We start from the raw sequence: 127,500 nt of genomic DNA on the forward strand, positions 1-127,500 counted from the left end.
CGTTGCCTGGCGGAGCCACTGGACCCCATAGCCAGGGTAATGGCTTGACAAATCAGATCTGTCAGATCTGTACTTACCTTTTCTCATTTGTCCTCCAGATAAAGAGCTAACTGGACAGACTTCTGGGGGATCGCGTGTGATTTACTGTACCAAGGAACTGTACCAAGAACTGTACCGAGTCAGCCACAACAGAGCTGGAGATATTCTGTGATATCGTCTTGGAGGGGAGCGTATTAACCATATAATTAAACACTTAGTGGTTTTAACTGGGTAGCTTGTAAATAGGGTCCATATTCATAAAGCGCCTCAGAGTAGCAGTACTGATCTGGGATCAGGTCCTCCCTATTATTCATTATTATCGACTACAGTCTTGGAAGAATAGGTTCTACCTGGAACCAAAAAGGGTTCTTCTATGGGGACAGCCGAAGAGCCGTTTTTGGAACCCTTTTTTACTAAGAGTGTAGGCAAAACAGATCCCAGATCAGATTTCCTACACTAAGATGCTTTACAAATATGGCCGTATCACAACGGACTCACTCTGTCTTTGAGTCACACTTCATTTGGATCGTCCCATATAGATACTCTACAGATGGTCATACTATCAACAAACTATCTGTTGATCAGCAACTGCATGGTAAGGCTACGGTTAGGGTTAGGTTTAGAATAAGGGTAAGGGTTAAGGTAAGGGTTAGGGCTAGGGTTAGGGTAGGGGTTAAGTTTAGGATAAGGGTTAAGGTTAAGGTTAGAGCTAGGGTTAGGGTTAGTAGATAGTTAAAATCTTACTGATAGTCTGTAGAGCATCTACAAATGGACTATCCAAATAAAGTTTTACCTGTCTTTCTCTAAAAGCCATGTGTCAGGGATTAGAGAAACCACTGTGCTGCTGAGAGGGGGGGGCTGCCATGGAAGAAGAGAGGGAGGGAGGCTGCCATGGAAGAAGAGAGGGAGGGAGGCTGCCATGGAAGAAGAGAGGGAGGGAGGCTGCCATGGAAGAAGACAGGGAGGGAGGCTGCTCCTGGAACAGTGGAGCATACAGGGTTAGCCGTGTTAGCTTAACTCGCTATCGCCAGCCGTGTTAACTAGCTATCTATGTGCAAGGCAGCTCCAACCATACTAACTAGCTGCTGTTACGCTGTGCTAGATAGGCAGCTCCAGCTGTATTAACCAGCTCCAGTTGTTTTAACTAGCTTTGGCCGTGTGAGTTAGCTAGCTCCAGCAGCCCATATGGAGCTAGGGAAAACTGAAACATACCTAGTGATGTGACAGGTCAGTTACAAAACAGATTATGTATGGCTGGTTAGCGTTGCATTTCCAGGGCACAGATATATTATTTATACCCTCCCATGCATGTCCCTGACTCTATTACGGGCCTTAAATTCCAGGGATAAAGGAACCATTTTCATGCGAGGAGTGTGTGTGTAAGTGTGTGTGTGTGTGTGTGTGAGAGAGAGAGAGAGAGAGAGAGAGAGAGAGAGAGAGAGAGAGAGAGAGAGAGAGAGAGAGAGAGAGAGAGAAGGAGCGAGTGAGAGAGAGAAAGAGTGAGCGAGAGAGATTGAGTGAGGCAGGATTACAGAAGCATTTACTGATGTGTCCGTGTTAGAGAGAGAGAGGCCCATTTATAGGACAAATGGGCTGTGAGAGAGAGGAAGAGAGAGGAGGGATAAAATAGAGTACATCAGAGGGAGATGTGGAAGAATATGGAAAAGAGAGGAGAGCAGAGGGTGAATTTGTAAAATAAAGTAGAAGACAGCAGAAAGAGATAAATAAAGAAGGATATAGTGGGTAGAGGAGAGCAGAAAGAGATAAATAAAGAAGGATATAGTGGGTAGAGGAGAGCAGGAAGAGATAAATAAAGAAGGATATAGTGGGTAGAGGAGAGCAGAAAGAGATAAATAAAGAAGGATATAGTGGGTAGAGGAGAGCAGGAAGAGATAAATAAAGAAGGATATAGTGGGTAGAGGAGAGCAGGAAGAGATAAATAAAGAAGGATTTAGTGTGTAGAGGAGAGCAGGAAGAGATAAATAAAGAAGAATATAGTGGGTAGAGGAGAGCAGAAAAAGATAAATAAAGAAGAATATAGTGGGTAGAGGAGAGCAGGAAGAGATAAATAACTAAGGATATTGTGGGTAGAGGAGAGCAGGAAGAGATAAGTAAAGAAGGATATATAAATAACTAAGGATATTGCAGGTAAAGGAGAGCAGGAAGAGATAAATAACTAAGGATATAGTGGGTAAAGGAGAGCAGGAACAGATAAATAAAGAAGGATATAGTGGGTAGAGGAGAGCAGGAAGAGATAAATAAAGAAGGATATAGTGGGTAGAGGAGAGCAGAAAGAGATAAATAAAGAAGGATATAGTGGGTAGAGGAGAGCAGGAAGAGATAAATAAAGAAGGATATAGTGGGTAGAGGAGAGCAGAAAGAGATAAATAAAGAAGGATATAGTGGGTAGAGGAGAGCAGAAAGAGATAAATAAAGAAGGATATAGTGGGTAGAGGAGAGCAGGAAGAGATAAATAAAGAAGGATATAGTGGGTAGAGGAGAGCAGAAAGAGATAAATAAAGAAGGATATAGTGGGTATAGGAGAGCAGGAAGAGATAAAGAAGGATATAGTGGGTAGAGGAGAGCAGGAAGAGATAAATAAAGAAGGATATAGTGGGTAGAGGAGAGCAGAAAGAGATAAATAAAGAAGGATATAGTGGGTAGAGGAGAGCAGGAAGAGATAAATAAAGAAGGATATAGTGGGTAGAGGAGAGCAGGAAGAGATAAATAAAGAAGGATATAGTGGGTAGAGGAGAGCAGAAAGAGATAAATAAAGAAGGATATAGTGGGTAGAGGAGAGCAGGAATAGATAAATAAAGAAGGATATAGTGGGTAGAGGAGAGCAGAAAGAGATAAATGAAGAAGGATATAGTGGGTAGAGGAGAGCAGAAAGAGATAAATAAAGAAGGATATAGTGGGTAGAGGAGAGCAGGAAGAGATAAATAAAGAAGGATATAGTGGGTAGAGGAGAGCAGGAAGAGATAAATAAAGAAGGATATTGTGGGTATAGGAGAGCAGGAAGAGATAAATAAAGAAGGATAAAGTGAGTAGAGGAGAGCAGGAAGAGATAAATATAGAAGGATATTGTGGGTAGAGGAGAGCAGAAAGATATAAATAAAGAAGGATATAGTGGGTAGAGGAGAGCAGGAAGAGATAAATAAAGAATGATATATAAATAACTAAGGATATAGCAGGTAAAGGAGAGCAGGAAGAGATAAATAACTAAGGATATAGTGGGTAAAGGAGAGCAGGAACAGATTAATAAAGAAGGATATAGCGGGTAGAGGAGAGCAGAAAGAGGTAAATAAAGAAGGATATAGTGGGTAGAGGAGAGCAGGAAGAGATAAATAAAGAAGGATATAGTGGGTAGAGGAGAGCAGGAAGAGATAAATAAAGAAGGATATAGCGGGTAGAGGAGAGCAGAAAGAGATAAATAAAGAAGGATATAGTGGGTAGAGGAGAGCAGGAAGAGATAAATAAAGAAGGATATAGTGGGTAGAGGAGAGCAGGAAGAGATAAATAAAGAAGGATATCGTGGGTAGAGGAGAGCAGAAAGAGATAAATAAAGAAGGTTATAGTGGGTAGAGGAGAGCAGGAAGAGATAAATAAAGAAGGATATAGTGGGTAGAAGAGAACAGAGCAGATTGCAGGTAATGCTGCTTTGCTCTCATTACTTTTCTCTCCAGCATTATTGTTTAGGAAATGGATATTACTGGGGACATAATAGCCTTTACTGGCAATTTCCTCTTATTTAATTCCCCTAGTCCTGCAGTTTCAATCAGCTTCAAAGCCAGATGAAACGCTTTGCTGGGTCAGGGAAGGCAGCATCCATGTTTCGTCTACAAGAAAAATAGCACGCCTTGGCAGTCACTGCGTGAGGTTTATTCTCCAAGCAGTGTGCAATGCATACAAAATCAATAGAGCAGTGTAAAAGTCCATGATGGGTAAAACTGTACACTGTTTAATGATGTACTGTAATAAAAACAAATCTGTCATTGAGGGCGATGTTTCATTTCCAGTTAGAGCAGGTAGGACAGAAGTTTGTCAGTGTATCTGTTATGGGCTACTTGTAAGACCCCATCTTAACCATATGATACGGTGCTTACGGTGTAATGTATCTTTGAGTATAGATCTCCTCAGATGTAGAGGCTATAGTGAAGGCCTGTTTTCAACCTGTTTACCATCCGTCCCTGAACGTGGCAGGATCAATCCCCTAGAGCCACTTCCGTATAATGTCGCCAATCCACTGGAGATGTACCTTCCAATGTATTTCTTAATCCTGGCCAACCGGTAGTGCTTACAACACGTTTCATTTTTCTCTTAAGGAAGGATGATAGGCTAGGTTCACACTTTCATCAGCAGATTGCTACAAACATTACACCGCTGCAGGCTTAATTGGAATAATTCAACACTGTACTTTGATGTTAAAAATATGTGTGCTAGCTGCGTGGGGTTCCAGGGAGGTCACAGTGCTTGAGGTAGTTGCTGGTAGGGAGCCGAGAGAAACTAGGCCTATGATGACATCACTATTCCCAGCTATTGTTTACAGAGTGTTGTGGTGGTAAGCAGCAGTTTAGGACTGCAACATTTCAGCAATTCAGATGTCCTGCTCATTCCCTCCTCCAACCGAGATTCCTCCACCCGAGATTACTGGAAAACCTGCACATTTTGGTAAAGTTACAGGAGTTTTGCAACCTTACAGCAGCTCAATGTGTTTCCCACTAATGGTGTATTCTGTATACCACCACCCTATCCGTTTCCACTTGTTACACCGTTGAAACTGAGTTCATGTGTTGTAGGTAACATCTCAGGAGACTATAACATTGGTTGAAATAGATGGGGAAAGCATGAGAAAGGCCCTACATAACATAGCTAGAAGAACTGAGGCAAAGATCTTCAATGTGCTGTAGCTTCTCTGGCTTCAATTCGTAGGTTTAATACCAATACAGGGGTGAACCTGTGCAGTCGTCTCAAATAAAACTGTGAAGGACCTCGGCGTTACTTTGGACCCTGATCTCTCTTTTCAAGAACATAGCAAGACTGTTTCAAGGGCAGCTTTTTTCCATCTACGTAACATTGCAAAAATCAGAAACTTTCTGTCCAAAAATGACGCAGAAAAATTAATCCATGCCTTTGTTACTTCTAGGTTGGACTACTGCAATGCTCTACTTTCCGGCTACCCGGATAAAGCACTAAATAAACTTCAGTTAGTGCTAAATACGGCTGCTGGAATCCTGACTAGAACCAAAAAATCTGATCATATTACTGCAGTGTTAGCCACCCTACACTGGCTTCCTGTTAAGGCAAGGGCTGATTTCAAGGTTTTACTGCTAACCTACAAAGCATTACATGGGCTTGCTCCTACCTATCTTTCCGATTTGGTCCTGCCGTACATACCTACACGTACGCTACGGTCACAAGACGTAGGCCTTCTAATTGTCCCTAGAATCTCTAAGCAAACAGCTGGAGGCAGGGCTTTCTCCTATAGAGCTCCATTTTTATGGAATAGTCTGCCTACCCATGTGAGAGATGCAGACTCGGTCTCAACCTTTAAGTCTTTACTGAAGACTTATCTCTTCAGTGGGTCCTATGATTGAGTGTAGTCTGGCCCAGGAGTGCGAAGGTGAACGGAAAGGCTCTGGAGCAACGAACCGCCCTTGCTGTCTCTGCCTGGCCGGTTCCCCTCTCTCCACTGGGATTCTCTGCCTCTAACCCTATTACAGGGGCTGAGTCACTGGCTTATTAGTGTTCTTCCATGCCGTCCCTAGGTGGGGTGCGTCACTTGAGTGGGTTGAGTCACTGACGTGGTCTTCCTGTCTGGGTTGGCGCCCCCCCTTGGGTTGTGCCGTGGCGGAGATCTTTGTGGGCTATACTCGGCCTTGTCTCAGGATGGTAAGTTGGTGGTTGAAGATATCCCTCTAGTGGTGTGGGGGCTGTGCTTTGGCAAAGTGGGTGGGGTTATATCCTTCCTGTTTGGCCCTGTCCAGGGGTATCGTCGGATGGGGCCACAGTGTCTCCTGACCCCTCCTGTCTCAGCCTCCAGTATTTATGCTGCAGTAGTTTATGTGTCGGGGGGCTAGGGTCAGTCTGTTATATCTGGAGTATTTCTCCTGTCTTATCCGGTGTCCTGGGTGAATTTAAGTATGCTCTCTCTAATTCTCTCTTTCTCTCTTTCTTTCATTCTTTCTCTCTCTCGGAGGACCTGAGCCCTAGGACCATGCCTCAGGACTACCTGACATGATAACTCCTTGCTGTCCCCAGTCCACCTGGCCGTGCTGCTGCTCCAGTTTCAACTGTTCTGCCTGCGGCTATGGAACCCTGACCTGTTCAACGGACGTGCTACCTGTCCCAGACCTGCTGTTTTCAACTCTCTAGAGACAGCAGGAGCGATAGAGATACTCTGAATGATCGGCTATGAAAAGCCAACTTTCATTTACTCTTGAGGTTCTGACTTGTTGCACCCTCGACAACTGTGATTGTTATTATTTGACCATGCTGGTCATTTATGAACATTTGAACATCTTGGACATGTTCTGTTATAATCTCTGGACTGGCCACCCCTCATAGCCTGGTTCCTCTCTAGGTTTCTTCCTAGGTTTTGGCCTTTCTAGGGAGTTTTTCCTAGCCACCGTGCTTCAACACATTGCTTGCTGTTTGGGGTTTTAGGCTAGGTTTCTGTACAGCACTTTGAGGTATCAGCTGATGTAAGAAGGGCTACATAAATAAATTTGATTTGAACCTTCAGTGTGACACCAAATGACAATAACAGATGTATGCTGAAAATATACAGTATATAAGCATGCTTTGATTTGTATTTTTCCAACATGACTTTCGAGAGTAGGCATTGCAATTCAGGACACATCGGCACAGTATTCCTCAAAGGCATCTCATTTTTGCATTTGTCCTTGAATGCTGACTCTGGACATTGTCACCTCTTCACGAACAATAACAAAAAAGCATTCTATTGGTATCTGCAACATTTGATTTCCCAGAATGCCAGAGGAAGAGTAGAGTGGAATGTTACTCTGCGTTGACAAGTTAGAGAGCGAGGCCCTGACATTTCAAATGCTTACACGTTTTGTACGCTATTGAACTTTCCTCTTTGCCTACAGAAATTTTGAATAAATCACCAAATAAGTAAAGGCAAACAACACAACATATTTATTCCTTCACTTTGTGTCCTGCGGTGGATTCAGAGACAAGAATAATGACAACAATTGTGTTGTGTTTAAAACCTGAGCTGAATGATAGAGCCAGAGACTGGCAGATAGAAACAGAGTGGGCTGGTTTTCAGCACATGCTTCTCATGACGGGCAGACAGTATGAAACAACCATGGCAACAAACACCAACCGCCACAATTCCAGATGGCCGGAATTCAATGGCCCGCGATTCAATCATAGGCACATTGTGGTCCTCTGTGGCTCAGTTGGTAGAGCATTAAGCTTGCAATGCCAGGATGGTGGGTTTGATTCTCACTGGGGAAACCTATAGGAAAACTGTAAGTCTCTTTGGGTAAAAGCAGCTGCTCAATGGCATATGTAATGTGACAAGGGCCCTGCATTTCTGTGACGTTCATGAAGATCGTATTCACAGTAAACGCTGTGGATGTAAGCATCATTTACAAGTCAAAGCTATGTTCTACATCCCATAATAAACAAACCATCTGTTATTGGTAGAAGGTAAAACAGCTTCAGTTTTGTAACTATAGGATCCCACACGTTCTAAGTGGAATGTTTGCAAAGAGCATCGTTATTATGTGCTCAAGTCTCCAATCTGGGGTTTGAGTTTGTATTGTATGTTGTATTTTTCTACAGGGTTGTGTGGGTAGAACAAGAAAACCCTGCAGACAGATAATTTATCCTGTTTGTTGTGAATTTTGTGAACTCCTTGAGGAAAACACCTATTCTGGTTCAAAGCAGGGCACCATGTAGGGAATAGGGTGCCATTTGGGAAGCATGCCATGTCAGCAAAGTCAGGGTAAAATGCCAGACATGGTCAGTATCAAAACCCCTCTTATAAATTTGGGTCAATGTCGTCCGGGTTAAGGGAGGGTTTGGCCGGCCGGGATGTCTGACCCATCGTGTTCTAGCGACTCCCGTGGCAGGCCGGGCGCATGCACGCTGACACGGTCGCCAGTTGTACGGTGTTTCCTCTGACACATTGGTGGTGCTGGCAAGCAGTGTGTCAAAACGCAGTGCAGATTGGCAGGGTCGTGTTTCGGAGTACGCATGGCTCTCAACCTTCGCCTCTCCCGAGTCCGTACGGGAGTTGCAGCGATGGGACAAGACTGTAACTACCAATTGGATATCACGAAATTGGAGAGAAAAAGGGGTAAAAGGTATTTTTTTCAGGAACAACTACTGTACTCTGAATCATTCTAAAATATCAGATGCCACACCAAGGATCCGTACCTGAGTAGTACTGTACGTTGGAATACCAATGAATGAAAAGCAGTCGAATTGGAGAGAATGAAAGAAGTCGCAAACTATTTAAAAACTGTAGAAGGAATAGACGGAATATTATGGAGTCTGACAGCATTGATGCATCATTGGGGGAACTCTTTCACTTTTCCCCCCTCCCCTTTTCTCTCCCTCTTTCTTTAACTCTCACTCTTTCCCCATCCCCTCTCTTTCTATCTCACTTTCTCTCTCTCACTCTTTCTCTCTCTCTTTCCCACCCCACCCCTTCTCTTTCTCCCCACAACCTCTCTCCCCTCCCCTCCTCTCTCTCTATTCCCACTGTGTGGTAGAACCCTACCGAGGGCAGGCCTGACTAATAGTGGGGGTTTACCCTGTAAAACAGCAGTTAAAAGCAGCTATGATGAATCAAGACTTCTCAGTACATCTGCTGTGACAGCTGGAGTCAGAGAGGTAGCAGAGGAGAGCGGAGAGGGAAAGGGAAAGGGGGATACCTAGTCAGTTGTACAACTGAATGCCTTCAACTGAACTGTGTCTTCCGAATTTCAGCCCAACCACTCTGAATCAGAGAGGTTTGGGGGGCTGCCTTAAGAGAGCTTCACCCATTATGAACAGCTCCGATAGTAAAGACGTCAGCTGGATAGACAACTCTGTCAGGGCTGGCCAAGCTGCAATGAAACCTACAGGCGTATCTCCCAGGTTTCAGTCATATAGTACACACGCACATACTCTATGTGGCCAAAAGTATGTGGACACCTGCTTGTCAAAAATCTTATTCCAAAATCATAGGTATTAATATGGAGTTGTGCGAGTTGTGCGAGGTCCATTTTTGTATGGACCTCGCTTTGTGCAAAGGTCATTGTAATGCTGAAACAGGAAATGGCCTTCCCCAAACTGTTGCCACAAAGTTGGAAGCACAGAATTGTCTAGAATGTCATTGTATGCTGAAGCATTAAGATTTCCCTTCATTGCAACTAAGGGGCCTAGCCCGAACCATGAAAAACAGCCCCAGACCATTATTCCTCTTCCACCAAACTTTACAATTGGCACTATGCATTTGGACAGGTAGTGTTTCCTGGCAACCGCCAAACCCAGATTAGTCCGTCGGACTGCCAGATGGTGAAGTGTGATTCATCACTCCAGAGAACACGTTTCCAATGCTCCAGAGTCCAATGGCGGCAAGCTTTTCACCACTCCAGCCGACGCTTAGCATTGCGCATGGTGAGCTTAGGCTTGTGTGCGGCTACTTGGCCATGGAAACCCATTTCAAGAAGCTCCTGAAGAACTGTTTTTGTGCTGATGTTGCTTCCAGAGGCATTTTGGAACTCGGTAGTGAGTGTTGCAACTGAGGACAGACGATTTTTATACACTACGCGTTTCAGCACTCGGCGGTCCTGTTCTGTGAGCTTGTGTAGCCTACCACTTCGCGGCTGAGCTGTTATTGCTCCTAGACGTTTCCACTTCACAATAACAGCACTTACAGTTGACCGGGGCAGCTCTAGCAGGGCAGACATTTGACAAACTTAACTTGTTGGAAAGGTGGCGTCCTATGATGGTGCCACATTGAAAGTCACTGAGCTCTTCAGTAAGGCTATTCTATTGCAGATTTTTGTCTATGGAGATTGCATGGCGGTGTGCTCGATTTTATACATCTGTCAGCAATGGGTGTGGCTGAAATAGCCCAATCCAATATTTTGATAGGGTGTCCACATACTTGTGTGTATATAGTGTAAATAGAATGGAAATGATGGGGGAATGAATAGGAGGTGCATCCTCCCAGCCTCCCGGATCCTCCCAGCATTCAGTCTGATTGCACTCTCGCTGTCAGACATAGCTTGAAAGTAGATGTTTTATCCTGTGACATTTGCACTGACTTTCAGAAAAATGGATGTTGTAAAGGCTTCTTGTTTGGTGGCCAAATATTGACAGATCTTCCTGAAATGAGCTCATTTCAAACAGAACCTCCATCACCTCAGGGCATGCAGCTGTAACTACAGACAGAGCTAGCTAACTCAGCTAACTCCAATAGGCACCCAAACTATAAACCAACCGCACAGAAGACATGTTGTATATGGATTGGATATGTTATCGTGGCTTGTCTAGGGTGTCAGAGGTTTGAATCCGGCCTACTGGTCTACTGACACAACCTCTCTGTATCTTTCCCCACTGTCGTCCTCTATCTCTATCTGTTCAGTCAAATCAGAAAATACATTAAAACAGGATGTTGCAGGCACAGTACTCTGCATCCTAGGTGTTGTTTGAGCTTCGAAGAGGTGAAAACTAGTCATGTGGAGTCATTGTCAGAATTTTGTCCTTTCTCTGAACAAAATGCTGATTGTCACTTGTCAGTGTTTTTTAATGACAACATTTCCACCTTCCACTAGTTCTTTTCCTCTCTTGTCTTCCTCCCTCACTAGAGCAATTTGGCGTGTTCTCACTTCTTCCTCTCCCGGGTTGCATTGCCTCATATGTGACAAGTCATTTTCTGTATCCACCGAGCTGTCAATCATACATTCAGGATGCATCCCAAATAACACACTGTTCCCAATATATCACTGCACCTGTACATAGCCCATCTATAATTTAACCCATACAACTCCCTCTTCCCCTACTGTATTTATTTATTTATTTATTTTGCTCCTTTGCACCCCATTATTTCTACTTTGCACTTTCTTCCACTACAAATCTACCATTCCAGTGTTTTACTTGCTATATTGTATTTACTTTGCCACCATGGCCTTTTTTGCCTTTACCTCCCTTATCTCACCTAATTTGCTCACATTGTATATAGACTTGTTTTTCTACTGTATTATCGACTGTATGTTTGTTTTACTCCATGTGTAACTCTGTGCTGTTGTATGTGTCGAACTGCTTTGCTTTATCTTGGCCAGGTCGCAATTGTAAATGAGAACTTGTTCTCAACTTGCCTACCTGGTTAAATAAATGTTAAATAAAATAAATAAATATAGTGCACTGTTTTTGACCAGGCTATGATCAGGAGTAGTGCACTATAAAGGGAAAATGGTGCCATTTCAGAAGTAGTGCACTATATAGGGGAAAGGGTGCCATTTTGGACCCACACACTCAATCAATAATTCAACGCTGTGTTTTTTCCATCTATCACATAGGAAGAAGGCAATGAGGGGCTGCAGTACGTTGCCATGGCCAAACACGGTGTGGAATTAGAGTTTCAGGCATTAAGCTGCACAGGTATGTACAAAGTAATATACTCATTACCTTGCCTTTGGGGGGCAAGTGGGAGGTAGAGGGGGTATGTGACCTGTATGTACAGAGGACACTGGAGGAACTAGAGAGGCCAGAAAAACCTCCAGAAATAGGTTGCATCCAAAATGGCACCCTGTTCCACATGTAGTGCACTACTTTTGACCAGGGCCAATAGGGTATGGTCAAAAACTAGTTTACTATGTAGGGAATAGGGTGCCTTTTGGGATGGGTTTTCACTATGAACTGGGATCAGTCTAATGGAGTGGGTCTGTTTTCCTTCCTTGTAAATGTTTTGCCTTGCCCATTTGCCATCGACTCTCTTTTTATCGATAACAGCATCTCAGCATCTCAGCACCTCACACCCCACCACCCACCACCCCTCTCCCCCAGGAACACCCAAAATACACAAGAACCCGTTTTAATCATGTTACATTTTATTAATTCTCACAGCCGACGGAGAGCGACAGCCTTATTAATCATGTTCTGCCCTCACCGAAAAAAAGGCGGGTGAAACGACCGCGGGAAACATATTGTCGTTTGTTTATGCACCAAATTAATTTCTCTCACAACCACGTCTTGTTTCAGAATTAGATGAAATCCGCCCCAGGTTAAGGAATATTCATGGTTTGCGTGTTAATCCTTGTTTCGTCTTACTCCTCAGTGTATTTCTGTAACGGTTGGTAGCAACAGGCCAGATCCAGATATGGTGATGAACACACTCCATGCAACATTGGTTGAACACAACATGTGTTAGGAGAATAGAGGACAATTTAGTAAAATATAGTAGAGAAGAGAATAAATCAGTACAGAATAGAATTTGATTGAACAGAAAAGAATAGGACAGAATATAATAGGATAGAATATAATAGAATACGATAAAATAGACTAGGATATAATTGAATAGGATAGAATATGATAGAATAGGAACAGAATAGAACAGGAACAGAATAGAAAAGGATAGAATAGAACTGTCATAGGCGTCGTAAGGATTGGACCAAGGCGCAGCGGGTAAAGTGCTCATCTTCTTTATTTGAAGTAACGTGAACACTTAAACAAAATAAACAAACGACAAAACAGTTCCGTAAGGGAACACAGGCTATACAGGAAAACAACCCCCCACAAAACACAAGTGAAACAAACCCCAACTAAATATGGCCTCCAATTAGAGACAACGACAACCAGCTGCCTCTAATTGGAGGTCCTACCAAAACCCCAACATAGAAATAGAAAACTAGATTTAAACATAGAAATAGAAAACATAGAACCTAAACCAAAAACACACAAAACAAACACCCCCTGCCACGCCCTGACCAAACTACAATGACAAATAACCCCTTTTACTGGTCAGGACGTGACAAGAACAGGATAGAATAGGAACAGAATAGAATAGAATATGATATAATTGAATATAATATAATAGGATAGAATAGAATAGGAACAGAATAGAACAGGAACAGAATAGAATATGATGTAATTGAATATAATATAATAGGATAGAATAGAATAGAATAGAATAGGAACAGAATAGAACAGGAACAGAATAGAATAGAACAAAATAGAATAGTATACAATAGAATACAATTACTTTATCTTCCTTCTTAGAGTGGATGGTTGTCACAGGTTTTCAAACAAAGAAACAGCAAAACAATAGCCATTGTTGTGGTACAAATGAACTTGGAATGTACTATGTGGTTTGCCTTCCAGCATTTGTAGATTATGTACAAATATAGATCCTATTTAAATGCATTTGTGCAGTGTTCAGTATAGTTTTCAATGTAATTGTGCATTTCAAGTCATTAGCAGTGCCAGTCTTTTTGGTGATAGGTATGCCATTTTTTCAGCAATATGCTTTCCTGTTAATTGTATAGTCAGTGGTAGTACATTCTTGGTCAGTTATTCACACACACACACACACACACACACACACACACACACACACACACACACACACACACACACACACACACACACACACACACACACACACACACCTCCTGCAGCCTACACAGAGGACTCTTCTAGCTGGGTCAGGTCACTGGGCAGCACCATGCCCATTCAGCCCTGGCAGGACTGTTATCAGGCAGCCTGTAAAGCTGTGAGCTCAGAGGTTAATGAGTTACTCTTGACCATACCTGGGCCTAGGCAGACGCTGAGGCACAGCCAGACTGGCATAGACTGGCACAGTGAAGTGGCATGGGGAGTCTGTGGCACCAAGAGTATTAGTTATTTCCCTGGTGTATCATCTCAGAGATCTCACTATAGATGAACAGCATCATTGTAGGGCCGATAGAATAGACAAATATGCATTTAAAGGGCGTGGAGTTGGTTTAATGACCACCTAAGCTGATTGACCACTTGAAATACTATATTTAAACCCCTCTGTATTCAAGTTGTATCTAAACCTGTGATTTTTGTATGCTTCCCAGTGCAAGTTTTGTCATTGGAGTCTCTCTACAATACAGTGGATGCCAGGTAACTAGGGGCAGGTGACAACTCTAGCAGGATATTCCTATGTTCTCTCTGGCTCTGTATCTCTCCCTTTCTATCTCTGTTTTAGCACGGCCCCTCTCTCAACTGGTTGGCATCCTACTATGGCTGTATGACAGTTATCTTCATAATTACAGTCATTGTCAAATCATTAAGAATACACATTGTGCTCAACATGAGTCACTTTGCATTAAATCAGAGGCTGTCCCTTGGGCACCACACAATAAGGATTGGGACAGCTCACTCAGTTAAGCAGTAAGGATAGGACAGCTCATCTACATGGTGCTGGAGGGGACAGCATACATGGGGAGAGCAGGGTGGTGGACACAGGGGATCACCACAGGGGCTTAGGATAGAGGGAAAGAGGGGACAAGGGAGGGATTCTCTCTCTGGTCAATCACCAAGGGAAGGAAGGACAACTTTATTAGGGTCTATCCAGAGCCATATATAGAGGATGTTGTATAGTATGGTATTGCATATTATATTATAATATAGTATAGCATAGTACAATACAGTATATCACAGTATAGTACAGTATAATATAGTATAGTAAAATATAGCATATGATAATATAGTATAGCATAGTATAATATAGTATAGCATTGTATAGTACATTATAGAATAGCATAGTATAGTACAGTATAATATAGTATAGTATAGTAGAATATAGTATATTGTAATATAGTATAGCATAAAATAATATAGTATAGTATAATATAGAATAGAAAATAATAGTATATTATAGTATATTACAGTGTTGTACAGTATAATAGAGTATAGTAGAATATAGTAGAATTTAGTATAGTAGAAAATAGTATAGTATATTACAGTATAGTATATTACAGTAGAGGATAGTATAATATAGTTTAATATAATATAGAATAGTGTGTTATAGTATATTACAGTGTAGTACAGTATAATATAGTACAATATAGTAAAATATAGTATAATTTAGTATAATATATTATAGCATATTATAGTTGTCACGTCAGTCGGAAAGATGGGACCGAGGCACAGCGGAATGTGTATGCTCATCTTCTTTTATTGAAGGAACATGAACACAAAACAAAATAACAAACAATGACGACGAAGACAGTCCTGTCAGGCTAAACGCTAAACACGGAACAACTACCCACAGAAACCCATGAAAAAACACCCCTACTAAATAGGACCTTCAATTAGAGGCAACGAGAAACAGCTGCCTCCAATTGAAGGTCAAACCAATAAACTAAGCATAGAAATAGATAAACTAGACACAGGCATAGAAATAGACTAACATAGAACATTGCCCAACAAACCCCGAAACACATTAAACAAACACCCCCTGCCACTTCCTGACCAAACTACAATAACAAATAACCTCTTTACTGATCAGGACGTGACAATAGTAGAGTATAATCTAGTATAGTATAGTATAGTATAATATACTATAATATAGTATGATATAGTATAGTATAATATAATATAGTAGGATATTGTATAATCTAATATAGTATAGTATAGTAGAATATAGTATAGCAGATAATAGTATAGTCTATTACAGTATAGTAGAGTAGAGTATAGTATAATATAGTTTAATATAATATAGAATACTATATTAAAGTCTCGTCAAGTCTAGTCTAGTATAATAGCAACCTCAATGTTAGATTTTGTTCTCAACATTAGCCTCCGTTTGACAGTGGGTCATATACCGTATATGACATTGACTCTGGGCTTATCCATCCATTCTCAGTGCTGCTGCTCTTCCCAACCCTACAGCAGCAGTCAAAGTGGGACCATCACACAGTCATACATGTAGCGCAGCATATCATTACAATAACGGACCAGGGCATACATAGTTCATCATCACCGTTGGCGTTGTGTGTGTGAGTGGATGAGACATGACATGGCCTAATGTTGTCATGTTCATTTGGTGTGATTGTTTTTGCATGTGTGCTAAATCATGTTCGATCTAAATCAGATTGCCATTAATCAAAATGATTCCATGTAACTATGTTTGAGAAGTCACGTCATTCAAATCAACTCATCATCATTCCATAATTTGTAACTGTCATGCTAAGTACGTTACATCAAGCTAATGATGTCTCTTTTCACTGTTATTATGTGTGGTCATAAGTATGCTAGCCTGGTTAAATGAGACCGAACGCTGTGCTCACCATTGAGGAAAGCATTCAGTCTGGTTTAATCAGGCTATAGCCACGCAGGGTGGACAGTCAGATGTAACTCAATATAATTCCATCCATCGGGACACAAGTGCAAGCCCATTGTCAATCTAAAAACAGTTGTTCCTGTAGTATAGACAGCAGAACAGTCCAAGATACATACTTAATTAGAACAAACAGAAGATCTTCTAAGTAAAAGGATTTCACCAGTGGAGGCTGGTGAGGGGAGGAGGACTCATAATAAAGGCTGGAATGAAGTCAATAGAATGGTAACCACCACATGGAAACCAGGTGTTTGATGTGTTTGATACCATTCCATTCACTCCATTTCAGCCATTATTATGAGCCGTCCTCCCCTCGCCAGCCTCCTAAACAAACAATAATCAGTCAGTAGCAGTCTGAAAGGCTTGAGGAGTTAGCCTGCAGTGGGCCTTTCCAAAGCTCTCCATGCCCACATACAGACAGGCTGACATACTGGCTGACCTAGCCTAACCTAACCCTCGAAGTGTGGGGTGAATCCTCTGAGGAACCGCCCTCTGACTAAAACCACTAGTTTACCCTGCACTCCCATGTTGACATCCAGGCCACAGTGACCCAAGGCCAGGTTGACATTCAGAGCCTTACCCACCATGACAATACTGTTCCCTGGTCAGGGATGAAAGGAGGGCTGGACTTTCTGGAGAGAGAACCAGGAGGCAGGGACAGGGACAAGAGCTCCATTGGGAGGTATGAAGGGAGGCAATGTATGTTGGCAGAGAGGGAAGGAGGTAAGATATGTTGGCAAAGAGGGAGAGAGGGAGGGAGGGGTTTGGTTAGTGTAAAGCTGAATATAGTCTAGCGTGTAATGATATATAGAGGTAAAATGCAGTCAGCAAATACAGGCATGCATACCTATTGTTCTACTGTAGTTGACATGATGTATTGTGTAAATATTGTGCATACATCCCTTAATAATGATACATATATACATTATTCTTCTAGGGGAGAGTAGAAGATGGGTTGACTCCATGGTGTGTACAGAATGCCACCGGCCCAGCACACACAGACGGCAAAACCCCAACACCTATCTATGCACGGAGGTTGTCCATTGTGACATAACGTTGCCTGCGGTGACATGAATTGGCTTGTATCGGCAAAGCTTTAGGTGCTGTAAGTACTGGGATCGACTGGCGCAGGAACTAACTTCAGCATGGACAATAGGAGAGACAAACTCATCAGAGATGGGTTAGGTCAAGATGTGTTTATATTATATTGCCTGGCCCAGATCGCTTTGTGCTGTCTTGCCAACCCTGGTCCCAGATCTGTTTGTGCTCTCTTGCCAACCCTGGTCCCGGGATCTGTTTGTGCTGTCCTACCAACTCGGCAAGTCAGTACCAACAGATCGGGGGCTAGGCTAGATGATATATCGTGGGTGACCTGTTTCCTGCGTTTTGAATGTGGGCCACTGTTTTCATCAAAGCTGATAGGAGATTAGTGAGGGTGTCACACAGGGAGACAGAGGAGGGCCATCTGCATACCTCCCACCTTTCAGCGACAACACACAGAATCACGTCTGTAGTGTCGCTCAGACAGGGGTTGAAACATCTGCAAAAACCAACACAAACACCACACATACATACAGTGAGGGAAAAAAGTATTTCATCCCCTGCTGATTTTGAACATTTGCTCACTTACAAAGAAATGATCAGTCTATAATTTTAATGGTAGGTTTATTTGAACAGTGAGAGACAGAATAACAACAAAAAAATCCAGAAAAACGCATGTCAAAAATGTTATAAAATGATTTGCATTAATGAGGGAAATAAGTATTTGACCCCTCTGCAAAACATGACTTAGTACTTGGTGGCAAAACCCTTGTTGGCAATCACAGAGGTCAGACGTTTGTTGTAGTTTGCTACCAGGTTTGCACACATCTCAGGAGGGATTTTGTCCCACTCCTCTTTGCAGATCTTCTCCAAGTCATTATGGTTTCGAGGCTGACGTTTGGCAATTCGAACCTTCAGCTCCCTCCACAGATTTTCTATGGGATTAAGGTCTAGAGACTGGCTAGGTCACTCCAGGACCTTAATGTGCTTCTTCTTGAGCCACTCCTTTGTTGCCTTGGCCATGTGTTTTGGGTCATTGTCATGCTGGAATGCCCATCCACGACCCATTTTTAATGCCCTGGCTGAGGGAAGGAGGTTCTCACCCAAGATTTGACGATACATGGCCCCGTCCATCGTCCCTTTGATGCGGTGAAGTTGTCCTGTCCCCTTTGCAGAAAAACACCCCCAAAGCATAATGTTTCCACCTCCATGTTTGACGGTGAAGATGGTGTTCTTGGGGTCATAGGCAGCATTCCTCCTCCAAACACGGCGAGTTGAGTTGATGCCAAAGAGCTCCATTTTGGTCTCATCTGACCACAACACTTTCACCAGTTGTCCTCTGAGTCATTCAGATGTTCATTGGCAAACTTCAGACGGGCATGTATATGTATTCATGAGCAGGGGGACCTTGCGGGCGCTGCAGGATTTCAGTCCTTCACTGAGATTAGGAGCACTCCCTTTAAGAGTGTGCTCCTAATCTAAGGTCGTTACCTGTATAAAAGACACCTGGGAGCCAGAAATCTTTCTGATTGAGAGGGGCTCAAATACTTATTTCCCTCATTAAAATGCAAATTAATTTATAACATTTTTGACATGCATTTTTCTGGATTATTTTGTTGTTATTCTGTCTCTCACTGTTCAAATAAACCTACCATTAAAATTATAGACTGATCATTTCCTTGTCAGTGGGCAAACGTACAAAATCAGCAGGGGATCAAATACTTTTTCCCTCACTGTACACACATACAAAAACACACATACACACACACACACATACACATACACGTTTACACAAACACACTTGTTTTACTTCCTGGAAGCCACCCATGACGAAAGAGCCACCTTAAGAAAACACACGAGATTGATTTCATTAAACGGGTAGTTAATGTTTTTCACAACTCATTAAAGATAATTGCAATCCTTTTCTCTTTGAGTGACACTAGTTATTGACTATCAGGCAGAAATAGCGGTTGATGTTATTGACATGCTTTACCGCTTCTCTGCAGGGACGCTACCAGACTCTTCAATCATCAATGTTGAATTATTCAAATGTAATTACACTGAAATTCACATCTCTTCCCCGCAGGATCAATAATGATCAGTTCCTTTAATCAGAGGAAATGTATAATTTCGTCGAATGGGTGTGTCATCTGCCCTCATCTGCTCTCATCGGCCTACAACTGTCGTCATCCTCATGGTAACAAAACCACAGAGCAAACAGAACGATAGCTCACAAATGCACGCAGACACACACTTACACACACACACATCCTTAACCATATCCTCCTAGTGTGTCGTCATCCAGTCATCCGGCCAGCAGGCCTACTTATGGTCTTTCAGGAAGGAGAGCCAGAGCCAAACACAACACCAGGCAGAGAGAGGCAGAGTCACAGCCACACAGACTGCTCCTGTTCCTGGTTCAAACACACACCCTCTCCCCCTGGCTGGCTGTTTCTCTTTCAACTTCCAGACTGAGCTGTAACATGCAGTGTATGTCAGTGGAGGCTGATGGGAGCAGCTATAGGAGGACGGGCTCATAGTAATGGCTGGAATGGAATAAATGGAACGGTATCAAACACATCAAACATATGGAAGCCACATTTGACTCCGTTCCAACATTCCATTCCAGCCACTACAATGAGTCTGTCCTCCTATAGCTCCTCCCATCAGGCTCCACTGGTGTGTGTGTGTGTGTGTGTGTGTGTGTGTGTGTGTGTGTGTGTGTGTGTGTGTAGCTGCCCTAAATTTTAACAAGACAGGGGACCAGGCAAGAACAGCCTACGAGAGACACAGCTGACCATGACTGTTACGCAATTTGACCGCTCTTTACATGACCCAGAGGTGAAGGGAGGAAGTCAGGCTGGTTTCATCACACTGCTATGTGCCCCATCCCTGTTAGGAGATTTATTAGTCATATGTATGGAATACACCGTCCAACGGAATGCTTTCTTGCAGGTTCCATCTCAATAATGCAACAACAATAAGAAATAATAAGAGATAAGAATACAAACATAAAGTAAATGGAATAGAATACACATTTTATACAAGTATAATACAAGAAGGCATAATTTATGCTCCAATGTTTACACGTGTATTGGGGAAAGGTCTGATAGCAGCAGTTGTGATGTGTGTGTAGCATGAATGTATATGTGTGTATGTCCGTGTGGGTGTGTAGGTGTGTGAGGGAGTGCATGTGTGCAGGTGTGGAGAGTCTGTGGAGATGGTCAGTACAGTTCAAGGGTTCAGCAGTCTAATAGCTTGTAGATAGAAACTGTCTCTGAGCCTGTTAGTAGGCAGTGGCAGCGTAGCCTAGTTCGACTAGTAACCGAGAGGTTGCAAGTTCAAATCCCTGAGCTGACAAGGTACAAATCTGTTGTTAGTCCCTGATCAAGGCAGTTAACCCACTGTTCCTAGGCTGTCATTGAAAATAAGAATTTGTTCTTAACTGACTTGCCTAGTTAAATAAAGGTAAAATAAAGAAGACCTCATGCTCTGATCATCTCTGCCTGATGGCAAGTGAGATAACAGCTCATGGCTGGGGTCTGTTGGGTCCTTGCATGCCTTCCTCAGGCACTGTTTTGCGGTTCAACCAATCCAGTTAATGTGGAGGAGGAGTTAAGACGGTGTGTCAGCTTGTTAACGTCCAAAAGCAGAAGTTGCACCACAGGCTCTCTTTTCATTCCCCCTGAAAACCATAACGTGTGTGTGTGAGACTCTCCATGACTGCTTTTGGGACATTGGGGACATTATTTCAGCTAGTCTGTCCCACGAGCCTTGAAATTGCAGGAGCGTGTGACCTCATTTCCATGACCTTTGATTAGAGTGCAACCTTAGTCTCAGTGGCATGGCTATATGAGATGGAGTAGGGTGAAGACATTGCCCCTAGAGGCTGATCTTGGGTCAGTTTTGCATTTCCCAACTAATGGTTGAGGTTAGGATAAGGGAAAGCACCCAGGAGCTATGTGAGATACTGTTGTGACGCTCAAGGACCCATTAAATGCCCTTATCCTCTGATCATTGATTAGCTATAGATTGATATACTTATTGATTAATTATTGGCTTCTTTTATGCATAGCAATAGTAGCCTGGTCCTAGATCTAGTTGTGCTGTCTTGCCAACTCCTATGGTCATTGTCATTGTTTGGCATATCATGACAATAACCTTACGAGTTGGCAAGACAGCACAAACAGATCTGGGACAAGGCTATAGAAATGCATCTCTTTACCACATCCACACACACTATGGTAGGAATACTATTATAAAATACAGTGTGTTGATGCCTCAAGGCAATATCCCAAGTATCTATTACAGTACATACTGTATGATAGCTTACTGGCAATATCACCCATCTGTCTGCACACGTTACTTTTGTTCGTGTTCACATTGATCCAATATCCCTCTTGCTGGAGAAACGGCTCAGAGATTGTGTCCCAAATGGCACTCTTTTCTCTATAAAGTGCACTACTTTTGACCAGAGCCCATAGGAAATAGGTTCCCATAGGTTCATTGGGGATATCTTCAGCTCCACTTCGATGATGATAATAGAGCAACACGGTCTAATTTGAATATGTAAAAATCGTGACATTGAAGCCTTGTAGTTATATGCACGTGACTATTTTTTCCCCTCTAGTAGCACAGACTTTTCTGATATATACTTTGTTAAGGAAAAATGTACCTACAATAACTGAGATACAGTGCATTCAGAAAGTATTCAGACTTCTTGACTTTTCCACATTTTGTTACGTTACAGCCTTATTCTAAAATGGATTAAATCGCTTTTTCCCCTCATCAATCTACACACAATACCCAATAATGACAAAGCAAAAACATATTTTTTACATTTTAGCAAATGTATAAAAATGCTAAACTGCAATATCACATTTAAATAAGTATTCAGACCCTTCACTCAGTACTTTGTTGAAGTACATGTGGCAGCGATTACAGCCTCAAGTCTTTTGGGGTATGACGCTACAAGCTTGGCACACCTGTATTTGGGGAGCTTCTCCCATTCTCTACTAGCCTCTCAAGCTCTGTTAGGTTGGGTGGGGAGCATCACAGCTATTTTCAGGTCTCTCCAGAGAAGTTTGATCGGGTTCATGTCCGGGCTCTGGTTGGGCCACTCAAGGACATTCAGAGACTTGTCCCGAAGGTTTTCATCAAGGATTTCTCTGTACTTTACTCCGTTCATCTTTCCCTCGATCCTGACTAGTCTCCCAGTCCCTGCCACTGAAAAACATCCCCACAGCATGATGCTGCCACTACCATGCTTCACCGTAGGGATCGTCACAGATTTCTATCTGTATCTATTCCAGAGATAGCACACCTGATTCAACTTGTCAACTAATCCTCAAGCTCTTCAATAGCTAGTTCAGAGCTAGAGAAAAATGGTGAAATGACTGGAGTATCCCGAGGAGAGGTTTGAGAACCACTGCAGTAGAGCACAGCGGAGTGCAGTACATTACAGTAAAAAAAAGTATAGAAAGTTTTTTCAACATTCATTCAGAGGCGAAAATGAACCTGATTTCAAAGTCTGGAAAATGTGGATTTTCGATTTCCGGAAAATACCAATTTTCAATGTCCTAAAAAAAAACATGTTTTCAACATCCGGAAAATACATATTTTAAACTTCCTGAAAAGACGTCTTTTCACCTTCCATTCAGAACCTAAAATGAAGCCAACTTCAACATAATTTTACTTACTGAAAAGTAACTTGACACTGTTGATCAATCAGACAAATTTGGGTTAAAATGGCATGAAGTAAATTGCATTGACAGAGGAGGGTGTACTGAATTAAATCATAATAAGGTAAGGGCTAGAATTTGTTCTGGATGCTCGAGCAGCAATATGTCGGTCTCATGTGTTGATCTAGCTAATTAGGTAGCTAGCTAGCATGTGTTGCAATGCGCAGCCAATGCGCTACTTGCATGTGCATTGGCCGGGTTTTGATTTAACATGGCTAACTGTTTCTTAGCAAGACGATGAGTTTTATCAGCTACAGTTTGTTTGGTGAGAGGCTGATCTTGGTTGAGTTAATGTAGGCTAGCGGTGTTTATGCTGAAACTGACGTCTGGCTGCACACATAGCAACCTTGCCAGTTTGGCAATCATGCCAGAGTAAATAGATGAGCAATGCCAATTGCATATATTATAAGTTAGCAGCATGGCAGTTTCCCAAAGTTTGAAGTTGACTATGCACTTTACACAGCTAGCTATGCTTTATGGAAGAATGTAGCTAGCTATCCAGGATATATTGTCAACATTGGTACAGTCTCATTGACTTGTAGCTGCTGGCTAGTTGGTGAGCTAGCTGGCTATAATAGCAGCCAAGGACGCTGAGATTCGAATGAAAATATGTTAGCATTGTCAGAAATGCTATAAAAAGGTAGAACATCGTTGGTTCTTAATAATGGACAGAAATGATCTGGGGAGAGCGATAAATTATACATTTTATAAAAAACTGTTGCACCTACAAACTTAGTCAATATGGCATTTTTTAAGTCCAATGGTCACTTTATGGACACGATAGCCTCGTTTTAATCCGACGTCTAGAATATGAGCTAGGATGGCGCAGAAAATACACTTAACTCAGTTAAAAAAATCTGGTATGTTGTTCTCGGTAACGGCCTGACGGCTCATGACGAGAGGCGGGGAATGTGTTGTGTACCTCCAATAAAGTTCATTTGCAAATTTTCATTGAGATTGGTGTCATTGGTTTAGATATGATGATAAGGAGATTTGAATATAACACTGAGCTTCAACCTATGCCTATACTATTGTGGCCACATGTCATTTAATGTGTAATTTACTAAGAGTGAAAGGAAACACTGGTTGATGAGGGATTGGTTGATGAGGGATTGGTTGATGAGGGATTGTCACCAAAGAGAAAAGAACTGAGTTGTGGGTGTGATTGGACCAGTGTTTGTTGACCACAGTGGTTCTGTTAGTTTTCTTTTCCCACTGAGGTACACACACACTCAAACACACAGTTTTACTGCATGGGAGCCACCAAACGATCAAACCACCCTCAGTGCTTCATTATCTCTATTGGCCATTGACGTCAGCCACTGATACGGACGCCGTGTGAGACGACCAGATCTTGTCAGAAGGAGGAGGGGGCCTCTATCTCTTTTTCTCTTTCTCTCTCTCTGATAGCGCTGTGACAGCTGAGGATTTGTTCTGTTCCAATATCACTGTGGCTACAGCTTAGAGTAGGTAGGGGCTGGCTGTAGATAAGCCTGGTGTTGTGTAAAAATGTGTGTCTGTCCCCGCTCAGGGGTGTCTCTTTCAGGGATTAGGAAGAGGCTGAGAGCCTGGGTCAGACAGTATCTCCTCTGGTCCTTCAGATTTACATGGCACCAAAGAGGGTCACTGTCACTCACAGGGAGAGGGGTGGTGGGAGAGGGGGAGAAAGGGGGATGGTGAAAGTGCAATCAGTAGATGAGGAGGACTTTTGACCTCAATTAACCAGCTCGATCACTCGTTAGCGGCAAATGAGAACTGGGGGTGAAACTGAGAAGTAGTGTTTTTAATTGGGATTATTGGCCTTAGTCTTTCAGCTTGGAATGGGGAATTGGTATCTGTGTGGGAGGTGACCAAGAACCCGATGGTCACTCTGACAGAGCTTCAGAGTTCCTCTGTGGAGATGGGAGAACCTTCCAGAAGGACAACCATCTCTGCAGCACTCAGGCCTTTATGTTAGAGTGGCCAGACGGAAGCCACTCCTCAGTAAAAGGCACATGACAGCCCGCTTGGAGTTTGCCAAAAGTCACCTAATCACTCTCAGACCATGACAAACAAGATTCTCTGGTCTGATGAAACCAAGATTGAACTCTTTGGCCTGAATGCATAGTGCCACGTCTGGAGAAAATCAGGCACCGCCCATCACCTGGCCAATACCATCCCTACGGTGAAGCATGGTGGTGGCAGCATTATGCTGTGGGGATGTTTTTCAGCGGCAGGGACTGGGAGACTAGTCAGGATCAAGGGAATGATGAGCAGAGCAAAGTACAGAGAGATCCTTGATGAAAACCTGCTCCAGAACGCTCAGGACCTCAGACTGGGGCGAAGGTTCACCTTCTGTAATGGAAATTATATGATTAAAGGTTTGACTCAATGATTTCACTCAGAAAGCATATAACCTGTTGAAATGTATTCGAAATTATAAGGCTATAATAATGGGTTAAAAACTATATTCCAATACTGTGTGTGAGTAAGACACTGTTACTATTTCAAAATGAACAGGGCAGAGTTGATAAGACGACCTTGTGAGAGGAACAGGGCCTCCCTAGGGAGGGGAACAACTGCCCGAAAACGGCTAGGCTGGCAAAAGATAAGGAGACAGGTGGTCTGGGTACTGTGGAAAAATACAGCCGCCTAAAGCTGGGTGGAGTTCTCTACTGAAGTACGTTTATTTGTGTGTGTGTGTGGTAATATGAAAGGCTGTGTGCATTGTATGAATTTGAGAGCTCTCATAAATAAACATTTTGACCCTTGTAGGCTGGCTATGCGTCTGCTTCATTCAACCAGAATCTTACACACTCTGGGGGGGCAGACTGAGTAGTTTAATTGAAGTTCGGTTTAAGAACATTGATAACTTAATTCTCGTAACACCTTCCAACAGGACAACAACCCCAAGCACACAGCCAAGACAAGGCAAGAGCGGCTTCGGGACAAGTCTCTGAATGTCCTTGAGTGGCCCAGCCAGATTCCGGACATGAACCCGATCGAACATCTCTGGAGAGACCTGGAAATTGCTGTGCAGCGATGCTCCCCATCCAACCTGACAGAGCTTGAGAGGATCTGCAGAGAAGAATGGTAGAAACTCCCCAAATACAGGTGTGCCAAGCTTGTAGTGTCCTACCCAAGAAGATTCAAGGCTGTAATTGCTGCCAAAGCTGCTTCAACAAAGTACTGACTAAAGGGTCTGAAGTTTTTTTTATATACATTTGCTAACATTTCTAAAAAACAGTTTTTTCTTTGTCATTATGGGGTATTGTGTGTAGATTGATGAGGGGAAAAAAACGATTTAATACATTTCAGAATAAGGCTGTATACATTTGCAAACATTCCTTTAAACCTGTTTTTGCTTTGTCATTATGGTGTATTGTGTGTAGTTTGATGAGGAGAAAAAAATGATTTAATACATTTTAGAATAATGCTGTAACATAACAAAAAGTGAAGGGGTCTGAATACTAATAGGGGCGGCAGGTAGCCTAGCATTGGACTTGTAACCGAAAGGTTGCTAGATCAAATCCCCGAGCTGACAAGATAAAAATCTGTCGTTCAGGGGCAGGCTGTAACGCCCTGGCCATAGAGAGGGTGTTTTGTTCTCTATTTTTGGTTAGGCCAGGGTGTGACATGGGTGGGCGTTCTAGGTTTCTTTTTCTATGTTGGTGGTTTTCTTTGTTTCGGCCGTGTATGGCTCTCAATCAGGAACAGGTGTAGATCGTTGTTGCTGATTGAGAGTCATACATAGGCAGCCTGTTTTTCCTTTGGGGTTTGTGGGTGAATGTTTTCTGTTTAGTTTGTTCCTGAAAGAACTGTTGCTGGTTGTTTTTTTGGTTCTTTTTGTATAGTGTTCATTCGGTTATTAAAATATCTTGTAAGATGAACACATCCTCCGCTGCACCTTGGTCTCATTTGAACGACGGCCGTTACACAGGCTCTCATTGAAAATAAGAATTTGTTCTTAACTGACTTTCCTAGTTAAAGGTAAAATAACAATGTTTAATATTTTAGCGTCACCATCTTTATTGCTTAAATAGATACAAATGCACACACAACTTTCAGCTACATATTCAATTGACAGAGGTAATGAACTGCCCGTTGATCCGCACAGCAATTGATAAAACAGGACCATGTTTGCAAGTGTTTCCGATCTTATATCAATATTACACCGGTAAGCTAATGGTTCCAGAAATTAGGAATAGGGACAGGCTCTATAGACCTCTATATACGGTATGAGTGTCTGTGTCCAATGCACCACCACCTGTTGTTATACTGGGCACCTACTGACCAAAAAAATATGTTAGGAAATATATTTTTTCTCAATGACATGTACTGCTATCATAAAGTTATTAAGGAACTACAGGCAGGCACCACATTATTACAAGACAAAACAGCTCGCTCAATCAAGCATGATGGTCTAGTAAGTATATAAGCAAAGCTTGCTTTCATATAATTAAAAAAGGTAGAAAAGGATTAGTCGAATGGGATTAGTGTGGTGTGTGTAGAATCCAATGCTTTAACCTGTACGTGGTACAAATCACATTATTGTGGGAGCACCTCTAATAGTATGAATTAGAATGTTTGAGAAGGTTTGAATCCTAAGAAACCTGCATACACATTCTTTAAAGTACAGTATACCAACATAGCTACTGTAGTAGGTCAAAGCTGTGTGCTGGAAAACCTTGGTGGAGTAGGCATTGTGGTGCTCATGTGAGTTTTTCTTTTTTTCTTTCTTCAGATCAATGCCTACTTCTCACTTTAAACCTAGGTGGGGTTTTTTATAGATCAATTTGTTTGTCTGCACTGTACATTACTTTGGGAACGTTATGTGCATCCCAAACGGCACCCTATTCCCTATGTTTTGAGCAGGGCCCATAAGGCTCTGGTCAAAAGTAATGCATTTTATTTTATAGGGAATAGGGTGCCATTTGGGACGCAGACCTTCTATGCATCAGCCCACATTCTCACAGCACAAAGAGCATTAATTGAATGTATGTCATTGATTTCACAGAGCAGATTAACTGGTATGCAACTATAGGTAAAGACAACTGCTCTCTGGGTTATGTTCTTTGTAATGATAGAATTGCTGTGAATATTGCATGACGTGCACGGTTAGTATGTGAGGGGGAACTAGGGTGTGATGCCTTTGGTTCTCTTCAAGCATGTGCAAGGTGTTGGTTCCTACAGGGAGACTGACATAGCTCAAATCAATGCACGCACGCACAGACACACACACTTTGACACACACACGCACACATGCACGCAGAGACACACACACACACACAAAACACACAAGACAACACATGCCAATAACACATCACTTATATCATCCGTCCAGATCTATCTATCATCTCTAGCTGAGAGCTGGAGTGATGATGCCTCATGCATCCATCATACCCACAATGCCCTGGTTAGCAGACAGACACTGTCGTCCTCACTCCTCCAAGGTCTCCTTCAGACTGCTATCAGAAGACACATAATAGATGAACTCTGTCTGTCTTTCTGTCTTTTCTTTACCGACCTCTTTGAGTATTGCAATATGCATCATATTTACCTCAGACACTGCTTGTGATGTAGACTTGTTTTGTGTAATTTCTTATAAATGATTTCATATTGCAGTGAGTGCTCTACAGACACCTGTGCAGACTTATGTGTTCAGTTTGTTGAATGGGAGCTGTTTCAGAGGTTAGCAGAAGGAACAGAATACACCACCTATCATCGACCCACAGTAAAGCAGACACAGTAAAATGGACTGGCGGACAGACAGACCCCCATGCAAGCGCACATACACACACACACACCACACACTCAAAAACAAACTTGGTTCAGCAAACTATATAAGTACGCTTGCAAAGAACCTCGCGCTCAGTCCCACCTTTTAAAACACTCTAATTAATTAACCATTCTATTGAGCCAAAGAGGTCCAGTTCAACATTCTACAGTGAGCATCCATATAATTGTATCCCCTTCAGTCAGTCTACAACAGTCCAGCTCAGCCCTCGGGGCAAGATGAGCACTGCTGCCTCAGTCACACCCACACTCCTCTGTGTATATAGCCAAAGTTGGACAGACCAATGTCTAGAATCTGGAATATGCATTGATTTCTCCCTTTTTCCATTTTCTACAGAAAAAGAGTGTGTTTATGTGTGTTCCCTCGCTTATTCTTTTATTTTTTACAGAAACTGAGAGAGATTGAGTCCACCAGCTCTTCAGCTCCAACCAGTCAATGGTGGGAATAATTCCAACACACTCAGACAGGCGAGGGTAACTACGCCTGTCTGAGGTCACCCTGTCTCTTAGGAGTTAAAGGCCACCAACCTAGGGCAATGTACATAAGTATTCACACCACTGAGTCAATACTTTGTAGATGCACCTTTGGCAGCAATTACAGCTGTGAGTTCTCTGGATGAGTATCTAAGAGTTTTCCACAGCTGGATTTGCAGCATTTGCCCATTATTGTTTTCAAAATTCTTCAAGCTGTCAAATTGGTTGTTGATCATTGCTAGACAACCATTTTCAGGTCTTGCCATATATTTTCAAGCAGATTTAAGTCAAAACTGTAACTTGGCCACTCAGGAACATTCACTGTCTTCTTGGTAAGCAACACCAGTGTAGATTTGGCCTTGTGTTTTAGGTTATTGTCCTGCTGAAAGGAGAATTCATCTCCCAGTGTCTGTTGGAAAGCAGACTGAAACAGGTTTCCCTCTAGGATTTTTCCTGTGCTTAGCTCCATTCCGTTTATTTTTTATCCTGTAAAATTCCCCAGTCCTTAACGGTTACAAGCATACCCATAACATGATGCAGCCACCACCATGTTTGAAAATATGGAGAGTGGTACTAGGTAACGTGTTTTATTGGATTTGCTTCAAACATAACACTTTGTATTCAGCACAAAAAGTGAATTACTTTGCCTTGTTGCAAACATGATGCATGCTTTGTAATATTTTTCTTCTGTGCAGGCTTATTTCTTTTCACTCTGTCAATTAGGTTAGTATTGTGGAGTAACTACAATGTTGTTGATCCATTCTCAGTTTTCTCCTATTACAGCCATTCAACTCTGTAACTGTTTTAAAGTCACCTGCTCATGTTGAAATCCCTGAATGGTTTCCTTCCTCTCCGGCAACTTAGTTAGGAGTTAGGAAGGACGCCTGTATCTTTGTAGTGACTGAGTGTATTGATACACCATCCAAAGTGCAATTAATAACTTCTCTATCCATTTTAAATTCAGGCTGTAAGACAACAAAATGAGGAAAAGGCAAGGGATGTGAATACTTTCTGAAGGCACTATACATACAGTAGCTGCAGGATTAACTGTGTGTGTGTGTGTGTGTGTGTGTGTGTGTGTGTGTGTGTGTGTGTGTGTGTGTGTGTGTGTGTGTGTGTGTGTGTGTGTGTGTGTGTGTTCATGCATGCATTTGTACATGAGTGTATCAGGAATAACTTCATGTGTTTCAAAAGTCAACCTGAACTCATTCCACGGGTATTAAACATTTTCCAAGACGTGCTATAAAAATAATTAATTTCTCCCTTCCAACATACACAATGGCCCAGAGTGAAACAACTGCTGTCTCCGTGTGAGAAGAACATGTGTATGCTTCCTTTCTAAGTAAATGGCACAGCATTATAATCAGTGGTCTGTACACCAGATCTAACGGTTTTTAATAAAATCATGGTCCTGGCGTTAATAGCCCGAGGGTGATAACGATTACAGTTTATTATAGATGCCATTTCTATACCTGCTCAGTGGGTGTCTGCCTAGCTGAATAAAATAATGAATTCCACTTCCTTGTCACAAGAATAGTACAGATATGAAGAATGACTATAAATCACGCTGGCAGCCATCATGATATTTAAGACTTTTAAAACGCACCTCTAATGTTCTTCTGCATCCTCTCATGACTTCAGTCTCTACCCTTTTCTTAAACGGACAATCTGTGATTGGTACATAATATATATTTTTTTACTTTTACATTTTGATTTCATGGATCCTTGCATCTATAGCTCTGTCTATGTATTTGAGAGTGGTTACATTTATCCAACCCCATCCATCAACTCTTAAACAAAACAAGTGGTGGGGTGCTCGCTTTGCTGTTGCTTGAATCCCAGATTGCCCCCTTTAAAACACATGATGCATATTACCCAAATCCTTTGTTGCTTGCTTGACATTAGTACCTGGCCATCAATAAAGCTGTTCATACAACAGACAATAACTTTGTCCTTTTAATCAGATTCCAATACATGGAATTTTGCTTTCTTTGTAACAGAGGTAGACTGTGATGAACAAACCACAGGGAATGGTAGTTACTCTTCATATGATGAATGCATTATATGTATGCCTTATGCCATATATCATAAGTACGCCATACAGTTGAAGTCGGAAGTTTACATACACCTTAGCCAAATACATTTAAACTCAGTTTTTCACAATTCCTCACATTGAATCGGAGTAAAAATTCCCTCTCTTAGGTCAGTTAGGATAACCTCTTTATTTTAAGAATGTGAAATGTCAGAATAATATGAGAGAGAATGAGTTCTTTCAGCTTTTATTTCTTTCATCACATTCCCAGTGGGTCAGAAGTTTACATACACTCAATTAGTATTTGGTAGCATTGCCTTTAAATGGTTTAACTTGGGTCAAACGTTTTGGGTAGCCTTCCACAAGCTTCCCACAATATGTTGGGTGAATTTTGGCCCATCTCTCCTGACAGAGCTGGTGTAACTGAATCAGGTTTGCAGGCCTCCTTCCTCGCACAGGCTTTTTCAGTTCTGCCCACACATTTTCTATAGGATTGAGATCAGGGCTTTGTGATGGCCACTCCAATACCTTGATTTTGTTGTCCTTAAGCCATTTTGCCACAACTTTGGAAGTATGCTTGGGGTCATTGTCCATTTGGAAGAGCCATTTGCGACTAAGCTTTAACTTCCTGACTGATGTCTTGAGATGTTGCTTCAGTATATCCACATAATTTTCCAGCCTCATGATGCCATCTATTTTGTGAAGTGCACCAGTCCCTCCTGCAGCAAAGCACCCCCACAACATGATGCTGCCACCCCCGTGCTTCACGGTTGGGATGGTGTTCTTCGGCTTGCAAGCCTCCCCCTTTTTCCTCCAAACATAATGATGGTCATTATGGCAAAACAGTTATATTTCTGTTTCATCAGACCAGAGGACATTTCTCCAAAAAGTATGATCTTTGTCCCCATGTGCAGTTGCAAACTGTAGTCTGGCTTTTTTTATGGCAGTTTTGGAGCAGTGCCTTCTTCCTTGCTGAGTCGCCTTTCAGGTTATGTCGATATAGGACTTGTTGTACTGTGGATATAGATCATTTTCCTCCAGCATCTTCACAAGGTCCTTTGCTGTTGTTCTGGGATTGATTTGCACTTTTCGCACCAAAGTACGTTCATCTCTAGGAGACAGAACGTATCTCCTTCCTGAGCGGTATGATGGCTGCGTGGTCCCATGGTGTTTATACTTGCGTACTATTGTTTGTACAGATAAACGTGGTACCTTCAGGCGTTTGGAAATTGCTCACCAAGGATGAACCAGACTTGTGGAGGTCTACAATTTTTTTTCTGAGGTCTTGGCTGATTTCTTTTGATATTCCCATGATGTCAAGCAAAGAGGCACTGAGTTTGAAGGTAGGCCTTGAAATACATCCACAGGTACACCTCCAATTGACTCAAATGATGTAAATTAGCCAATCAGAAGCTTCTAAAGCCATGAGATAGTTTTCTGGAATTTTCCAAGCTGTTTAAAGGCACAGTCAACTTAGTGTATGTAAACTTCTGAACCAGTGTAATTGTGATGCAGTGAATTATAAGTTAAATAATCTGTAAAGAATTGTTGGAAAAATTACTTGTGTCATGCACAAAGTAGATGTCCTAACCAACTTGCCAAAACGATAGTTTGTTTACAAGAATTTTGTGGAGTGGTTGAAAAACGAGTTTTAATGACTCCAACCTAAGTGTATATAAACTTCCGACTTCAACTGTATATTACGCATAATGCATTATAACGTGCAACATAGGCTTTAATAACTGCTCATAGCCCTGTAACTACATGCATAAAGCATAATGAGCAGGCTGTGTAATGCCAAATGAAGCATTATGAACAGGCTGTGTAAGGCCAAATGAAGCATTATAAAGTATTATAATGCCCTTTATTCTTGAAATTGTATTTTCTCTACCATTTGTATGCAGAAAGTGTACAGGGCTGAAATCAACTATGTATGTCCTCAAAGACGACATGTTCAGACTGGTTCCTACTGCTTTGAAATGAGCATTGTTTCTCAGATGTAATAAAACATACATATTTCCCTCTCTCTCTCTTTCTGTCAGTCAGAACCAATTGCATACAGATGCGAGCTGGGGCAATGACTACCTTTACACTTAGAGCTTAGCATCAGTGGATTCTCAGACGTCTGTTCATGCCAAATTGTTTTGTCTGGAAACACAAGATGAGTTGGGACAGCAGGCTCGCCTTTGGGGAGAACAATTTGTTTACTTGTTAGCTTTAATATCCTATTTTATTTATTTAGATGTGCAAATCTGGCAGGGGCATGAACTTGAGCACAAATGCCTCTGGGACAAGAGACAGAAGCCAAGTGAAACTCTTCAATTCTGTCCCAGTTAGTGGTGCCATTAGAAGCACAGTGTACATGCACAAACACACACACACACACACAAACCCCTCCCTCCCCTCCATTTCACATCATATTTATTACCCCATCATTTCCATTCTAGTTATTTTACAGTAATGTTTTAAGCGGTAGACATTGTTGCCCATAGATAGTTCATGTTTATTGCTCCACATTGCTCTGCATCCCACACGGTTGAACCTGTGTGGCACATGACGAGGTAAATAGATTTTCTGCATGAGGAGTGTGTTGTATATTTAGCCAGTCAAAAGGCCTATAATTGGCAGATTGAATAAACTCCAAGGCACTTAAGCGGTTATTCATTTAATCCTCTTCCTCTGCTTGCATCCCAAATGGCGCTCTATTCCCTACATAGTGCACTACTTTTGACCAGAGCCCTATGGAAGTAGTGCACTAGCGAATAGGGTGCCATTTGGGATGGAAATGCGAGTGCTTTAGGTGCCAGGCTAGCTCTTGCTGCAGCATGTAATAATTTCATGTCTTTTTTGCTGTCGTAATGAAATGTTTGTCTCATTTTCTCACAACAGATAGTTATTGTTATCATTCACTTTCAGAAGGAGGTATTCAAGTTGTTGATGCATAACAGCCATCACAACACATTCATATGCATTAATGAGATCCTTATGGACAGTATTGAAATCATTAGGTTAAGTACAGAGATTAGGTATAGTGCCTATCATAGCCCATCATCTTCAGACAGTTAAACACACACACACACACACACACAGACAGGGGCAGATTGGCCATCTGGAATATTGGGCAAATGCCATGTGAGCTGGTCCATTTTAATCCAGTGGACCTGTCTAACTTGTTTTTTTTCTTTATTTGGCTAATAATGGTGTATAGGATGATGTATTAAAAATGCTAGGGCTGATTTCTGGTCCTAGTCCGTCCAGACAGACAGATACATACACACACACAGACACAGACACACACAGACACACACACAGACATACACACAGAGGGGAGTGAAGACATGGGCTTGCCATTCCCAAAAAAGGAGATCTTGAACCTAAAAGGGTTCTTCGGCTGTCCCCATAGGAGAACCCTTTGAAGAACTGTTTTTGTTTCCAGGTAGAACCCTTTTGGTTCCAGGTAGAACCCTTTTCTGTTCCATGTAGAACTCTTTCCACAGAAGAACCCAAAATGGTTTCACCTGGAAACAAAAAGGGTTCACCTGTTGGGACAGCTGAAGATGCCTTTTGGAACCCTTTTCTCTAAGAGTGTAGCTTCATGTCATGAAGTATGGGTATGTGCAATTGCGGTCAAGTGTATCTGTAACGATCGTCTGGAATAGGGGACCAAGATGCAGCGTGGTGAGTGTTCATATTGAATTTTAATAATACAAAAAACTTGAACATAAGACACAAACGAACGCCAACAGTTCTGTCGGTGCAAACCACACAACAGAAACAACTACCCACAAAACCCCAAAGGAAAACAGGCTGCCTAAGTATGATTCCTAATCAGAGACAACGATAGACAGCTGCCTCTGATTAGGAACCCTACTCGGCCCAAAACAATGAAATATAAAAACATAGAAAAAGGAACATAGAACGCCCACCCAATGTAACACCCTGGCCTAACCAAAATAAAGAACAAAAAAACCCTCTCTATGGCCAGGGCGTTACAGTATCCACCAAGTTGGACCAGCATGCTCCAGTGGTGTCTAGGCCTGCAGTAGATGTAGCCTAATGGACCAAGTCCACAACGTTTCCTATATTATTTGCTTCAGAGCATCAGTGTCGACTGTGGGCCCAGCTCCACGAGGGGGAAAAGGGGGGCTTAGCCCCCTCATTTGAAACTTGAGCCCCCTCAGTTTTAGTTTTATGTCATTATATAAAAATAGCAAAAAAGTTCAAATAATTGATTGACAGGTTGGCGCAAAATCTGTATCTCCGCTGCGCTGTGTCAGCACAATGGACAGAGGGGCTGTGTGTAGGGGATAGGTTATGGAAAGCCACTGGGGTGGTTTGGTATGACTTCTTTGGGTTTCCATCAAAAGTGGGAAAAAACGCTTCTCATCTGTGGTAGGCTACTGTAAGTGAGTAACGTAATACAGCCTGTAATATTTGATTTTGGTTCATAAGGGCGGGGTCAAGTTTACCATTGAAGCTGCTTCACCAAAGACAGTATAGTATGAAGATAGGCTCAAACTGCTTCTCCAATATAAATCCCTGATCACACTTGTAGTTGATGTCATGGTGACGTTGGATAGCTAAGCTTATGCGCAAAAATACATAATCGGGCCTAACAATCATCCCGCGCCGAACTGCACATTTTATAGGCCGTCAAATTAAAGGCATCAAACCACAGAGGCCACTGCCAAGCCCAGCAGCTATGATGCTGCCTAGCTCCATCTAGCTCCCCATGCAGAGCCCACCCATCCTTCCACAAGTGCCGCCAGGATACTGGCTCCACAGCCCCCTCCGCCTCCGACTGTTCCTGACAATCTTGGAACAGAGGAGCCAGCCCAAGTTAGCCTAGAATCCTACCCTAGTGGCCTAGCCACCGGGTTTCTGTCCAAAAACCTTAATTTAATAGCAACGGGTTCATAGGAAGAGGGTGTCTGGAATATTCAGTTACTGCAGAATTCAATATAATTCCAATGCAAGAACCCAAATGACGCCCCTGTGTAGATACATATTGGTGTTTCATCATAGAAATAGATACATTCTATTATGGTTTTCTTGGTAGCCTATTGGTTTCTGTGATTGTAAACTCTACCTGTTGGAAGCGTGTTTATGGTAGGCTGGCATTGGTTAATTGATTACATGGGTTGAATTTGATCCACAGAAGTGTATTGTGCCATATCAAACGCGTAGCTTTACTCATGAACAGCATGGTTTTCCATGTTTGAAGCTGGCCTATAGGCCTATTTGTTTGGCAAGACAGCTGTACATGGCTGCATGTCACTAGGATGTAGGCTATGTTTTTGTTATGTGGATCTCCATTTGCCTTTTGTTTACTGTTAATGTAACTTGACAAAATATATATTGAACAACAATATGAACAACAACAAACGCAACACGCAACAATTTTAATACTTTTACTGAGTTACAGTTCATATGAGGAAATCAGTCAATTGAAATTGATTAGGCCCTAATCTATGGATTTCACATGACTGAGAATACAGATATACGGCGGTTGGTTACAGATTCCTTAAACAATGGGCATCACTGTGGGCCTCAGGATCTCATCACCGTATTTTTGTGCAATCAAATTGCCAATCGATAAAATGCAATTGTGTTCGTTGTCCGTAGTTTATGCCTGCCCATAACATAACCCCACTGCCACCTTGGGGCACTCTGTTCACAATGTTGACATTAACAAACCGTTAATGTTGACATCACCCACACAACTCCATACACATGGTCTGCGGTTATGAGGCCAGTTGGACTTACTGCCAAATTCTCTAAAACGACGTTGGAGGCGGCTTTTGGTTGAGAAGTTAACATTCAATTATCTGCCAACAGCTCTGGTTGACATTCCTGCAGTCAGCATGCCAATTGCACGCTCCCTCAAAACGTTCAACATCTGTGCCATTGTGTTGTGTTACAAAACTGCAGATTTTAGAGTGGCTTTTTATTGTCCCCAGCACAAGGTGCACCTGTGTAATGATCATGCTCTATAATCAGCTTCTTGATATGCCACACCTTTCAGGTGGATTGTTTATCTTGGCAAAGGAGAAATGCTCACTAACAGATATATAAACACATGTGAACAAAATATGAGAGAAATAATCTTCTTGTGTGTTTGAAACATTTCTGGGATCTTTATTTCAGCTCATGAAACATGGGACCAACACTTTACATGTTGTGTTTATATATTTGTTCAGCGTAGATTGTGTCATTCCTTTATTTATCTGATATTTTGTTTACTAGGCTTACTTGGTACTGTTGTTTTGTTCTGTTTTCATTCATTCGTTTGCATTGCAGTATTTTTGTTTGTATTTTGGTAAAACAGCTGTATGTATGGCTGCATTCACATAGGCTGTTTGTCATAGGTGATTTACCCTATCTATCGTGCAGCCTATTCATTACCAAAACGGCCTTGCTTTAGTGTGCAGGGCGCTGTCCATTGTACTGATACAGCGCAGCAGAGATAGGCTACAGATTTCTCTCCAACCTGTCACTTCAAAAGCACTCAATCAATGATCTCGTATTCTCGAAATTTGAACTTTGTGTTTATTGTGGTATAGCGTGAAATAAGCCACATTTAATATAATTCAAATGCAAGAACACCCCAAAAGTGTGCCCCCTCACCGATTTCAACTTCCCCCTTTATCCTGGCGCAGGGTCTGGTCGACTGCACAGTGGTACTAAGAAATAGAAGACGCCCTCTTCTTGCGCTGTGGAGAGTTGCAGCCAGGTTTACAGTATGTCGTTCCAACACGCTTTCTGAAGCTCTCTCTCTTTTTATGTCACTATCGCTGTTTGCATGTAGACGCAGCCAATCTCTTCCCTATGACGCCGGCGAGGCTGGGCTCAGAAGGGTTTGATCATAATATTTAACACACCCACCCAGTAAGAGCACCATACTAGTTCGACTGAGAAGTATAACAGCCACGGGACAAGTGGAAGCCAAAATCTCTGCACCTGCCAATCGGTGTAGCCTACTCGCTCTGCTGTTCCTTGACCGGAAAGACGGTGACGGGAGATGTATATTTTTGACAGGGTCTGGCCTAGGCTCGCATCCAGGTATCTTCAGCTGACAGTGCATCAAATGTTTTTTTTTAAATCTCGTCGATTTTTTTGCGTTGCTTTTCTTTAACGCGTTTTTTTTGTGCCTGTTGCTATTTCCAACAAGGACTGTGGTTAAATTTTTTTTAAAATCTGAAATTGAATAAAGACTGTCCCTCGGACTTTTAACGAACAATGACGATTGGACAGCATTGACACGTTTTTATGCTCAGCATTGCATGTTCTGAGGATGGAACAGTGCTTTCGAGACGCAATTGTGCTAAAACACGTTTAATTAAAATTCCCTAAACTATTCACTGCTATTATGATTAGATATCGTTCTGTGCTGTATGCAGAATAGCCACAGACCCAGGTGCCTGCTCTCCGCAATGAGTCGGCATGTCCATCTGGCTGAATATGAATAATTCAGTATTTTCTAAAAGACCAGTGCTCTGTGCGTAAACATGGAGTTTCTGATATAATACGGATTATGTTTGGAATGACCAGAAAAAAACTCTAAATTATCTACATTGGGTTTTTGCTCCATATTTCACATTGACTATAATTTGAATATATATATATCGGTGTTGTGCGCTGCTTTTATGGTTTAGTGATATAACAACAACTACTTGGAAGTGAATCCTGTACAAAATGATCAAGATGATACTGTTTCGTAAATTTCGAGTTTTGATACTCATGGTGTTTTTGGTGGCGTGTACCATGCACATTATGATAGACTTGCTCCCAAAACTAGAGAAGCGAGCAGCGGGACCGGAATCCGGCAACGGTGGCTGCCAGTGCACTCACAACCCGAGCGAGGAGGCCGGGAGCTGGGGGAAGCAACGCGCTAGGTCGGTGGCGGAACAGGGCTGGCCTAACAAACACACGCTGAGAATCCTGCAAGATTTTAGCAACGAGCCGAGCTCAAACCTCACGTCCCATTCCCTGGAAAAAATCCCTGCCGCTGGGGAGAGAGCCGAGTCTTTCAAACGAATGAAACAGTACGACGGGGCAGCGGATAACCAGAAGCCGCTCATCAGAGACGCCAGCGGGGGTAAGACCGTTACTGCGCCCGGTATCTCCCGGCTGCCGGCTCTGTTCGAGCATCCTTTATACAAGACTGACCTGCCGACCCTCACAGACGACGACACCTTGTTCAACGTCAATACTGACATCAGGTTCTATCCGAAAGCAGCGGGAAATCAAGAATGGTAAGCTGGGGATAAATGGAAGCAGGCGCATCACCTCATAAGAAATCAAGGTGACAGGTGTATAGTGCCATAAATTGATTATTACCCTCAAGCAATAGTACTTAAATTGACTTCCTCCCTGGCTTTCACTGTTTTAATTAAATGAATACAAAAGTGATATGAATAACTAATGGTCCACTTGTCCAGATACTTGAACTGAGCATCGGTCAGTGTATCTCTGCTTGCTATCCACTATACCCCGTAGCTTACAGGCTACATGACTATATACTTGACTTATTGTCCATACACTATTCATTCCACCTACTGCAAAGTGGTACTCCTGCATGCAAACCCATTCTTTATTCTCTACTGCTGTCTATCTCTCTATCCATCTATCTATCATAATTTCTCCTCACACTCTCTCCATTCTATGGGGATATCATTAACTGGAAGACAAACCAATCTATCTATTCAACTCTTCCTCTCCACCTCTACCGTTGTGTAGTGAATAAACTATCTATCCATCCACACTCAAACGATGGCCTTTCTTTTGATCTGAACTGTGGTGGTCTTCTGAGCACCCCCCTGCCCTTTGCACCTGTAGGCTACTTACCTATCTTATTCTGCCGTGGTTTACTGTAATATCTAATGATCTTCTAAGCATGTGGGGGTAGGCATACTATTTTCATACTTATTTTGTTATTACAATGTAACAACATAATTAAGAATAGAGAGTTTGGCCACAGAAATGTGTCCTGTGTTCAACCAACACTGTAGGCGTACAGATGTTAGGTTATTTGATTTGATTGTAGCCTATGTACGACTTCAATAACGATGCTGTGTAAACAACATGTTGATTGAATTTCAAGGGTGAGTCTCTCCAATATATTTTATGATGATGTGATTGCCATATATGGTGGTTACATCATAAACATTGGCTTTAGGTTGCTTAGCAAGATAGTGTTGTTTATTACTACAGTATTTTACACCTTCATTAAACGTCAGCTTCCTTGATATTGCATGTAGGACTCTACTTTGACGTCCAGTGTGATATTTGATTTAATTCATGTCATTTGATTAGACTTAATGACATTTCTAAGGTCACTTTTTGATGACCTGGATACCGTCATAAAAATCTGAAATCCATCCAATCCCAAAGCAGACCTTGTAAAACACCCATTAATCCAGGAGAATACTGTGAGCCTTATGAACACACCTGAGGCTGGTGGGAGGAGCTACAGTATAGGAGGACAGGATCATTGTAATGTCTGGAATGGCATCAATGGAACGGAGTCCAACATGTTGTTTTCATGTGTCTGATGTGTTTGGTACCATTCCATTGATTCCATTCCAGTCATTACAATGAGCCCAACCTCCTATAGCACCCCCCACCAGCCTCCTCTGCTGTAGCAGTCATCTTCATTACCAAATCTGTAGCAGTGAATTAGACAATGCATTGACAGTTGAGCTCCTTTCCTCTTCTCCTTTCCTACAACTCATCCCTCGCTCCTGTTCTTCAGGCACAATGAAGCCAATGTGGAAGAGGAGGAGTACCCCCCTACAGGGGAGGTGACAGCCGAGTCCTACCCTAACTGGCTTCGCTTCCACATCGGTATCAACCGCTACGAACTCTACTCCAGACACAACCCTGTCCTGGACTCCCTGCTCAAGGACCTGGTCACCCAGAGGATCACCAGTGTGGGTGAGTCTGGGAAGAACTGGAATACCAAGAATACTGTGCAGTGCATCTCTGTGAGACTGTTGTGTGTATGAGAGAGAGAGAGAGAGAGAGAGAGAGAGAGACACATAGACACATAAGTAAAGGCATTTTATAGAAAGCCATGTTTAATCAACATCCGATGCTTTTGTCCCAATCCTGAGTTTCAATTAAACCCCCCTTCATTTTAACCTGAGGCCCTTGTTACAGATAGCAAATACATTCAGAGGAAGTGTAAAATAGATGAAAAACCATCAATGCGTCTGTGTCAAACAGTTTGGCTATGGAAAATAATCTGTCAGACCTCAAAGCAATCATACAGAGTGTTTAGGTGACATTATGTGGCTGTCGCAGGCTAAATGGGTCCACCTCTGTGACTGCTTCTGTTCCCACTGGAGAGCTACTGCTGCTATGAAGTTCTGCCTCCCTCGCTCAACAGTCTGAGGTCTGCCATATCATAGACCTGTGTGTGTGTAAGGGGGGTGGGGTGTGTGTGTGTGTGTGTGTGTGTGTGTGTGTGTGTGTGTGTGTGTGTGTGTGTGTGTGTGTGTGTGTGTGTGTGTGTGTGTGTGTGTGTGTGTGTGTGTGTGCTTGCGTGTGTGCGTGGATGCGAGGGATACATGTCTATGCTGATGTTTGTGTCCATGCAAAGACGAGGGCTAAAATAAGAACCGCTGCACCACCCTCCAGCATTGATATTAGTTCCTCAATCACTCCTGGACAGGATGTAATCACTGGTGCTCCATGGCACCTCTTGTTCTAGGTGTGTGTCACCCACTGTTTCCATTGCTCTGCCCATCAATCAACTGCATCTACACTCAGAGATGGCCATATAAAACGCTGTGTGGGGGGAGGAATGTGTGTGTGTGTGTGTGTGTGTGTGTGTGTGTGTGTGTGTGTGTGTGTGTGTGTGTGTGTGTGTGTGTGTGTGTGTGTGTGTGTGTGTGTGTGTGTGTGTGTGTGTGTATACTATACCTCCACACAGACAGCAGCCTTCCCAATCAGTCCAGCCTGGATCAGGGAGAGAGACAACACAGGGTGGAGATATTGAGGAAAGGTTCCACTTTCCATCATTTTTCCTGCTGATAATGTTTGGTTGAGCCTGTCTCTCTGTAAAGATATGACCTTTTTCTCAGCGTGCAGAACATCTCATAACTCATACATCTACAGCAGCACAGGTGTGTGTGTGTCCGTACGTGCGTGTGTGCGCGTGTACGTGCGTACGCCTGTGTGTGTATGTTTGAGAGAGAGGGAGAGAGAGAGAATGAGAGAGAGAGAGAGAGAGAGAGCATTCATCATTATGATACAGAAGTGTTCCACCGAGTGGGAGCTTTTGTAAAAAAAAAAGACATTGTCATTCATGAATTCAGGCATGCTCAGATAGAGAGAGCATGGCCATCATAACCGTTGTGGAATGCATAGCAGTGCTTCTACTACAGGTGACCGTGACTCACACTGTAGGCTACTCTACACTAACACTGGCCTAGTTTCAATCCACTTGAACCATGAATCTCATTTCAATGTTTCATCAGGGATGACCTTTTTGAGTTTTTTCGATTAGATCAGCGCTTCCCAGCTGGTGCATCTCATCCAGTTCCTTTTGGATAACGGGTCCCGGCTCATTATCAGTGTCCTAGTTACAAACAATGGTTTTGTTTGTGGGGGCGGGTCACAACTTCGAAAGCTTTATATATAGGCAGGTCATGGTGGCAAAGTGTTTAGGACAACTAAAGGATTAATGTTAGATGATCTGATAGCACTATCAATATGACCCAGCAACCGGAAAATCTAATACATCTTGCCCTATATCAAAAGAGAGAAATGTTAAGACAGAGAGACCTGGCTGGGAGAGAGAGAGAGTTTAAGAAAGACAGAGAGTTTAAGAGAGAAATACAGAGAAATAAAGAGAGTGAGGGAGAAAGACAGAGAAATAGAAATAAAGTGAGTGTGAGAGCAAAAGAGAAAGCAAGACTGAAAGAGGAGACTGCAGGGCTTGTTTACATTGTGGTTAGGCAGAGCTGCAGGGTTGTGTAATATGCTCAAGATAATTCTCTGTAATATATGGACAAATCCCCTGAAAGCCTGTCCATTATGACAGAAACACAAGCCATTTAGACAGCCCCTCTCAGGCCTTTTGTTAGACAGATAATCAGGCAGAGTCTGGAGCGTGTCTGATTTAGCCTGGCCCACTCCCTCCGTGTGAAACGGAGCGACGGCCAGATCTGAAGGGAAAGATGGGCGTAGGTAATTGTACTGTTCTTTTACACGGGCGGAGAGAGTTTTGGAGTTGGAAGACTTCTAGACTCCTGGGTAGTCTGGAGTTTTCCAGTTACTGTACAGCCTAACCAGGTCCAACTCTAACAGGGTTATTGAGTCTTCTCTTTGCAATAAAGGAGGAGATCCATGCATGGATTCAGCTAAACGTGTAGTAGCTACTTTTTCCTGCATAATAGTGTATTTGTACATCACTGGAATATGATCACTGAAACGAACTGAAGGCAATAGTTTGGTAGGACCTCCTATGAATACACATATTACTGTAAGTGCATTCACAACACTTCAAAATGCTTATAATGCATTATGAAGAGGGTGAAGAGGGTATTCATAGAAAGTGTTACCGGTCATTTTTCTTTAGGTACCGTATGTCTATGTTAAGAAAACACACAGACACACACGGAAAAAGGTGTCACCCAGGTTAGGTTTCATCAACATCAAAGAGAGGATTGCATTGATGTTTCTCTAAAAGTAGGGTTTTTCTGCTTGCATGAACGCGCACGCACACACACACACACGTGCGCGCACACAGAAATCAGAACCATGAACAGCCGCATCATATTTAGATTACGTTGATTGGACTAAATTGTTTTGGTATCTTTTAGTTGGTCACTGTATTAGACTAAGCAGAGGTGATATGATGATGTTGAAATATTGAAGTTGAAATGGTGCTGGAATACTGGAGGCAGCTTCTGTTTTCTTTGTGACTTGCGGTAACTCTCTGTGGTTCTAAATCAATAGTTATTTAGAAGTCTGAAAATGTCGGAAACATTAACTTTCTTGACTATGCTGTAGGTCATGTAACTGTCTGTTACATGCAATATGCTTAGTGGACTTCACTGGACAGAGGTTGTTATCTGGTTTTGTGATAAAAGAAAGATGTGGTTGAGTTTATTCTGCCACTGTGTCTTCTTATTGTCTCTGCCTTTAGGCCTGTATATCACAGCGTCAAGGCATATGAACTAACAGGTTATAGAGCAAACAACACAATTATCACAACAGACAGGTTGTAATATAGCTCTTTGGGGGGGGGGCTTGGCATCCCCAGTGATTTTACCTACACACTGCTACTGGACAGGTCGAGGAAGACAATGCTTGCAAATTGATTTATATTTTTGGAATATTGATAAGTGTCAGTTGGGACATCGAGTACGCATCGTCTCAATGCTCATTTTGGCCAAAACACCTTCGGACTCTAATTATCACTATCGAGCACAACAGCAAGTGGCCACTCGATAAAGGGCCTAATCCAAGTGTTCGGTTTGAGATTCAGTCTACTGCGGTACATAGAACTTCATTGCCCCCTAGCGCTCATACACCATAGGAACATATTCTGCATTGTGAATTCATGTGGAATTTTATACTTTTCTTAGAGTTTTAACGTAAAACCGGCTGTTTAATAGTTAGGAAAATGTTTACATTTGTCACATCCCTAGTGGAGGTGGGGGGAGGGGGGGTCATTGGTGCGTGTGTGTGCGCGCATGTATGGTCGTGTGCATGTCTCTGTGTCTCTATACCTCAAGATGGTACAGTAAATTCACCTTTAACCTCTTTGTGTCTTCCCTAAACAGTCATGAAGTCAGGAGGAACTCAACTGAAGCTCATCATGACCTTCCATAACTACGGACAGGCGCTGTTCAAGCCCATGAAGTAAGTACCAATCGTTTGTATAAAATGTACAAGAAGGATCAAGGATGACATCTACCTGACATCTACCTGACATCTCTTCAAGTAGTGTCTGTAGTGTCTGTAATGTCTGTAGTGTCCGTAGCGTCTGTAGTGTATGCGGTGTCTGTGGTGTCTGTGGTGCCGGTGGCGCCTGTAGCGTATGTACTGTCTGTGGTGTCTGTAGTGTCTGTAGTGTATGTGGTGTATGTGGTGTCTGTGATGCCGGTGGTGTCTGTAGCGTCTGTGGTGTCTGTGGTGCCTGTGGCGTCTGTAGCGTATGTAGTGTCTGTAGCGTCTGTAGTGTCTATGGCGTCTGAAGTGTATGTGGTGCCTGTGGTGCCTGTAGTGGCTGTGGCGTCTGTGGTGTCTGTGGTGTCTGTAGTGTCTGTAGTGGCGGTGGCGTCTGTGGTGTCTGTAGTGGCGGTGGCGTCTGTGGTGTCTGTAGTGTCTGTAGTGGCGGTGGCGTCTGTAGTGTCTGTGGTGTCTGTAGTGTCTGTGGTGTCTGTAGTGTCTGTAGTGTCTGTAGTGTCTGTAGTGTCTGTAGTGTCGGTGGCGTCTGTAGTGTCTGTGGTGTCTATGGTGTCTGTGTAGTGGCGGTAGTGGCGGTGGCGTCTGTGGTGTCTGTAGTGGCGGTGGCGTCTGTAGTGTCTGTGGCATCTGTAGTGTCTGTGGTGTCTGTAGTGTCTGTGGTGTCGGTGGCGTCTGTAGTGTCGGTGGCGTCTGTAGTGTCTGTAGTGTCTGTAGTGTCTGTAGTGTCTGTGGTGTCTGTAGTGTCTGTAGTGTCTGTGGTGTCTGTAGTGTCTGTGGTGTCTGTAGTGTCTGTAGTGTCTGTGGCAGATTAAATACGTTGACAAAGTAAAAGACCTTAAAGCCTCTATCATCCATTTATGAACGTTCATGATATCATAATATATCACGTTTGCCTATTTATGTCCTATGTATGTCCTAATGATGCCCTATCTATGTCCAATATAATACTATTTATGTCCTTTTTATGCCCTATTATGTACTATTTATGGCCAATTTAATCCTATTTATGCCCTATTTATGTCCTGTTTACGTCCTATTTATACCCTATTTATGTCCAATTTAATCCTATTTATGTCCTATTTATGCTAAGAAAGGCCACCATTTACTTTGCTTCTTTTACTCTTCTTTACTCTTTTAACACCAAAATACTATATCGTACTCCCTGATGTGCTAGATCAACTAAAGGAATTAACAAAGTGCTACCTAAAAATCAAACATTTTATTTCAGGGAAAAACAACCAGAATAAATGCCAGACTTTTCAACTGCTGCGCTCATGACTGGTTAGGATCCATCATTTATTTTCTGTCTGATCTTTTCTAGTGGGGAATGATCAGTCTGTTTTCAATGAATTAACATCAACAGGCTTACGTGTTAATTAAAAAGATAACCCAGAGCCGTCACACCAAACTCTTGGGGGAGACATTTTGCCAGCATAAGCACGGCACATAAAAACCATCCAGCTGAGATATTATGCCCAGTGAATTCCCCCACCGTTAAAACAGACTGTGTGTGTTGTGTCTTGGCTAACTCGCCTGTGATCAAACAGTAATTGCTCAAGAGCCCACTTTGACATATTGGATGCTGACGTTTCTGACTGAATTGAACACACACACAGAGAGACAGAGACAGAGAGAGACAGAGAGACAGAGAGACAGAGAGACAGAGAGACAGAGAGACAGAGAGAGAGAGAGAGAGAGAGCAAGCGAGCTGCCTCTTGTTCATTGCAGGTGTGATGTTGTGGTGACCCATAGAGGTTAAATCACACTTTTCTGTTAGCTAAACTCCAATGCTTACTTTGATGTTGAATAAATAAAGACTACAACAAAGGCTATGGTTTAAGATTATGTGGTACTTTGTAACAAAGTGAGCTTGCGTACTCCAAGTCCACTTACCCACATTGAAATTAAGCCGATTCACGACTCAGGCTTTTCCCTCTGTGTTTAGTTCCTATTTCTGAATGCCTCTAAACGAGACAATGTCTAGAATTCATCTGTCAGAGGTTCCAATAGTGTTTGCAGAAATATGTATGATTCTGTGATGTCCCTGAGCCCCACAGACAGCTGGGGAGGCTGGACAGACTGAGGCTGTCTCACTGAAGCTGTGTGTGTGTGTGTGTGTGTGTGTGTGTGTGTGTGTGTGTGTGTGTGTGTGTGTGTGTGTGTGTGTGTGTGTGTGTGTGTGTGTGTGTGTGTGTGTGTGTGTGTGTGTGTTGACTGGCAGTTGTGCCTCAGCACGTGTCAATGTTCACACTGTTAACATGCAGAGTTACTGCCCTGGCTGTCTCCTCGTTTCATGTCTCCTCATATCATTCAGCAAGTCCAGCTGAGCATAGAGCTAATTTGGGCCGGTTAGCTTTGGGATAGCTTTGCGTTAGCTTAAGGGTTAACTATGGGTTAGCTTTGGGCTAGCTTTAGGCTGCCTTTAGGTTAGCTTTGGGCTGGCATTAGGCTGATTATGGGCTAGCTTTGAGCTAGACCTGCTTGGCTGGCTTTGGGCAACCTATGGTCATTAGATTGGCAGGTTAGCATCATGCACCAACTCAACCAATCCAGGGTGTTTCTTGTATGTGAGAAAATGATGTGAAATAGTAGAAAGCCAGCTGCACTTGGGGTGTTTGAAATACAGTATATTGAATGATGATAGTCATTGGAGTGTTTGAAATACAGTATATTGAATGATGATAGTCATTGGCCATAGCAGCTCATGTAGAAAAACACACTTGAGTGTCACACCACAGTAACATCTTGTTTTTCATCAAATACGATTGGACGTTTTTCATCAGATACGTAGTCTTTAGTCTAGCTATGAGATGAGACATAGTTTTCAGTTGTCTTGCATTTAATGATATGTTATTAACCTGAAATCTCCTAATGACACGTCTGAGATTGCACTAGACTTCTTATTAGTCTGAGGGATGAACTTGAGTGGAATGATGGGTGTCTGTGGTGCAACATGTACCGTTTAAAGCTCCTCATAGGACAGATGGTTACTGATGATACTGAAAGACGGAGTAAGAATGTAGAATGTACAGGTAACTGCCCATGTAAAGGAAGCACTACCATAAAGTGTCTTCTTGGGGCTATGTGGGATGCTAGCGTGCCACCCGTGGTGCACCCTATCAACAGCAGGTGCATTTCAAGAGCGGCAAATTTGAAACCAAATAAATGTCAAAATTCAAATTTTTCAAACATACAACTATCTTACACCCTTTGAAAGATAAACATCTCCTTAATCTAACCACGTTGTCCGATTTCAAAAAGGTTTTACGGCGAAAGCATAAAGTTAGATTATGTTAGGAGAGTACATTGACAATAGCTGTGTGTAATGTTTTGTCAATTCAAAGACAGGGTCACCAAAACCATAAAACCAGCTAAAATGATGCACTAACCTTTTAGAATCTCCATCAGATGACACTCCTAGGACATTATGTTAGACAATGCATGCATTTTTAGTTCTATCAAGTTCATATTTATATCCAAAAACAGCGTTTTACTATGGCATTGATGTTGAGGAAATCGTTTCCCTCCAATAACCGGCAGTCAAGTCAGCACCACAAATTAAATAATTAAAATGAGAAAACATTGGTAAAATATTATATTGTCATTTAAAGAATTATAGATTTACATCTCTTGAACGCAATCAACTTGCCAGATTTAAAAATAACCTTACTGGGAAATCACACTTTGCAATAATCTGAGCACTGCGCCCAGAAAAATATGCTTTGCTATACAGACAAACGGCCATGTTTGAGAGATCTAAAATCGAAAATACTATGTAAATAATCCATTACCTTTGGTTCTCTTCATCAGATGTCACTTCCAGGAATCCCAGGTCCATAACGAATGTAGTTTTGTTCAAAAAAGCTCATCATTTATATCCAAAAAGCTCCGTGTTGTTAGCACATGATCTAAGCCAGCCGGACTTCTCGTCATGAACGAGGGGAAAAAATATATTTACGTTCGTTCAAACATGTCAAACGTTGTATAGCATAAATCATTAGTGCCTTTTTTTAACCAGAACATGAATAATATTCAAGGTGGACGAATGCATTCTCGTTTTATAACGTATCGGAACGAGGGTACCCAACATGAACTCGCGCGCCAGAGTCTAATCGGCCATACTTCCATGGCTCTTGTTCGGTCAGATCTCACAGTAAAAGACTCAAAACACTTTGTAAAGGCTGGTGACATCTAGTGGAAGCAATAGGAAGTGCCAAAACATTAATCAACCCCTGTGTGTTTCAATGGCATAGGCTTAAAGGTAATTCAACACATCAGGTATCCACTTCCTGTCAGAAAATGTCTCAGGGTTTTGCCTGCCAAATGAGTTCTGTTATACTCACAGACACCATTCAAACAGTTTTAGAAACTTTAGGGTGTTTTCTATCCATATATAATAAGTATATGCATATTCTAGTTACTGGGTAGGATTAGTAACCAGATTAAATCGGGTACGTTTTTTTATCCAGCCGTGAAAATACTGCCCCCTAGCCCCAACAGGTTTAATAGGGTGTTGGGCGTTGGGCCACCAGAAGCCGCCAGAACACCTTCAATGCTTGCATTTGTTGATGATGGTAAAACATGCTCCAGAATCTCCCATAAGCGTTCATTTGCGTTGAGATCTGGTAACTGAGACACACACACACACACACACACACACACACACACACACACACACACACACACACACACACACACACACACACACACACACACACACACACACACACACACACACACACACACACACCCTTTAAACCCCCTGTGCTCCTTTGAGACCCCTCTTTCAAAGTCAGAGATCTCTTCTTCTAGCCAGGGTAGCCAAAATAAAGGCCATTTTTATACATGACCCTAAGCATGATGGGATGTTAATTGCTTAGTTAACTCAGGAACCACACCTGTGTGGAACTACCTGCTTTCAATATACTTCGTATCCTTCAATTACTCAAGTGCTTCCTTTATTTTGGCTATGTCTATGCTAGATATAATGAACATGTCTGGAGTGTGTTTTGTTGGGGGGTGATCACTGATCTTATAGGCAGGGCCAGTTTTTGCTGTATGAGCTCTCAGGAAAAGCTCTGAGCTCTAGTTATATGCTATAATTATCTTTTATAACCCAACAGCTACAGATGTGTTCTTTTAATTAGAGCAGGCTTGCCATGGCAGCAACACGATCATGCCACTGCAGCATTTTGAATGGCTGATAATTTGAATTCAAATTCTAACTAACTAGCTATATGCTACAACTACATGCTACAACTATGGCCCGGAGTTTCCCTGTTCATATGACCTGACCCAGGAAAAACTCCTGTTCATAGGTTCCAATGACATTGACGTGTCCTTGATTCTAAGCTGGACCCCGGGTGCTGTAGCTTCAGAGTGTTAGCTAGCTACTGAGCTGTGTGTTGGTCCACCCCCACCTGTCCTGTTGTGCATCTGGATGTTCACCAGGCATCAAAGCAGCTTCAATGTTGTGTTCCTTTGAGCTTTATTTAAATGAGTCTACCAGCGTGAGGTAGGAGCGAGGTCGGACACGCCAGAACTCTGACACTTTGCCAAACCACCCACTGCTCCATTTGTAGGGCCTCATAAAAAAGTTAGGAGAGCTAAAATATGTGTGTGTATGGATTTAGATTTTGCGGCGAAGGGTTGAGAACCTCAACAGCTAATGCAACTCACCGCTCAGTGCACGTGGAATGGAGTTCATAAAACCTATTGAGATATCAACTGAATCGATCTCAGCAGTGAGGCCTAGGATGGTCTGGGACACACTTGGAAGACTAAGTGGAGGAATGTTGTTGTGTTCAGATTTCTGATGCCTCGAGAAAAGATTTTCAATGAGTCTTCCAGAGGCGTGACGGTGGGAGAGATAAGCAAGGGGGCTAAGGGGAGTTCATGCTCACACCCTTGGTAGAGAGCCAACAAGTAGGCCTGCAGGGTGGTTCAGTCAAGGGCTTCATTATCCCACAGACTCACTGTGAAGAGTCCTGGCTCACATAATACAGAGGAGGAAATCAGATCAGGGAAGGAGAGAGAGAAAGAGAGAGATATGTCTGTAGGAAGGAGGGGGTGGGTAAGGCCTGGCAGGGCAGAAGGGGTCAGAGATAGATAGATGGAGGGACACCATATTTTTTATTTTATTTTTATTTCACCTTTATTTAACCAGGTAGGCTAGTTGAGAACAAGTTCTCATTTGCAACTGCGACCTGGCCAAGATAAAGCATAGCAGTTAGATACATACAACACAGAGTTACACATGGAATGAACAAAACATACAGTCAATAATACAGTAGAAAAAAAGAAAACAAAAAGTCTATATACAGTGAGTGCAAATTAGGTAAAATAAGGGAATTAAGGCAATAAATAGGCCATGGTGGCAAAGTAATTACAATATGGCAATTAAACACTGGAATGGTAGATGTGCAAAAGATGGATGTGCAAGTAGACGAGAGCGTATAGGTCGCAATGGTGGGTAGTGTATGGGGCTTTGGTGACAAAACGGATGGCACTGTGATAGACTGCATCCAGTTTGTTGAGTAGAGTGTTGGAGGCTATTTTATAGATGACATCGCCGAAGTTGAGGGTATGTTTGGCAGCATGAGTGAAGGATGCTTTGTTGCGAAATAGGAAGCCGATTCTGGATTTAATTTTGGATTGGAGATGCTTAATATGAGTCTGGAAGGAGAGTTTACAGTCTAGCCAGACACCCAGGTATTTGTAGTTATCCACATATTCTAAGTCAGAGCCGTCCAGATTAGTGATGCTGGATGGGCGGGCAGGTGCGGGCAATGATCGGGTGAATAGCATGCATTTAGTTTTATTTGCGTTTAAGAGCAGTTGGAGGCCACGGAAGGAGAGTTGTATGGCATTGAAGCTCGTCTGGAGGTTAGTTAACACAGTGTCCGAAGAAGGGCCAGAAGTATACAGAATGGTGTCGTCTGCATAGAGGTGGATCAGAGAATCACCAGCAGCAAGAGCGACATCATTGATGTATACAGAGAAGAGAGTCGGCCCAAGAATTGAACCCTGTGGCACCCCCATAGAGACGGCCAGAGGTCCGGACAACAGGCCCTCCAATTTGACACACTGAACTCTATCAGAGAAGTAGTTGGTGAACCAGGCGAGGCAATCATTTGAGAAACCAAGGCTGTTGAGTCTGCCAATAAGAATGTGGTGATTGACAGAGTCGAAAGCCTTGGCCAGGTCGATGAATACAGCTGCACAGTAATGTCTCTTATCGATGGCGGTTATGATAACGTTAACCTCTATGGGCTAGGTGGGACGTGACCGTCCCACTCTATTCAACAGCCAGTGGAACTCCTTTATGCAATCGCTATGTCAGATTTTAAAATAGCTTTTCGGTGAAAGCACATTTTTCAATATTCTGAGTACATAGCTCAGCCATCACGGCTAGCTATTTTGACACCCGCCAAGTTCGAAGCACACTAAACTCAGAATTAGTATTAGAAATATTGTATTACCTTTGCTGATCTTCGTCAGAATGCACTCCCAGGACTGCTACTTCCACAAGAAATGTTATTTTTGTTCCAAATAATCCATAGTTATGTCCAAATACCTCCGTTTTGTTCGTGCGTTCAGGTCACTATCCAAAGGGTAACGCGCGAGTGCATTTCGGGACAAAAAAAATCTAAATGTTCCATTACCGTACTTAGAAGCATGTCAAACGCTGTTTAAAATCAATTTTTATGGTATTTTTCTCGTAAAATAGCGATAATATTCCAACCGGACAATAGTGTATTCATTCAAATAGGAAAACGGCGTGGTCACCAGGCAGACCACTGAGAAACTGAGCTACTATACTCTGCCCAGAGACAGAAGACGACTCAATCCGCTTTCTGAAGGCTTTAGAGAGCCAATGGAAGCCTTAGAAAGTGCAACGTAACCCCACAGATACAGTAGTTTCGATAGAGAATCAAAAGAAGAACTACAAATTCTCAGACAGGCCACTTCCTGCTTGGAATTTTCTCAGGTTTTTGCCTGCCATATGAGTTCTGTTATACTCACAGACACCATTCAAACCGTTTTAGAAACTTCGGAGTGTTTTCTATCCAAATCTAATAATAATATGCATATTCTCGTTTCTGGGCAAGAGTAGTAACCAGTTTAAATCGGGTATGTTTTTTATCCGGCCGTGAAAATACTGCCTCCTAGCCCAGACAGGTTAAGGACCTTGAGCGTGGCTGAGGTGCACCCATGGCCGGCTGAAACCAGATTGCATAGCGGAGAAGTTACGGTGTGATTCAAAATGGTCGATAATCTGTTTCTTAACTTGGCTTTCGAAGACCTTAGAGATGCAGGGTAGGATAGATATAAGTCTGTAGCAGTTTGGGTCTAGAGTGTCTCCCCCTTTGAAGAGGGGGATGACCGAGGCAGCTTTCCAATCTTTGGGAATCTCAGATGATACAAAAGAGAGGTTGAACAGGCTAGTAATAGGGGTTGCAACAATTTCGGCAGATCATTTTAGAAAGAGAGGGTCCAGATTGTCTAGCCCGGCTGATTTGTAGGGGTCCAGATTTTGCAGCTCTTTCGGAACATCAGCTATCTGGATATGGGTGAAGGAGAAATGGTGGGGGCTTGGGCGGGTTGCTGTGGAGGGTGCCGGGCAGTTGAACGGGGTAGGGGTAGCCAGGTGGAAAGCATGGCTAGCCGTAGAGAAATGCTTATTGAAATTCTCAATTATAGTGGATTTATCGGTTGTAACAGTGTTTCCTAGCCTCAGAGCAGTGGGTAGCTGGGAGGAGGTGCTCTTATTCTCCATGGACTTTACAGTGTCCCAGAACTTTCTTGAGTTTGTACTGCAGGATGCAAATTTCTGCTTGCTAAAGCTAGCCTTTCCTTTCCTAACTGCCTGTGTATATTGGTTCCTAACTTCCCTGAAAAGTTGCATATCACGAGGGCTATTCGATGCTAATACAGAACGCCACAGGATGTTTTTGTGCTGGTCAAGGGCAGACAGGTCTGGAGTGAACCAATGGCTATATCTATTTCTGGTTCTACGTTTTTTGAATGGGGCATGCTTATTTAAGATGGTGAGGAAGGCACTTTTAAAGAACAACCAGGCATCCTCTACTGTCGGGATGAGGTCGATGTCATTCCAGGATACCCCGGCCAGGTCGATTAGAAAGGCCTGCTCGCAGAAGTGTTTTAGGGAGCGTTTGACAGTGATGAGGGGTGGTCGTTTGATCGCAGACCCATTACGGATGCAGGCAATGAGGCAGTGATCACTGAGATCTTGGTTGAAAACAGAAGAGGTGTATTTGGAGGGCGAGTTAGTTAGGATGATATCTATGAGGCTGCCCGTGTTTACGGATTTGGGGTTATATTTGGTAGGTTCATTGATAAGTTGTGTGAGGTTGAGGGCATCAAGCTTAGATTGTAGGATGGCCGGGGTGTTAAGCATGTCCCAGTTTAGGTCACCTAGCAGCACGAGCTCAGAAGATAGATGGGGGGCAATCAAATCACATATGGTGTCGAGGGCACAGCAGGGGGCAGAGGGTGGTCTATAGCAAGCGGCAACGGTGAGAGACTTGTTTCTGGAAAGGTTAATTTTTAGAAGTAGGAGCTCAAATTGTTTGGGTACAGACCTGGATAGTAAGACAGAACTCTGCAGGTTATCTTTGCAGTAGATTGCAACACCGCCCCCTTTGGCAGTTCTATATTGTCGGAAAATGTTATAGTTAGGGATGGAAATTTCAAGGTTTTTGGTGGTCTTCCTAAGCCAGGATTCAGACACGGCTAGGACATCCGGATTGGTGGAGTGTGCTAGGGCAGTGAATAAAACAAACTTAGGGAGGAGGCTTCTAATGTTAACATGCATGAAACCAAGGCTTTTACGGTTGCAGAAGTCAACAAATGAGAGAGCCTGGGGGATGGGAGTGGAGCTAGACACTGCAGGGCCTGGATTAACCTCTACATCACCAGAGGAACAGAGGAGAAGTAGGATAAGGGTACGGCTAAAGGCTAACAGAACTGGACGTCTAGCACGTTCAGAACAGAGAGTAAAAGGAGCAGATTTCTGGGCACGGTAGAATATATTCAAGGCATAATGTACAGACAAAGGTATAGTAGGATGTGAATACAGTGGGGGTAAACCTTTGCATATAGTGATAATGAAAGAGATATTGTCTCTAGAAATAGCATTTAAACCAGGTGATGTCACTGTGTGTGTGGGAGGTGGAACTAAATTGTTAGCCGAGGCCTTTTGAGCAGTGCTAGAGGCTCTACAGTGAAATAAAACAATAGTTACAAACCAAAACAGCAATGGACAAGGCATGGTGACGTTAGGGAGAGGCATGAGTAGCCGGGTGATCATAAGAGTCCAGTGCTTGGCTTCAGGCAGCTAGCGGCGGGCTAGCAGGCTAACAGAAAGGCCTTAGAGGGGCGACGCGACGGAGGAAAGTCTGTTGTGGCCTCCTCGTGCAGTTACATCAGTGGACGGATCAGCAGGGTTCCGTGTGGTAAACCAGGCCAATTGGCAAAATATGTATAGTGGCCAAAGAAATATGTCCGAAGGGCCTCTTAAGCCAACAGTCCAATGTGCTTTAGATAGCTAGCAGGCTGCGGATTAGCGGCTGTGCGTTCAGGGGACGTTAGCTGCTATAATTCTAGATGGGAAAAAAAATATATATATATATATATATATATATATATATATATTTAATAATAATAAAAAAAAAATATATATATATATATATATATATATTTTAAATAGGTTCAGAGCTTGCGGTAGGAATCTGGAGATATGGAGAAGAATAAGTCCGACTAGCTCTGGTTTGAGTCGCCCTGTACAGACTGGCGAGAGTTGTCCGGGATGAAGGTAGCTGATGACTGCTAGCAAAGGATAGCTGACTGCTAGCTAGTAGCTTCGGAATGTATTCGATGGGCCTCGTAAGCTAACAGTCTGTTGTCTCTAGACAGCTAGTATTCAGGGGACGTTAGCTGTGAAGGTCGGAAGGTGAGAAGGTTCAGAGCTTGCGGTAGGAATCCGGAGATATGGAGAAGAATAAGTCCGACTAGCTCTGGTTTGAGTCGCGCTGTACAGACTGGTGAGAGTTGTCTGGGATAAAGGTAGCTGATGACCACTAGCAAAGGATAGCTGACTGCTAGCTAGTAGCTTCGGAATGTATTCGATGGGCCTCGTAAGTTAACAGTCCGTTGTGCTCTAGACAGCTAGCATTCAGGGGACGTTAGCTGCGAAGGTCGGAAGATGAGCAGGTTCAGAGCTTGCGGTAGGAATCTGGGGATATGGAGAGAAAAATACATTCTCTGGTTGAATCGCGTTGTACAAACTGGCGAGAGCTTTCCGAGCTAACGGTTAGCTGATGACCGTTAGCTGGCTAGCTTATGTTGGAGATTCCAGTAATAGAGGTAGAGAAAAATACTTTAGAGAAAAAGCAGGTCCACACCACATTGGGTGAGGCGGGATGCTGGAGAGTATTTTGAAGTAAGGGGTTAGAAAAATATAAAAAGATATGCGAAGAAAAATATATAAAAATATATATACATGGGACACGACAGGACGGAGGACAAAGACGTCTGACTGCTACGCCATCTTGGAACTATTAGGAAAAGGAGGTAGACCAGAGGAGACAGGAACAGAGCTGAAGCCTGATCAGACAGTTGGCTCTGCCCTGGGTCTGTAAATTGGCAAGAAGAGGGGAAGTGGGTGAGAGCATGGAAGGGCAGAAGGGTTGATTGAAGGGGTATGGAGTGAGGGTATGTAAGGGAGGTCAGAGAAGACGAAGAGACAGAACAGGGATTGTGGCATAGACAGAAAGCAGAGAGGAGCGATGCAGTAGTTGGCACTGCCCACGTCTGTGAGCTGGCAGTGCCAGCTGTGGAGGAGGTCCGAGCGCTCTATCTATCGCTGCAGAACAGACGCACTATGCTAGGGCCCATCCACAAGGGTGCCCATCTGCCACGCTGCCTCCCTGCCCTGCCCTGCCCCGAGCCTGGCATCCATCCTGGGCAGTGGGCAGTGGGCACCCACCCTGCGCCAACCGAAGCTGGCATCGCAGATTTGGGCATGGTATACACGCGCTGTAATGTCAAGTTAATTGGATTTGTCAATAGGGAGGAAAGGGAACAACATTGGCGCAGAGAAATGCGATGACAGAATGCAGCTCATCCTCATAGAGGAAACAACAAGCCCTGTGTTTCTTTCTCTTCTATGATTTTCCACAAATAGATATCCGCTCGGTGCTAGGTCAAAATGGTTGACGCACCGAGTGCTGAATAAACAACTCGTGTATATATATAGGACCCGTGTGTGTTTGTCCCTTCGCGCTACGCCCATGTATGTATGCGCCTGAGGGAGGTGAGGTAGGAACTCGCTTACAGTATATCTAGTCCACATGAACTCAATGAGAAATAACAAGGCTTCGTCTCTCAGCCCTGCGAGGACCCCAATGTGTGTTTGGCAGTGGCCTCTTTACTGCCTGCACTAAAAGGCTGCTGTGTTTTCATCAGCTCAGGCTGTTAATAATACTTATTTTCCAACCATAAACTCATACATATAGGACCCCCTCTCTCTCTCTCTTTCTGTCACTCTCTTGTTCTCTATGTCTGTGTTTTGTCAATCTCTGACTCTGCCCATTGCAACTCACCATAGAGAAGAGAGAGAGAGAGAGAGAGAGAGAGAGAGAGAGAGAGAGAGAATCCAATTTGATACTCCATCCATCACCCGTAAAGTCTCTGCCCACAGAGAGACAGATTCATCTGGTTGTTTTCCTATGGCCTGATAACATGAGATTGATTATATAAAGTTTATAACTGTTCGTATTGATCTTTGCACATTTTACTACAGAATATCGATCACGTTCAATCGTCGTCTTGGTAGTTTCGTGTGGCTGGAATATTTGTACGCTATCTCTGAGTGGATTTTGGTCGTGTTGCATCATACATATTTCACATTTCACACACACATACATACATACATGCAGGCACTCTATCACTCTCTCTCAGAGCAAGGAGTAAATGACTGTCTTGTTACGTACTGAGACCTTTTGTGGTAAATTCTAAGGGTTTTCTGTCAGGGTTGTTCATGAGAAATGGGGAATGATTGAAAGTGAAACTCAGAGAGGCCAGGGATCAGTGCTCCCATCCTCTGAATAGTGGATCGTAAATCCAACTCCACAGATTGAGCTTGATCCAAATGGCTAAATCCAGAAGTTAAAACGTGTACGACTGCTCCCAATCCGCTGTGGGAAAAGTGGAGGGGAAATTTCTCTCTTTCATGGATAAAAGCCATGAACAATCTACAATTCCCTCTTCTGTATTCAAACCCCCAGCTTAACACAGAGCTGTCCTCTCTGTCTCACGCCCGACATTTTGCGATCCATGTAAAAAGGACAAAAAGAAGGAGGGAGGACCGAGTGTTGAAATGCAGTCCGTTATGTTTTCTCTTTCTTTTCTCTGGAAGTCAAATGAGATGACATGGTTCATTTAACAGGGCCAATGGAGGACTATAAAAATACCATTAGTTCATATGAAATGGAGGAGCAGTGAGGTGTGTGTGTGTGTGTGTGTGTGTGTGTGTGTGTGTGTGTGTGTGTGTGTGTGTGTGTGTGTGTGTGTGTGTGTGTGTGTGTGCGCGCATGCACGTGTATGTGTGTGGTTGCATGGACGTGTCTGCGCTGATGGAGCCAGTTACCACGGACAGCTGAGCTACAGCACACACACACACACACACACACACACACACACACACACACACACACACACACACACACACACACACACACACACACACACACACACACACACACACACACAGAGAGAGAGAGAGAGAACTTTACAAGTGCTGCACCACATGCAGTATTTCACACTATAGAAAATAACCCTCAATCTATAAATCCTAAGAAATCAGCACATTGGGTAGGTCAATATGACTTCTGGTTATGATTGTACAGACGTGTCCTATGTGGTGTGAAATGTCACATTAGTTTGTTTTACGCTCAGATTGATCAACTTTCTGCACCTGATTAGCAGTTAGCAGTTAGCGGTTAGCAGTTAGCGTTAGCAAACCCTTGGCAGCTCTATACCTGAGTACCAGTTAGGGGTTTGCATTAACCTGATTCTCAGTTAGTTACGGCTACTAGGTTAGCGCTAGCTAACCCTTGTCACGGAGAGGTTCCTGAGCCTCAGCGTCTGATTGTGCAACGCTAGTTACAGTTGGACCTCGCTTGTCACTTTTACTCAATGTATACATCAGGATCCGTCCCCTCGCACTGACAAGTGTGCCTGTTCTCCTCCAGGGGAGCGAGCTGATCATGATGCTGTGTCCATGTGCATCAGGCATCAATTTGTTAGCCCTGGCGCTTCTGATCATGGCTCGGAGAATAGATGAGATCCACATAAATATGTAATTATGAATAAAATAGACAAACATAGATTAATAAGCCTGGAAGCACAGAGGCAAACTGCCAGACATTTGAGTTGGAAATTCTAGAAATGACACAATTCCTGCCTAGAGATAATGAAGAGCTCAGTTGATTCATAATGTAGTCTGTCATGAGCAATAACAGGCTCTCACTGTCTCATATGTCAACTGGTGACAGGTGTCACCTCTGCTTACTACTCAGAGAGATAGGGGGGAGAGAGAGAGAAATGGAGGGAGACAGGGAGAGAGGGAGAAAGAGACAGACTGAAAGAGAGAGCGAGGGAGTGATAGAGAGAGAGAAAGAGGAAACAGAGAGTGAGAACAGAGAAAAATACCAAAAGAGAGAGAGATTTATTGCCACGATGAAGCCAAGAAGTAGAATTAATGTGAGTTGACTTTCTGTTTTTAACACGTTGGCTGGGAAAGTTGTTATTCTGTTCCTGGTTTCCTGGACAATGTGTTGGAGATCACTCGTCCAATGCGATGAGTGAGTTTGACGTGGTAAGCTGCAGATGATGCAGAGGGCAGTGAAATTCCTTCCAACACACACACACACACACACACACACACACACACACACACACACACACACACACACACACACACACACACACACACACACACACACACACACACACACACACACACACAATCTCCATGGCACCGGCCCTGTGTAATGCTTGGAAGACATCTGTTCCACAGCTCAGCCTGAAGTGGGCCAGGCCCAGTTATTCTGCTCGCTGCGAGCAGGTTGAGTCCCAAATTGAAACCTTTTCCATACGTAGTGCACTACTTTTGATCAGAACCATATGGGCCCTGGTCAAAAGTAGTGCACTATATAGGGAGTAGGGTGCCAATTGGTAAGCAGCTACAGTGTCCAGGGTCTCGCTAAAGCCTTCTTTAATTTGACTCTGAAGCTGCTGATCTGATGGAGACGAAGATTGCTCGTCTGAAATGATTTCTCTGCCCTCCTACCTCCCTCTCTTCTTTCATTTTATCTTTCCTCTCTCCTCATCCCTGCTGGCCTCTGTGTTACTGTCTGGGAAGTCAGAACATGGACTGATAACAATTTTGCATTCTCAAACTGACTTAAGCTTTCTGTTTTAGCATGAATACAATACAATTCTCTCTCTCTCTCTCTCTCACCTCTATGAAAATTCCTGCATGGGTTGTGTGTGTGCATGTCTGCTTGTGTATGTGTGCATGCGTGTGTTTGCGCCCCGTGCGTGTGCTGGTGTTGACAGGAAGTGCGTGTCATGACCAATCACAGTGAATTGTTCACCTGGGGGAGATCTGAGTGGAAGTGCATAGCTACCCATGCATTAGAACAGTAATGGCCAGCAGTAGGACATTTAGAACATGTCATAATGAGACAGTCATCATCAACCCACATTCAGTATTTAAGTTAGTGTTCAGCACGGCTGAACACAACGGCTTCACACCATTTGATATCTCACTCAAATAAAAACGCAGTGGATTTTTTCAACGATATTGTCAAACACCTAAGGATTTGGTCTTTTTACAACCATGATCTGAATGAATTGTTGGTAGTGTATTTTAGATTCATGCGTATGTGTCGCTCTATAAGAGTTGTAGTGGTCATACTTCTCACTGTTTGTTCTGTGATGCTGGTCTATGTGAGGCTGCGTGTGTTCACACAAATCTGTGTTACTCTGACACATTTCCATTTAATTTGTCACAAGTGTTTGCATGAGAAGATACGATGTCTGTCTGTGTTGTTATTCATCTCACTGTTATTTTCTATCTGTTTCTCTATCCATCTTTCTATCTATTTTCTCTCCTCTCTCTCCTGTCTCCTCTCTCCTCACTCTCCTCTCTCTCCTCTCTCTCCTGTCTCCTCTCTCTCCTCACTTTCCTCTCTCTCCTGTCTCCTCTCTCTCCTCACTTTCCTCTCTCTCCTGTCTCCTCTCTCTCCTCACTTTCCTCTCTCTCCTCATTTTCCTCTCTCTCCTGTCTCCTCTCTCTCCTCACTTTCCTCTCTCTCCTGTCTCTCCTGTCTCCTTTCTCTCATCTCTCTCCTCTCATCTCTCTCTCCTCTCTCCTCTCTCTCCCCATCTGTCTCCCCTAACTCCCCTTTCTTTATATCTCCCTCTTTCCCTCTTCTTTCTCTCCTCTTTCCCTCTTCTTTCTCTCCCCATGTCTATGAGCGAGGAGGTAGTGGTCTATCCTCAGACACTCCTTTCCTCGCTGACCTCATCTGTCTGGCTTGGAACATGTGCCTGCCGCTATGCCCGTGTGTCACCCCCAATCTGACAAAACTTCTCTGACATACAGACAGACACGTCTTATTTTAGATTCACGAACCGAAGCCCGGCATTACCCCTCATGCACACCCCCTACACACACACACACACACACACACACACACACACACACACACACACACACACACACACACACACATTACCCTCCTCAGACAGCTCTTCTAAATGTTTTACTAGGTCAGCTCCAGTGGCAGCTACAAGCTCCACGCACTGCCTTCCCAGAATGCTCTCTTGTTGGACTTGTTTATTCGATTTGCAGCGGTACGTTTGATCCTAATCCAGCCCTTCCTTCCTTCCCTCCCTCCCATTCTCTCTCTCTCTCTATGATGTTTTCAGTGGTGCTCTGTGGCATTGTGGGTCTCCACGTCTCAATATGATTACAGCTGATCTGGGATCTGTGGATGAGGCTATGAGTGGCAGGAGTATGAGTGGGTCTCTTATGTAATACACTGATCTGGACGCAGTCAGGGAAGGCAGGGCTCTTAGCCTGGGTCACTGGATTGTGACATTTCTTGTTCATTACAGTGTGATTTTCCAATTTTACAGTTTTAGGCTATGAATAGGCTGATCCCAGATCTGTTTATGCTGTCTTGTAAACAATTATCATATGAGTTGGCTAGACAGCATAAACAGACAAGGGACCAGGCTACATACAGTTGAAGTTGGAAGTTTACATACTTCTTAGCCAAATACATTTAATCCTAGTAAAAATTCCCTGTCTTAGGTCAGTTAGGATCACCACTTTATTTTAAGAATGTGAAATGTCAGAATAATAGTAGAGAGAATGATTTATTTCAGCTTTTATTTCTTTCATCACATTCGCAAATGGGTCAGAAGTTTACATACACTCAATTAGTGTTTGGTAGCATTGCCTTTAAATTGTTTAACGTGGGTCAAACGTTTTGGGTAACCTTCCACAAGCTTACCACAATAAGTTCGGTGAATTTTGGCCCATTCCTCCTGACAGAGCTGGTGTAACTGAGTCAGGGTTGCAGGCCTCCTCGCTCGCACATGATTTTTCAGTTCTTCCCACAAATGTTCTATAGGATTGAGGTCAGGGCTTTGTGATGGCCACTCCAATACCTTGACTTTGTTGTCCTTAAGCCATTTTGCCACAACTTTGGAAGTATGCTTAGGGTCATTGTCCATTTGGAAGACCCATTTGCGACCAAACTTTAACTTCCTGACTGATGTCTTGAGATGTTGCTTCAATATATCCACATAATTTCATCCTCATGATGCCATCTATTTTGTGAAGTGCACCAGTCCTTCCTGCAGCCAAGAACCCCCACAACATGATGCTGCCACCATCGTGCTTCACGGTTGGGATGGTGTTCTTTGGCTTGCAAGCTTCCCCCTTTTTCCTCCAAACATAACAATGGTCATTATGGCCAAACAGTTCTATTTTTGTTTCATCAGACCAGAGGAAGGACATTTCTCCAAATAGTACAATCTTTGTCCCATGTGCAGTTGCAACCGTAGTCTGGCTTTTTTATAGTGGTTTTGGAGCAGTGGTTTCTTCCTTGCTGAGCGGCCTTTCAGGTTATGTCGATATAGGACTTGTTTTACTGTGGACATAGATACGCTTGTACCTGTTTCCTCCAGCATCTTCACAAGGTCCTTTGCTGTTGTTCTGGGATTGATTTGCACTTTTCGCACCAAAGTACGTTCATCTCTAGGAGACAGAACGCGTCTCCTTCCTGAGTGGTATGACGGCTGCGTGGTCCCATGGTGCTTATACCTGCGTACTATTGTTTTTACAGATGAACGTGGTACCTTCAGGCATTTGGAAATTTCTCCCAAGGATGAACCAGACTTGTGGAGGTCTACAATTGTTTTTCTGAGGTCTTGGCTGATTTCTTTAGATTTTCCCATGATGTCAAGCAAAGAGGGACTGAGTTTGAAGGTAGGCCTTGAACACAGGTACACCTCCAATTGACTCAAATGATGTAAATTAGCCTATCAGAAGCTTCTAAAGCCATGACATAATTTTCTGGAATTTTCCAAGCTGTTTAAAGGCACAGTCAACTTAGTGTATGTAGTTACCTTTTGACCCACTGGAATTGTTATACAGTGAATTATAAGTGAAATAATCTGTCTGTAAACAATTGTTGAAAAAATGACTTGTGTCATGAAGAAAGTAGATGTTCTTACCGACTTTTCAAAACTAAAGTTTGTTAGCAAGAAATGTGTGGAGTGGTTGAAAAACTAGTTTTAATGACTCCAACCGAAGTGTAGGTAAACTTCCGACTTCAACTGTACATGCTATTGATCTGACAAAGACAAGTGGTGGGATTATGTGATGAGAGGAAATCAAATTTCAAAGGAAGTAAGTGATATTTTGGGGTTTTTCATTGCGCCACAAAAGTGTCATGTTTTGAGATATAATCTGCATGGGAACAACAGTTTACTAGGGATTTTCTGATGAATTAAAGAGTCAATCAAAATCAATCTGGTTTAGTAGAAGTTGCAACAGTGAGAGAAAATATTTCACTCACTTTCTCTAAGCAGGCCCTTATATTGTAATCTCACAGCACCAATGTTCTGTAAACACCTGCCAACAGGATTGTAGGAAGTCACAACATCAGCTGCTACAGAATCACACAGGGTCACAGAACAATCTCTGTCCTTGTACCTCCAGTCTGGCGTCAATCACTATCAACAGATATGAGCACATGAAATATGAGATAAACAGCGAGAGATGAACAGCTTCTATCTCCAGGCCATCAGACTGTTAAACAGTTACCACTAGCCGGCCTCCACCCAGTACTTTACCCTGAACCTTAGTCATTGTTACTGCCGGGACAATACCAGTATCGCAATATTTTTTCCATGGCAAAAATGAAAACACGAAGCAGACCAAACTCTTTGGTCCTTTAAAAACCTGCTTTATGTAAAATATTGGGGCTATTTTCCTAAAGAACTTAAATCTGCTATCGCGATACTGGTAGCTACCGGCACTACTGGCAACCACCTGCTACTCTACCCTGCACCCTAGAGCTGCCCTATACTCGTAGAGTCATTGAACACTGGTCACTTTAATAATGTTTACATACTGTTTTACCCTTATATATATATTCTGTATTCTAGTCAAGGTTCATTCTATATAACTACTGCTGCACACACCTTTTCTATTCATATACTGTCCATACTGTCTATACACACCCTTATATACTGTATATATATATATACTGAAAAAAAATATAAACGCAACATGCAACAATTTCAAACACTTTAGTGAGTTACAGTTCATAAGAGGAAGTCAGTCAATTGAAATAAATTCATTAGGCCCTAATCTATGGATTTCAAATGACTGAGAATACAGATATTAATCTGTTGGTTATAGATATGGTCCTCAGGATCACATCACAGTATTTCTGTGCATTCAAATTTCCATCGATAAAATGCAATTGCGTTCGTTGTCCGTGGTTTATGCCTGCCCATACCATAACCCCATGTATTCTCAGTCACCATCTCTTACAAAACTGCACATTTTAGAGTGGCCTTTTATTGTCCCCAGCATAAGATGCACCTGTGTAATGATCATGCTGTTTAATCAGCTTCTTGACATGCCACACCTGTCAGGTGGATGGATAATCTTGGCAAATGAGAAATGCTCACTAACAGGGATGTAAACAGATTTGTGCACAATATTTGAGCGAAATAAGCTTTTTGTGCCTCTGGATAAGAGCGTCTGCTAAATTACGTAAATGTAAATGTGCCTATGGAAAATATCTGGGATCTTTTATTTCAGCTCATGAAACACTTTACATGTTGTGTTTATATTTTTGTTCAATGTATATATATATATATACTGCTCAAAAAAATTAAGGGAACACTAAAATAACACATCCTAGATCTGAATGAATGAAATAATCTTATTAAATACTTTTTTCTTTACATAGTTGAATGTGCTGACAACAAAATCACACAAAAATAATCAATGGAAATCCAATTTATCAACCCATGGAGGTCTGGATTTGGAGTCACACTCAAAATTAAAGTGGAAAACCACACTACAGGCTGATCTAACTTTGATGTAATGTCCTTAAAACAAGTCAAAATGAGGCTCAGTAGTGTGTGTGGCCTCCACGTGCCTGTATGACCTCCCTACAACGCCTGGGCATGCTCCTGATGAGGTGGCGGATGGTCTCCTGAGGGATCTCCTCCCAGACCTGGACTAAAGCATCCGCCAACTCCTGGACAGTCTGTGGTGCAACGTGGCGTTGGTGGATGGAGCGAGACATGATGTCCCAGATGTGCTCAATTGGATTCAGGTCTGGGGAACGGGCAGGCCAGTCCATAGCATCAATGTCTTCCTCTTGCAGAAACTGCTGACACACTCCAGCCACATGAGGTCTAACATTGTCTTGCATTAGGAGGAACCCAGGGCCAACCGCACCAGCATATGGTCTCACAAGGGGTCTGAGGATCACATCTCGGTACCTAATGGCAGTCAGGCTACCTCTGGCGAGCACATGGAGGGCTGTGCGGCCCCCCAAAGAAATACCACCCCACACCATGACTGACCCACCGCCAAACCGGTCATGCTGGAGGATGTTGCAGGCAGCAGAACGTTCTCCACGGCGTCTCCAGACTCTGTCACGTCTGTCACGTGCTCAGTGTGAACCTGCTTTCATCTGTGAAGAGCACAGGGCGCCAGTGGCGAATTTGCCAATCTTGGTGTTCTCTGGCAAATGCCAAACGTCCTGCACGGTGTTGGGCTGTAAGCACAACCCCCACCTGTGGACGTCGGGCCCTCATACCACCCTCATGGAGTCTGTTTCTGACTGTTTGAGCAGACACATGCACATTTGTGGCCTGCTGGAGGTCATTTTGCAGGGCTCTGGCAGTGCTCCTCCTGCTCCTCCTTGCACAAAGGCGGAGGTAGCGGTCCTGCTGCTGGGTTGTTGCCCTCCTACGGCCTCCTCCACGTCTCCTGATGTACTGGCCTGTCTCCTGGTAGCGCCTCCATGCTCTGGACACTACGTTGACAGACACAGCAAACCTTCTTGCCACAGCTCGCATTGATGTGCCATCCCGGATGAGCTGCACTACCTGAGCCACTTGTGTGGGTTGTAGACTCCGTCTCATGCTACCACTAGAGTGAAAGCACCGCCAGCATTCAAAAGTGACCAAAACATCAGCCAGGAAGCATAGGAACTGAGAAGTGGTCGGTGGTCACCACCTGCAGAACCACTCCTTTATTGGGGGTGTCTTGCTAATTGCCTATAATTTCCACCTGTTGTCTATTCCATTTGCACAAAAGCATGTGAAATGTATTGTCAATCAGTGTTGCTTCCTAAGTGGACAGTTTGATTTCACAGAAGTGTGATTGACTTGGAGTTACATTGTGTTGTTTAAGTGTTCCCTTTATTTTTTTGAGCAGTGTATATATATTCCGGAGTCTGACATTCCTCGTTCTGACATTTCTTTCTGACATTGCATTGTTTTGTATTTCTAGTTATTACTGCTCTGTTGGAGCTAGAAACACAAGTATTTCACTGCACCTGCGATCACATCTGCAAATCTGTGTAAATTTGATTGATTTGAACAATCCATAACATTTAGTATAAAGTGTAGTGACTATCAACCCCTACACAAATGAGTGTCACAAATACAACACCTGAAATCATGTATTTTACATAAAGGGAAAACATATAAATATGCTAACCATTGTGTTAATTACTTGTAACTGAATATGAACTTTATTCATCTTAAATATTCCCATTACAAACAGTATAGTCAACCCGATTTATCATATACAGTTGGGGCTGACAACTATTATAGATGAGCAGTATTATAAAGCACACATACTGTAGGCAACAACATGTAGTTATGCACTTGGTAGAATACAATAGCACCAGCTGGCTTGCCTATGTTCAGCTCTGTTTATTAAGGAATGCAGAATTCTCTATCTTCACACAACCTTGTTCTATCTCATTTGCTTGGAATGTTACTATTAGGTTGTCACCACAGATGAATAAGGGACATTTGTGAACGTTTGCATCCTGAAAGCCAACTGCCATGTTCTCAATCTCTGGAATGCTCAATCTCTGAAGTCCTGTTTCTCTGTGGCTGCATCCCAAATTGCACGGTATTCCCTACATAGTGCATCACTTTTGACCAGGGCCCAAATGGCTCTACTATATAAGAAACAGGGTGTCATTTGGGATGCAAACTATAATGCAGTGAGGAATATTGGAGATTCCGGAGTGCTTGTTTTAAGAACAGAGCAAATCAAGAAACCTAAACTCCAGAGTATTCTTCCATCCCGTCGATGTCCACTGAGATTGGTTATTTTGCTTACTTTTGGAAAAATCTCTAAGGCTCGCTAAAATTAAGGACCTTTTTACTGAAAAATGTGTTTTGCTTTTTGTGTATTAATGTGAATATTGATGTGTATATTCATTTGTATAGTGATGTGTATAGTGTATATTCAAATCAAATCACATTTATTTATATAGCCCTTCGTACATCAGCTGATATCTCAAAGTGCTGTACAGAAACCCAGCCTAAAACCCCAAACAGCAAGCAATGCATGTGAAAGAAGCACGGTGGCTAGGAAAAACTCCCTAGGAAAAACTCCCTAGAAAGGCCAAAACCTAGGAAGAAACCTAGAGAGGAACCAGGCTATGAGGGGTGGCCAGTCCTCTTCTGGCTGTGCCGGGTGGATATTATAACAGAACATGGTCAAGATGTTAAAATGTTCATAAATGACCAGCATGGTCAAATAATAATAATCATAGTAGTTGTCGAGGGTGCAACAAGCACGTCCGGTGAACAGGTCAGGGTTCCATAGCCGCAGGCAGAACAGTTGAAACTGGAGCAGCAGCACGGCCAGGTGGACTTGGGACAGCAAGGAGTCATCATGCCAGGTAGTCCTGAGGCATGGTCCTAGGGCTCAGGTCCTCCGAGAGAAAGAAAGAAAGAGAGAATTAGAGAGAGCATATTTAAATTCACACAGGACACCGGATAAGACAAGAGAAATACTCCAGATGTAACAGACTGACCCTAGCCCCCCGACACATAAACTACTGCAGCATAAATACTGGAGGCTAAGACAGGAGGGATCAGAAGACACTGTGGCCCCATCCGATGATAACCCCGGACAGGGCCAAACAGGCAGGATATAACCCCGCCCACTTTGCCAAAGCACAGCCCCCACACCACTAGAGGGATGTCTCCAACCACCAACTTACCGTCCTAAGACAAGGCCGAGTATAGCCCACAGATCTCCGCCACGGCACAACCCAAGGGGGGGCGCCAACCCAGACAGGAAGACCACGTCAGTGACTCAACCCACTCAAGTGACGCACCCCTCCCATGGACGGCATGGAAGAACACCAGTAAGCCAGTGACTCAGCCCCTGTAAAAGGGTTAGAGGCAGAGAATCCCAGTGGAGAGAGGGGAACCGGCAAGGCAGAGACAGCAAGGGCGGTTCGTTCCTCCAGCCTTTCCGTTCACCTTCACACCCCTGGGCCAGACTATACTTAATCATAGGACCTACTGAAGAGATAAGTCTTCAGTAAAGACTTAAAGGTTGAGACTGAGTCTGCGTCTCTCACATGGGTAGGCAGACCATTCCATAAAAATGGAGCTCTATAGGAGAAAGCCCTACCTCCAGCCGTTTGCTTAGAAATTCTTGGGACAATTAAGAGGCCTGCGTCTTGTGACCGTAGCGTACGTGTAGGTATGTACGGCAGGACCAAATCGGAAAGATAGGTAGGAGCAAGCCCATGTAATGCTTTGTAGGTTAGCAGTAAAACCTTGAAATCAGCCCTTGCCTTAACAGGAAGCCAGTGTAGGGAGGCTAGCACTGGAGTAATATGATCAAATTTTTTGGTTCTAGTCAGGATTCTAGCAGCCGTATTTAGCACTAAATGAAGTTTGTTTAGTGCTTTATCCGGGTAGCCGGAAAGTAGAGCATTGCAGTAGTCCAGCCTAGAAGTAACAAAAGCATGGATACATTTTTCTGCATCATTTTTGGACAGAAAGTTTCTGATTTTTGCAATGTTACATAGATGGAAAAAAGCTGTCCTTGAAACAGTCTTGATATGTTCTTCAAAAGAGAGATCAGGGTCCAGAGTTATGCCGAGGTCTTTCACAGTTTTATTTGAGACGACTGTACAACCATCCAGATTAATTGTCAGATTCAACAGAAGATCTCTTTGCTTCTTGGGACCTAGATCAAGCATCTCTGTTTTGTCCGAGTTTAAAAGTAGAATGTTTGCAGCCATCCACTTCTTTATATCTGAAACACAGGCTTCTAGCGAGAGCAATTTTGGGGCTTCACCATGTTTCATGGAAATGTACAGCTGTGTGTCGTCCGCATAGCAGTGAAATTTAACATTATGTTTTCGAATTACATCCCCAAGAGGTAAAATATATAGTGAAAACAATAGTGGTCCTAAAACGGAACCTTGAGGAACACCGAAATTTACAATTGATTTGTCAGAGGACAAACCATTCACAGAGACAAACTGATATCTTTCCGACAGATAAGATCTAAACCAGGCCAGAACTTGTCCATGTAGACCAATTTGGGTTTCCAATCTCTCCAAAAGAATGTGGTGATCGATGGTATCAAAAGTGGCACTAAGATCTAGGAGCACGAGGACAGATGCAGAGCCTCGGTCTGACGTCATTAAAAGGTAATTTACCACCTTCACAAGTGCAGTCTCAGTGCTATGATGGGGTCTAAAACCAGGCGTTTCGTATACATTGTTTGTCTTCAGGAAGGCAGTGAGTTGCTGCGCAACAGCTTTTTCTAACATTTTTGAGAGGAATGGAAGATTCGATATAGGCCGATAGTTTTTTTATAATTTCTGGGTCAAGATTCGGCTTTTTCAAGAGAGGCTTTATTACTGCCACTTTTAGTGAGCTTGGTACACATCCGGTGGATAGTGAGCCGTTTATTATGTTCAACATAGGAGGGCCAAGCACAGGAAGTAGCTCTTTCAGTAGTTTAGTTGGAATAGGGTCCAGTAAGCAGCTTGAGGGTTTAGAGGCCATGATTATTTTCATCATTGTGTCAAGAGATATAGTACTAAAACACTTTAGTATCTCCCTTGATCCTAGGTCCTGGCAGAGTTGTGCAGACTCAGGACAATGGAGCTTTGGAGGAATACTCAGATTTAAAGAGGAGTTCGCAATTTGCTTTCTAATGATCATGATCTTTTCCTCAAAGAAGTTCATAAATGTATTACTGCTGAAGTGAAAGCCATCCTTATTGATGTGTATTGATGTGTATACAGGGCTCGTCTGTGAAAGAGACCTTGGTCTCAGAATGGCTGCCTGTCAAAATGAAGGTTAAATAAAACATGCCTTTTAAGAACAGTCAAACCTAAAGTTATGGGGAGCCACAGTGTCTGTCTGCTCAAAGCAGGTGGTGAAAAAAAGTTCAACCCTGCAAGTCTCTTTTTTAACAGTGAGGAATTTCAAAGCCTAATTGGCATCTGATTGGTTTGGTGAATCTAACATCTATGATTAAGACACACTCTTTTTGCAATGTATTTCACCTAGGTGGAAAACAACTTAGCCCATGCAAGTCAAATCTTGCCAATGGCCTCGCATTTTCCAAATTCCTTCCTGTCTGTATCCGTATAATCACGTTAATTGTGTTTTTGGCTGCGCATTTAGATTTAGAAATCCCACAATTGTATTTCTTTCGTTTCCTTTAGTGGTGGTGTTTCTTCCTCACAACCTAGCAGGAGGTCTAGGCCCACCCTCCCCCACCCCACTCTACAAGACTACAAATCATTAAGAAACTACATTTCCCTGTAGGCATCCATTTTGAACATTTTAGTCATTTAGCAGACACTCTTATCCAGAGAAACTAGGGTTCAGTGCCTTGCTCAAGGGCACATCGACTGATTTTTCGTGGTTTCAAACCAGTGACGTTTTCGGTTACTGGCCCAACGCTCTAACCGCTAGGCTACCTGCCACCCCTTTCACAAACTAAAAATAATGGTTCTTTATTAGTCCAGCTCTGGTGAGACAGACATTTCTCTATTGATCTGCTACCAAAACAACTAGTAATCTATATGACTAACCAACACTTTGCAATGAACAAACAGCACTTTGTCAGAGAGCATTGTGGACAATGAACATGTATACTATAGCATGGGCTTTGTGACAAAAGACAAAGGTTTAAAAGCTTCCATTGTGGGAGCTGGGAACGCTTCACCTCCCTAAGTCTCACTGAGTTCACTCCTTGAACACCATATGACTCCCTGTTCCCTTAAGTTCCCTAATCAGGGGAAGGGAGTAGAAACACGACACAAGAATAGAAGTCTTTGTCTCCCAATTAAACCAGAGCCTGTTGCTGGTCCCCTGGGTTCTTTGTGTGTCCAGGATGTAGGAGGGGCCCTTGTGAGCAGGTCTGGTATCGGCTAGGTCAGGGAGGCACCTGAAGGATAGGAACCTGATCCGTGAAGGTTGCCTTCCCTTGCCCACCCATTTCCTTTCCACCCCCGCTCTCCCTCCCCTCTGTCGTCCTCTCTCTCTCTCTCTCTCTCTCTCTCTCTCGTCCTCTCTCTCTTGTCCTCTCTCTCATTTTCTCTCTCTCGTCCTCTCTCTAGTTCTCTCTCTCTTGTTCTCTCTCTCTCGTTCTCTCTCTCGTTTTCTCTCTCTTGTCCTCTCTCGTCCTCTCTCTCGTTCTCTCTCTTGTTCTCTCTCATTCGCTCTCTCTCGTCCTCTCTCTCGTTCTCTCTCGTTTTCTCTCTCTCGTCCTCTCTCGTTCTCTCTCTCTCGTTCTCTCTCTCTCGTTCTCTCTCTCTCGTTCTCTCTCCCGTCCTCTCTCTCTCTCTCATTCTCTCTCTCGTTCTCTCTCTCTCGTACTCTTTCTCGTACTCTCTCTCATTCTCTCGCTTGTTCTCTCACCCCCCGGCTCTCTCTCTCTCTTTGGTCATGCTGGGTATTGTCCGCAGTGGGACAGGGCCCCGATTTGAGAGATAGGCATGGATAGATATAGCCATGGGCGGTTGAGAATGGGAAAGGGAAGGGAAAGGGGATACCTAGTCAGTTGTACAACTGAATACATTCAACTGAAATGTGTCTTTCTCATTTAACCCAACCCCTCTGAATCAGAGAGGTGCGGGGGGCTGCCTTAATCAACATCCACATCTTCGGCACCCGGGGAACAGGGGGTTAACTGCCTTGCTCAGGGACAGAATGACAGATTTTTACCTTGGCAGCTCGGGGATTCAATCCAGCAACCTTTGGTGCGGTTTCTCTGTGTCCTTGCTCTGATGGTTAAAGGGGTTGAGGGATTGATTGTGTGTGTGTGTGTGTGGGGGGGCTGATTTCTGTATCACTACAATGATGTGCTCAATAGGTTCAATAGGATAGGAACAATCTACCCTGCTGTGGGATGCATCACACTGTATTGGTGTTACGGGATGATACATTGGCCATGGTATTCATCTCATTTACATCAACAACACTGGAAAGCATAAGGCTGATCCACTGGCTCTCATCACGAGAAGCACATATCCTCAGGGTGCAGTGAGAATGCTATAGGGACCAAGCTATTACAATACAGGCCAGTGAATTGTGTACTGTCTTTGGTCTCATTATAATAGGTCTGGTAGCATGTACACAGTGGGTAGTTATTATCAGTGGTGTAAAGTATTTATGTAAAAATACTTGAAAGTACTACTTAAGTAGTTTTTTGGGGTATCTGTACTTTACTATTTATATTGTTGACAATCTTTACTTCACTACATTCCTAAAGAAAACATTCCTTACTCCTTACATTTTCCCTGACACCCAAAAGTATTGGTTACATTTTGAATGCTTAGCAGGACAGGAAAATGGTTCAATACACACACTCAAGATAACATCCCTGGTCATCCCTACTGCCTCTTATGTGGTGGACTCACTAAACACACATACTTCATTTGTAAATTATGTCTGAGTGTTGGAGTGTGCCCCTAGCTGTCAGTGAATTAAAAAAAAACAATACAATTGTGCCGTCTGATTTGCTTAATATAAGGAATTTTAAATGATTTATACTTTTACTTTTGATACATAAGTACATTTTAGCAATTACATTTACTTTTAATACTGAAGTATATTTAAAACCAAATACTTTTAGACTTTTACTCAAGTGGTATTTTACTGGGTGACTTCCACTTTTACTTGAGTCATTTTCTATTAAGGTATCTTTACTTACAAAGTAAGTCCATCCACTGTACAGTCAAAATAAACTGGAGCACACAAAAGAAAAGCAGATCTTGGGGATTTGTTTTTGGATGTGCACCCTGCTCTCACCTACAGTAGGCAGATAGAAGTCAAGGAATGTCCTTGTCTGCATCCCATATAGCATCCTGTTCCCTCCATGAAATGTCCTTGTCTGCATCCCATATAGCATCCTGTTCCCTCCATGAAATGTCCTTGTCTGCATCTCAAATAGCATCCTGTTCCCTCCATGAAATGTCCTTGTCTGCATCCCATATAGCATCCTGTTCCCTCCATGAAATGTCCTTGTCTGCATCCCATATAGCATCCTGTTCCCTCCATGAAATGTCCTTGTCTGCATCCCATATAGCATCCTGTTCCCTACATGGCGTATTACTTTAGAACAGGGTCCATTGGGAATAGTACAACATTTGTGACACATCCCTTGAGTGTGGTGGTGCTGGACTATGGCCAGTATGCTCAACCCTTACACAGGAATAAACACAGCCCCCAGGATGTTTTTCCAACTGCTTCCCCACTTCCACCATCGCCCACTCTCGGACCACAATGACATCTTGAACCCGCCATTTAGCAGTTGATGCATGTGTTCCTATAAACCACTTTCAGAATAACAAGGTTGTTGACAGATCTAAATCAGAAAACTGAAAGTTGGGGAAAAACACAGTACAAACACAAACACTCTTGATTTGAGACCTCGAACTCAAATCCATTTACAAAAATACTTTTAGCAAAATGGTGTTATGAGTTGCAGAATTTCGCTCATTTTCCCCAAATTCACAGGTTTTCCAGAAATCCTGTTTGGAGGATTCCAGTTTCTCTAGTAATCAGTAGGGAACCCTTGAGTTGAATGTAGTTTCACACTGGAGCTGAGGCTGTGCAGTCTATTTATTAGGACGCTAAATAAAAGACAGAGCTCTTAAATCAACCACAATTCTGTCATCACTCATGCACCGCCGGTAAATGGCATTTTAATGAGTCTCACGTTGGATTAATTAAAGGGAAAATGGCAGCCGTGTCTATAAACCCCACGGAGCAGCACTCACGGGATGCTGTTGTTGTTTTGGGAGAGGGAGCGAGAGTCCAAATAAACTGCCACTGCTGAGTGCCAAGCCCTTCGCTCACTGCTACTGTCATTGTTGTGGATGTTTATCTGTTTGACTGTTTTTGTGGTACGTCCAGGTCCTTTAAGTAGAAACAGAGAGGAGAGAGAAGGAGAAGAGAGAAGGAGAGGAGACAGAATGAGAGAGAAGGAGAAGAGAGAAGGAGAGGAGAGAGAATGAGAGGAGACGAGAGAAGGAAAGGAGAGAGAAGGAGAGGAGAGAGAAGGTGAGGAGAGAGGAGAGAGAAGAAAAGGAGAGAGAAGGAGAGGAGAGGCGAGAGAGGAGAGAGAAGAAGAGTAGAGTGAAGGAGAGAGAAGGACAGGAGAGGGAAGTAGAGCATAGAGAAGGAGAAGAGAGGAAAAGAGGAGAGAAGAAGCAGGAGGGCCAGTGGTACTCCTTTGTCTAAGGAGAGGGAGACAGAGAGGGAGAGCGATTAGGGTCATGGAGAGCTGGGCTCCTACCTAGTGACCCTAGCTGACCGACCAGGCTTTGGAATTGCCAGCCAGAGCCCACACATGCCAGACAGCTGGGACTCTAGAACAAATGGAGAAACAGTTAAGAGAGCTGAGAGAACTGTGGAAAGAAAGAGAAGAGAGATACATTTGAACTCTTTAAGATAAAAAGAGCAGAGATATACAAATCACATTTTAGTTGTCGTAATGCTTTGTAAATAACAGGTGTAGACTAACAATGAAATGCTTACATACATGTCATTTCCAACAATGCAGAGTTAAAGATAAAGGAGAAAATATATATATAAAAAAGATTGAAATAATGACACAAGGAATAAATACACAGCGAATAACGAATAACAATAATGAGTAAAAAAAACATGGCTATATACAGGGAGTTCTGGAGGCGAAAGAGGTGCTGGCTAGCAGAGTAGAACACTTGAAAAAGAAAAGGAGTGCCACACTCTAGGAGAACGTTTCGACAGACAAGCTGTCTTCATCAGGGTATAATGACAAACACAGCGGGTCACTAGAATACATAGTCTCAAAGGACACGTACAGGTGTCTGTAATCATGGCCGGGTGTTGCTTGATATTAATCAAATCAATCAAATGTATTTATAAAGCTCTTTTTCATTGATATCATTGGTTAATTTACAGATATAAGTAGAACATATAAAAAACAGAAATGGACAGCATACGATCATAGATACAATTTGGCTACATTGGCCTACAAATAACATGCAATATACATTGAGTACCAGTACAGAGTCAATGTACATGGGTCCAAGGTAATTGAGGTGGCTATGGACATACTGTATAGGTAGGGGTAAAGTGGCAAGGAAACAGTTAGGTAGGCTGTAGGTAGTCCTGTACTCTAGGCTATTATCTCTGTTTTCAGAGAGAGAGAGAGGCAGACAGAGAGAGAGAGAGAGAGAGAGAGACAGAAAGGGTGTGAGAGAGAGAGAGAGACAAACAGAGAGGGTGTGAGAGAGAGAGAGAGAGAGAGGGTGAGAGAGTGAGTGAGTGAGTGAGTGAGTGAGTGAGTGAGTGAGTGAGTGAGTGAGTGAGTGAGTGAGTGAGTGAGTGAGTGAGTGAGTGAGTGAGTGAGTGAGTGAGTGAGTGAGTGAGTGAGTGAGTGAGTGAGTGATTGAGAAGAGGGAAAGAGATAGAGAGACAGACGGTAAATTGGAGGAACCAAACTTCTCATTAGGTCAAACTAATGGATGACACGTCCTCTCCAGAAATGAACCCACACAGATGGAGGATAATAAAGGCTCAAATGTCTAGTCACGACCCAATTAATTGCACTATGTAGACACGCGCGCACGTGCACACACACACACACGCGCACACACACACACACACACACACACACACACACACACACACACACACACACACACACACACACACACACACACACACACACACACACACACACACACACACACACAAATAATCTCAATCTTCTGCTTAGTCATGGAAATAATTGCCTGCCTGAAATGAACATATTTGCTCTAATTTAGTACTGCACTGTTGTCGGACAAATGCTTTGACCATCATTGAATACATTCTTAATGATCACTGGACTCTACACCAGAGGCTCTGCTCAGTGGGTTTCAAGAGGCCCTTTCGAAGAACCTTTTCACAGAAATGTTTGATCGCACTCCAACACTGGGCCTTATTGGATCTTGGCATGTCTTCCCACAACCCTCCCCTTCCCTCTTAGCGGCTCACTTTCTATCGGACCTGCCTGCCAAGTTCCACCGTGAGACCTGCCTTGAATTGTCGGAAGAACGAGAACCTGATATTAGATTAAAAAACATTAAAAACCCACGTTTGTTTTCCCTGGTTGTAAATTGGAGCCCTTGCGACCCCAATATAACGTAATTAGGGTCGAGGGTTAGTTACTAGTCAGTCTTGACCCATGTATATCCTTAGCATCTTTGTCAGTTGGCCAGAGAAAAAGTGCTCTCTCCCCACACTTTGTATCCAGAAGTACATTGTAAGTGTTTTTTCCTAAGTTTCTTTCAAACTTGCTTAACACAGATGAGAGAGAGAGAGAGAGAGAGAGAGAGAGAGAGAGAGGTGTATTCCAACTTGTTTGTTTACCCACTGACAAGCTCAAGCCAGGGAGGAACGTTCTGCTAACCCTGCAGTTTCATGACACGTTCACATACACTTTTTCTCTTCAGCTTCTAGCTCACAGACCTACAGTATGTGGTGCTGCTGAATACTAGGAGGCTCAATATGTTTAAAAAGGAGCAGACTGCATCCCAAATGGTACCCTATTCCCTACTTTTGCCCAGGGCCCATAGGGCATTTACAGTGCATTCGGAAAGTATTGAGATTCCTTGACTTTAGCAAAAAATTCTTCAAACCTGTTTTCACTTTCTCATTATAGGGTATTGTGTTTAGACTGATGAGGAAAACGCTTATTTCATCCATTTTAGAACAAGGCTGTAAAGTAACAAAATGTGGAAAAAGGGAAGGTGTCTGAATATTTCCCGAATGCACATAGGGCTCTTGTCAATAGTGCAATATATGGTAGGTATAGTAGGGGGTCATTTGGGACACTCGTTCTGGTAAACACCCATTGATTTTGTGTTCAGGCTGAGGGCTGAGACACAGGGACAAGCAGTGGAAAGTGCTTACGATCCCTATCAGCACTAAGAGGCTGAAAGCCATACAGCTTGTCCTCATTACCATAGCGACAGGCCTTTGTGCCACTTTCTGATCCTTTGTTGCCGCTTTTAGGCTTAGTGTTACGGAAGATGGGGACATATTTTTGCATTCAACATTTTATAATTTTTTTTATAATATTAAATCTGTAAATCTGTAGGCATTATTTCCCCGCAACTTTATGAGAGGAAATAACTCTCCGACAGCATGTGGCATTCCCAACATACCCGGCTTGCATCCCCGTTCTGTCACAGTGCTGTACTGTACCGAAGGATCCAGTGTGATGGGTGGATTTTAGTCTTGCTACCAAGACTATAATTAAATAAAGGTTAAATAAAAATAAATAAATACAAAATACCAGTTACAGTACTGTATCCTCTTTCTCATAGGACAGTTTTTAACCCTACAACAGAGGGTTGTATCACTAGGAACCAAACGGAAGAAAATGGGTTGAAACAGGAAGGGATTAACCTGAACTTGTCTAAAAAGAAAAGCTAGTTTTCGTTGCAAAAAGTGTTCCATTGAAAATACTTTTGCTTCGGTTTTCTGCAGTGTGCATGAATTAATACACCCCATATCTTTGGGGGTATTTTAGGCTAAACTATAAGCTGTAACTGCTAGAGGAACTGTGATTGTATGCTTGTATTCCCTTCACATGACCAAATCTATGGGAGTATTCATTGTTCAATATAGTCCCCCGGCCTTGTGTATTTTGATATTTAACCGTCACATTGACACGAGAATGTCCTCCTCTGCCATGTTTGTTTTGCTTACTCTGTAATTCAGAATCGGCCACAAAGTCTATCATGAATTTATTTTCATCCCTAAAGTCTAAGAAAGGATCACCTCCTTTCAGAGTTCATTCCATCGCTGCCACATTGAAAACCGCTAATCCCCTGTAGGTAAGCTTAACAGAACATACAGTATCTCAGTATTAGAAGAGAGAGAGCACTTCTCAGTCCTCATTGTTCTTGTTTCCTGGTCTTGTTTTCCATCGGCTATGACATTGTAACCTAGCTACAGTAGCTGAGCATCCAGCTATGGATGGAGGTTGGAGCAGTTAGAGGAGAGACAGGAGACACCATGAGACTAGCCTGGTTCCACATCTGTGCTGTCTTGTCAACTCCTATGGTGGTCAAAGGAGTTAGCAAGACAGCTCAAACAGAGCTGGAACCAGGCTAGCCTCAGGGTGTCTCCTGCCTCTCCTCTAACTGCAGGCACGAAGCCCGTTGCAGCCTGGGAAGAGTTCATCCCTGGAGAAGCCTCACTCAGGTTCAGCCTACTGAAGTGTTGCCCTGTAAGAGACTAACTATTTATTGGAAAAGGACAAGGTTATGTTTGCTATTTGTTGTAAAGCAGCTCACTAGTGGTCTATCGATTTGTTGGGATGCTTGGCCTTATGGTAGCATTTCCCAAACTCGGTCCTGTAGACACCCTGACTGACACAAAAAAAGGCCATAGGAAGATAGGAAGCCACTGAGCCAATAGCCTTCACAGGACCTGAGGCTAATACTGGATATGTGGCCGACAGTTCAATTCACCCCATAACTTTGTCCCACCAGGAGATACTGTGTATATAGGGTGTATCCCATATGGCACCCTATTCCCTGTGTATTCCACTACTTTGGTCAAAAGTAGTGCACTAAATAGGGAATACAAAGTAGTGCACTAAATAGGAAATATGTTGCCATTTGGGACGCACAATTGTCTCCACAGTCTGGCACATCCCCAGCTGATATATTCAAAATGAAGACATTTTAATAACCTTTTACTGCAGTGGACTATATCAGGGTCACACATAGTGTTTGTTGGTAGTCTTAAACAAAAGTATACACCTCATACACATGGTTATGGACCTTAAAAAAATAACACACCTGTACCATGTCAGATATAGAGTTGAAATATATTACATTTTGAGTTTGCATCACAGTATTACACTTTATATACATCACAGAAGACTGAAATATAACAAAAACGTTTTTCATAAAAACACCAGAAATTTTAAAAAATAATAATGAAATGATGAAAAATATGAATAGCGTTCCACCCATGAGGCCACTAGGTCATTTGACTGCAGGAAAGAGCTACACCTGTTCTAAAATGCACATCTGTTAGTAAAGAGCACATCAGTAATCAGATCAGAACAGATGATGGCATAGTTATTGCTAGTGCTGTAGCTGCAGGAGAAAAAGACTAGTGCTTTCAAAGTTGGGTTTTAGTAGCCTGCATTCATCTATTACGTGGCCTTGTGGAAAATAGTAGTGAAATTATTAAATCATTGTGGAGAATTATTTAAAGCAAGGCAGTCAAATTATTTTATCAATGTTAAATTTGAATTCAACTCATTATAAAACAAACATATTTTACATACACAATATAATAGCCTAGTTAGGGTTGCAAAGCTACCAGTAATTTACCAAAGTTACTGGAATCTTCAGTAAATTTGATAATTAACAGAAAATCTATAGCAATCTATCATAACTTTGGTATTTAAAAAAGGTATTCATACATAATATTGTTTTTGTTATATCTGTGTCCATATTGCCCATGAGTGTCTTGTAGATAGAACATATGGTTCAAGAGAAAATAGCCTAGTTAATGGGAAAAGTATCTAATCAACAATTACATTATTTTCAATTAAAACTGCAACTCGTCCAACTATTGAATTTTGACAAGTTTGACGCCAAACATTGACAACAAATACATATTGACATAGTAAAATAAATTAAAGTTTGCAAAAAAATAGAGGATAGGATATTTCATGCTGAAACCTTCATATTAAACATCATATTAAACACAAATGGTATTCACTAAGTTCATGGTTTATATTTAGGATAATGCTTTACAGCTTTGTCGTTAAATGTTTTAAAATCATCTTATTGAATTATTTCATATATTTTACATGTGGTAAGGCCAGAGAGAGGGCCAGCGATAATTACAGACACCTTTGATACCAAAAACGGCCACTAGATATATTGTGATAGATTACATAAAATCATTTAAAGATATCAAAATTCAGGTAGTTTACTGGTAAACTTCAAACGTTTCCAGTTATATACCCACCCTTTGCCACCCTAAGCCTAGCAAGTAGTGACAACAGCATACAGTAGACCTAGCTACTGGAATTCATGGAAGTAAATGGATTCATGGAAATATAAATAGTATGCAGTACGTTACTTACATACTCCAACTGAACTTGTGATTCCAGGAAGCCCACTAAGACGATTGTGTGAAGGATCCCAAAAGCCCAGTATAATTCTGCAGCTTTATGGCAGGTCTTCACAGCGATCCCAGCTCTTTTGTTCTGAGCCATCATTGACTGAGCACCAGTCTGTCTGTGGAGAGTTAAACTCTGGAGATCTTGGCTGAATATGCTCCGACTGCCAGTCAATTAACGATAAAGAAAAACAGAGATGGTTCTAAACAGCTGTGGGCCTACGGAACAAACTAGAGAATATACTGTAGCCATAGTAACAAAGCTTTCATAGATGTTAATTCACACTTTGTGGGTCAATGTTCTGCTGTTTGTCACAAATGTATGAAGATATACTAAACATTAAACACATACAGTAACACAGGATATGAATAGAGGAATGAACCCCTTTCAACAACAAGTTGTGTCTGTCGATGCTCAAAGACCTATCAATCGGGACATTGGGTTTAGAGTGTGTATTGTGGTAACTACACTGTAGTAGTACAGTGATATTCCTGTCTAGGAAGTAGACCATGATCCTTTGTGGTGTTGTGTTATTATGTGTTAACCTTATGTTGATTTGTGCCCTACACCAGCATAGAGTGTAAATGGCCAAGCCCTGGGTGGTTACCCAGACGTAGAGGACCCACAGGGTGGCTGGAGCACTGGGACACACAGGCAGCGCACACACACATACAGTACATACAGACATACAGAGACTTGCACAAGTATGAACACACTCTCACATACACATCAATATATACAGTATATGAGTGAGAGCGAGAGCGAGAGAGAAGACAGAGTTCTCTCCCTGGTTTGAAATGTGCCTTGACAGAAACTTGGTCTGAGTGCAAGACAGCCTGCATGGTGCCTGGGGTACACTTTCATCCACAGCATAGGAGGGGAGGAGAGGAGAGAGGAGAGGAGAGGAGATCCCAGGAGAGGAAGGAATATGATGATGGGAGGAGAGTGGAGATGAGAGAAGAGGAGAGAGGGCAGGAGAGAGGATGTGAGAAGAGAGGGAGTGAGTAGAGGAGGAGATGATGGGAGGAGAGTGGATAAGATAGGAGAGAGGGAGAGTAGTTGGGAGTGGAGGATGGGAGACGTAGATGAGAGGAGAGGATAGAAGAGATGAGATGAAGAGGATATAGGAGTCTGGAGGAGCGGACAGCAGAGGAGAGAAGTGTAGAAGAGAGAAAAGAGGAGGAGAGGATGGTGCTGCAGAGCAAAGATTCTCAGTAAACCTCATCAGGAACCACCAGGAGCAAGTCTAATTAAAAAACACAATGACCCCTAATTCTCCAAACCCTGGAATATATGAGTATTCTATCTATTATTATTATCCCAGTCGTTCAACGCTACTGTTTCCATTCAACTTATATTATTCAGATGTATACGGGACAAATGTTTAAGCTATAATGATGACTTTTAAAGAATAAGTGATTTGTGTCTGTGGTTCTTCTTTGGTATGGGCATAATCACTTTCAGATACCTGGGTTTTGCTTAGTTCTGTCGTGACCAATATGATGTGGCATATAACTACAATGGTTAAGTGTCATTATTTTCTATTCTGATGAGAACGTATTGCAAGTGAATAGTGCTTCTAATGTACTATAAAGGCAGCTATATATTTTTGTCAGAGACAAAAACGTTGTAGATCAGAGAATATTTCTCCCTCCATACCTCAACATCCAGCTCAGTCTTGCATTCATTTGAAGCCTCATCAGCATCTAGCGACGGTGATAAACAAAGCACCTGCCTTCTGATCGTCATTAGTATTTTCCTATGAGCATATAGCCTGGTTAAAATGGACTAAAGCTGTGAAACAGTGGTGAGCGTGATTCAGCCTGTTTTATCCAGGCTAGTATGCATGTATATGCAACTTTATCAATATGTAGTCTATTTCAGTACAGTATGTTGCATCTCAAGTAGGGAATATTTCCTTCTGGCTGTTTCTCACCCGGTGTGCCAAAAATATCAGAGGCCAGAACGAGTTGTTTAACATTGATTTGAAATTCAGTCTAGTGAGCTGCTTCAGCTCTGCCCTGTGTGTGTTCTGAGATTCCCGCTGATAGATACGCGAGGGACTATTGGTTATCTGTGGAAGAAGAGGAAAACACATCATCTCCCATCTCACCAGTGCAAGCATTCACCCAAAGCTTACATATACTCACCCACTGCACTTAATTTCAATTTACTATGCTCCTTCAGGCTTTATTGAATCTGTACTCCCCTGTCAACCACATAGTGGTGGATCCTCCTCGAAAATTAGAAATGCGAAGGGAGGAAAAAAAGTATATTTTTGTGCAAAAATATGTTTGTAAGCGACATAATCCTATAATTAATTTTGCAGTGAGTGAACACGTGACTATAGTCACGTTGAAGTGTGTCTGGTTTGGTTATTATGGAATGAGAGAGAGAGAGAGAGAGAGAGAGAGAGAGAAAGGTTGTGCTAAGTAGAGTTGGTGCCAAGTGAGAAAGTTTAATAAGTACGCAGCACCATATCCAAATAGATTTGGAAAATCCAAGCAGGTTGGGACCCTCTTAGCAGTAGTGTAGAAGTATATAATATTCTTACCAGCCTCTCACTGAGCTGAACTCCTACTAGGCACGGGCTGCTTCTCTCTCTCTCTCTCTCTCGCTCTCTCGCTCTCTCTCTCTCTCTTTCTCTCTCTCTAACCATTCCTCTCAGTCTTTCTCTCCCCCCCATTTCTCTTTGTCTCTCTCCCTATCTACCTCTATCTCTCTCTGTCCCTCTCTCAGTGTGGGCATACAGGAAGCAGTTACTTAGTGAACCTTATTGTTTGTCGTTGGCCCAGTATGGTGGCTCCCGAGTGGCGCGCTGGTCTAAGGCACTGCATCTCAGTGCTAGAGGCGTCACTACAGACACCCTAGTTTGATTCCAGGCTGTATCACAACCGGATGTGATTGGGAGTCCCATAGGGCGGTGCACAATTTATTTATTTATTATTATTTTTTCTTTAATTATAAAGTCAGCAAAAAAAGAAATGTCCCTTTTTCAGGTCCTTGTCTTTCAAAGATAATTCGTAAAAATCCAAATAACTTCCCAGATCTTCATTGTAAAGAGTTTAAACACTGTTTCCCATGCTTGTTCAATGAACCATAAACAATTAATGAACATGCACCTGTGGAACGGTCGTTAAGACACTAACAGCTTACAGACGGTAGGCAATTAAGGTCACAGTTATGAAAACTTAGGACACTAAAGAGGCCTTTCTACTGACTCTGAAAAACACCAAAATAAAGATGCCCAGGGTCCTTGCTCATCTGCATGAACGTGCCTTATGCATGCTGCAAGGAGGCATGAGGACTGCAGATGTGGCCATACTGAGAGACCCCTAAGGCAGTGCTACAGGGAGACAGGGCGGACAGCTGATTGTCCTCGCAGTGGCAGACCACATGTAACAACACCTGCACAGGATCGGTACATCCGAACATCACACCTGCGGGACAGGTACAGGATGGCAACAACAACTGCCCGAGTTACACCAGGAACGCACAATCCCTCCATCAGTGCTCAGACTGTCCGCAATAGGCTGAGAGAGGCTGGACTGAGGGCATGTAGGCCTGTTGTAAGGCAGGTCCTCACCAGACATCACCGGCAACAACGTCGCCTATGGGACCAGACAGGACTGGCAAAAAGTGCTCTTCACTGACGAGTCACGGTTTTGTCTCACCAGGGGTGATGGTCAGATTCGCGTTTATCGTTGAAGGAATGAGCGTTACACAGAGGCCTGTACTCTGGAGCGGGATCGATTTGGAGGTGGAGGGTCCGTCATGGTCTGGGGTGGTGTGTCACAGCATCATCAGACTGAGCTTGTTGTCATTACAGGCAATCTCAACGCTGTGCATTACAGGGAAGACATCCTCCTCCCTCATGTGGTACCCTTCATGCAGGCTCATCCTGACATGACCCTCCAGCATGACAATGCCACCAGCCATACTGCTCATTCTGTGTGTGATTTCCTGCAAGACAGGAATGTCAGTGTTCTGTCATGGCCAGCAAAGAGCCTGGATCTCAATCCCATTGTGCATGTCTGGGACCTGTTGGATCGGAGGGTGAGGTCTAGGGCCATTCCCCCCAGAAATGTCCGGGAACTTGCAGGTGCTTTGGTGGAAGAGTGGGGTAACATCTCACAGCAAGAACTGGCACATCTGGTGCAGTCCATGAGGAGGAGATGCACTGCAGTACTTAATGCAGCTGGTGGCCACACCAGATACTGACTGTTACTTTTGATTTTGACCCCCCCATTATTCCATTTCAGTTTATGTCTCAGTTGTTGAATCTTGTTATGTTCCTACAAATATATACACATTTTAAGTTTGCTGAAAATAACCACAGTTGACAGTGAGAGGACGTTTCCTCTCACTGTCATATATTTTTTATTTAACTAAGCAAGTCAGTTAAGAACAAACTCTTATTTACAATGACGGCCTCTCACCCACTCTTCACCCTCCCTTCCTTCCTCCCTCCCTCATATGATCCCATCACAGGCCCAGACAAAGATGCCTGTCAGATGGGGTCTTACATTTGCTGTGGATTACATATAGATGATGGATCTCCCCCAGTGCTCCAGCCCTCCCTCCCTCCTTAACTCCTTCCCACCCTCCTTCCCTCCCCTTACAGTAGCTGGCTGGAGGTGCAGCAGAAATGAAATGTCATTACAAGGTCACTCAGAGCCTTGTGGTACACTGCTGCAGTGGGGGGGCAGAGTATGTTATCCTGCAGTCTTATCATTGTTTGCACCATGCACTAGCCAGCTGAGCTAACCATACAGGACTACCGCTAGATCCCGTATGGAGGGGAACACACACAGGAACCTCAATGCACCGCACCATGGCTTCAGGGCTGTTCAGCAGGTGCAGTCCTATACTGTACATGTACGCTTTACAGCTGGCAGAGACTGGCTGGAACACACAGGAAACCACTGATGTTATACTGACCAGTTTGTCTGTCTGTATGTATGTCACTCAGCCCTCATGCCCAGTGGGCTCACATCGCCGCCAACGACAGAAGGAAGAAGGGTACTTTGTCGTCTTGTGGGCCAACCAATCAGCTACACCCACTGGGATGGGGGCAAACCCCATAATAGAAAAAACGGGGAGGAATGTGTATCCATGAACCAGCACAGTAACTGGTTCTATGACCAATGTCTCAAAAAACAAGTCATCATATGTGAGACCAAAAGAGCTCAGCCCTGTTTGACAAGCCAGCCAAGCTTCGCAAACATCAAGAGGGTTGTAATGGAGATGTTTGTGGGAAAATCTGTTAAATCATTGTAAAGGATACTACGTGGATAATCAGCTAAATGTATCTGGTCTCATATCAAAATTAAGGCTGTTGGATGAAAATATCAGTTATTTTTGCCTTTTGTTTCTGTGATTCTATGCCCATCATTCCTTAATAAAAGCTTTATAATAAGCCTCATGATTAATTAGTCTACATTTTTCATTGACTAAGTGGTGGCCTTTGTCCCCTTTTTTTCTGCCATAAAATATTTCTGTTGAGTGTGTGTAAGCGACAGCCTGCAGACTGCACATCAACAGCATCTCACACACTTCTATTGGCGTTGCATAGAAAAAGACACTAGGACCATTGTATTCTATCAGAAGCGTTCAACCTTTTTCCCACATTTTGCCCACAAATAAAGGTGAAATAAAATAAAATAAGAAAGCAGTATACATTGCCTCTTCCACTGAATCAGAGTTCAGTTGTTTTTTTTCCTTTTACCTCTGCATTGTCAAAGTTGTCTACACACAGGTCCAATTGTGCTTGTCCAGCACGGTTGAAACTGGCGTCTGTGATTTACGTAATCCTAGCTGTTTGCCTTGTTTTGTGCTGTTTTATAGGACAGGGTGAGAAAGGAAAAATAACTAATCCCTCAGAAGTAAAATGAGGGATAACAGAAATCCAACCGATAACTCTGCTACTTCCTTATCAGCTTGATGAAGAGCTAGAGTTTTGTACAGGGTCAACAAACTGCTAGAAACAAATAGTGTGCTAGAAAACTCCTCGGAAACTTCCCAGTTTATTCACTTAATCTATTTTCTTTTTTCAATTCATACATTGAGTATAAATGGAGTTACAAATATTTTACCACTACCGTATCCATATAAGGAAGTACCTCAGTTGCCATTACCGTTTGACTCGTTCTATGGGGTCATACTGATGCTAAAGTGTTCTCTCTTTTTTACTGTGTGACATCTCTGCTGCCCTCTCCCTGTCAACAAGATCACTGTCACTAAGAGGGAGAGAGAGAGAGAGAGAGAGAGAGAGAGAGAGAGAGAGAGAGAGAGAGAGAGAGAGAGAGAGAGAGAGAGAGAGAGAGAGAGAGAGAGAGAGAGAGAGAGAGAGAGAGAGAGAGAGAGAGAGAGAGAAAGAAAGAAAGAAAGAAAGAAAGAAAGAAAGAAAGAAAGAAAGAAAGAAAGAAAGAGAAAGGGTGAGAACGAGGAAGGTAGAGATAAAGAGGGAGAGAGAGGGACAGGATATGAATGAATTAGCAAAGCCTGTGTCTTAGCTGGTAGTGCTAGCCCTCCCTCCATCTCTCTCTCTCTCCCTCCCTCCAGACAGATATATTAATAAAGTACACTGAGTACAGCACTGGCCAGATCTCTTAAGCACAAGCAGGACCATGGAAAAGTTTTAGTCAGCACATCTCCTACACAAAGCAGGCTTTTCAGCCTCATTCCCCTGATACAACTGGTCCACAGATGGAGACTCAGAGAAGGATACGTGTTTTCTCAACGGCGCTCGTCCTCAAGTGACTGTATGGCTGGTTGTTTGTGTCAGTTAAGTGCAATACTGTTTAAGACTGTGTAAAATGTATTTCACTACATCTAAAACGGTTAATATACAGTACAGTGTACAAAACATTACGAACACCTTCAAAATATTGAGTTCCACCCCCAGTTTGCTCTCAGAACAGCCTCAATTCGTCGGGGCATGAACTCCACAGGGTGTCGAAAGCATTCCAAAGTTGTGTCAAGTTGTCTGGATGTCCTTTTGGTGGTGGACCATTCTTAATACACATAGGAAAAACGCTGCAGGAAAAATCCTGCAGCGTTGCAGTTCTTGACACAAACCGGTGCGCCTGGCAGCTACTACCATTCCCTGGTCAAAGGCAATTAAATGTTTTGTCTTGCCCATTCACCCTCTGAATGGCACATATACACAATCCATGTCTCAATTGTCTCAAGGGTTAAAAATCCTTCTTTAACCTGTCTCCTCCTTTTCATCTACACTTATTGAAGTGGATTTAACAAGTGACATCAATAAGGGACCATAGCTTTCACCTGGATTCACCTGGTCAGTCTCTGTCATGTTCCTAATGTTTTGTACACTCAGTGGAGATGGAAGTTAATATGATTTCATGGACAATGCATTTAGGAGGTCATACTTTTGAATTACTTTTCAAGTTGTGACGTGAGATGCAGGTTTATTTAGGAATAGAGGATCATGGTACAGTCCTCCAGTTGACATGCCACACAGCACATCCTGTCAGTGCGTGCCCAACAGTGTGTGTGTGTGTGTGTGTGTGTGTGTGTGTGTGTGTGTGTGTGTGTGTGTGTGTGTGTGTGTGTGTGTGTGTGTGTGTGTGTGTGTGTGTGTGTGTGTGCCTGCTTCCGTGTGTGTGTGTGTAACCAGCACCATCCCGCTGTCAGGTTTAGCCCAACAGACTGCACATAAACAGCGTTTCACACCTTTCTAGTGGCGTTTGGTTCAGATTCATATCAATGTAATTACCTGGGCTAGCGTCAGCTGCTACTTCTTTACTGAGGCGTATTAATACAGCGCGCTCCCGGCCCGGCACATCACAACCCTGTCGGTAAGACATCCCGCCAAACCACAGCAGCTGTAGGCTCTAAGCTTCCTCCTAGACAAGAAACTGCAGACAGAGTCACTGTGACCATGGCAACCATTGTGCTGCTAGTCAGTCAGGCCGGAGCAAAAGCGGGCTGCACTGTTCCACTGTTTTTAAAACGGCAACAGCACGAGAAGTAAGAGACGTTTAAACAGCAATAGCGCTGGAATAGTTAGTGTGTTTGTTACTGCATTTGAATGAGAAGTTATAGACTGTTGGTAAAACAGCAGAAGCATGTGGAGTTAGAGGACTCAGTATGTAGTCACAGCAATGGTAGACAGTATAGTGTGTGTGTGTGTGTGTGTGTGTGTGTGTGTGTGTGTGTGTGTGTGTGTGTGTGTGTGTGTGTGTGTGTGTGTGTGTGTGTGTGTGTGTGTGTGTGTGTGTGTGTGTGTGTGTGTGCGGACAGGGTAGGTTCCACGCTGTAGTAGCTCCCAGTGTTGTTAGTGAAGATGACATTTTTTTTAAAAGGCATTTGTTTGTTCCTTGAGCATGTAGCCTGCTCTGAAAACACTCCTTCAGACTGGACCAAGACCTTTCTTCTACTGTTGAGACAAGCAAGACCCTTCTGTCACTGCTATTCTGAAAAAAAACATTCTGTCTGAAACCTAACTCACATGGCCAGTTTGGAGTGTTCTTATCTAACTTCTGTTTGACAGCATCTTACTGACTGTAGCAGTCAAGCACGTCTTGACTTCTGGATGAAAAAGCTCTTACCATTTCCATTAAGGCTACAGAAAGATACCAAAAGAGCACTTAAAATCAGCATCCTTTTGTCTGCCTTTTTACCACTTCTCTGGTAATCTAGTGTTGATAAGGTGCTTGATATGGTGACTTAAATGGCAGGCAGGTGTGTCACGGTGCATTATGGTGTACCACCACTATGAGGTCACCTTTAGAATTCTGGACCTACCCTTTCCTCAGGTGCACAGTGTTGCCTTTTATACTCTCCTGAATCAGTGTGCCACGTCTCGTTTATTCCCCCTCCCATCCGCAAATAAAAACTTTTGTTCCCTTTTGGGTCAGGGAGAAATTGAATGGGTCATAATAGCGGCTGTGGGATTTATGGTTAAAAGGGAGCTTGCCTGACATGGAAAGAATAGGATGTAAGATATTTTCCATTACGGACTTGGCAGTGCTGGGGTTGTCAGGCGAGGTGGATGCAACACCACCCTGCTCTGAGGTGGAATGGCTGGAGGGAGACGAAACAGAGGAAGGGAAGGAGGGAGGAAGAAAGAAGGAGAAGAAGAAAGGACTGGGTAATGTGGGATATGGTCCGGGTTTAGCTGACTGACTGGGTTTGTGCTAGCATAAGGTTGGTGGTAATGGGACCTTGTCACCTACCTGCCACCCTAGATACTCTGTGCAGACGGACGGACCCGACCGACCGACCGACCGACCGTATCAGCAGCCCCAAGCAGCACCAGCAACAGCAGCTGAGTCAGACCATGTTCCATGTCTCCTGTCTGTTCTTCTGTCTGTCCTGACTGCCTGCCTGAGGGGCTGAAGGAGCTGCTACAGGATATGAACAGGAAACTCAAGCAGCCATGTGGCTCACTGTACTCTACTGCTGGGTCCCGCTGTCTTATACTGTCTGTGTCCCAAATGGCACCCTAGTCCCTTTATGGTGTGCTAGGGAAAAGAGGGACAATTCAGACATGCACATCTGGGCAGCCTGCTCCCAGACTGGAACTATGAATGTTAGCTATAGATATGCAGATAGATCCTAATGCAGTCACTTGTGATAATGCAGTCACTTGTGATAATGCAGTCACATAAGTGATTTCAATTGATTTCACATTCATTTGCACTTTAGGAAAACGTTCACTACATTGTCCTACTGTATCTTTTCAGTGCAGGAGAACTCTGGTGCTCGTGGCCTTGAATGTTCAATCAATCAATCAATCAAATGAATTTTATGAAGCCCGTTTTACATCAGCAGTTGTGCTTTACAGATACCCACCCTAAAACCACAAAGAGCAACCAATGCAGATGCAGAAGCACAGTGGTTAGAAAAAACTCCCTAGAAGGCTGTAACCTAGGAAGAATCCTAGAGAGGAACCAGGCTCCGAGGGGCCAGTCCTCTTCTGGTTGTGCCCGGTGGATGGTACATGTGGCCATTAAGGCTACAGTAGATGACCAGCAGGGTCAAATAAAGACAGACAGTTGTGCTTCATACTGAACAGGATTTTGTTAATGCTAACATTCTTCTAACGTTGCCTCGACCTTTGTGTCTTCCAGGCAGACCAGGGAACAGGAGACACCCCCGGACTTCTTCTACTTCTCTGATCTGGAGAGACACAACGCTGAGATCGCTGCCTTTCATCTGGACAGGTGTGTGTGTGTGTGTGTGTGTGTGTGTGTGTGTGTGTGTGTGTGTGTGTGTGTGTGTGTGTGTGTGTGTGTGTGTGTGTGTGTGTGTGTGTGTGTGTGTGTGTGTGTGTGTGTGTGTGTATACTATGTGTGGTGTTGGAGACATTTCCGGCATGACTAACACACACATCAAATGTTTTTTTTGTTTTGTTTGGGGGGGATAGATCAGCTTTAATACTGCAGATAGATTGTGGGTTCTGTCAATGTAATTGTCTGCATCATTTCCAATCCCCATATATATTTTTTTAAATATATTTTCCTTTATTATTTTCCCCTAACCCTACCACCTCTTCCCTAATTGGAGTAAACTAATGGACAACAACACTTAGGCTTCTACTTCCAGCTTATACATACTATATACATTTTATGGACAGTTTACATAAGTTCTGTCTTTATTTATTTTTATCCCACCCTACCAACAACCCCTCCCATCATCTTTAAAAACCATCCAGTCTTGACTTCTACTTGAGATGTTTCACAAAAGTTCTGAACCTTTCTATTCTCATAGTTTGCACTGATTTTAAATTAAAGATGAAAACCTTTACTAAAAGTACTATTATATTATTGATCGACTGACCATGGCTTTTCAATTCACCCAGCAGTGCTATTTGCAAAGATAGCTTTAAGTAAAAGCTGTGATTTTTCAGCCATTCCTGAACCTGCGACCAAAAACAAGCTACATGTGGACAATACCAAAACAAGTGATCTAATGATTCTGTCTCTTCACAGCAAAATCTGCACAGCTGGGATGGTTGTATCCCCCATATATATAACATTCTATTGGTTGCAAGAATTTTGTATTATAATTTATATTTAAAAGCTCTATGTTTTGAATCCAGCATTGTATTGTGTAGCAGTTCATAAAGCATGTGCCATTGAATCGGTTCATCAAAAATCTCTTTGCAACTGTTTTGCAACCTGTATGGCACAGCTGTCAATTTTTTGGTCCTTAATTATGGATACGTGGGACTGTAGCCTTCCACCTGGCCAACATCCGGTGAAATTGCAGAGCGCGAAATTCAAAAATACTAAATTCAAATATTTAACATTCTTGAAAATATATGTGTTATACATCAAAATAAAGCTTAACTTCTTGTTAATCCAGCCAAGGTGTCAGATTTCAAAAAGGCTTTAAAGCAAACCATGCGATTATCTAAGGACAGCACCCCGCATACAAATGCATGACAAATCATATTTCAACCAGGCAGGTGTGGCACAAAAGTCAGAAATAGCGATATAAAAAATGCCTTACCTTTGAAGATCTTCTTCTGTTGGCACTCCAAAAGGTCTCAGTTACATTACAAGTGGTCCTTTTGTTCGATAAAGTTTAGCTGGCGCGCTTCAGTTAATAATCCACCGATTTCCCTCCTTCAAAATGCATATAAAATGAATCCCAAACGTTACCAATAAACTTATCCAAACAAGTCAATCAACATTAATAATCAATCCCTAGGTACCCTAATACGCAAATAAATGATAAAATTTAAGACAGAGGATTGTTATTGTCTTTACCAGAGAAAAATACCAAAGAACGCGCTCTCAGTCACGCGCTTGGTAACATTACAGCCAAAATGGGAGCCACCTAGAAAAACAACAATTTCTGGCTCATTTTTCCAAAAACCAGCCTGAAACTCTTTCTAAAGACTGTTGACATCTATTGGAAGCCCTAGGAACTGCGATCAGGCACGATTTCGCCCTATTATAAAAGTGCCAGCCATTGAAATCAGTGGTAGGATGACATTTTTTGGGGGGTGGGATGGTTTGTCCTCGGGGTTTCGCCTGCCATTTCAGTTTTGTTATACTCACAGACATTATTTTAACAGTGTTAGAAACTTTAGAGTGTTTTCTATCCAATCCATCTACCAATTACATGCATATCCTAGCTTCTGGGCCTGAGTAGCAGGCAGTTTACTTTGGGCACGCTTTTCATCCGGATGTCAAAATACCGCCCCCTATCCCAAAGAAGTTAAATGGAACTGGTTTGCTTATTTATTTATTTTTACAAATTTTGGTCTTTAATAATAGTGATAGGCGTCCCGTTAACGGGACAGTTGTAAATCATTTAGCGCCTTGTGTCACGATCACAGATTTTAGAGAAACAACAAATGTCGGTACATAGAAGTGTCTTATATCAGCTGAAAGCTTAAATTATTGTTAATATAACTGCACTGTCCAATTTACAGTAGCTATTACTGTGAAAAATGCCATGCTATTGTTTGAGGAGAGCTCCTAACAACAAAACACTTTTTTCACCGCGATAGGTTTGATAAATTCACCTCTGAAGGTGAAATGTGTACATTCTGAAATCTTGCACTGATTTATCATCCAAAGGGTCCCAGAGATAACATGAAGTGTTGTTTTGTTAGATAAAATCCTTTTTCATATCCTAAAAAGGTCCATATAGCATGCACGATCGATTATTTGTATTTCCACTTGTTCAATTTGCAAAGAAAGGAATCTGTGAAAATCTAACTCTAAACGTTGTTTCAACCAGTCAAACTAGTCAAACAGTATGTATTCCTCAGAGATCCCAGAACGTAACCAGACTTCATTATATCATTAGGAGTGTAGTATATCCTATAGGACACCAAATTTGGTCAGAGAGCGACACCTTCATGGCACGCCGATGACGCGCCCGGTTTTCACTTGATCGACTGAAACTTTGTCAAATAAGCACCAATCGGGGTCAAACAAAGCTAGCTAGATAGCCAATAAGCTGGGCTTTACTGCAGTGTTGGGAGACCCCGTATCTGCCGCAAAGTGTCGCTGCTAACCTTGTGTGACAGCAAACCTTTTCCTTTTGGATAACAATTATAAGAATATGGAGAGTTATGAAGTTATGAAAACTGGGTGTTTTGCAAATGTTGAACTTATAATATGGCTACTAATACTGGAAAAGCTAAATCAAAGTCCAAGTATACAGATTTGATGATATTCTTGCAGAAAAATATAATGTAAATGTGAATGTCTCCTTCACGATTTGCCCAAATGTACCTGGGTGACTTTACACTAAAAGTAATGTGGTTTGATCATACTTCAAATTATCAGTCTGAAACTTTGCACATACACTGCTGCCATCTTGTGGACACCATCAGATTTACAACCAGAGTGATGGCTAGATTTGGGACCTTTCTGTTGCATTTCGAGTATGGTGTTAAAAAAAAAGGTTGGTTTTGTCTTTGTATTTTCTTCTACCAGATCTATTGTGTTATATTCTCCTACATTCAATTCTCATTTCCACAAACTTCAAAGTGTTTCCTTTCAAATGGTACCAAGAATATGCATATCCTTGCTTCAGGGCCTGAGCTACATGCAGTTATATTTGGGTATGTCATTTTAGGTGAAAATTGAAAAAAAGGGGCTATCCCTATTTACATTTACATTTAAGACATTTAGCAGACGCTCTTATCCAGAGCGACTTACAAATTGGTGCATTCACCTTATAATATCCAGTGGAACAACCACTTTACAATAGTGCATCTAAATCTTTTAAGGGGGGAGGGTTAGAAGGATTACTTTATCCTATCCCAGGTATTCCTTAAAGAGGTGGGGTTTCAGGTGTCTCCGGAAGGTGGTGATTGACTCCGCTGTCCTGGCGTCGTAAGGGAGCTTGTTCCACCATTGGGGTGCCAGAGCAGCGAACAGTTTTGACTGGGCTGAGCGGGAACTGTGCTTCCTCAGAGGTAGGGAGGCGAGCAGGCCAGAGGTGGATGAACGCAGTGCCCTTGTTTGGGTGTAGGGCCTGATCAGAGCCTGAAGGTACGGAGGTGCTGTTCCCCTCACAGCTCCGTAGGAAAGCACCATGGTCTTGTAGCGGATGCGAGCTTCAACTGGAAGCCAGTGGAGAGAGCGGAGGAGCGGGGTGACGTGAGAGAACTTGGGAAGGTTGAACACCAGACGGGCTGCGGCGTTCTGGATGAGTTGTAGGGGTTTAGTGGCACAGGCAGGGAGCCCAGCCAACAGCGAGTTGCAGTAATCCAGACGGGAGATGACAAGTGCCTGGATTAGGACCTGCGCCGCTTCCTATAATGCATACCTTGATTGTTTATACACAGCAGGCATCACACACGCTTAGCAGTTGTTCTGTGACCGTGTTTCCACCCTCTCTGCCATCCAATACAAACACACACACACACACACATGCAAAAACTTTTATACAACTCAAACAAATGTCTATGTGGAATCAAAACAGAGACAGAAATGTCTCTGGTATTATAAGGAAATTAGAGTTTTCTTCTAACAAGTCTGTCAGTTTTAAGCTGTGATAACTGAACTAGTAAGTTATCAGTTCTTCCATTCATCATTATACTATGGTATACATAAGGGACTGGTCCAATACATAAGGATCTGGTCCAATACATAAGGATCTGGTCCAATACATAAGGATCTGGTCCAATACATAATGGTCTGGTCCAATACGTAATTGTCTGGTCCAAACCATAACGGTCTGGTCCAATACATAAGGATCTGGTCCAATACATAATGGTCTGGTCGAATACGTAATTGTCTGGTCCAATACATAAGGGTCTGGTCCAATATGTAATGGTCTGGTCCAATACATAAGGATCTGGTCCAAAACATAATGGTCTGGTCCAATACATAAGGGTCTGGTCCAATACGTAATTGTCTGGTCCAATACATAAGGGTCTGGTCCAATATGTAATTGTCTGGTCCAATATGTAATTGTCTGGTCCAATACATAATTGTCTGGTCCAATACATAAGGATCTGGTCCAATACATAATGGTCTGGTCAAATATGTAATTGTCTGGTCCAATACGTAAGGGTCTGGTCCAATATGTAATTGTCTGGCCCAATACATAAGGGTCTGGTCCAATACATAAGGGTCTGGTCAAATATGTAATTGTCTGGTCCAATACGTAAGGGTCTGGTCCAATATGTAATTGTCTGGTCCAATACATAAGGATCTGGTCCAATACATAAGGGTCTGGTCCAATATGTAATTGTCTGGTCCAATACATAAGGGTCTGGTCCAATACATAAGGGTCTGGTCCAATATGTAATTGTCTGACCCAATACATAATGGTCTGATCCAATGTATAATGGTCTGGTCCAATACATAAGGGTCTGGTCCAATACATAATGGTCTGATTAAATGTATAATGGTCTGGTCCAAGTTTGGGTTAGAGTTAGCTTCTTGCATTGGATAACACTTACTGATGAATGGAATAATGTCAGGACCTGTTCTAACCACCACAGTGAGTCTACATTCTCACAGTATCTGTTCTCTATGTCATCCTTATCAGACCAGGTGTAAGAACATCAACACTTATCAACCCTAAGGTTACACACACACACACACACACACACACACACACACACACACACACACAAATCTGTGCCTGGTTCCCTTGTTTTGGGATAGAGAATAAAGCTCACTGTACTAGCAGGCCGGCAGGGTAGACGTTACACTATAGCCTACTTCTCTCTCTCTCTCTCTCTCTCTCTCTCTCTCTCTCTTTCTCTCTTTCTCTTTCTCTCTTTCTCTTTCTCTCTTTCTCTCTCTTTCTCTCTCTCTCTCTCTCTCACACACACACACACACACACATACATACATACATACATACATACATACATACATACATACATACATACATACATACATACATACATACATACATACATACATACATACATACATACATACATACATACATACAGTGCCTTGCGAAAGTATTCGGCCCCCTTGAACTTTTCGACCTTTTGCCACATTTCAGGCTTCAAACATAAAGATATAAAACTGTAATTTTTCGTGAAGAATCAACAACAAGTGGGACACAATCATGAAGTGGAACGAAATTTATTGGATATTTCAAACTTTTTTAACAAATAAAAAACTGAAAAATTGGGCGTGCAAAATTATTCAGCCCCCTTAAGTTAATACTTTGTAGCGCCACCTTTTGCTGCGATTACAGCTGTAAGTCGCTTGGGGTATGTCTCTATCAGTTTTGCACATCGAGAGACTGAAATTTTTGCCCATTCCTCCTTGCAAAACAGCTCGAGCTCAGTGAGGCTGGATGGAGAGCGTTTGTGAACAGCAGTTTTCAGTTCTTTCCACAGATTCTCGATTGGATTCAGGTCTGGACTTTGACTTGGCCATTCTAACACCTGGATATGTTTATTTGTGAACCATTCCATTGTAGATTTTGCTTTATGATTTGGATCATTGTCTTGTTGGAAGACAAATCTCCGTCCCAGTCTCAGGTCTTTTGCAGACTCCATCAGGTTTTCTTCCAGAATGGTCCTGTATTTGGCTCCATCCATTTTCCCATCAATTTTAACCATCTTCCCTGCCCCTGCTGAAGAAAAGCAGGCCCAAACCATGATGCTGCCACCGCCATGTTTGACAGTGGGGATGGTGTGTTCAGGGTGATGAGCTGTGTTGCTTTTACGCCAAACATAACGTTTTGCATTGTTGCCAAAAAGTTTGATTTTGGTTTAATCTGACCAGAGCACCTTCTTCCACATGTTTGGTGTGTCTCCCAGGTGGCTAGTGGCAAACTTTAAACGACACTTTTTATGGATATCTTTAAGAAATGGCTTTCTTCTTGCCACTCTTCCATAAAGGCTAGATTTGTGCAGTATACGACTGATTGTTGTCCTATGGACAGAGTCTCCCACCTCAGCTGTAGATCTCTGCAGTTCATCCAGAGTGATCATGGGCCTCTTGGCTGCATCTTTGATCAGTCTTCTCCTTGTATGAGCTGAAAGTTTAGAGGGACGGCCGGGTCTTCGTAGATTTGCAGTGGTCTGATACTCCTTCCATTTCAATATTATCGCTTGCACAGTGCTCCTTGGGATGTTTAAAGCTTGGGAAATCTTTTTGTATCCAAATCCGGCTTTAAACCTCTCCACAACAGTATCTCGGACCTGCCTGGTGTGTTCCTTGTTCTTCATGATGCTCTCTGCGCTTTAAACGGACCTCTGAGACTATCACAGAGCAGGTGCATTTATACGGAGACTTGATTACACACAGGTGGATTCTATTTATCATCATTAGTCATTTAGGTCAACATTGGATCATTCAGAGATCCTCACTGAACTTCTGGAGAGAGTTTGCTGCACTGAAAGTAAAGGGGCTGAATAATTTTGCACGGCCAATTTTTCCGTTTTTATTTGTTAAAAAAGTTTGAAATATCCAATAAATTTCGTTCCACTTCATAATTGTGTCCCACTTGTTGTTGATTCTTCACAAAAATTACAGTTTTATATCTTTATGTTTGAAGCCTGAAACGTGGCAAAAGGTCGAAAAGTTCAAGGGGGCCGAATACTTTCGCAAGGCACTGTACATACATACATACATACATACATACATACATACATACATACATACATACATACATACATACATACATACATACATACATACATACATACATACATACATACATACATACATACACACATACACACACACTCTCTCACACACAAGCACACACACACACACACACACACACAAACAAACACAGACACACAGCCCAGTGGAATGCCAGGCCAGGGCCAAAGGCATGTGTTTGTGTGGGCACAGTGGGCTGAGGAGAGGAAACCAAGGGACATGCCAATGCTAGCTGGGCATCATTTAAGGCAGGGAGGAGGTAACTGTGCTAGCCCCTAAAGACTAGCTTGTATTTAGGTTGTTGTTAGTTTGTGTATGCCAAGCGGAGGCTGGCTATATGAATTATGGCCTTGTTGTTTGGCCCAGGGCCGCACCATCTTCTGGACAGCAGCCTGTGGAACTCTGCGTTTGTGTCCCAAAGGGCACCCTATTCACATTGCAGTGCACTACATTTTACCAAGTAGTGCACTGCAAAGGGAATGGGGTGCCTTTTGGGATGCGGCCTCTCAATCGGATCTAGATGTATATAGCAGTGTGTTTAAAGCTGTCTGGAATAGCTTGAGGAATGTGTAGATAGAGGAGAACAGGAGGAAATGAATAGCCTCTTCTCTTCACTCCCTCTATGGTTGGACAGTGGACACTGTTGATACAACATTGTGTTATCGTTATACTGTGTAAGGGTTAACTCAAAGCCTTTCCACTTCCACACATTGTACCATGTTAACGTACACTATGCAGTTCTCTACACTCTCTGTATGCAGTACTCTACCCATGACAAGAGTGGGGTACAGAGAGAGAGAGAGAGAGAGAGAGAGAGAGAGAGAGAGAGAGAGAGAGAGAGAGAGAGAGAGAGAGAGAGCCTGGCTCCATACAGGAGTTCCTTTGTCATCTGGTTCATGGTGACTGTGCACTTTGAGCAGCTATAGCTCCTGAGAGCTTTCATCTGGTGGCTAGGGTTTCATCCTTGCAGCCCCACGCCCTGTCTCCCTGTCTCTCTCCCTGAGGGCTAAGACTTCAAGGTTACACACCACAAACCCACGCTCACACACTCCACTCCCAGGAGTCTAAGCCTTAGAGAGGTCATGCTGCAGGAAGCAACGACAAGGATGGTTAAAGAGTTATGGAATGAGTGGGAGGCCCGGCCCAACTAGTGTGGTATAGACAGAAATAAGGTCAGTTGGAAAAGAGAAGTTAAAGCAAGAAAAGAATGCATAGAGAGAAGGAGAGGGGTAGAGTAAAGGGATGAGTGTGGGGAGAGAGAAGGAGAGGGGTAGAGTAAAGGGATGAGAGTGGGGAGAGAGAAGGAGAGGGGTAGAGTAAAGGGATGTTAGTGGGGAGAGAGAAGGACAGGGGTAGAGTAAAGGGATGTTAGTGGGGAGAGAGAAGGAGTGGGGTAGAGTAAAGGGATGAGAGTGGGGAGAGAGAAGGAGAGGGGTAGAGTAAAGGGATGAGAGTGGGGAGAGAGAAGGAGAGGGGTAGAGTAAAGGGATGAGAGTGGGGAGAGAGAAGGAGAGGGGTAGAGTAAAGGGATGAGAGTGGGGAGAGAGAAGGAGAGGGGTAGAGTAAAGGGTTGAAAGTGGGGAGAGAGAAGGAGAGGGGTAGAGTAAAGGGATGAGAGTGGGGAGAGAGAAGGAGAGGGGTAGAGTAAAGGGTTGAAAGTGGGGAGAGAGAAGGAGAGGGGTAGAGTAAAGGGATGTTAGTGGGGAGAGAGAAGGAGAGGGGTAGAGTAAAGGGATGAGAGTGGGGAGAGAGAAGGAGAGGGGTAGAGTAAAGGGATGAGTGTGGGGAGAGAGAAGGAGAGGGGTAGAGTAAAGGGATGAGAGTGGGGAGAGAGAAGGAGAGGGGTAGAGTAAAGGGATGAGAGTGGGGAGAGAGAAGGAGAGGGGTAGAGTAAAGGGATGTTAGTGGGGAGAGAGGAAGAGACAGGTAGACAAAGAAAGAAGATGAGTATGAGAGAGAAGGAGAGAGAGAGGGGGAGAGGAGCGAGGGAGAAAGAGAAAGGGAGCAGGAGAGAAAGAAGGAGGAATCCTAGTCTCTCAGCCCTGTGTGGTTTGAGCGACCGGATACTGAAGTTCAATAAACAGCACTTTAAAAGCCAATGAAAGGAGATAAGAGATTATACTGTAAAATAGATTAATTATTAATAATATTTCACACACACTAGCAGGAAGAAAGAGAACCATACACACACACACACTCCACCGTTGACACTTTGGATTGAAAATCATTCCAGGCTTCTCCCTTGAGCAGGAAATTGTGTCCTGGTTTTTATGGCATATAATTTACAGATGTTTATTTGTGATAATACACTGCTCCAAAAAATAAAGGGAACACTTAAACAACACAATGTAACTCCAAGTCAATCACACTTCTGTGAAATCAAACTGTCCACTTAGGAAGCAACACTGATTGACAATAAATTTCACATGCTGTTGTGCAAATGGAATAGACAACAGGTGGAAATTATAGGCAATTAGCAAGACACCCCCAATAAAGGAGTGGTTCTGCAGGTGGGAACAACAGACCACTTCTCAGTTCCTATGCTTCCTGGCTGATGTTTTGGTCACTTTTGAATGCTGGCGGTGCTTTCACTCTAGTGGTAGCATGAGACGGAGTCTACAACCCACACAAGTGGCTCAGGTAGTGCAGCTCATCCAGGATGGCACATCACTGCGAGCTGTGGCAAGAAGGTTTGCTGTGTCTGTCAACGTAGTGTCCAGAGCATGGAGGCGCTACCAGGAGACAGGCCAGTACATCAGGAGACGTGGAGGAGGCCGTAGGAGGGCAACAACCCAGCAGCAGGACCGCTACCTCCGCCTTTGTGCACGGAGGAGCAGGAGGAGCACTGCCAGAGCCCTGCAAAATGACCTCCAGCAGGCCACAAATGTGCATGTGTCTGCTCAAACAGTCAGAAACAGACTCCATGAGGGTGGTATGAGGGCCCGACGTCCACAGGTGGGGGTTGTGCTTACAGCCCAACACCGTGCAGGACGTTTGGCATTTGCCAGAGAACACCAAGATTGGCAAATTCGCCACTGGCGCCCTGTGCTCTTCACAGATGAAAGCAGGTTCACACTGAGCACGTGACAGACGTGACAGAGTCTGGAGACGCCGTGGAGAACGTTCTGCTGCCTGCAACATCCTCCAGCATGACCGGTTTGGCGGTGGGTCAGTCATGGTGTGGGGTGGTATTTCTTTGGGGGGCCGCACAGCCCTCCATGTGCTCGCCAGAGGTAGCCTGACTGCCATTAGGTACCGAGATGAGATCCTCAGACCCCTTGTGAGATCATATGCTGGTGCGGTTGGCCCTGGGTTCCTCCTAATGCAAGACAATGCTAGACCTCATGTGGCTGGAGTGTGTCAGCAGTTCCTGCAAGAGGAAGGCATTGATGCTATGACTGGCCTGCCCATTCCCCAGACCTGAATCCAATTGAGCACATCTGGGACATCATGTCTCGCTTCATCCACCAACGCCACGTTGCACCACAGACTGTCCAGGAGTTGGCGGATGCTTTAGTCCTGGTCTGGGAGGAGATCCCTCAGGAGACCATCCGCCACCTCATCAGGAGCATGCCCAGGCGTTGTAGGGAGGTCATACAGGCACGTGGAGGCCACACACACTACTGAGCCTCATTTTGACTTGTTTTAAGGACATTACATCAAAGTTGGATCAGCCTGTAGTGTGGTTTTCCACTTTAATTTTGAATGTGACTCCAAATCCAGACCTCCATGGGTTGATAAATTGGATTTCCATTGATTATGTTTGTGTGATTTTGTTGTCAGCACATTCAACTATGTAAAGAAAAAAGTATTTAATAAGATTATTTCATTCATTCAGATCTAGGATGTGTTATTTTAGTGTTCCCTTTATTTTTTTGAGCAGTATAGTTATTGATGATCTGGTATTCCATCACGAAGCCCTTATAGAATAAATAAAATAAGGTATGAAAGGCCCTAAAACTATTCTCTCTCATCAGCATGTGGTTCCATACACAGTGTGTTTATGACAACACAATGGCTTGTAGAACGACGGTGTCATATGTGTTATCCCTTGTGGGATCAATAAAGTCTTATTGAATTGAATTGACTTCTTCTCCTGGGTTTTCTAATGGGATAATTCCAGACATCTACGTTATGTTTCACACTGATCTTGATGTATGTATATCTATGGTCTCTTCCCTCAGGATCCTAGACTTCCGGAGAGTGCCCCCGGTGGCGGGAAGACTGGTCAACATGACCAGGGAGATACGGGATGTGACCAGGGACAAAAAGCTCTGGAGGACTTTCTTCATCTCCCCAGGTAAACACACTGCTACTACGTTCTGACAACAATCCCACAACATTCCCACAGACTACCTACGGAGTACGGCAAACTCAAAACTTAGATTAGATATTTCTTTATTGTCGGTTTCTTAAACATAACTTATTCCCACTATGGTTAGCGTTACTATGTGATCCTAGCTACAGCAGTAGTTGAGGATAGTTTCCATACTTGTGACCAGGGAAAACTCTGGTTCCTAGCTACTGTGTAGGCCTGTAGATGAATCAGACTGGCTACTTAGATTAAAACTCTGGTTCCTAGCTACTGTGCAGACCTGTAGATGAATCAGACTGGCTACTTAGATTAAAACTCTGGTTCCTAGCTACTTTGTAGACCTGTAGAAGAATCAGACTGGACATTTATATTTACCTCTAGTCAACAGTAGTGTGTTGTGTATTCACTATGCCGTATACAGCTTAGTTGAGTTTATTTGCAGGAACGACACAGAAAAACACAGCATCTCCAGGGAGTCCCCCAAAACACACACACACACTTCAAAAACCTTTCTGAAAACAAGCAACTGCAAAGCACAATAATTCACCAGAAAAACTCCTATTTAGAAGCTGGATCCAAGTCCTCCCCTAACAAGGAGTCCCATAAATAATTCCCTTTAGCTTAGTGCTTCAGTGCTGGGCCAGTGGTGGCGAGGAACACAGACAGACAGACAGACAGACAGACAGACAGACAGACAGACAGACAGACAGACAGACAGACAGACAGACAGACAGACAGACAGACAGACAGACAGACAGACAGACAGACAGACAGACAGACAGACAGACAGACAGACAGACAGACAGACAGACAGACAGACAGACAGACAGACAGACAGACAGACAGACAGAACTACACACACACACTGAACTACACACACACACTGAACACACATCTGTCAAAGGTAACCTAATCATCCTCATAGATGAGTTGTTAAAGCTCTTGTCCAACAGACGGACAGAACAATCTCAAGCCCTCTGTCTGTTACTTGTCCTTCATTCAGTCCTTTCAATCCCACTTTAAATGAACTGAGTGAAAACCCAGTGTTTTTCATGATGCTGATACAGGCATGTACATGTAGACTGGTTTTAAAGGGACTTAGCAAAGAGGCCCTTTACATGAAATTGGAAGTTCAGTATGTTGCAAAATAATGTTTGATGGTTCCCCACCCAGACATGAGGTGGTGGCTAAAGTTAGTTACATTTTGTAGTGGCTCTTTCATGAAAAGCCAACAACGGATTCCAGTTTCTCCTGGCCCATAGACTAAGTAACAATGTGAGGAACCATCTAAGATTAAGTTGTAAAATAGTGAACTTCCCCTTTAATGTAAAGGGCCGTTGCTGAGTTCTGAACTTCTAAAACCTGTCTTCAGACTGTCTGTTAGATCCCCATGCAGCCCAGTGAACAGCTATGTGGAATAACAGAGACCATTCTATCTGACAGGAGATTACTGCTACACTCAGACAGTTTGCTGGCTCAGCACTCGCCTCCCTACCTCCCTGAACCCAAGATTAAGAAACCAATACCAGTCTGGCTCTACAACACCCTGCCAGCTTCCTCTCCTTACCTCTCTGTCTGTCTATCTGTCTCTCTGTCTGACTCTCTGTCTGTCTGTCTCTCACTCTTTCCCACTCCCCCTCTCTCTTTCTCGCTTTCTCTCACCTTTCAACTTTCTCTCTCTCTCTCTCTCTCTCTCTCTCTCTCTCTCTCTCTCTCTCTCTCTCTCGCGCCTCTCTCTCCCACACACACACACACACACACACACACACACACACACACACACACACACACACACACACACACACACACACACACACACACACACACACACACACACACACACACACACACACACACACTGTCCCCCTCTCCTCTTCCCATGCTCCCCTGCTGCCATCTAAAACCCAGTGTTTTCCTCTCTCCCCAGCCAATAACATTTGTTTCTACGGCGAGTGCTCCTACTACTGCTCTACTGAGCATGCTCTGTGTGGGAAGCCGGACCAGATCGAGGGTTCTCTGGCTGCCTTCCTGCCAGACCTGGCCCTGGCCAAACGCAAGACCTGGAGGAACCCTTGGAGACGATCCTACCACAAACGCAAGAAAGCAGAGTAAGAGACAGACACTCCTTCCACAAATGCAAGAACATGCATATACCCTTATAGAGAACAAGGAAGCAGAGTTAAACACACAGCCTTTATCCTTATAGAGAACATGAAAGCAGAGTAAAACACACAGCCTTTATCCTTATAGAGAACAAGGAAGCAGAGTAAAACACACAGCCTTTATCCTTATAGAGAACAAGGAAGCAGAGTAAAACACACAGCCTTTATCCTTATAGAGAACAAGGAAGCAGAGTAAAACACACAGCCTTTATCCTTATAGAGAACAAGGAAGCAGAGTAAAACACACAGCCTTTATCCTTATAGAGAACAAGGAAGCAGAGTAAAACACACAGCCTTTATCATTATAGAGAACAAGGAAGCAGAGTAAAACACACAGCCTTTATCCTTATAGAGAACAAGGAAGCAGAGTAAAACACACAGCCTTTATCCTTATAGAGAACAAGGAAGCAGAGTAAAACACACAGCCTTTATCCTTATAGAGAACAAGGAAGCAGAGTAAAACACACAGCCTTTATCCTTATAGAGAACAAGGAAGCAGAGTTAAACACACAGCCTTTATCCTTATAGAGAACAAAGAAACAGAGTAAAACACACAGCCTTTATCCTTATAGAGAACAAGGAAGCAGAGTAAAACACACAGCCTTTATCCTTATAGAGAACAAGAAAGCAGAGTAAAACACACAGCCTTCCATAACTGTGTACCCTTTATATATAAGGTCACCTCACACCCCCTGATTACACCAGTTCACTGGGGTTCACCAGATGACACCTCATTACACAAGGTGCCATGGCATGCCTTATCAGGAAGTGACTCAGCAGGAACAGCCAGTTCTCTAAGGAAAACACATTCTCCAGATCCCCACCTCTGATATAAATAGGTAGATTGGTGTTGCAGGAGAAGTAGCAGCTCATTATAAACTGAGTTAGTTGCCCCGGGAGACAGGGTCTTCTCTCACTTCCATGTTCCTGTGTTCTTTGATTACGTCAACAGAGTGCAAAGAGAGAACATGGAATGACTCCATCTACCTTCTTTGATACTTTCACTGTCTATCTATCTGTCCATCTCTGCCTTTCACTGTGTCACTGTGACTTCATCTCTTTCACTTGATTTGTCACTGTGACTTTCTTACTTATACTCTCCTTTTTTACTTGTCACACCTTGTCTCCTCCCCTTCTCTCTCTCTCTTTCACTTTCCCCTCTCCCTCCCCTCTCTCAGTCTCTCTCTACCCCTCTCTCTCTTTTTCACTCTCCCTCCCATTCACTCCCATCCGACCCCTCTCTCCCTCTCTCCTTCTCTTGTCAAGTTGCTGTGTGCCTCCCTGCTTTCGAGCAGCAGGGGTCTGTCCTTAACAACACACACAAAGCACACACAGGCATGCAGGCAAGCAAACACACACACATACCCACACATCATGGCTCGACAGGAAGGGAGGGGAGCTGCCAAAAGGAACTGGACCAAACAAAGCCTCTCACACTATCTAAATGTCACTCTCTCTCTCTCTCTCTGTGTGTGTGTGTGTGAGTGTGAGTGTGAGTGTGAGTGTGTGTGTGTGTGTGTGTGTGTGTGTGTGTGTGTGTGTGTGTGTGTGTGTGTGTGTGTGTGTGTGTGTGTGTGTGTGTGTGTGTGTGTGTGTGTGTGTGTGTGTGTGTCCATGTGATTGGTTGTGTGGTCAGGTGGGAGGTGGACCCAGACTACTGTGACGAGGTGAAGCAGACTCCTCCCTTTGACCGTGGTTCTCGTCTGCTGGACATCATGGACATGACCATCTTTGACTTCCTCATGGGTGAGGACAGAAGCTCCATTACACGCTATTCCCTCCACTGCACTCTATTCCCTATATAGACATTCTTGGTGAATAGGGGTCCTCTTTTCCTATGTATATTAATGTTGTTTTCCTCTGTATCCAGGTAACATGGACCGGCACCATTACGAGACTTTTGAGAAGTTTGGAAACGAGACCTTCATCATCCATCTGGACAATGGAAGAGGGTGAGGAGAAAACACAACACATCTCAACTCTTTTTAATCTGTTCTCTAGACGGCTGGTAATGTTGATTTGTCACATAGCCTTCTAAAACTCTCTTTCATTAACTTCAGTTCTGAGTTGTTACACTAAGCAACAGCACATAGCAACAGCTCAAAGCAACAGCTCAAAGCAAAGGCATAACAAATGTTTTAAAGGTATTTCTAAGGTCTGGGGTACGCGGTGCATTTCAGAATCAAGCTACAAAGGCATGTGGCAAACTCTCAGTCCCTGACTGTCACACTCAATGGGAAGGGAATGTGAGTGGAATGTTCAATGAGAATAGAATGTTCAGGACTCTGGAGCTTAGCTTTCAGTCTGATGGCTTCTTCACTGATCCTGAGAGAGGTACTGCTGTTGGTGACTGTGAGACAGACTGTGAGAAACACAGACCAAGGTGTTGTATTATCAGCCAGTGAGTGGTGTTGCTTGGCTCACCTCTCTCCTCTCCTCTCTTTTCTGCTCCTCTCTTCTCTTCTTTGCAGGTTTGGGAAACACTCCCACGACGAGCTCTCCATCCTGGTGCCTCTGAGCCAATGCTGCAGGTCAGTATCTGTTACTTTACTCTCTCTCTCTCTCTCTCTCTCTCTCTCTCTCTCTCTCTCCATCATAACACACCCTCCTGTGTAAACTGCTTGCTTGCACAGTTTCACTTTGTCATTACTAAGTATAATTAGTGTGCATTTCTTCGTTTCCCTTTATATTCCTAGTATCCTTACTAGATTTACATGTGCATCCCTTTTTAACAAGTCCATCTGTAAAGTAAGACCTCTTGCCTCTCCCCCTTCCTCCCTTTACCCGCACTTCCACCTCCACTCCCTCTCTCCCCTCCTCCCTTTACCCGCACTTCCACCTCCACTCCCTCTCTCCCCTCCTCCACGCCCCACAGAGTGAGGAAGTCGACCCACTTGCGTCTGCAGCTGCTCGCCAAGGAGGAGTACCAGCTGAGTCGTCTGATGGAGGAGTCCCTGCTGCATGACCGCCTCCACCCCGTCCTCATCCAGCCCCACCTGGAGGCCATGGACCGGAGGCTGCGCCTGGTGCTCCAGGTCCTGGCTGTCTGCGTGGAGAAGGAGGGCTACAGTAAAGTGGTGGAGGTGGACGACCACCACTGGGCCAGAGAAGCCAGAGGGGGCAGGGACACAGCCACCCACAGGAACCCAGGGCACAGGTAGTGAGGCCTGGCTAGTAAGAGAGGGAGATGGGGGGTGGAGGGGTGGTACCCCTGCTTCTCCCGCTTCTCCCCATCCTGGACCTCCAAAGAAACTACCGCAGATGGTGAGCCAACCATGGGTGTCTGGTCTCACGGAGAGACTGACTGGATCCTGTGACTGTGCGGGAGCCGCCATTTTGAATTCAGTGAATTCCGAGACTTGCCGTCAATGCCTCTATGGAACCTCCCATGTACGTGTGTTTATATATAGGTACTGTTGGTCCACAGATATAGCAGTGAGCTGAGGAGAGAAGAGGCCTGGTCTTTGCTAAGTACCAATGTTTTATTACTTCTCTTGGACATGATAAATAGGGACCATTTTGGTTTTACTTTGTTGGTTTTCTTATTTTATGTTTTCTGGGTTGTTTGAATGCGAAGGCTATCATTGTTTGCTCGGGTTAACACTAAGCTAGCTACAGTATATTTGTGTTACACAACCAAATTAGATTTTACTTTAACAAGTTAAAATGTGGTTTGAGCTTTATTTATGCACAGTAACTGGAGGAATGGAATAGAAGGTTTATAAAGCTTTAATTTTAAAGGGAGAGAATGAAAAGAATATAGTATATTATTTATGATGAATGTCAGTATGACCGGTATTTATCAGTTGCCTCCATTTTCAACCCATCACTATCTATGACTATGCTATAGGCCTCCATTATACAAGAGGCTGTTTACAGTACAGAAATTACCTGGTATTTACTAAGAAATTATATGGTAAAATGGTAATTGTACAGTAATACCCCATTAATTACTACATAAAGTACTCATTTAGTACTTTGGGATTCAAACAAGCATTTATATATACACCATTTTGATCCAGGTAGTTCCCAATTGTGGTGAATATTAAGCATAAAGTATAGTGAAAGCCCCAGCTAGAACTCAGCGATGCCACATAGTTTCCTTATAAGCACCACCTAAATACCAGTCGAAGCAGTACACCATTAAAGAAAGTGCTACCGGTTTCCTTTTCAATAACGCTTTCAGTTCAACTTAAATTCAGTGTTCAAAGCCTGGATGGAAGCAGCTCTCTTAAACAAGGGCTCTTATAGAAGCACCTCTCAGCAGCCCAGAAGTTGAATAGTGTTGAGTGCCCTTGCCCTCGTCCATTAAAATTAGATATCATTCAATCTTTCCATTTCTTTTCATCAAAGCCTTCCATCAAAATGTGTCACTCGTTCATGGTTGGCACTTAAGATAATTGCTGCCCCATTTATTCAGAAATTCTGCATTTTTGACTGATGAACTTCTAAATCAATGCTTTGCTGGAATGGCTGGAATGAAAACATGCTGCGTGGTATACTAGGACATGTTTTCAAGGACATGAGAATGGCCTTTACAGGAAGTTGTGATAGATGATGACAGTGTGACTGACATGGCTGAAATGTTTGTGTTTGCTGAGATCTCACATTAGCTGAGCCTATCTGTTCTGGTCTCAGCTTGCATGGCAGTCCTGGCTTACAGGATGTGGAGATAAAGGGTACCTCCCAAATTACATCATATCCCCATAGGGCTCTGGTCAAAAGTAGTGCACTATATATGAAATAGGGTGCCATTTGGGATTCATACAAATAATAATAATAATACAGGACTATGTAAATACTGCCATGAGAGAATATCAATCTGACACTATTCATTTAATTGGCCTTCGAGGTCTTGGTAAAAATCCCCATATAGCTGCATATCATGTAACAAATGAGATAAATACATTATCTCATTGCTTTATCCCCACATGAGATTGTTTTATTACCAACAATCTCTCACCAGTTTTGCTCACACTTCACGCAGCCTCAAGTTGACATCAGTAACACCGAAATGATTATTTTGGAGATCGAAATAGTCTAGTCTCTATCCATGTGGCTGTAAAGATGGGTTGGAACTGTGATTACAGTGTATACCAGTATACAAGTCAGATGCACTACCCCGTTGTCATGCCATTCATCTTTCATACCAACTAAAGTTACCATTACAACACCAAACAAATGTAAAATGCAGTGTTCTGTTACAATCCAGGCTACACAGTGTTCCTGTTGCATTGTTCAATGCTTTTCCAAATGAAAATAGGATTTATTGACGTGTCAACATTTAAAAATGGATGTGGAAATAAGGGGTATGTTCTAAGGTTGATACTAATTATGTTTTGGTACTATTTAATGTTATGTCCATTTTATGATCTGAAAAGCTGTCTTTGATTGCTGGAAGTGTTGAGCTCAATACAGGCGTTCTATATTCCACCAATAGCCCCTAGAATCTGTCTACGTATGGCTAACCATGTGCCTGTGCAACGTTGGGTATACTTGAATGTTTCGGGTGGCCATACGACCAGGACTACAACTACATAGAGTTCACACTACAGCCTGTGTGACCTGGATCCTCAGACTAAGTTGAAAGAGTTAACATTATACATTTACGTTTGAGTCATTTAGCAGACGCTCTTATCCAGAGCGACTTACAGTAGTGAGTGCATACATTTTTGCATACTTTTTTGTACTGGTCCTCCGTGGGAATCGAACCCACAACCCTGGAGTTGCTCTACCAACTCAGCCTTCTCCTCCCTTCATACAGCAGCAGTTAAAGGGTTAACTCAGCCCTGGGCGATTTTCATATTGTCACTGTAAATATCTATAAATATATTGGAAGACCTAAGAGGCTGCAGTGCTGCAGCGATACGCTTCTGTTCTGTTTTCTCCTATTGCGTTGTTGCTGTGAACATCTGTTTGCTAAATGATAAAGGTGTGCAATAAAAAAAATGTACAACAAAGAGTGTGTGTGTGTGTGTGTGTGTGTGTGTGTGTGTGTGTGTGTGTGTGTGTGTGTGTGTGTGTGTGTGTGTGTGTGTGTGTGTGTGCGTGTGTGTGCATCCGTCAGTCTGTGTGCATGAGTGTTTGCACATGTGTATGTGTTTGCGCATGTGTGTGTGTGTGCACGAGTGTGTGTGTATCTATCCTTGGAAGGGGGTCAGAATATGAAATAAGAATTAAAGAGATATTTTAACGTCTGGCTAGAGGATCAATGCTTGGCCTGAATAAAGAGAGAGAGGGAGGTCGGTTGTGAATATGCATTTTTCAAAGCCCTAGAAACGCAGCCAGCCATCCACACAGACCGTCTGGAGGTACTGTATGAGTATTATATTCGAAGTATCCTGACCCCTGACGTCTTCAGCTGCACTCTGACCCCGGACGTCTTCAGCTGCACTCTGACCCCAGACGTCTTCAGCTGCACTCTGACCCCAGACGTCTTCAGCTGCACTCTGACCCCTGACGTCTTCAGCTGCACTCTGACCCCAGACGTCTTCAGCTGCACTCTGACCCCAGACGTCTTCAGCTGCACTCTGACTCCCTGAGACTCGACCCAGCTTCCCCCCTTAAACTGATACCTCAGCAGCCTCCTGCAGAATCACACATAGACACATAGGATACTTATACACACTCTCTCACACACACATACACACTCACACACATAGACTTAGACACAGACTTACACACACACTCTCTCATACACACACACAAGCATTCACACACACACATAGACTTAGACACACTAAAACACACTCTCTCTCTCTTACACACAGACACACACTCTCTCACACACACAGTCACACAGTAATCTGAAGACTGCAGTGTAATCTTTTCGCTGAGTGTTTATCTCTAAGCTTCTCTCCTTAAAGGTATTATCAGCATCATCTTGTTCTTCCGGGAACTTGAAGCTCCTCTACCTACAGCTGTTTGGATCACTGGCTGATCAACTTGTACTTTCAGCAACAGCAGCTGTTGCGTAATGGCATAACCCCAATACTCATGGTTCAATAGAGGGTTCAGGATGATAATGCATTTGGCAACTAGAAGGAGAACAGCAATAGTCTTTCTGGTTGATTTTACTGGCTTGAAAGCATATATGCATAATCAACACCCAATAACTTCTCCCTGTCCCCATCGCAGACCATCCTTCACCAACCCTCACCTGGCTAGAATCACAAAATAGGTAGTACACTAACAAGCCCTCTACAAGGTCCTGAAACCTAAAGATTAGATATTGTCGTCATGTCCTATCATGAACAGGATATCACTTATGATGTGAATGTCTGCTCTGATGTCATGTCTGATGTCATGTCTAATGTCATGTCTGATATCATGTCTGATGTCATCTCTAATGTCATGTCTGTTGTCATGTCTAATGTCATGTCTGATATCATGTCTGATATCATGTCTAATGTAATGTCTGATGTCATGTCTAATGTCATGTCTGATATCATGTCTGATGTCATGTCTAATGTCATGTTTACATTTACATTTTAGTCATTTAGCAGACGCTCTTATCCAGAGCGACTTACAGTAGTCTGATGTCATGTCTGATGTCATGTCTAATGTTTGATATCATGTCTATTGTCATGTCTCATGTCATGTCTGATGTCATGTCTGATGTCATGAGTGTTTTGTGGCTATTGACATGCCTTGGCTCTGGTATCTTGTCTGAACAAACATTATTCTATTGAGAGGTCTAGTCCTGAGTATCCTGTATTTATCTGTGTTTGATTGTGAGGCCTAGTCTTGGTATCCTTTGTTATCTGTGTTTACTGACTGACCTTGGTATCCTGTATAAACTGTCACTCTCCAGGTTCACTGGGTTGCCAGATCAGGATGCAGGAAGAGGTGGACAGCCCATCGGCGTTGCTAGGCAACACAGTGTGAGACCATAGTGACGGCTGTGGTGTTCAGCAAACAGACAACAGATCCCTAATGTGAGGATCAGCCGGCTAATACCAAGCTCTACAGCCTGGTGCCCAAAAACAGCAGTTTTAGTTAAAAGACCTGTACGGTGTCCATATTAGGACAGTCAGTCTCAGCAGGACAGTCTTATAAAGGAGGTTTAACTCATCTTTCTCTGACTTCATTGACATAGCCTTCTAAAGGATGGAGCAATGGTACTGTACAAGGGAATCTACCAGGGTTCAATTAAAACAATTATGGATAGGATTTATGCAGTGCTTTACCGGAGGTTCAAAGTGTTTTATATTGTATGAAGGGGGGAATTCACATCACCCACCCCTAATGGTGTCTTCCATGGTAAGCATAAGACATCAAGCATGTGAAGAAAGTCCACCAAAGAGCATAGCCAAGCCACAATGAGCCCTCCATTCTTGCTGTACGTGTATCTTCATTGAACACCAACATCACTAAATGAAAGTCAAGGATGTTGGGACAACAGCAATTGAATGACTTGAATGGGAAAGTCCATTCCAGTAATTGTATGTCTGTGGTGGAGACACCTAACGTGAAAGCATCTGAATTGATTATGTCTTCTATGACTAGACAGTAGAGGAAACCCTGTAGTGAGGATGGCATTTGGTTCTGTTTAGCATCTGTGCAGCAGAGTAGGCTGATGGGAGGAGCTATAGGAGGACAGGCTCATTGAAATGGCTGGAATGAATGGAACGGAGTCAAACATGTGGTTTCAATATGTTTGATGTGTTTGATACCATTCCATTTACTGCCTTTCCAGTCTCAAATAGGGCCCGTCCTCAAATAGGTCCTACCACCAGCCTCCTCTGGTGTGCACTTACTGCAAAGCTGCTCTTTGAGACTTTGTTTGATAGGGAGCGTGAGGAGACTGCTACGGAGCGCGAGGAGACTTCTGGGAGTGTGAGTAGACTGCTAGGGTGGATGAGGAGACTGCAAAGAAGGATGAGGAGACTGCTAGGAAGGATGAGGAAACTGCTTGGGAGCGTGAGAGGACTGCAAGGGAGGATGAGGAGACTGCTAGGGAGGGATGAGGAGACTGCTAGGGAGGATGAAGAGACTGCTAGAGAGTGTGAGGAGACTGCTATGGACGATGAGGACACTGCTAGGGAGCGCGAGGAGACTGCTAGTGAGCGTGAGGAGACTGCTAGTGAGCGTGAGGAGACTGCTAGGGAGTGTGAGGAGACTGCTAGGGAGGATGCGGAGACTGCTAGGGAGGGTGAGGAGACTGCTAGTGAGCGTGAGGAGACTGCTAGGGAGCGTGAGGAGACTGCTAAAGAGGATGAGGAGACTGCTAGGGAGGTTGAGGAGACTGCTAGGGAGGATGAGGAGACTGCTAAGGAGGATGAGGAGACTGCTTGCGAGGATGAGGAGACTGCTAAGGAGGATGAGGAGACTACTGGGGAGGATGAGGAGCCTGCTAGAGAACGTCAGGAGACTGCTAAGGAGGATGAGGAGACTGCTAGGGAGGATGAGGAGACTACTAGGGAGGATGAGGAGACTGCAAGGGAGGGTGAGGAGACTGCTAGGGAGGATGAGAAGACTGCTAGGGAGTGTGAGGAGACTGCTAGGGAGGATGAGGACACTGCTAGGGAGCATGATGACACTGCTAGGGAGCATGAGGACACTGCTAGTGAGCATGAGGAGACTGCTAGGTAGGATGAGGAGCCTGCTAGGGAGTGTGAGGAGACAGCTTGGGAGGATGAGGAGTCTGCAAGGGGGGATGAGGAGACTGCTGGGGAGGATGGAGAGACTGCTAGGGAGTGTGAGGAGACTGCTAGGGAGTACGAGGACACTGCTAGGGAGCGTGGGGAGACTGCTAGTGATGATGAGGAGTCTGCTAGGGAGGATTAAGAGAGTGCTAGGGAGGATGTGGAGACTGTTAGGGAGGATAAGGAGACTTCTAGGGAGCGTGAAGAGACTGCTAGGGAGGATGAGGAGACTGCTAGGGAGGATGAAGAGACTGCTAGAGAATGTGAGGAGACTGCTAAGGAGGATAAACAGTATGCTAGGGAGGGTGAGGAGACTTCTAGAGATGGATGAGGAGACTGCTAGGGAGGATGAGGTGACGAATAGGGAGGATGAGGAGACTGCTTGGGAGGATGAGGAGACTGCTAGGGAGGATGAGGTGACTGCTAGGGAGGATGAGGAGACTGCTTGGGAGCGTGAGGAGACTGCTAGGGAAGATGAGGAGAAAGCTAGGGAGGATGAGGAGACTGCGAGAGAGGATGAGTATACCGCTAGGGAGGATGAGGAGACTGCTACTGAGCGTGAGGAGACTGCTAAGGAGGATAAGGAGTCTGATGAGGAGGATGAGGAGACTGCTAGGAGGATGAGGAGACTGCTAGGGAGGATGAGGAGACTGCTAGGGAGGATGAGGAGACTACTAGGGAGTGTGGGGAGACTGCTAGGGAGGGTGACGTGACTGCTTGGGAGGATGAGGAGACTGCTCGGTACGAGGAGGAGGCTGCTAGGGAAGATGAGGAGCCTGCTAGAGAACGTGAGGAGACTGCTAAGGAGGATAAGGAGTATGCTAGAGAGGGTGAGGAGACTTCTAGGCAGGATGAGGTTACTACTAGGGAGGATGAGGTGACTGCTTGTGAGAATGAGGAGACTGCTAGGGAGCGTGATGAGACTGCTAGGGAAGATGAGGAGACTCCTAGGGAGGATGAGGAGACTGCTAGGGAGCATGAGGACACTGCTAGGGAGGATGAGGAGCCTGCTAGGGAGGATGAGGAGACAGCTTGGGAGGATGAGGAGTCTGCAAGTGAGCGTGAGGAGACTGCTAAGGAGGATGAAGAGACGGCTAGGGAGGATGAGGACACTGCTACTGAGCGTGAGGAGGCTGCTAAGGAGGATAAGGAGACTGTTAGGGAGGATGAGGAGACTGCTAGGGAGCATGAGGAGACTGCTAGGGAGGATGAAGAGACTGCAAGGGAGGATGAGGAGTCTGCTAGGGAGGATTAAGAGAGTGCTAGAGAGGATGAGGAGACTGTTAGGGAGGATAAGGAGACTTCTAGGGAGGATGTGGAGACTGCTTGGGAAATTGAGAAGACTGCTAGGGAGGATGAAGAGACTGCTGGGGAACGTGAGGAGACTGCTAAGGAGGATAAAGAGTATTCTAGGCAGGGTGAGGAGACTTCTAGAGATGGATGAGACGACTGCTAAGGAGTATGAGGAGACTGCTTGGGAGGATGAGGAGACTGCTAGGGAGCATGAGGAGACTGCTAGGGAAGATGAGGAGACTGCTTGGGAGGTTGAGGAGACTGCTCGGGACGAGGAGGAGGCTGCTAAGGAGGATGAGGAGACTGCTAGAGAACGTGAGGAGACTGCTAAAGAGGATAAGGAGTATGCTAGGGAGGGTGAGGAGACTTCAAGAGATGGATAAGGAGACTGCTAGGGAGGATGAGGAGACGACTAGGGAGGATGAGGAGACTGCAAAGAGGATAAGGAGTATGCTAGGGAGGGTGAGGAGACTTCAAGAGATGGATAAGGAGACTGCTAGGGAGGATGAGGAGACGACTAGGGAGGATGAGGAGACTGCTTGGGAGGATGAGGAGACTGCTAGGGAGGATGAGGAGACTGCTTGGGAGGATGAGGAGACTGCTTGGGAGGGTGAGGAGACTGCTTGGGAGGATGAGGAGACTGCTAGGGAGCATGAGGAGACTGCTAGGGAAGATGAGGAGACTGCTTGGGAGGTTGAGGATACTGCTCGGGACGAGGAGGAGGCTGCTAAGGAGGATGAGGAGACTGCTAAAGAGGATAAGGAGTATGCTAGGGAGGGTGAGGAGACTTCAAGAGATGGATGAGGAGACTGCTAGGGAGGATGAGGAGATTGATAGGCAGTGTGAGGAGACTGCTTGGGAGCGTGAGGAGACTGCTAAGGAGGATAAGGAGACTGTTAGGGAGGATGAGGAGACTGCTAGGGAGCATCAGGAGACTGCTAGGGAGGATGAGGAGACTGCTAGGGAGGATGAGGAGTCTGCTAAGGAGGATTCGGAGAGGGCTAGGGAGGATGAGGAGACTGCTAGGGCGCGTGAGGAGACTGCTAGGGAGGATGAGGAGACTGTTAGGGAGGATGAGGAGACTGCTAGGGAGCATGAGGAGACTGCTAGGGAGGATGAGGAGACTGCTAGGGAGCGTGAGGAGACTGCTATGGAGCATGAGGAGACTGCTAGGGAGCATGAGGAGACTGCTAGGGAGGATGAGGAGACTTCAAGAGATGGATAAGGAGACTGCTAGGGAGGATGAGGAGACGACTAGGGAGGATAAGGAGACTGCTTGGGAGGATGAGGAGACTGCTAGGGAGGATGAGGAGACTGCTTGGGAGGATGAGGAGACTGCTTGGGAGGGTGAGGAGACTGCTTGGGAGGATGAGGAGACTGCTAGGGAGCATGAGGAGACTGCTAGGGAAGATGAGGAGACTGCTTGGGAGGTTGAGGAGACTGCTCGGGACGAGGAGGAGGCTGCTAAGGAGGATGAGGAGACTGCTAAAGAGGATAAGGAGTATGCTAGGGAGGGTGAGGAGACTTCAAGAGATGGATGAGGAGACTGCTAGGGAGGATGAGGAGATTGATAGGCAGTGTGAGGAGACTGCTTGGGAGCGTGAGGAGACTGCTAAGGAGGATAAGGAGACTGTTAGGGAGGATGAGGAGACTGCTAGGGAGCATCAGGAGACTGCTAGGGAGGATGAGGAGACTGCTAGGGAGGATGAGGAGTCTGCTAAGGAGGATTCGGAGAGGGCTAGGGAGGATGAGGAGACTGCTAGGGCGCGTGAGGAGACTGCTAGGGAGGATGAGGAGACTGTTAGGGAGGATGAGGAGACTGCTAGGGAGCATGAGGAGACTGCTAGGGAGGATGAGGAGACTGCTAGGGAGCGTGAGGAGACTGCTATGGAGCATGAGGAGACTGCTAGGGAGCATGAGGAGACTGCTAGGGAGGATGAGGAGACTGTTAGGGAGGATGAGGAGACTGCTAGGGAGCTTGAGGAGACTGCTAGGGAGGATGAGGAGACTGCTAGGGAGGATGAGGAGACTGTTAGGGAGGATGAGGAGACTGCTAGGGAGCGTGATGAGACTGCGTGTGGCGTCACATAAGTACCTGCAGTCATGACTCACTTTAACATTTACCACAACACATGCAAACGTATGTAAGCTTTATTCCATGTTGGTGTGTAATGGTCTGTGTGTGTGTGTGTGTGTGTGTGTGTGTGTGTGTGTGTGTGTGTGTGTGTGTGTGTGTGTGTGTGTGTGTGTGTGTGTGTGTGTGTGTGTGTGTGTGTGTGTGCGTGTGCGTGTGCGTGTGTGTGCGTGTTTATGTGTGTGTGTGTTAATTTGTGTGTGTGTGTGGTCAAGTCTACTCAATGAACCGAAGCCACTCTTGTGAGTAACCGACCATTTGGGAAACACATCTTGATGAGACTTGTCAGCAGTAGACTGATCCCACAGAATATAATGATGAGTGGAGACATGTGGGCTGACCAGCAGATGGAGCCAGTGTTACAGGGATGGAAAGGCAAGGCCAGAGCACCAGTATAAAGGCTCCTGTATGAAGATACTCTGACTTCATCTACAGGCTACAACTAGATGGCAGTTTTGTTGTGTGCACATGTGCTGATAGATTCCTTCAAAGTTTCATAAAACAGTATTCAATGATAATGACTTAAAACAGTATTCAATGATAATGACTTTGAGACAAGAGTAGGCCTGTTCCGAGTTCAGAGTGATCGCATGAGCCATATTTGCAAGAGGCCTGAGTTTTTCCAAGTGTTGTCCATCACTCAAATGTAAATGCTAAAGATACGGTGTCCATATTAGGACAGTCACAGTCTCAGGACCACTCTTCCTGAGAGAAACTGCTGATAAGACTGACACAAGTCCTGTTGACACTGAGACTGTTCTACTATGGACACCGTAAACAGCTAAATCAGTGCTGAGGAGATGTGATAAAGCACTCCAACACCCGAGACTATAATAACATCGAAGGGGGACAACGTTGGGGGCCAATTTTCTTATCATGCTGTTGTACTTGTCAAACTTGACCCCTAGGTAGTGCATCAGGCCTGTCTTCTGTGGACCACTGTTATAGACTAGACTCTGTTATAGACTCAGACTCAACTTATAGACTAGACTCTGTTTACTATTGGCTGGTCAGTCATCAGCTAGACAAGACTGCTAAGACCTTTGAATCCAAATGGATAAACACACAAAAGCAAATCAGACTACCATTTTTGTGACAATTGTTGAAATATGGTCATTTTGTCCATGTTTTACTATAGATAAGAATATACCATGGACAATGGACCCACATTAAATATAAACATAATTTTCAAAAACATATTTACATGTGAGAGTTTTTTTTTATTGCTTCTCTCTGACATTGCCTACCGTTCAACCCATTCAGCTCTGTCTACAGATGTCTCGCGTGTGGCTCTCTCCTGCCTAGTAACAGTATCCTAGGACCTAGCCCAATGTCCTGTCGTCTCTATGGTAACAGAGAAACCCCCTTCTTGCCCTCCATATCCAGCCACTCACACCTCTGTCTATCCACAGATCATAGAGGGTGTGCATGGTGGTGTTGCTCTCACCAGAGGCGCTGACCCCTGCCTGCTCCCCCTCTCCCTTCTCTGAGTTGGTTCATCCCGTTATTTAACCTCTCCTTCATTGGGCTAGTCTGATCAATTAGCAAACCAGATGTAAATAATACAACTAGACTTGATTAGTGAAACATCTGTTCACTTTATGTGTGTGTATGTGTGTCTCTGTGTCTGTGTGTCTGTGTGCATGTGTGTCTGTGTGCATGTGTATGCGTGTGTGTATGTGTCTGTATGTGTGTGTGTGTGTGTGTGCGTGTGTATGTGTGTGCGTGTGTATGTGTGTGCATGTGTATGCGTGTGTGTGTGTGTGTGTGTGTGTGTGTGTGTGTGTGTGTGTGTGTGTGTGTGTGTGTGTGTGTGTGTGTGTGTGTGTGTGTGTGTGTGTGTGTGTGTGTGGTGTGTGTGTGTGTGTGTGTGTGTGTGTGTGTATCAGAATGCCCACAAGAATAGTAAACGAACAAAAAATTGACCAACTGGGGACATTTTGTTAGTCCCCACGAGGTCAAATGCTATTTCTAGGGGGTTTAGGGTTAGGGTTAGAATGACATTAAATGTTAGGGTTAGGAGCTAGGGTTAGATTTAGGGTTAGGGTTACACATTATCCTATCCCCAACAAGATACGTCTGTTTTGATCAATGAGGATGTGAGTGAAACATGACTTTGGCTACAGAGCTGACATCAGCTGGGATGGACTGGGTTTACATCTACCACTTTAGTAGATGCCTTTTAAAACACTCCATCTTTATTTCTCTGTTACTACACACACGCAGGCATGCACATATGAACACACACACTATTCACTCTCTCTCACACACACAAACACACGCAACATTTTTCTCTCCCTCTCTCGCCCCCCCCCCACACACACACATACACACTCTCTCTCTCTCTCTCTCTCTCTCTCTCTCACACACACACACACACAAATAATATCCGCTGAGTTATGATAATATACAGCCTTGTTCCCACCCCTGACATTTAGTACTGTGGAGGGGAGTGTATTGGTGGGCTGGGTGGTGAGAGTGGCTTATAAGCAGACTGAGAGCAACAATAACACCATGGAAATGCAGACTAGGTCCCACGGGCCAAAAGTAGTGCACTATATAGGGAATAGAGTGCTATTTGGGACGCAGACAATGGAAATGCAGTGATTGACGATTCAGTCTTCCCATTTAATCTGCTTTCCTTTCATCAGAAAATGATAGGCGGGATTTAATATCCCCACTATATTTGAATGTGATGACGGATGGGTCCTGGTCAGCTCATATTGCATATCTCTAATATCACATATGCACATCTTGTGGGAATATTCATGAAATATTCAGGGAATTTTGTGGGATATAGTGGGAATATTGGCTAAGGATATTCTCACAGCGGCCTATCTGACCCCAGTGATGCAAAGTATGGATAACTTACTGTCCATATGATTAATAACATGTTTGACATCTAAGAAAACTGAATTATGTTTTATTTGAAAATATCGTCAGATAGCCTCCTGCTTCTCGGACAAAATGTACACCTTTAAAAAAGAGATATCTTCCACGTGTAACATTTAAGAGTCTAAACATGTCACAGTAATGATCCATAGGCCTATCGAAGTGAAGGTACAACACATTTCTCTGCTAAAATGTGATTTTCTTGTTGTTGCATTTCCTGTCTTGTGTAGCTCAGTTGGTAGAGCATGGTGCTTGCAACACCAGGGTAATGGGTTTGATTCCCACGGGGGACCAGTATGAATCAAAAGTATGAACATGTATTTAGTCACTACTGTAAGTGGCTCTGGATCAGGGCGTCTGCTAAATGACTCAAATGTCAAAAAATGTAAAGGGCCAATACGGCAGCTCCAAGGTGAAATGTAGTATAGAATGTATACAACAACACATTCAAGAAAACAAATAGAAATTGTTAATAGAAAATAGACAAAATATTGGGGCCTCCTGAGCGGCGCAGCAGTCTAAGGCAGTGCTAGAGGTGTCACTACAGACCCGGGTTACTGGGCCGTATCACAAATGGCTGTGATCGGGAGTCCCATAGAGCGGTTCACATTTGGCTCAGGTCATCCAGGTTAGGGGAGGGTTTGGCCGCGGGGACTTTACTTGGCAAATCGTGCTCTGGCGACTCCTTGTGGCAGGCCGGGTGCCTGCAGGCTGACCTCGGTCATCAGGTGAATGGAATGGGGTTTCCTCCGACACATTGGTGCGGCTGGCTCCCGGGTTAAGTGGGCATTGACTCGACCTTCGCCTCCCGAGCACGTTGTGGAGTTGCAGCGATGAGACAATATTGAAATTGGGGAGAAAAAGGGGTAAGATATAAACAAATTATTAAAGTGAAGTAGGTAAAAATTATTAATATTTCTTGTGACATAAGGACCAGGCTACTACAGTGTTTTTGTGGCTCATGCGACGGTCGCAGACGGAGACAAAATCACTGTCTGTCGTCAAGGTCAGACAGAGGCGCGTCCTTTTGCATCAAGAGCCCCGGAGAGAAATTAAACTCAAAATCAATCGCCCTTGAACCCCTTTGTGTGTGTGTGTGTGTGTGTGTGTGTGTGTGTGTGTGTGTGTGTGTGTGTGTGTGTGTGTGTGTGTGTGTGTGTGTGTGTGTGTGTGTGTGTGTGTGTGTGTGTGTGTGTGTGTGTGCATCTTCCTGTGAGTAGCGGGCTGCCGCTATAATTACCCAGCTCAAGATATATTCAGCGGAGGAGGAGGAGGGGAGACAGACGACGTTTCCGCACTGAATGAAAATATCTCTGTTGCACAACAACAATACCGCTGCGGAATGACCGAGATATGCTCGAGCAGGTCTGTGCTGTGCAGCCGCAACGAGCTGTGTTGCTCTCGCATGGCAGGGGGAATAAAGACAGGATGAGTGAAAAGAGAGAGAGAGAGAGATAGAGAGAGAGAAAGAAAAGAAGAGAGGGAGAGATGGATAGAGAGAGAGAGAGAAACAGAGAGAGAGAGGGAGAGAGACAGAGACAGAGAGATAAACAGAGAGAGTGACAGAGAGAGAGTGACAGAGAGAGACAGAAAGAGAGAGAGAAACAGAGAGAGAGAGAGAAACAGAGAGAGAGAGACAGAGAGAGAACGATAGAGGAACAGAGAGAAACAGAGGGAGAGAGAGGGAGAGAGAGAGATACAGAGAGAGCGAGAGCGAGAACGGGAGAAACAGAGAGAGAAACAGAGAGAGAGAGGGAGAGAGAGAGCGAGAGAGAGAGCAACAGAGAGAGCAAGAGCGAGAGAGACAGAGAGACAGAGAAACAGAGAGAAACAGAGAGAGAAACAGAGAGAGAATGAGAGAGGGAAACAGAGAGAGAAACAGAGAGGGAAACAGAGAGAGAAACAGAGAGGGAAACAGAGAGAGAAACAGAGAGGGAAACAGAGAGAGAAACAGAGAGGGAAACAGAGAGGGAAACAGAGAGAGAAACAGAGAGGGAAACAGAGAGAGAAACAGAGAGGGAAACAGAGAGAGAACAAGAGAGAGAATGAGAGAGAAACAGAAAAAGAAACAGAGAGAGAAACAGAGAGAGAATGAGAGAGAAACAGAATGAGAAACAGAGAGAGAAACAGAGAGAGAACGAGAGAGAAACAGAGAGAGAAACAGAGAGAACGAGAGAGAAACAGAGAGAAACAGAGAGAGAAACAGAGAGAGAAACAGAGAGAGAACAAGAGAGAAACAGAGAGAAACAGAGAGAGAAACAGAAAAAGAAACAGAGAGAACGAGAGAGAAACAGAGAGAGAAACAGAGAGAGAACAAGAGAGAAACAGAGAGAAACAGAGAGAGAAACAGAGAGAGAAACAGAGAGAGAAACAGAGAGAGAAACAGAGAGAGAAACAGAGAGGGAAACAGAGAGAACGAGAGAGAAACAGAGAGAGAAACAGAGAGAGAACAAGAGAGAAACAGAGAGAAACAGAGAGAGAAACAGAAAAAGAAACAGAGAGAACGAGAGAGAAACAGAGAGAGAAACAGAGAGAGAAACAGAGAGGGAAACAGAGAGAGAAACAGAGAGAGAAACAGAGAGGGAAACAGAGAGAGAACAAGAGAGAAACAGAGAGAAACAGAGAGAGAAACAGAGAGGGAAACAGAGAGAGAACAAGAGAGAAACAGAGAGAAACAGAGAGAAACAGAGAGGGAAACAGAGAGAGAACAAGAGAGAAACAGAGAGAAACAGAGAGAGAAACAGAGAGGGAAACAGAGAGAGAACAAGAGAGAAACAGAGAGAAACAGAGAGAAACAGAGAGGGAAACAGAGAGGGAAACAGAGAGAGAACAAGAGAGAAACAGAGAGAAACAGAGAGAGAGAAACAGAGAGAGAAACAGAGAGAAACAGAGAGAGAAACAGAGAGAGAAACAGAGAGAGAAACAGAATGAGAAACAGAGAGAGAAACAGAGAGAGAAACAGAGAGAGAAACAGAGAGAGAAACAGAGAGGGAAACAGAGAGAGAAACAGAGAGGGAAACAGAGAGAGAACAAGAGAGAAACAGAGAGAAACAGAGAGAAACAGAGAGAGAAACAGAGAGAGAAACAGAGAGGGAAACAGAGAGAGAAACAGAGAGGGAAACAGAGAGAGAACAAGAGAGAAACAGAGAGAAACAGAGAGAAACAGAGAGGGAAACAGAGAGAGAAACAGAGAGGGAAACAGAGAGAGAACAAGAGAGAAACAGAGAGAAACAGAGAGAGAAACAGAGAGAGAAACAGAGAGAGAAACAGAGAGAAACAGAGAGAGAAACAGAGAGAGAAACAGAGAGAGAAACAGAGAGAGAGAAACAGAGAGAGAAACAGAGAGAGAAACAGAGAGAGAAACAGAGAGGGAAACAGAGAGAGAACAAGAGAGAAACAGAGAGAAACAGAGAGAGAAACAGAGAGAGAAACAGAGAGGGAAACAGAGAGGGAAACAGAGAGAGAACAAGAGAGAAACAGAGAGAAACAGAGAGAAACAGAGAGAGAAACAGAGAGGGAAACAGAGAGAGAACAAGAGAGAAACAGAGAGAAACAGAGAGAGAAACAGAGAGGGAAACAGAGAGAGAACAAGAGAGAAACAGAGAGAAACAGAGAGAGAAACAGAGAGAGAAACAGAGAGGGAAACAGAGAGGGAAACAGAGAGAGAACAAGAGAGAAACAGAGAGAAACAGAGAGAGAAACAGAGAGAGAAACAGAGAGAGAAACAGAGAGAGAAACAGAGAGAGAAACAGAGAGAAACAGAGAGAGAAACAGAGAGAGAAACAGAGAGAGAAACAGAGAGAGAAACAGAGAGGGAAACAGAGAGAGAAACAGAGAGAGAAACAGAGAGAGAAACAGAGAGAAACAGAGAGAGAAACAGAGAGAGAAACAGAGAGAGAAACAGAGAGAAACAGAGAGAGAAACAGAGAGAGAGAGACAGAGAGAGAGAGAGATGAAGTTTATAGAAAGGAAGTCTTTATATCTATATAATCCTTATTATTCACAGGCACCTGAGCAGCAGCCAGCAGTCAGCCTCCAGCCTAATCCAGCATTCATAGGGAGGGAAGGAAGGAGGGAGGGAGCGATAGCAAGATGGCCGGATGGGAGGAGAGAGACAGTCCCCCTCCCTCCTACTCACCTCCTCCCTCCTTATTTTCGTTCATGGCACAATCAGTGACACACACACGCACACACTCTATCTCTCTGTACACACACAGTCTCTGGCACAGTCCCTCTCCATCAAAAGAGTCTTTCTCTCTCTTTCTGTCTCTCTCTCGCTTCCTCTCTTTCTCTCTCTTTCTCTCTCTTCCTCTCTCCCTCTCGTACAGAGAGACACACATACACTTGTCCATCTCCCTTTCTGATACACTCTTTGCCCTCCTGTCTCTCCCTTTCTCACAATGACACACACTCATAAACACATACAGATGTATGATCTTAATTTGATCACTCTTAATTTGATCACAGTAGGAAATGCACACCTGTAGTGTATTTGAGTTTTAAAAAGACTTCTAATGTTTGTCAGTTCCACTTTGAAATTTCAGAATTTTAATCCACATAATAATTCCCATTTCCTGTTGCTGCAGGATTATTTTCCTGCTGTAGCAAACCAGCTCAAATTAAGATCCTACATCTGCATACACAAACACACACACATAAACAAACACTCAACCTCTCCCACATACACACATTTGTATTTACACATGCATGCAGTAGCCTTGCCACACACATTCACAGAGAGATATACATAGAGAGATAGAGATGGAGAGAGAAATGGGAAGACATTAGAGAGAGAGGGAGAGAGAGGGATAGAGAGAGAGCTAATCTGAGAGGCTTTGAAGCTGGCATCCTCCCTTTCTCTCTGCCTCTCTGTGCTCCTCAGTACGGGAGCAGGTGGTCCCACTGATCGACCCCTCCTCTTCTCCCTGACCCCCTCCCTTCCCTTTCTTTCCCTGTGCATCAGCAATCTCTGCCTTCTCCTCTGACACACACACACACACACACACACACACACACACACACACACACACACACACACACACACACACACACACACACACACACACACACACACACACACACAGTCTGTGGCTCTGTGGCTGGTGGACGGACTACTAGACTCCCCAGCAGAGTCAGAGGCGGGCCCCCTGAGATAATTCTACTATACATCCCCCCTATAGACTCCCCCCTCCACCCCTCCACCTCCCCCCACCCATCTGGAAAGGAGAGGGGCTGCCTTCTAATTGCTTTCCTATCCCCCAGAGCCCTCCATCCTCCTCCTCCTCCTCCTCCTCCTCCTCCTCCTCCTCTATCCATCGCTGCGCCCCCTCTCCTCCCCTCGCACCCTCTACCCCCTCCAGCCACCCCCCGCCCTGCACACACAACATGGCAGCAGGGGGAAGGAGGGAGGCAAGCTAGAGAGTGAGAGCGTGAGTGAGAGGGAGAAATAGAGAGAGAGGCTGCCGCGGCTGACAGGGAATACTGGTGCCATTTTCACATCGCGGGAAGGATTCATTCCTGCTCCGCTCGGCTCCTTTGTGGAAGAAGGGAACGAGGGAAGAAGGGAACGAGGGAAGGAGGAAAAAGAGGAGAAGAAAGGAGGCTGACAACTATAAAACAGGTATTGTGCTTTCTCTTCATTCCGCTGGGTAGCTAATGCTAACTGTTGGTAGAGAGCAAGATGGACAGGGCACAGAGGTCTGGATGGAGGATGAGGGCTGTGTGTGAATGGCAGCAGAGGCAGTGGAGGGGGCGTGGGTATGGTG

The 127,500-nt window shown here is 43.7% G+C and overlaps 1 protein-coding gene across 1 annotated transcript; it reads left to right on the top strand.

Moving 5' to 3' along the window:
* The first annotated feature begins 38,212 nt into the window (after positions 1-38,212).
* LOC106606596 (extracellular serine/threonine protein kinase FAM20C) lies at positions 38,213-111,729 on the top strand. Its single transcript, XM_045715555.1, has 10 exons — positions 38,213-39,693; positions 41,193-41,374; positions 45,235-45,313; positions 91,805-91,897; positions 103,477-103,592; positions 105,535-105,715; positions 107,406-107,515; positions 107,640-107,721; positions 108,241-108,300; positions 108,645-111,729. The coding sequence occupies exons 1-10, from the start codon at positions 39,134-39,136 to the stop codon at positions 108,928-108,930; spliced, it is 1,749 nt and encodes a 582-aa protein (XP_045571511.1). The 5' UTR covers positions 38,213-39,133; the 3' UTR covers positions 108,931-111,729.
* Positions 111,730-127,500: the final 15,771 nt, after the last annotated feature.

Source organism: Salmo salar, chromosome ssa03 (assembly GCF_905237065.1).
Source record: "Salmo salar chromosome ssa03, Ssal_v3.1, whole genome shotgun sequence".
NCBI classification, from domain to species: Eukaryota; Metazoa; Chordata; class Actinopteri; order Salmoniformes; family Salmonidae; genus Salmo; species Salmo salar.

Excerpts from the sequence above, each read along its gene's own strand:
- LOC106606596 (XM_045715555.1), top strand. The coding sequence starts at position 39,134 with ATGATCAAGATGATACTGTTTCGTAAATTTCGAGTTTTGATACTCATG. Across the intron at positions 41,375-45,234 it reads CCAGAGGATCACCAGTGTGG|TCATGAAGTCAGGAGGAACT; the intron begins GTGAGTCTGGGA and ends TTCCCTAAACAG. Across the intron at positions 103,593-105,534 it reads GACTTTCTTCATCTCCCCAG|CCAATAACATTTGTTTCTAC; the intron begins GTAAACACACTG and ends CTCTCTCCCCAG.